General features: G+C 44.2%; 4 protein-coding genes across 21 annotated transcripts; 2 read left to right on the top strand and 2 right to left on the bottom strand.

The window, feature by feature from the left end:
- Positions 1 to 7,817: 7,817 nt before the first annotated feature.
- Positions 7,818 to 55,458, bottom strand: SAMD7 (sterile alpha motif domain containing 7). 6 transcript variants are annotated; one of them, XM_053305097.1, is made up of 12 exons: positions 55,391 to 55,458; positions 54,229 to 54,334; positions 49,598 to 49,679; positions 32,465 to 32,530; positions 25,143 to 25,303; positions 24,240 to 24,366; positions 22,807 to 22,943; positions 18,487 to 18,565; positions 16,371 to 17,053; positions 14,473 to 14,594; positions 12,153 to 12,263; positions 9,915 to 10,402 (listed from the first exon to the last, which is right to left on the bottom strand). In XM_053305097.1, exons 5-12 carry the CDS (start codon positions 25,243 to 25,245, stop codon positions 10,130 to 10,132), a joined length of 1,635 nt encoding a protein of 544 aa, XP_053161072.1. In that variant the 5' UTR covers positions 25,246 to 25,303; positions 32,465 to 32,530; positions 49,598 to 49,679; positions 54,229 to 54,334; positions 55,391 to 55,458; the 3' UTR covers positions 9,915 to 10,129. The 6 variants fall into 6 exon arrangements, with proteins under 6 accessions (XP_053161075.1, XP_053161076.1, XP_053161072.1 ...); XM_053305098.1 differs by lacking the exon at positions 32,465 to 32,530; XM_053305100.1 differs by lacking the exons at positions 49,598 to 49,679; positions 54,229 to 54,334; positions 55,391 to 55,458 and adding an exon at positions 7,818 to 8,162 and having other exon boundaries at positions 10,273 to 10,402; positions 32,465 to 32,708.
- A 1,950-nt stretch (positions 55,459 to 57,408) lies between these two features.
- On the top strand, positions 57,409 to 78,338 carry LRRC31 (leucine rich repeat containing 31). Its single transcript, XM_053309015.1, has 9 exons — positions 57,409 to 57,586; positions 57,807 to 57,956; positions 59,375 to 59,542; positions 61,451 to 61,618; positions 64,006 to 64,173; positions 69,698 to 69,865; positions 70,565 to 70,732; positions 74,494 to 74,661; positions 76,741 to 78,338. The coding sequence occupies exons 1-9, from the start codon at positions 57,409 to 57,411 to the stop codon at positions 77,070 to 77,072; spliced, it is 1,668 nt and encodes a 555-aa protein (XP_053164990.1). The 3' UTR covers positions 77,073 to 78,338.
- Positions 76,588 to 96,797, bottom strand: LRRIQ4 (leucine rich repeats and IQ motif containing 4). Of its 8 annotated transcripts, none has more exons than XM_053308006.1 (7): positions 92,150 to 92,683; positions 91,162 to 91,219; positions 87,151 to 88,315; positions 83,857 to 84,030; positions 82,595 to 82,733; positions 80,333 to 80,529; positions 76,589 to 77,986 (listed from the first exon to the last, which is right to left on the bottom strand). In XM_053308006.1, exons 3-7 carry the CDS (start codon positions 88,306 to 88,308, stop codon positions 77,804 to 77,806), a joined length of 1,851 nt encoding a protein of 616 aa, XP_053163981.1. In that variant the 5' UTR covers positions 88,309 to 88,315; positions 91,162 to 91,219; positions 92,150 to 92,683; the 3' UTR covers positions 76,589 to 77,803. The 8 variants fall into 8 exon arrangements, with proteins under 8 accessions (XP_053163978.1, XP_053163981.1, XP_053163984.1 ...); XM_053308009.1 differs by having other exon boundaries at positions 92,472 to 92,683; XM_053308011.1 differs by having other exon boundaries at positions 91,189 to 91,219; positions 92,472 to 92,565.
- Positions 92,505 to 115,988, top strand: LRRC34 (leucine rich repeat containing 34). Of its 6 annotated transcripts, none has more exons than XM_053308015.1 (11): positions 92,639 to 92,795; positions 99,932 to 100,053; positions 102,167 to 102,288; positions 102,491 to 102,555; positions 104,026 to 104,109; positions 106,026 to 106,154; positions 109,442 to 109,537; positions 110,420 to 110,574; positions 111,980 to 112,135; positions 114,275 to 114,401; positions 115,768 to 115,988. In XM_053308015.1, exons 2-11 carry the CDS (start codon positions 99,932 to 99,934, stop codon positions 115,969 to 115,971), a joined length of 1,260 nt encoding a protein of 419 aa, XP_053163990.1. In that variant the 5' UTR covers positions 92,639 to 92,795; the 3' UTR covers positions 115,972 to 115,988. The 6 variants fall into 6 exon arrangements, with proteins under 6 accessions (XP_053163991.1, XP_053163990.1, XP_053163988.1 ...); XM_053308013.1 differs by having other exon boundaries at positions 92,766 to 92,888; XM_053308017.1 differs by lacking the exon at positions 92,639 to 92,795 and adding an exon at positions 96,639 to 96,869 and having other exon boundaries at positions 114,280 to 114,401.
- The last annotated feature ends 920 nt before the right edge of the window (positions 115,989 to 116,908 follow it).

Raw genomic sequence — 116,908 nt, 5'->3', positions numbered from 1 at the left:
CTTTCCCTCAATGAATCCCTATGAGGATTCATTAAAAGTAGAAGGTAAAGTGTGCCATCGAGTCGGTGTCAACTCCTGACGACCATAGAGCCCTGTGGTTTTCTTTGGTAGAATATAGGAGAGGTTTACCATTGCCATCTCCCTTGCGGTATGATATGATGCGTTTCAGCATCTTCCTATATTGCTGCTGCCCGATAAAGGTGTTTCTCATAGTCTGGGAAACATACCAGCAGGGATTCCAACTGGCAGCCTCATTCTTGCTAGGCAAGTCATTTCCCCACTGTGCCATTAGGTGGCGGGTATGAGGATTCATTACACACCTTCATTTCTTCTATTCATTTTGACTGTCTTTGGACAGTGCCAACCGTCAACCACCATGTGCCAACTACACCCCCGCCCCTCCGACCTGCAAGGCAGTGGGGTACTACTCAGTTTATGTTCTAGGACTTTTTTTCAAGTGTTTAGACTCTTTGGTATCTAACCATCTTTCCTCATAATCATTACACACAAGTCTAAACACCTCAAAAATTCCTAAAATATAAACTTGAGTACCCAGTAGCTTGCAAGTTGGGGGGGTAGATGGTACATTGGATGCCACTAAGCAGTGGGGTCAAAAGGAACAAAAGAAATGAAGGTGTGTAATGAAGACACCAAAGAATCTAAAAACCAAAAATTCCTAAAAAATAAACTGAGTACTCCAGTGAGTGGGTGTGGGTGTAGTTGATACATGACAGTTGGCACTGTCCAATGATAGTCAAAATGAACAGAGGAAATGAAGGTGTATAATGAATCCTCAAAGGGATTCATTATGAGGAAAAGTTATTAGACAACAAATCTAAACACTACAATATTCCTAAAAAATAAACTGAGTGCCCCACTGCCTTGCAGGTGGGGGTGTAGTTGGTACATGGCAGTTGACAGTTGGCACTGTCCAATGACAGTCAAAATGAACAGAAAAAATGAAGGTGTGCAATGAATCCTCGGGGATTTATTATGAGGAAAAGTTGTTATACAACAAAGAATCCAAACACTTGAAAAATAGTGACTACACATTTTGCTCCATAACTCCACTTCTACAAGGGCTAGAGCTTGGCTTAAAAAAAAAATTAAAGCTGGGGATCCATGTTAGGGTTAGGATAGGGTGACTTCAAAACCCCATTATTTCCTGTCAGAAATATACAAAACCAGTAAAAACTAAAAAAATAAAAATAAAATAAAAATCAACCAAGTGCCCCACTGCCTTGAAATTTGGGTGGTAGGTGGCAACCATGGGACCTACTCACCACTCAAATTTGGTGCCCCAGGACCTTTAAATAAATAATTTATAAGTGGTCCAAATTAATCCGAATAGAATTAAATTTGGGGGGACAGATTCGGACACAAAACCAATCGGGTGATTCGATTCAGGCACAAATTGAATTGAAAAAAAATCTATTCATGCACATCGCAAGTGCATAGGCAGTTTAATGTGGGAATAAATGTTCCATCAGATGTGATTAATATTTTTATACTAGTTTTCAGCCAATTAAAAGTTCTCAAGTTGGTTTGAGTCAGCGTGGTGTAGTAGTTAAGATTGTTGAACTATGACTGGAGAGATCAGAGTTTAAATCCATTCAGCCATGAAACTCATCAAGTGACTCTGGGCCAGTTACCTGTCTAACAGCCTAACCTACTTCACAGGGTTATTGTGAGGATAAACAATCATGTAAACTGCTCTGGGCTCCTTGAAGGAAGAGAGGGATATAAATGTAAAAATAAATAAAATTTAAAAATTAGAATAAAGGTTTACATAACAAAAGGAATGAGAAGATGTTTCCCTGGTTTAAAGGGGAAACATGTCTGAAAAGAAGCACAAGGGGAACAACAGCTGTTGGGAGGGACACTATGACAGTTGCCATCCCCTGCTGGATAAGAGAACCATTATGTTTTCCCCAGTTTTTAGGGGTTAAGTTAAAGTGTGCTGTCAAGTCGATTTCGACTCATGACTACAGAGCCCTGTGGTTTTCTTTGGTAGAATACAGGAGAGGTTTACCATTGCCTCCTCCCGCATAGTATGAGATGATGCCTTTCAGCATCTTTCTTTATCGCTGCTTTCCAATATAGTACTAGCAGGGATTCGAACCGACAACCTTCTGCTTGTTAGTCAAGCATTTCCTTGCTGCACCACTTAAGCAGGGGTTACTGAGGTCCCAAGCCATGTTGTGCTTTAAAGTTAATCACCAGCACTTTGAATTATACTCTGAAAAGAACTGGAAACAGTACAGCTCCTTATGCACCAGAAAGACATATATCCAATTATTGGTTCCAGTTAGTAGCTTTACCAGATCAGTTTTGGACTAGCTGCAGTTTCCAAGCAATCTTCAAAGGCAGCCCCACATGCAGTGAATTGCAATAGTCTAAAATGGAAGTTACTGGATAATTTTAACAGGAATTTCTCTGTCCAGGTTGGGCTGCAGCTGATGAAAGAGACAGTTTGCCACTAAGGCCATTTGTTCTGCCAGTGACAAAGCTTCATCTTGGAACATCCCCAAACTGCAGACCTGATTCTTCAGAGAGAGTTAAACCTGTTTCAGGGCAGGTTGAACACCTCACTAAGCAGATGAGGCAGTGTTTCCATTGTGTCAGGACTGAGCTTGTTGGCTTTCATCCAGGCTAGTGGTGATTAAATACTGGGCAATGTCATGATTAAGCCCTGTTGAAATTAATGAGTACTTAAGTTAGTCATGACTAACTTGTCACATTGATTTCAATGGTGCTTGGACTTGACTAGTCTGGATGCTGCCCAATGTCTTTGGCATTTTAGAAATTCTGCATGTATGTAGTAGTGTAAAAGCTGTGTGTAGATTATTATACATGACAATAGTTTTTAACTTCATGTAATTGTGTGTGGGTTTTCAGAAAATAGCAAGTGTGCATGTGGCAAAGCCTCTATGTTATATAACAGTCTGTACACAGGTTTTATGTTTTCCACACAAAAGGCACTTGGGGAAATTAAAAAAAATACAATTTAAGTGTGTGCTCTGTGGTGTTCACTGTTGCATTTAAAGTGACTATGAGTGCCTTCTACAAGATATGCTGAATGTGACAGGGAGTAATGAATGCCTGTGACTCTCCAAGAAATAGATATGTGTAACTCTCAAATATGATGCTACTATATACAGCATGGTTTGCAAGCTTAAATTGTAACATGTAAAATGGATCTAAGCTCCACTCCCAAGCTGAAGACCTGGTTCTTCAGAGGAAGTGATACCCCATCCAAAACAGGCTGAATAGCCAATCTCAGATCAACTTTCCCACTGACCAACAACACTTTCATCTTGTAAGGATTAAGTCTCATCTTGTTAGTTCATATCTAGTCCATTATGGAATCCAGGCAGCAAATCAAGACTTCTGCCACCTACCTGGAATTTGATAGGGAAAAGAGATAGTTGGGTATCATTACATACTGATGACAATGCACTCCAAATCTCCAGATAATAAGGCTATGTACACGACTGGACAGGTGGGGGATGGCAGAGTGGAATGTACCTTCCCCCCCAGATGATTCCTCACATCCTCTTCTGCATGCCACCATGCGTCCACATGTTCTGCACTGCACAGAGCAGCGCAGATCTCTGGAAGCCAGGACTCATTGTCCCGGCCTCCAGGAATCCCACAATGCACCACACAACAAGTGCAAGTCATTGGGGGATTGCCCCAGGAGTCAGGCACTCTAGGTGCCCAACTCTCAGACTGTGCATCACAGCTCAGGCTGTGTGCAGCATGAGCATACACATGGCCCTGTGCTTGGGGTAAAGGGTGCACTGATGCCTTTAACCCAGGTAAAAGCCTGGGTACAAAAGCCGGATTTGATCCCGGCACTGCACACAAGCAGCCCTATCCAGATAAGGTTCCCTAACCTGGGTAGGAGTAAAGCCTTAATATCTTGGTGGTTTTGTGTAGGTGCTAAACAGCATCAGGATACGGTAAAACCCTGAGGCCAGTAGCCAAGGAATAAAAGAGTGCTCCCGCATCACCTTCTGGAATCTGTCCTCCAGGTGGGATCCAAACCAGCGCAAAACAGTACTCTTAGGTCCCAATTCTGCCAGCTGCCTCTATGGTATTGAAAACTACTGAGAAGTCAACAGAACTAAAAGGGGCACACACATACCCTATCCAGGTCTTGGCCTGGGTGAATCACAAGGGTGACCAAGGCACTATCAAGATCAGACTGGAAACTAGACCAAATGGGTCCAGACAATCTCCAAGAATATCCAGAGATGGAGTGGGGCTTCCAACATACACTCATGCACCTTGTCCAAAAAATAAACATTGGAAACCAGACAGTAGTTATCTAGGATGAAGAACTCCAACAAGTGCTTTTTCTAAAATGGTCTTACCATTGCTTCTTTTAAAACTGCTGGCATTTCTTCCTTTCACAAGATAGCATTTCATAACCTCTCCTACCTACTTGTCCATTTAATTTACGGCTGCCTTAATCAGCTGGTATGAGCAATGGCTATGTATGTAAATACACATGTGGACAAATGTGTTGGTACCCCTCCACGAAAAAAGAAAAACCCACAATTGTCTCTGAAATAACTTGAAACTGACAAAAGTAATTGGCACCCATCATTGTTTATTCCGCATTTAACAAAAATCAGACTTTGCTTTAGAGTTTTGAAGCAACAGAATATTTCAAATAATAACACAAATGAAAATGGCATGGACAAAAATGATGGGACCCTTAACCTAATATTTTGTTGCACAACCTTTAGAGGCAATCACTGCAAACAAGCAATTCCTGTTGCTCTCAGTGAGACCTCTGCACCTGTCAACAGGTAGCTTGGCCCACTCTTCTTGAGCAAACTGTTCCAGCTGTGTCAGGGTGCCTTGAAGGGTACCTTCTCCAGACTTCATGTTTCAGTTCTTTCCATAGATGTTCGATAGGATTCAAATCAGGGCTTATAGAAAGAAGGCCACTTCAGAATAGTCCAATGTTTTGTCCTTAGCCATTCTTGAGTGCTTTTAGCTGTGTGTTTTGGGTCATTATTCTGAGGATCCATGACCTGCGAATGAGACAGAGCTTTCTGACACTGGGCAGTACGTTTCACTCCAGAATGTCTTGACAGTCTTGGAATTTCATTGTACCCTGCACAGACTCAAGGTACCCCATGCCAGACACAGCAAAGCAGCCCCAAAACATAACCAAGCCTCCTCCATGTTTCACAGTAGGTATGGTGTTATTTTGTTTGAAAGCTTCATTTTTTCATCTGTGGACATATTGCTGACGTGACTTGCCAAAAAGCTCCAGTTTTGTCTCATCTGTCCAAAGGACATTCTCCAAGCATTGTGGCTTGTCAATATGCATTTTAGCAAATTCCATTCTGGCTTTTTTATGTTTTTCTTCCAGCAGTGGAGTTTTCCTGGGTCTTCTTCCATTGAGCTCACTGTCACTCAAAAAGCGATGGATGGTGTGATCAGACACTGATGGCCCTTGTATCTCTTTGGATGTTGTGCTTGGCTTTTTGTCTACCATTCTCACTATCCTTCTGCCCATTCTGAGGTCAATTTTCCTCTTGCAGCTGCATCCAGGGAGGTTGGCTACAGTTCCAAGGACCTTGAACTTCTTAATAATCTTTGCAACTGTTGTCACAAGAACATCCAACTGCTTGGAGATGGTCTTATAGCCTTTGCCTTTAACATGCTTGTCTATAATTTTCTTTCTGATCTCCTCAGACAACTCTCTCCTTTGCTTTCTCAGGTCCATGTTCATTGTGGGACACACGATGATACCAAACAGCTGAGTGACTACTTTCCTCAATTTAAATAGGCTGAATGACTACTTGCATGATTGGAGACATGTGTGATACTAATTAAAGAAAACAGCTAATTTGAAAAATCGCTCTAATCCAATTATCTATGATCTTTTCTCGGAGTACCAACAAATGTGTCCAGGCCACTTTATAATATATTTGTAGAATAAGCAATACTCTATTTCACACTGCTTTGCTTTCAAAGCAATGTCAAAGGCATGCAGGTATACATAGGACAATTCCTTTTCATTTAATTGCTTTTCAGGAGGGCATAAAACACTTTTTCAATGAGCTGTAAGGGTACCAACAAATTTGTCCACGTGCGTAGTTGGTGTCAAGTATCTTGTTCACATCCTCAGGCTAACCAAGCTGAAAAGTGTCCATAAAACAAGACAATTCAGAAGCATCAGGCACATCCACAAATTACAGTCATCTTAGAGTCAAAGGCTGAACAGATGCAAAAGATTTTATCTGCAACATGTTTTGCAAACTGATTACAGCAGGCCTCTGGGGGCTCCTCCCTGTGTTGCTAATAACATGAATGATTGATAGGGATGATAAGATATTTCATCTTTTTTAACCCTAGATTTGTAAGTTTAAACCTACAAACCAAGAGAATTTCTTAATCCCTCATAGAGCATCCCATTTAAGATATTCTGCCCAGACGTTTGCAATTCACTTGTTGAAATGTTCACATTTTCGAGATAATGTTGCTGGACATAAAAGATCACAAAGCAATAGAGTTACAGGTCTTAACTGAAGCAACAGTTTAGGGAAGTGGTTACAAGAACTTACTCAAGTAACGGCAACCCAACCAATTTGGGAAAAGGTTTATGAAGTAAACGACAACCCAACCAACTTGGGGAAAGATCTATTTAGTCTGGGCAGTGAAAGTTTTCAATTAAAAAGTACTTGCTCTTGGTGATGCCCCAGGGACTGAGATATTCCTTTTTCTTTACTAGGTGGAAGCTAACAACTATTCTATAATAGATGAAACATCAAAATGCACTATTGAATTAAAACAAACAAACAACCCTTTGGTTTGTAGGGATAATTATGACTGTGGCAACTCCAACTTTGATGTCCCATGATGTTTACACTATGGGGCATGAGACTTGATGTCCAGTATGAGATATTGTACTGGAGGTTTACAAAATCATAACAATGGAAACACAATTTGCCTACGCCCTCTATGAACCAAACCTGCTTGCATAGGCTGGGGACAACAGCAAAAGCTGGGGATTCATTTTACAGCGATGTTTAAGAAGAATTTGGTAGTGCCTCTGAGCATATCGTGAGGGCTGTTACCTCAGCAGGCAACAACTGCCATGAACTAACCGAGGACTTAGCAAAATTATGGGGGCTTGATAGGCAGCTTGGACTTTCCAATGTGGGTATCTAACTACATGCCCTTTCACAAAGCCATTTATTTGGGGGGGAATTGTGGCAAAGTGAACATCACTTGCAAATGTTTTGATCAGTCTGCAATTTACTACATCCTTAAACACATGAAAATTAGGATGAGCTAAGATATGGGAAACTGTTATATCAGTTAAGAGTATTTATGTCACGAAGCGTTTATGAAACTGGCTCACTGAACCAAAAGTCATTGGTTGGTGGAAAAGTCATTTTGTGATGACTTCACTGGCTAAAGAATAAGTTTTGTGAATTGTCCACAACTGTAATGTTTGGACGTGGAAAGTATTTTTTCCAAGTCAGGCTAAGTTGCTATGTGTTAGGTCAAGTCTCCATTATTCAGTGTCTTTTTTTTTCTTTCTAATTCAGATAAGCATTGTTCATACAACTGCTGTCATACACTGTAGGAGAGGGCTCATGGTAAGCCCCACCACCCAACCTATAGACATTCAATAGACCATGTGGCCCTTTGCATGTGTTCAAAATCTATGTATGCAGGCATTGTACAAGCAGTAGGGACCCTGAAAGAAGTACAGCCCTAAAAACATGTCCAGTTGGTATGTATGTAGAGACTATACGGACAGTCCTGTGAAAGAGAGAGCCCTGGAGACGGTATATTTGTAATAAAACATTTATTTATAAACTGTACAAGCTGAAAGGGCACAAATAAGAAAAAGCAAGCTAAAGGTATTTTAGTTCTGAAGAAAAATCCTTTTAGGCTTTCGGATCTACTGAGAAAGAGCCCAACCTCTTTCTTTCGTACCCTTGTAAATAGCGGCTACAAGCCAAATTTCAGGGCCTGTTCATATAGACAGGTGGACAACCAGCAAAGACGGATCTGAATGGCAGGATTCCATGCTTGAAATGAAGAGCAGAGTAATGAATAATGTTGTTCTACAAGTCCAAAGGCTTAAATGTGTAGTACCACTTGAGCTATACTGTAGCCATAATCTAAATAGAATATTAAAATTGTCACAGTTATTTAATATTTACAAGAAGTCATTTGATTGAGCGAGCAAATGCTGCATGAATTGGTATGTTAAAGTTGATAATGTGACATTGCTCCAGAAAGATGCAGTGGTGCAAATATTGTTTTTAGAAAGAAGGTGCTAAACTGTTATTCTAAACCGTTGAGATGTCCCACATTGGTAACCTCTTTGATGGCTGCTTTACATGAGTCATGTTTTTATGCAGCTACCACTCCAATCCAAAGTTTGGGGCATGCAATTTAAAAATTATGTAGATAAACTAGAATGAATTCAGAAGAGGGCAATGAAGATGGCCAGGAGTCTAAAAAATAAGCCCTATGAGGAAAAGCTGGCAGTTCTTGTGTGTCTCTTCAAATACCTGAAGGTCTATTGCATAAAAGAGTGCAAAGACTTGTATTCTGCTGCCCAGAGGATGAGATTAGAACTAATGGGCTTAATTAAAGATGGGTAGATTTCAGCTGAACATGTAGGAAGAACTTCTTATCATCAGAGCAGTATAACAATGGAACCAATTACCTAAGGGATGGTGGGTTCTCCTTCACTGGAAGTCTTCCCTGGACAGCCATCTTAGGGGTCTGTGAGCCAGCTTGGTTTGAGCTGGGCTCGATGTCAAACTGGCTCAGCTTGACAGGCTTGGGATTAAACTGGACTAGCCTCGGCTGATCCAAGTTTGAACTGGACCAGTACGGAGTTCTACTGGTAAAGGGGAATCTGGTGAGGATTCCCCTTTACCAGGAAAGGGTCCGGGGGGCTTCTTTAAGTCTATTGGGGGCGGGGGGAGTCAGTTAGTGCTTACAAGTACTATCATTGGCAATGATGGTGGCCAAATGGGGGATCAGGTGTCTCCCTTCCCCCGCCGGCCTCCCCCAGAGTAGCCAGGGCTGGCGGTGGCCCTGTTCAGCCCTTACAAGTACTATCAGCTGCATCCATGGGGTGGTGGCAGTGGCTCCCACCCACCCTGCTGGCCTTCCCCAGAGTAGCCCAGTTCAGACTTTCTCCAGCCCGGTTCAGGCCTTTGCGCATCCGTGGAGTCCGGGCTGGAGAAGGCCCGAACTGGGCTACTCTGGGGGAGGCCAGTTGGGGGGGGGAGCCACTGCCACCCCCCCTGTGGCTGCCACTGATAGTACTGGTAAGGACCAAACAGGGCCACTGCCAGGCCTGGTCACTCTGGGGAAGGCCAGCAAAGGGAGGAGCCACACCATCCCTCATGTGGCCACCATTGCTGCCGATGATGGTACATGTAAGTATTAACTGACTCCCCTCCCACTTCCTCAAGGCTTAGGGAAGCCCCCTGTCCCTTTACTGGTAAAGGGGAATCCTCTCCAGATTCCCCTTTACCAGTACAGCACCAAACCGGTTTGAACCGGTCCGGCGGTCACACCAGACCGGGTCCAGTTTGACTCAAACCAAAACCAAATCAGGCCGGGTTAGTTCAAATCCAGTTCAGATTCAAACCACACCAGCAAAACCAGTTTTGTGCACATCCCTAAGTCATCTGTTGAGGATGCTTGGCTCTGAATTTTGTACACTGAGCAGAAGTTGGACTAGATAACCTTACAAGGAACCCCCAACTACGATTCTAAAATTGTTTACTTGGAAATAAATCCTATTCAGTGAGTCTTACTTCATAGTAAATGTGTATACAGTTTCACCCTAGTTTCTGTTAATAAAAGTGAAGAGTTCTTTTTTAAAAACAGAAAAGCCATTTCTGTACTCCAGTTTCCCTGTATGTGTGTTTTATTGTATTTATATTTGCTAAGTGAATTGCACTTATAATTAATTGCACAGATGTATGTATTTCAGTTCTTTTAAAAAATAATTTAATAAACTGTGCCAAACACAGATTATTTCTTATTTCCAAATTTCACAATATTTTATATATTCACTGGTGCCCTTTGTTACACCATCAATTTTACTGTACAACTGGTTCTAGTTTTTCTGATAGTTGATCATTGGAAAATCAGTCTGAGCTCCAGCTAAGTCAGATGTATTTTCTCTGCTTTCTGCAACAATTTGTTCCATTGTTTTTGAAGTTTCGGGGTCCTGAGAGCAAGGACTGCCCAAAGTATCACCTGTACTGTTACAATGAAGAGGAGATCCAATATCTGGGGGAGGATCAGAAGCCTTGACTGTAGCAGATGGAGTGGGCACAGACAAAGGAAAATTCATCATGTAGAACATATTGCCCAAGCGCCGGGATACCTTTAGAATCAAGCAATTACAGTAATTACTTTTTCAAATAATGTCAGTTGGACTTGATGCCCAGCTTAACCTTACATATGAATGTTATAGCAAATTAACCAAAGGTCTGATGAGGCCAGGACATCTGAGCCTTATGGCTCTGGATGATCAAGCTATCCCGCAGGAAAACGTCAGAGCTCAAGTAGCAAAATCATCAGGGATGTCACTTAAAAACCCCTCCCCACTGTTAATTTTGCCAAGTTTTGACAGGCAAGAGGAAGAATCATGTTTATCCAATATTTTCCTTCTCTGTGAGCATTGGCATTGAGCATGCTCAGAGAAATCAATTGTGCAAAGTGGTGGATATAACATAAGGCTAGAAAAAGGAAATGATAGATAAGCAGAGAGAGCTGTAAAGAAGCATTGTTTAAAAGCAAGACGAGATAAGACATGACAGGAGAATTTAAGATAACGAACTGAATATTAATTACTTGTGCAATGATAAAAGGAGAGTGGATTTTTATTTATTTTATAGCTCTAAAAGAACGAGCCAGACAAATAGAGACTACAGGTAATGATGTTCTATTGATCTGAGGGGAAAGGAAAGGGAGAAGGGTCTTCAGTGTGGATCAACTTTAACTCTGTTTCTGTTGTGACCTCTCTAAGGCATTTTCTCTGGCATTTCAACTAGTTAGTCCTAGCTTTTACTCAGAATATGTCAGGCAGCTTCATACATCATATTTTTAAGACATGGAAATAATTATTTATTTGGAGCTTCAAGTTATGTTAGTCACTCCATGGCCTTCTAGTCTCCTCTGGCATTTCCAACTGAATGCTCAAATATTGAACCCAGAGCATGGAAACTATTCTTTGGCAACACCCTAAAAACATAATATAGGAAAGATTTGTACCTATGTCCATTTCTGAGATAGATGTATATACTGCTAAAATACTTTTTGATTCTCAACTTTGTCTCCACCTTATTTTAGGAGACCTTTATAAGGCTATGTCCAATTACACTTTTAGATATCAGAGTGACTAGCATTATGTGGCTATATTACCCAACAGTACTACTCAGGAGTTACTCTACAGCAGGGGTAGGCAACGTGGTTTTCCATATGAAATTTAATAGTCTACTCTACAGACAATTAAATTTCAATAAGACTTCAAGGTCGTTCACATGACCCTGAAACCTGGGGTGAGGGGGAAGGCAGGATCACATCTACCTTCCTCCCAGAAGAGCCTTACTTTGTCTTCGGCCACACCACCTGTGTGCTCACATGGGCTATGCTGCAGGGAGCAGTGTGGCCATCTGTAGGCCATGGAAATGAAGCCCGGCCTCCAGAAATCCCACAATGTGAGGAGCGTGGTGCACTGGGGGATTTCCCCACTGCCAGACGCTCTAGCTGCCTGGCACTGTGAATGTTCAGACTGCAGGCAGCCTGAGTGTTGATACGACTGGGGACTGGGGTAGAAGGGCATGTTCAATCCTAGACTGATCCCAGTGCTCCACATGATCAGCTCCAGCAAGGTAGGGCTGTGAAAACCTGGGTAGGGCTGTTCGTGTGCATATCCTCTTCATCTAGTAAATTTAGGATGTCAGCCAGTGGACTAGAAGTGCAATTGTGATAACACACTACATATTGTTAAGGTACAAACAAATAGAACAACCTGCAGATAGGGTTGAAATTATTAGGGGAAATGTGCATTTTTCATAACAAACCTTTTGTTCTTTCAATATTTTGAATTTCATTGTGACTATTCACTGTACCTGAGACCGAATCTTTAATGCAGGACCAAGTTTTAATCCCATTGTGTCCAAGAGATGTTCTTCTGTGAGCAGGGGTAAGGTTTCTCCATCAATGCCATGGTCTTTAAATATCTTATCAAACAACAACAAAAAATAGAGGCTAAGACTGTGAATACACTCTTCAACTTTTCCACATTGCTGCAACAAATCAAAAAGAAAGGAGCAAATGCAGGCTGTACGGAGTACCGACGAAGAGTAATGGTAGTTTCCCCCTTGTCCTTCAGAACTAGTTAAAATATCTGAGTCCCTTTGCTGAACTATATTTTGTAGGTGCACACATTTTTTAAATCCATAAACCATACTGGTTTCTCTGCTGGTATTTAAGTGGAAGAAAGTCCACATAAATACAGATGAACTTGCAGCCTCCACCATCTCCTGTTCTGTTCCTGAAACATTCTGTAATACAGGCAATAATTCACTTGCAGTAGCTACATTTGATGATCTGAATATTTCTCCAGATAAGATCACCATTTCTTGTTTTACAACAAAAAGGTGGCTATTGCGCCCTCAGTTAACACGTATTTTCAGTTACCACATGTTCTCAAATAACACATATTCAGTGTAATGAGCAGGATGAATATAATCTTGTCACTGAGGAAGCTCTTCAGTAAATATTTCATTACAGCATGGTTTCCAATTTGGATAGAGCCCTGAACTTTACAGTCACTTTGGAGAAAGCAACACCACCCTTTTAATGATTGTGTGTGAATGTGTGTGTAAGTAATCCAGACAGGCCAGTGCTGTGGAGAGATTTTTAAGATGGCCACTCTATCTATAATGCTATTCACACAGAGAAATTCATGGAACTGAGTAGTTTCCAGATGTGTTGCAACAGATATATGTAAACAAAGTGCTGTCAGGGCCTCTGTACTTGAGAATTTTCTCTTATCAGTTACAAATTTCGAATGAAGCTCTGATCATCAGCTGTCCTGTCATTCAAAACTTGCAAAGGAGCTAAGGAAGCCCCAAGTATGGTAAAGGTAAATACTGAAAAATAAGGTGTTGTATTCTATCAGCAATCTTTTAGGTTTTGTTAATTAGAAGTTTGTCCCAGTGGGCATCCTGTAGAGAGTGTGAGGGGTGGAGTCAGGAAGGAAAGGGAGGGAAAGCAGGAGGAGAAAAACAGAGTGATTTCTGAATAAAGCTTAGTTAAACAAACATAAGATTGCTTTGTGTTTCCAAGGGAAGCAGCTATTAAACATAAGGATAAGGTTTTACCAAGGCTTTAGAACAGATATGGGTCTATTGCTCTTAGCAGTATAGTGGCTAGTCCTTGTGAGGCCTCAGAATATATATTCAACACAAATACATAACTCCTCTTTGTTATACTTGTATAATGTTGCTTTGATATGGGGCTTCTAGCAGGGCCAGCTAAGGACTGATGGCTCCCCTGGCAAAGCCTGGTTTTGGTGGTGCCCCAGTCACCTGTGCAGGAACCCAAGCACCACCTTCGCGTGGGCGGGCACCTCTCATCACCTGAGCAGGTGGGTGGGTGCCCACACGGGCAAAGGAGTTGGGTGCAACAGTGCACCCCACAGCTTGCCACCCCAGGCCATTGATGACCTCCTAGGCCATTTGTGCGCTTCCCTACTTGGTGCCCTAGGCAACCACCTGGTTTGCCTAGTGGATGGGCCAGCCCTGGCTCCTAGCAATCTCACATCCAAGAGACTGACCAGGCCCACACCTGCTTCAGCAATTATTACTTTATTTAATATATTTTGTTTCAACATTGATATTCTGCATTTCTATATAAATCGTTCTCTAGGCAGCTTGCAAATAAAAATTATGCCAATGACAAATTAAGGCAATCCCAACAATAAAACAAACGGTAAAACGGCATCATGAAAACCCCACATCAGCAGCCAGCAAACTGAAAAAGCAGTATCAGGTGCACCCTGATCATTCACTTCGTCCATTTAAATAAAAACAAACAGTGCAATCCTGTGCATGTTTACTCAGAAGTAAGTCCCAATGTGTTCATTGGGGCTTACTCCCAGGAAAATGTATAGGGTTGTAACTGTTAACTCTTCTTGGCACTACTGGAACATATGACACACATTTCTGCATTTTGTTTACTATTTTAATATACAAAAATTTAGCAGTGCATTCCAGCCAAAGTTAAGCATATTCAAGTCCCATTAATTTCACTGAGTTAAGCACATGCATAAATCTCTCTCCCATCGAAATCCATGGTGAACGATCTTTTACTGTATTCCACTTTTTCATATTGTGAGTCATCTATTTATGAAAGATTGCACAATTATTTAATGAATAGGGCTACCTGTGCATACTCTGAACACCCTGGAAGGCTGATGATAAAATTGTATACATCTTCAATGGTCCATTTGCGAATATCTTCAATGGAAGAAATGTCTTCTCCATTTAAAAGCAGGCTGGAAGCACCTATGAGAATTGTGGCAGGGAGAATCAATGCATTCAGCGATTGGCACAGAAACAAAAACATATTATCTAATGGCTGATTCCCTGCTTCATGTGGAGTGGCCAAAGGTCAAGCAGAAGGTCTCAGGTTCAATCCCCAGCATCTCCAATTAAAAGTATTGGATGATAGGAAAGACAGCTAAAGACCCTGGAGGGCTTACACCAGCCACAGACTTAATACTGAACTCAACAGACCAATGGTCTAAGACAGCTTCATATGTTAAATGCATGTATATAGGGTCTGCTATACACAGTCAAATACACTGCAGCAGTTGGGTGTAATTAAACCCCAATGACTGCTTCTCTTATTTTGGAACAGGCAGATGATGACAATGACTTTTGTGGTTAGCTAAAAGAACTTTACTTAAAAACTTTGCCATTTCCTACAAATTTCTACAGAAATAGTATGTTTTTTTTAGTGTTTTCTGTAGATTAATGCTTTCAAAATACTAATAAAATAATAATTTTTGCCATGGGGAAACTTTCTTTTTCATTTTTAGTTGCCAGTCTGTTACTTCATATAGAACATGTTGGATTAGTAAAATTGTTTGGCCACTGCATGGCCACTCTTGCTTATTGTGTATTTTAAGCTTTTTTTTTCCTCTCTCTCTCACACACAATAAGCTGGTTGTGGGTTTTTTTGGGGCGGGGGGGTGAACGCTACTCATTATCAAAGGCCATCATGGTTAATAATTCTACTAGGGTCATAATTTTAAAAAAAACACTACCCTGTTTATTCACTCAAAATCTACCAGTCGACCCTTCTGGGCTATAGACCACAAGCCATGTAGGGCTTTAAAGGCCAAGACCAGCACCTTGAATTTAGCCTGGAAGCAAACTAGTAACCCATGAAGTTGCCGCAGGATGGCTGTAACACTTGTGAAGCGACTTGTGCCTATGAGCATCCTTGCGCCAGCATTCTGGACCAGTTGAAGCTTCTGAACAGTCTTCAGGGGCAGCCCCACATAAAGTGCATTGTAGTAGTCCAATCTGGATGTTACCAACGCATGAGTGACTTAAGTCAGGTCTGACTTTTCAAGTAGGATATCTTCACAACATTCTTGGAAGGAGGTGATCTACAGCAGGGAAGGGGTCTTAACTCTTTCTCTGCCTGCTGTGTTTCCCCTGCCAGAGACCCATCTGCCCTGGACCTGCAAAGTTGGTTCTCCACCACAAATTGCCCTCTCTTGAGGATGGTTTGAAGACAAAAAGTGGCCACTCGGGTGATATTTCACACAGTTTTATTGTATGTTTTAATCCTCATGAGCCGCCCAGAGAACAATTTGTTACGAGACAGCTAACAAATAAAGATGTTGATGTTGATCACGATGATATTATTATTATTATTATTAGTTTTGATGTCACGTGTCATTTGGCTCTGACAGCACTCTATGACACCACCATGGCTCCTCAACTTCTACAATTCCATGCATATGGATTAGACACAGATTCTGTATCAGAAATATCTCAGGATTCCTCAGAATTAGCTTAAATTAATTTAAAAATAAAATACAACTATAATATATAGCAAGATACATTCTTTCTACTATATTCACCCAATTACATTCCAACATTGAAATTTCATCAATAAAGAACAGTTCCTATACATTGACCTTTAATTAAACCATATATATTGTGTACTGTCCAGAGCCATTTGGATGGGGTATATAAATGTAGTAAATAAATAAATGTGATAGATAGATAGATAGATAGATAGATAGTTGGCTTAATTTAACTTACCTGGGGGTAGCAGTGGGTTGCTAGGTACTGAGAAGCCATATGGCAGAGCAGAGAATGTGAATGCTGATGGATACACATACTTTTCATCAAAGGCTGTACAAGGGTTGTTGGGATCTTTCTCATTTCCATTGCTGCAGCCATTGGCGTCACTGGGCATTTCGTGGGTGCCAGAATTTTTTCTCAGATCAGGTTCATATTCCTTGTTGTTTTTGGCAGATGCAGCAGACGGCTCTGTGTGTACTTTGCTTGGTTCATGCTTGCTGAGCATCTCTGCCTCGGTTTCTTTTTTGTCTTCTTTCTCCTCGTAGACAGTCGTGGAAGCAGGGTCCATGCCCTTGTCCTCAGGATGGCTCTTAGTAGTGCTGCCATTACAATCGGCGGTTTTGTGATTCCCAGCCCTTCTCCCAGGGCGACGGCCGCGCTCTCTCTGTAGAGTGCCGATGGGTGGGTAGGGGCTGGTAGCCATTAGCATGGTGTTGCCATGAAGTTCATCAAGGCCAGTTCGATTGACATATAAGTCATTAGAAAGGTGGCCTTCAGGCACTCTGTGTCTCCCGCGGAAAGCAACTGGGCTGGCTGGGATGCGGTGGTAGAGGAAAGGGCCTTCCAGCCCCAGCAGCCCTTTGCGGTGAGCTTTTTCTATTTCTTTTTGTTGAAAAATGGCGCTCATTTCCATCTCCATCCTAGGCAAGTAATAGGGGAATAAACAAGGAGAAACAGCATAAACAACATATGAGAACTTTTTGAAAGTCTTTAAAGACACACCTGTTCACCCAGGCTTTTAATTAAATATTGTTTTAACAGTTTTATCATCGTTTTAAAATGTTTTAAAAATTTGAATTGTTGTATTGTTTTAACTTCTACTATGTCATTTATTTTGTTTTAACTACTGTTTTAAGTTTTTTGTTGTTGTTGATGTCATTTATTTTAACTAATGTTTTTAGCTTTTTGTTTGTTTGTTGTAAACCGCCCAGAGACGTGAGTTTGGGGTGGTATAGAAGTGTGTTAAATAACAACAACAACAACAAAATATAAAGATCTTCAAATCGAAACTGAAAGGTTGTGGCAGAAGAAGACCAAAATAATCCCAGTAGTAATTAACACCCTAGGTGTAATTCCAAAACACCTAGAAGAGCACCTCAATATCACAGGGGTCACAGAAATTACCATCAGTCAATTACAAAAGGCAGCTTTACTGGGAACAGCTTACATTTTGTGACGATATTTATAACAACAACAATAATATTGACAATAAAATTCAAGCATCCCAGGTCCTTGGGAAGGACTTGATGTATGGATAAAACAAACCAGTCAATAACATCTGTCTGACTCTGTGCATAAAGAATAATAATAAAAAGAGGTATGTGTGTGTAATTGATTATCATGAGAAATGCTGTATAAGGGCAAGATGTTTGGCTTCCACCTTCTTCAGCTGCTCTGAAAGCGGAAATATCCTGCCCTTATACATCACTTCTCTTTTGTTAATCAACAATAAATGTATATTTATTCATTTTGATTAACTGCATATTTCCAGATAAAACTCATATGGAGAGCTGTTTGAAGCTCAAAATCTATCAAAATCTACCCCTTTTTCTATATAGATGCATGTTCAGGGCATATATATGCCCCATTTTATCCTCACAACAACTCTGTGAGGTAGGTTAGGCTGAGAGAATGACAAGGCTAGGATCGCCCATTTAGCTTGTGATGGAGCAGGGGGTTGATCCTGGAGTCTTCCCCATCTAAATCCAGCACTCCAACTACTAATCTCACTAGTTCTTAGTTTGAGAATTTTCAGCTACTTATTTTTCCCCAAGCAGAGGTTACAACAAGGGTAACGTGTTACGTGAGCAGTTTTTTCTCTCCGCACCCTTCTCTTTTGACCTCTTTCTCAGAAACTAGTGCCTGTCTGTATTCATACATTTATGTATTGATTTCTTTATCTCAATCCAGTCTGGCTAAACATGCTCAAGGAAACTTGAAAATGTTCATGATTGCTTACATCATTATCTTCATCTCTCTAGTGAAGAAAACTATTAGAAAAGTTAAGGGGAGATCTGCATTTTGTCTCATTACATTTTTTTACTCTTAGGACACACATTGCATTCATTTTTACCTGGCAATATTTTGTTTCTGAACCAATTCCTGCCTTCTGGTCACAGCTTCCAGGGGCTCTGGCTGAAGAAAACTATATCCTTACAAACAAAAAAAATAGTAATGAGTTAGAGATTATTAGAAGTCACAGTTGAATTGTTCTCTCATGCAAATTGAATGAATGCAAACAGAACGAATGATCTAGCTATTAGAAAAGTGTGGTGGTGATGGTAGTGTTATTAATAATAATAATAATAGTGGTCTGACCTCATATATAAGCATAGTGGATAAAAGCATATCCACTCCATGATAATCATGGAGTGGACTGCATAATTACTGTGGCATTTTGAGCATGGGAACTGGGGCATGTGGTGGATCCCATTTTGCGGAATTCAGTAGGGATGTGCACAAACAGGTTCGTGCACTAGTTGGGCGCTATTGGGAGGGAGTGGGGAGCAGGATCTTTTTTTAAAAGGAGAGCAGGTCCTTACCTGCTCTCCGCTGCCGCATGCAGCTTCCTGCTGTGGCAGCGCTTCTCCCAAGAACCCACGTGTGGCACCACCACACATCACATCCACATATGCGTTGGCACCATTTGCGTGGACACCATGCTGACCATGCAAATGGTGCCTGAGCCTGCATAGATGCCATGTGCATGCTGGTGCCGCAGACGCCACGTGCATGCTGGCAGTTCTTTGGACAAGCACTGCCGCTGCAGGAAGCTGCATGTGGTGGCGGAGAGCAGGTAAGGACCTGCTCTGCTTTAAAAAAAGATCCTGCTCCCTGTTCTCCACGGTGCCAAACCGATTCGGACCTCGGTTCGTGCACATCCCTAGAATTCAGTTGCAGTCTCATTGCAACACGTCACGACAGCTTATTACATGCCTAGAGCTGTGCCAATACAAGCTGTCTCCGTGGTATTTGATATGCATGTAGGAGATGCCTCAGGTAACCATTCTCCTCAGTCCTGCCTGTACCATAGCACTTCTCTGGCTAGTGCTATGCCATACAAGAACTTTGCATAGCCCTTCTATGCCACATCTAACAATGGTGGCTTTGCTAGTGCAGCACTCACTTCTTTTACGCAGTGTCCCTAATGAGAGCTTAATTTCTGGGCTCTGTAATTGGGAAATCAGTAGCTCATTAAAGAGCTACCAACGCCTCTGCAATGTTTCTTACTGTGTCTGGAGGAATATCGCAAGGAACATTTCTCCCAGCAAGCTTGTTACTTGAAATGCCAAGCTGAAGAGCTGGATTAAATACGCATAACAATCTCAATTATATTTGCTTATAAGCAGGTCCATAGTGATTTCAGTAGAATTGATTCCAAGTTTTTGTGCTTGTTTTGCAGCCTTCAGAAAAAGAAACATATCTGCAGGTTCTTAATGCCAAAAAATAAAAAAAATCCCCAACCCATGTGGTTTTTGCAGTGGTAGGAAATTTTGCAAGTTACTACGTATAACATTCCTTAAAGGGCACAGTGGGCTTTTCAGACAGCACCATCAGACACCACCAAATACACTTTCTCAAAGTGTCCCTTTTCTTCAAGAAGGTTATTCTGAAAAATGTTGAAAAATGTTGAGGGCATGTAAACATTTGCTAAGAAGGACAGAAGGTTTATTATTCATAATGTGCCAAAGATAAAGAATTTGTAATGAAAAAGATACATGGTATTCTGGTATCCTTTGGTAGCTAGTGAAAAATTTCTAGCATGTGGCTGAAGTGACTCAGTGACCCAAATTACTGCTAAACAAGCCAGCTTCCTTTCCCAGCCCATTGTAAAGATTAGGATGTACACTATAGCATCCTCACCCATAGATGGCAGTATAGCCTTTTCTCATTCATATGCTCTGATTATTCCTCCTCTATTGAATGTGTTCTTAATTGGGGGGCATATTTGCTAATTGTATCCTTATGACAAATTGTATCCTCTTGACAAATTCCTGCCTGTTTCAGGGGAAAAACCCAGGTGTGGTGTGGAAGAGTTGTGATTGGCTATCTTGTCCTTTTCCTTTTTAAAACATATTTTAAATTTAAGGCAGCTGTGATGTGAGGTGAGTGAGGGCTCTATTTTTCATTAGAGCAGCATCAAATAGCAATGGATTGGGGGCAATTACATCCAAACCCTTTACAGCAGCATGCGGGGCAACCCTTTCATGTGGCAAAATCAGGCGCTTGCCTTGGGTGGCAGATTATTGGGTGGCCTGCTGGGCAGCAAGATGCCCCCTGCTGCTGCCATCAGAGCTGCTCTTTGGGACCGATGTGTGCCTCTCTTCATACTCATTGCAAAGCCTGCAAGAAGCACAAGGAGAGAAGAGGAAATTGCTGCCAACCTTCCCTGCCCTCAGAGGCTTAGGGTGAGGCAACATTTGGTGCCTTGCCTCAGGCATCACAACTTCTTGGGCCAGTCTGGCACCATGCTGTTTCCACAAGTGAAATCCCATCCTCCCAATGCTGCAATTAGCCCTGCAGCCGGGGGTTGGGATGGGGGTGGGAATACAAGTACCTATACAAATATGCCAGGAAATTAGAGCATAGTTCTCTGTTCACAAAAGGAAGCTGCATTTGGGGGAGCAGCTTCTGTTCGTGGAATGGTAACTTAAAGCCAATCCTTGGATATCTGCAAGACTTACATTGCTTGGTGAACGGATGTTTACACCAAGGCTGGTTCACCTGTGACCCCCGTGTACATGTGTACATGTGACAGGAACTGGGAGCAAGCACCAAGGTTGCACACCTTCCCATATTGCATGGACAGCTTGTGGTATGTTTGTTCGTTTATTATATTTGTACACCATCCCAAACTTCCATCTCTGAGCAGTTATAACAGCATAAAACAAATTAAAAGAAGAATGGAAAACCTTAAAACAATTTAAAAGCACAATGCTAGTTAAAAGCTTGGGTGAATAAATGTGTCTTTAAAGACTTTCTAAAAGTTTTCAGAGATGGGGAGGACATTCCAAGGTCTTGGGGCGGCAAGAGGGAAAGCCCATTCCTGAGTAGCCAACAGATGAACTGGGGGCATCCGCAGAGGGATCTCTCTAGATGATCTCAATGGGCAATGGGACTCACAGGGAAGGAGACGTTCTCTTAAATACCCTGGGCCTAAGCTGTTTAGGGCTTTATCGTTTATAACCAGCACCTTGTATTTTGCCCAGAAACATATTGGCAGCCAGTGTAGTTCTTTTAATACAGGAGTAATATGGTCTCTTCGACATGACCCAGAGACAAACTTGGCTGCCGCATTTTGCACCAAATGCAGCTTCCGGACTATGTACAAAGGCAGCTCCACATAGAGTTGTCGGTTCGGTTGTGGCCCCTTGGCTTTGGAACGCTCTCCCTGAAGAGCTTCGCCATGCTCAGTGTTTTTTTAAAAAATCTCAAAATGCACTTTTTAAAGGAGGCTTTTTAATGCTCCATTATTGTTTTGTTATATCTGGTAGGTTCTTTAGCTTTTTATAATTTTCAGTTTTAATTTGAACCTAATAATTGTGGTTTTTAATCTGAATTTTTTTAAAAAAAATAGTTAATTTTATTACTTTTATTGTATCTGTGTCTATCTTATTGTTGTGAGCCGCCCCAAACAGTAGTGCACTGGAGGAGCAGGGTATAAATATTCTAAATAAATAAAATAAAATAAAATAAAATAAAATAATGTATATGTGTATATGTGTCTGAATAAATAGGCCCCACTAAAAATCCCAGCTACCCATTTACACAGCAGTAGGGTTGCATGAGCATGGCTTACTAATGAAGACATTTGTGTTCTGGTTCTGTCTGGTTCATGTCAATAACTTCATGTGCAGTGGGGACAAGCATATGAGCCCAAAGCTTGCTTGCAGCCCCAAGGTGCAGCAGTATGGAGATAAACCAATGCTGCACATCATGTAAGGCAACATCTCCAAACTGTAAGATTAACAAATATATTACAACCACAAGAAAAGGTCAAGGTCGGTTCAAACAGTGATGATCATAATTCTGTTTTAAAAGCAGCACTCAAAAATGCCCACTGGAAAAGATGGGTTTGACTACCATCCAAAAGCTGAGCAGTGAGTCGGTGGTTTCCTTCCAGAGGATATTGTGTTGCCACAACAGAAATCCCACCCACCCCCAAAATCCTTTGTGCTCACCTACCATACTTCAGATAGCAGGGGATCCTCAGAAGGGCCTTGGAAAGACTCAATTATATAGACATGAGCTATTCTTAAGAACTGAGCTTTGTAACTGATATTTCATTCTGTTATATTCATTGCTTTTATTAGCGGAACCTGAGGAAGAACCTAGTAGTGACCATTCAGTTTTTGCACTGCTGCTGCCTGGAATACATGAAATGAGCTCTTACCTGGTCCTTGGTAAACACGATTCGATATTAGGTTTGGCATGCTCGCATGTTGTGGGACTGAAGGGCCAAGGTGGGAAGCTAGGTGCATCTGTCTTGGGTCAGCTGGTGCCAACATTTCAGTAGAAGGCAACAAATCTCTGGGTTGGTAGACAAAAATCTAGTGAGTCCATGCAGAGTGTGGGGATCATTGCATTTTAAAAGTCTAGCTTCTGTACACAAAAGGCTATATGTAGGACAATTTCCTGGACACCAATTAGCAAAGTAGATCAAACAGCCGGTGACTATTCAGTATCCACAGCCCTGGAGCACAGGTACATCTGCAGCTAGACAACCAGCCAGAGCACTGCCCCACTCATGCGTGGACTGGTTGAAGATAAGCAGAGCCATCAGCCCACTGAATGGAAGGTCATTAGTCAGCTGACCAGAAAAGCGCTATAGCTTATAGAAAGGAAAAGAGCAGAGCAGCAAGGGTCCGAGGGATCTCAGGCACTTCTAGAGCTGCCAATCAAAATATATGCTGTTTCATTTCTAAATATTATACAGTCAGAACAACAGCTCTTGTGAATGCTGAGCAATTCCTTTACCACCTGTGCCACTGCTATGCACAAGACTGATAGATAAATATGTTCCTTTAAATATACACGGAGCACACTTCCTAAATCGTTCTGCAACAACTATATGCAAATAACCATTCATTTAGATGATAGATAATAGCTTTCTATGTAGACAGAGTGCTCTGAGGTCTGGGTTAGGATCCAACAGAACATGGGAGAAAAGAGAGAAGAATGGAATGTTCCCTTGCCTCTTCCGGTACCTCCCTTTATCCCGTGAGGGTGCTGTTCATCTGCATGGCCACTCTACACATGCTCCAAATGTTGGTTTAAACAGGTATGTGTTTTGAAGCATGTGTAGAAGGCCATCTGGATGAACAGCCCCCTTATGTGGTAAAGGGACATGTTGGAAGGGCACTGAGATGTCTGTCCCAATAGGCATACTCTTGGTGCGTCCCCTTCCTAATTGTGTGTGTGTAGGGACGATACTGTCCAAACCAACCCCAAACCCTAAGCAAGCAACACCCCTGCCCTGCACAGCGTCTCTCTAGTGGGTGTTGCTGGTGTCTACCTTGTGTTTCTTTTTAGCTTGTGAGCCCTTTAGGGACAGGGAACCATCTTATTTATTATTCCTTTTCATGTGTAAACCACTTTGGGAACTTTTGTTGAAAAGTGATAAATAAATACTTGCAATAGTAGTAGTAGAAGCAGACACGAGTCATGGAAATATCTAAATATCTTCTTACTTTTTGTATTCTGAATTGCAACACTCTGTGGTAGATGACTCCTTATTTGGATGCTCCTTAATGGGAGAAGGATATGTTCTTCCTAAATAGACAATAATACAGCCAGAGTCTCTTCTTTTTAGTCAAAAAGGAATACCTTTCCACAAACCGAGGTTCGAACTGTGAAGGAATTGCCTGGATTCTCTGCTGGCCTGCTCCCATTAATTGTGGGTTTACTGCCATCATCTGGTTTCTCATTATCATTTCTTGTCGCTGTCGCAGTTCTAATACAAAACACATAGCATCCTTGTGTAGATGTAGTTTTTATCAGTAAATAATCAAAATCTTAGCAGAAAGTGATTGAATACAGCACCTCTGGCTGTTTATCCCAGAGTTCTAAACTTCAATGATAAATTATTTCACATACATGCCTCTATGCCTGTCTCATGCAAAGGAAAATGAGATTTAAAGAATATCTACCGTATTATGTGCTGGTAAAATTATCTGCAAGCTTTTGAACTAGACAAAATGTTTTATGTTAAATATTTTTATCCTTTAAAGGATATATAATATACATTCTGTATGTTATGTATACATATAATTGATAAAGGTAAAAGTGTGCCATCGAGATGGTGTTGACTCCTGGCGACCACAGAGCCCTGTGGTTTTTCTTTGGTAGAATACAGGAGGGGTTTACCATTGCCATCTCCTGTGCAGTATGAGATGATGCCTTTCAGCATCTTCCTATATGGTTGCTGCCCAATATAGGTGTTTCAATATAGTCTGGGAAACATACCAGTGGAGATTCAAACCAGCAACCTCATGCTTGCTAGCCAAGTCATTTCCCGCTGCACCATTAGGTGGCTCCTATAGCTGATACTGCACTTATAATAAAATTTAGAAATAAAGTTAGTTTATTATGAAATGCACAGAACTTTTAATTGGATGGAAGCCATTACTCGCAAAATCACCCAACACCAGTCTGAGCTCCTTGGAGGAAGAGTGGTATACACACATAAATAAAACCCAAATGTCCCCTTTGGCCTTTGATCCTGCTTACCGCCTGCTGCCATGCCACTTGCTAGCTGGTATAAATGCTTATCTTCCAGCGTTCCTTGCTCCCCAAGGATAGACATCTTTCTTATGTGATCTCGAGGAGTCATGCTATGGAGGGATGTGTCTGAGTTTTTCTTCCAGAATTATCAATGAAATTAGTGTTTGCTGAGAGAAGAACAAAGAGAGAGCAGAACACCTGTGATCAGCCTGGGATGCATTCTCAGAATACTATCTGTTTTGGAATATGTCGGCTAGATTTGTTAACTAGAACTTGCTAGTGTATTTTGCTGGTGTTGAAAACTGTATTGACTTCTAGTCTATTTCTGGATGCAATTCAAAGTGCTCGTTTTTGATCTAGAAAGCACTAAATAGCCTGAAGCAAAGGTATACAAAAGATCAAATTCTCCCATAAGAGCCTGCCTGTTCCTTAGGGCCATCTTCTGAAGCCTTGTTCCAGCTACACCTGCCATTAGAGGTTAGGGAGGTAGCAACTGGGGAAAGGGTATTTTCTGTGTCTCGTTGATGGAATACTCTTCTCAGAAAAATTCACTTGTCACTGACTGTTTTATTTTTTAGGTGCCAATATGTACTTATTTTCCTAAGCATGCTTGTGATTACTCTTGTTTAATGGTTGTGTTATCTTTTAAGATTGATTTGACTACTGATGATTGCTGATAGTACTTGGGATTGTATTGATGTTATTGATTGTTAGTTGCCTTGTCAGCTAAATAGTGGCAAGATGGGATATAAAGGTTTTAAATACATAAATATGTGCGCCAATACATCAGAAGTACACAAAGAGGCCTTCTTGGTAGTAGCCCCCCAGCAGGGGCATAGCTAGGAGAGAGGGGGCCCGTGTTCACCCCTCTACCCGGTGGCCCCTTGGAGTGAGGGAGATGATGAAGAAAATAGGGAGGGATGGAGCTGGGGGGGCCCTTAGGGGCTGGAGGCCTGGGTTCTTTGAACCCATCTGCTCAAGTATAGCTACATCCCTGCCCCCCAGGTTATCAAACTCCTTTCCCTTGAAAATGGCTTACATATAGCTTCCAGAATCCATGAGCTTCCAAGCATCATAAAATTAAAATAAACATCATAGAGGACCAGACTAGTTTAAGTTCATGACTTCTGACTGGTTTACATTCATGTGCCTTCTGACTGTTTGGGGCCCCCGTACTTTAAATGGGCATTAGTACACCTGGTTATGTGCTGGAGTGTGGCCAGCTTGTATATATGGAACTGTGACAGTTAACATTAATACAGGGCTTGACAAATCCTGGGCACCAGGGAGCCATGGCACCTAGAAATTTAATTGTAACATCTACACTAAGGTATTCAGAGACAGAGTTATTAATACATCCCCCCCCCCGCCCCAGGCAGCCCTGTGCCTGTTCTAAGTAAGTTACTTGTAAAGGGATAAAGAGAAACCTTTTCCCTCCACCATGTCCATCACTACATCCAGTAATTTTGTCAAATATCCATTGTCTAACTTCTAAATTGTGGGGCTGGCTCCTAGAACCAAAGCAAATTTGTCAAGGCCTGCATTAATGAGACTCAATGGCATTTTAAGAACAGCCCTGCTGGATCAGACCCAAGGCCATCCAGTCCAGCATCCTGTTTCACACAGTGGCCCACCAGTTGCCTCCAGGAAGCCAACAGGCATGAGGTGAGGACATGCCCTCTCTCGATGTTGCTCCCCTACAACTAGTATTGAGAGGTATCGTGCCTCTGAGGCTGGAGGTGGCCTATAGCCACCAGACTAGTAGCCATTGATAGACCTGTCCTCCATGAATTTGTCTAAGCCCCTTTTAAAGCCAGCCAAACTGGCCATCACCACATCCCATTTTGATCTGTACATTTGCAAAAGCGGAATAAAACAGATGTGAAGCAAACTTGAACTGAGCTAGATTATTGTATCTCTCCAAGGCCTCGGGCAGAAATAATTTCCCCCAGTGTTGTTACCCGAGGCCCTTTTCATGGAGATGACAAATACCAAGACCTTCTGCACACAAGGTATGTGTTCTCCCCTAAGCTATGGCCCCTCCCCGAAAGGATTGTGAAATAGCTAAGAACCTGGGTATGTATAAAAGAATATGCACCAGCTGTCTAGGGCTACATTCATGTATGACTCTTTACTGATCCTATTCTGCAAATCCTGGCTGTACAGCACATTATAGGGATGAAGTCAAGTTAATCTCTACTTTTAGAGTTTTACCCTCAACAAACCCTTCTTGGCAGCAGGCAGAACCACTCACCCAGTGCTAATTCTGTCTCAGTTTATTAGGCAAGAGGTGGAAGGGCAGAGTCTATGGGCTAAAAGCATTTGCATGCACCTAATCATGTCATGAGAGCCAAAATGTACGTATACGATCATGACAAGAAGTTAGAGGGCTGAAGGAAAAACAGTCTTAACCTAATCATCCAGTGCCTGCCATTTCTTGTCCAGTTGTTGAAAGAGGCTATTTTTTCCTCTTCTACCAATACTTAGTTTTATTACTTTAAGGGCACCCAGAGATCATCTCTGAATCTTCACTTTGCTGAATCTCTAGAGAAGGTGCCATCATTTCGTGGTAATACGTGTGCTTTGCATTATGAAGTCACAGGTTCCATTGCTGGTATTGCTAGTTAACATCTCAGGTAGCAGTGTTGGGAACATCTCTTGCCCCCTGCTACTCAAAGTATACAGAACAAGGCTAGATACACCATTGGTCTGTTACAGTCTATGGGTGAAGACAGATATAACATGAAAGCAGAGCCCATAGTAGGTTCATGAGACCAACCTTGCCATGGAGAGGACTATACCATTTCCATTGATATGCTGGCCCAATTGACAGTTTTGGCCTTTCTCACATGCTCCAAGTGGGTTGTCCACTTTTTTATTTTTTTAAAGTTCCTCATGAACATTTATCTGTTCATTTGTTGCCATATTCTTTTGTATTTATTTAAGGAATTAAAATTAAGTGCACAATTGCTCTTGGAATTAAGGCAGAGAGATTTCTTGGAGACTGAGAAGCATATACATACTCATATGGGGAGACAGCCAGTTAGTAACTTACATCCCGACTACATGAAGCACTGATGCAACGAGAGAAGCACTGGCATAACACCAATGCTTCTGAAGAGTTCCAGTCTAATGCTGCACCAGTGCTACTGTTTGTGTGTAGGAATTTCAACAACCTCCCCTTCTCCCAGGTGCCCTCTGTGTCAGCTGAAAATATGTCCCTGAGGGCTGTGTGACCCTCAAGGACCAGTTTTCCGTCTAAGGCATGCACACGTGTGCACACTCACACATTTTTTAAAAAATATCCGTTCAGTTAATTTTAGATCCCGCTCAGGTTGAATCAGGAAGGCCCCATTCTGAATGCACATGTGCACACACTGCCTTGATACTGCCACCCAGAAGAAAACCCATTCTGCACACAGATGAAAAAAAATTAGAGAGAATACTGTCAGGGACATATTTACAGATGGCACAGAGTGCCAAAGGAAAAGGTATGTTTACATTGAACACATTTGGGGTCCTAACTAGACCTTTTGGTCTCAAAATGTTGTGTATGTCTTTACCCTGTGGCTACTTATCTCATCTGTTCTCTCCCTCCTCTGTTTTCCTATTTATTTATTATTATTTGTTTAAAATATTTATACTCCTTGCCTCCAGTGCATAACAGCTCAAGGCGGCTCACAACAATAAGATAGACACAGATACAATAAAAGTAATAAAATTAACTAATTTTTAAAGTCAAATTAAAAACCACAATTATTAGGTACAAATTAAAATTAAATTAATTAATTAAAATTAATTTCCCACATCAGTTGTACGCTTTTCTTTCTAATACGCTTAATCACTTAGTATTAAGAGTAGAATGCAGTATCACAATTATATTGCTCTTATCACATATCCAGTTCAGATTCACAGTCTGCCACACCACCATCATCACATGAGCTCAGCTTTGCAACTGAAATGACAGGCATACATAGCAAACTGAACACTGGTCTAGCTGCCAGTCTTCTCCCTTCCAACATGCTGGGTCAGAGCAAAGTCCTTCTAGTCCAGCATTCCATTTCAGTACATCTGGATTTTCACAAGCAGTACATGAAGGGGATGGCCACCCTCATTACTTTGTCCCAGCATGTGGTACAGAAGCATACAGCTTCTGTACATGGAACTTCTATTTTGTTAGAGTGCAGTGGTTCCCAACCAGGGTTCCGACAGATGTTGCTGAGATGTTGCATTCACACACCAGCCAAACTTACCTCGAAGTCCTTTCGAGATTTTCGGACCCACTACACATACAAACCGGACTTTGTGATGAGAATTCTAGCTCATCTTGACGTATGTCTGGGTTTTTAAAATGCTGGTTTTAAGCTACTTTTTCTGAAAACACTGGAGCAAATGGGAGAGGCACTGACATAGAATCATTAGCATGATAAGAGGCATGCTCTCTTCAGAAATGCAGATCTATCTCTATAAGAGCTTTCTCTCTCCCCGCCCCTTCCCATTGGCTAGAAGGAAAACATGGAGCATGCCATGTGGACTTGTTTCAAAAGAAAACCGAGAGTGGGGAGGGGGCTGCTTCCCTCAATGCCGCAAGTGTACATCAAAGAGGCTTCACTCAATGTTTACCCTGAAGCCTGAAGCCAAGTGCTAAATCTCCCTACTATGAATCTCTCTACTATGCCCTCTACCTTCTCCCCCTAAATTTCAAAGAGTTAGCATTTCTTCATAGAGAGGGTGCTTCAACTCCTTGATCATTCTAGTTTTCCTTTTCATATCTTTCCCAGCTCTATTATAAGCTTTTTGTGCTGAGGTGGCCAGAACCAAACCCAGTATTTGAAATGCGACTGCGCTTCTGGTTTGTGCCTTAGCAGTCGCCATTTTTAGAAGGGTACAGAAAATTCACTGAAATGGGAACAACTTCAGTCACAGCTAATCTTAAACCAAAAATCATAATGGCTGACGTGATGAGGAGAATTACTCAGAGCAGTTCCATTGAAATTAAAATTAGAATTAATTTCAGTGGGACTACTTCAAGGAATTCAGAACAAGCAGCTGCCAAGCAAGGAAGACAGCATCTGGCATACTGTGCAGTGCCCTACGGATTCAAGAAAGGGGCACACACACAGCTTCCGAGCCACTGAACAGCCACACTCAGTGCTTCCAAACACAAGGCTGTTCTGTGCCTCCTGTGTGATCACTGCTGTACGGCTACTGACATTATTCCCAATGGCAACAGTGGTGCAGTAGCGATTATGCATTCCTTAGGAAGCATGGAACAGTCCCGTGTTTACAATCAGTCTGTAGGATTTGGATTGTTCAATGGTTCTGAAGCTGCACGCATGCCCCATTCTCGGATCTGTGGGGCGCTGCTCAGTATGTCAATCAATAAGGTCATTCACACAATCGAAAACTGTGTTCTATGTGGGTTTGGGACCTGTGTACTCCTAATTTGCAGTAGTGTGGAAGCAAGATTAGAGGAAACCCTGGGTAGAAGTGATTGTGTGGAAGCAAGGTAGGAGGAAAATCTATCCATGTTTTCCTCTAACTTTGCTTCCACAGAACCGAAAATTGGGAGCAAACGCAGCTCCCAACCCCACGTAGAACACAGTTTTTGATTGTGTGAATGACCTCATATATTTTGTGATGAGTATCCCTAATGAACAACTTCCAGAGGGGCAGCTGAAGGAAGCACAATAAAGAACCTTGTACACTTTAAAGATGAATGCATTATTGTAGCTCAGAACAGCCCATGTCTTAATAAATGTCATAGTCTTTAAGGTGCCACAAGACTCTTTGTTGTTGATGAGCATTAACATTTCTTAAACAGTGAGCACCTTTTGCTGGAGTATTGATTAATCCATATTGGTACAGTAATATATACATATTTTAAATAACGGTATTTTAAAGAACTTTTTGTTTTCTTTAAAACACAGTGCAAATAATGATTTTTGATAAGAAGAGCTAGTAACATTGAACTTTTAATGCTTTCAAGGATTTTGCACCTTACAAAAAAGATTCGTCATGGCTTCACAAAATGTAAGAACTTTCAACAGTGACACTGCACACTGTGAAGCAAGCGTGGGGCGAGGTTGTTCTTCAGCCCTGTGTGTGTATCTCCAAATGCTTTTATAGCAATAGGAGGACCATTTTGCAGGTCCAGTTAGTAGGCACTTTGACTCTTGCCCTACTTGCTGATTCTTCCTTGCAAATTCTGAAAGCGATTTCCCCCCTAGTCGGTGAGAAATGAACCTGGGAAATGGCACATTGGGAAAGCATTTACTGGGGAGAACTGGTGGCTATAAGAACATAGGAACATAGGAAGCTGCCATACACTAAGTCAGACCATTGGTCTATCTAGCTCAGTATTGTCTTCACAGACTGGCATCCCCTGAGGGGAATATCTTACAGCACTCACACTTCTAGTCTCCCTTTCATATGCAACCAGGGTGGACCCTGCTTAGCTGAGGGGACAAGTCATGCTTGCTACCAAGAATTAAGCATCCTGCCTGCCAGTTCTCCTCTACAAATTAAATTGCCTTTTAAAGTATTTTAATTGTTTTTAAATGGTTTTGAATTGTTCTTAAATGGTTTTTATACTGTTTTGAGCACTGTGTTTTAAATGTTGTGTGTTTTTGTGTCTTTTAAAACTTATTGTACACCACTCAGAGCCTTCGGATGGGGCAGTTTATAAATGTAATAAACAAACAAAGAAACAAATAGGTAAAACAAATGCCTTGCACTATTCACATTACTTTGGCATTGTAGGGAACATGCATTTGCAAAGTAATGTGTAGTTTCTCACTACGTCCCATTGATTTCAGTGGGAAAGCTCTTAAGCACATGCCTGATTCTCCCAGTGAAACCAAGGGGACTTAAAATTATTTACTTCCACCTGGATTGTGCCTGATTTGACTGAAATATTTAAAAAGATCTCTTGAATGTTAGTACTTCTAAAACTTCTGATAGAAGTCTGTTCAGGTGAAAATTAATCTTATGAAGTATTACAGCTGCATTCAGGTCCATAACATAAAACCTGATCCACAAACCATTTAAGTGGAAATTTTTGAGTTCAAACCAGTTCTGTCCCACCAATATTAGTTGGATGAAATCTGTTTATATTCAAGGATTCCCACTTAAATGGTTGGTGGGATGGCTGCTCATCTCCTTTATACAATAACAAAAGCATCATCAAGACTAGAGAACTGCATCATGGCTAAAAACTGCAAATATAAACCCAAGTTTTTAAAATTTGGGCTCACTTTGGTGTTTCATTATGCCAATTATAAAAAATACACAATGAACATAAAATACATTTAAATGAATGTATTTACCTTAAATGACGTTAAAACAGTCCTGCTATTGAGGGATCCCCGTGTAAAGCAGTCTCTCTGTGAAACCTACATTAAAAGAAACTGCAGTTTTCTTACTTTGATCCATTGCATATACTTACACCAGCTGCCAAGCACAACCCTCGTTTTGAAAGAGGGCAAGCTTGCGCAAATATCCAAGGCTTTTTATTTCCTCTGTGTATCTTTGCTTCCAATAGGAATTGTCACGTTGGTTGGCAGCTTTTAAGACACATCACAAGTAGCATGTCAAAAAACTCTTAACTAACGCTGACTTTGCTTTAAATACAAACTCAACTTATCTTGATTAGCCTTCATCCCTGCTCTTAAGCCCTCCCCTCTCTGACATCACAGGCCCTTCTCCTACACCATCTCTTAGGCAGGCTGTAAAAACATAATTACAAGTAGCGCATCCCACTGATCTGCTAAACCTATTTCAACATTTAACCTGTTAAGCTGCTGTTAGCCTTTAAGGTACTTGATGCATTCACTTAATATGTTAAATTGTTCCTGAAATTATGCACTTGGCCACTACAAAAATGATCAGAATTGCTTTGGCTGTTATCTGCTCTGTGCATTTTTCTTCTCCATTGATGTTTAGAAATTGTGTGCATCTGTCACATGATGAGTCTGGTGCCCCAGAATTACTTATCTTGTTGGGTTGGAGAGATTAAAATCCTGTTAAGCACTCTGTGAGGCTAACAGAGGGATCAGATGGCTATACTACTCAAGCTGACAGTTTACTCTTTAATTCTCACTGCCAGTTAGGTAACACCTTTCCTGGACTGAAAGGAGATTCGAAGGGCTTCATTACTGATGTCCTACACAGAAGTAGGGATATGTGAAACTACCCATCAGAATTCTAGGGCGTAAACCACAAATGTTCTTGGTGGCTGAATGGATTCCAGATGAAATGGGGAAGTTAAAATCTATTGGGGCGGGCCACTTTGTACCACATCATGCTAGGCCTGCCTTGAGGTTTCTATGCCATGTGTCTGAGGGCTAGAAGCCTCCACAGCTACTCCAGCTGCCTGCACCCTGTGCATTGGGCCCTCTGAAATTATCCAGGATAGCAGGGTACAGGACCCCCTCCCCCATGTATTTGAGGAGTTCTCCTCTCATTTTACTGAATTCCCCCTTGCCAAACTTAAAAACCCATATCTACCCACCAAGAGTGTCATCTACCCACCGTGAATAGCTCCTCCTCGAGCTTTCCCTTTAACGCTATTCAGACATTCCAAAAACACACCACCACTGCTACACACAGTTACAGCAGTGCAAACAGATCGGAAATCCCATCCCTGAACTGTCAATGCTGCGAAGACAAGGCTGGGGCAATCCAGTCTCACAGTCACCCACCATCATGGATAGGGCTCTTCCCTATTCACACAAAAGCCACTCGAAGCATGAGTGGTGGGGAACCACGATGATCGACAGGTTGAGGGGACTTGCGGCCCATTTGTGCTACTGTACACGGTCACCATGGCAAATTTTGGATTCTCTGAATGGGGCTAGGGATGTGCATGGAACCAGCAGGGGGCGATTCGAAGGTGGGGGGAGGGTGCTCTTATGCCTCCCGCCGCCTTTAAGGGCAGAGGAGGATGCTCTTACACCTCCTGCTGCCTGCGCCACACTTTAAAAGGGTCTGGTGGGGCGGCAGTGTACCTCCCTGCTGCCCCATTGCCTCGTCGGACAGAAGTGACCGGAAGTACCCAACGTGCATGCCAGCCGAACTGCCGGTCGTTCAAACCTGTTCAGAAGCCCGTAAAAGCCCCCCCCCCCATTTAAAGTCCCTGGCAGCCCTGAACTGGGCCCAAACCGGTTCGAATTTGAACTGAACCAGGCCCCTCCTTCAGGGGGTCAAAATCAAACATGCCTAGTCTGGTTTGAATCCGGTTTGGACTTGAACTGAACCAGGCAAACCAGTTTTGTACACATCCCTAGAAGAGAGCGACCACTTCAAAAGGTGTCCAGTTAGCATGGTTTCCCAGTTAGCATGGGGAAAAGGTTTCCCAGTTAGCATGGGGAAAACAAAAACAAAACATGTAAAACAGGCTTGTAAACAGCCAGTTCTTGGAGGCAAGTTATAAGAATCCCCATGTGGAATCACCACCACAAAGAAGTTTTCCAGTGACCTCCCAAGTGAGGATCCTCCTAAAGAGATGTGGTTTCAAGACAGATTAAATAACGATGCCTTCGATCAGAGAGTTATAGAGCCACTAAGAGCAGTGGTAACTCATGATTTAATTCTAGGAGGTGCTTGGGATCTGATACAATGGGTAAGCCGTGCCAAGCCGCTTGGCAACAGTGACCACTTTTAAGTTCAAACATATATGTGGGTGGGGATGTCAAGTAGCTTGTCTGGAGACCTGCAATTAATCACATCTTAAAAGCCCAGGAGGAATTATGCCTGCTTTTTCTTTTTTATGCTGTCTAGCTTAATTCACTGCTACTCAAATTAAACCAGCATGGTGAAAATACAGCAGTACAACCACCACAATAGAAGAGCACAGGGTTTTTTTTAAACACACACACACACACACACACACACACACACACACACACACACACACACTGATGGATTGTGGCAGACCCCCTCCAGATATTTACCTATGCCTTTACCCTTTAAAAAGTGTCAGAAATTTTTCTTACTTTCTGGCTCTATCAGCTTGTCCTAAACAGGGGGGGCACAGACCAAGGCACAGCTGTCTCCGGTTCCCAGCAGCTGCAATTCTGTCTCTCCCCCATCCCCATTCATCAGGTAGAGCTCGGCAGGCTGATTTATTCTCTCTCTCTCTCTCTCTCTCTCTCTCTCTCTCACTCACTCACTCACTTTTATACACTGCCTCATGTAAAATCTCTGGGTGGCTTACAAATTAAAAGCACACACCATCATTAAAACATTCAACCATGTAAAACAATTTAAAATAACTATCAATAAAACTTTAAAAACATTTCTACCTGATGAATGGCCAGCCTACAGGCAGCGCTGCTCTTATTAATGCCAGGGTGGGATGGGAGAGAGAGGGGCGGAACCAAGGTTGCTGGGAGCCAGAGGCAGCTGCGCCTCAACTGGCGTCCCACTGGCTCATTAGAACAAGCAGCTTCTGGTTTTCCAGAAGTCCATAGGGAATCCAGCCATGGCTCCTCCTGCCACACTAGAGATAACAACAGCCCATTACTGAAAGGGCGGTCATTTCATGAGGCAAAGTGAGATGGTTACCTAAGGCAGAGATTATTGGAGTGCCAGTGGGGCAGCAAGATGCCTCCCACTGTTGCCACTGGAGCAGCTCCTCAGAATGATCTGACCCTTGCAAACTTTGCAAGGAGCGCCACTCCTCACTTTCCTTGCAAAACTTCTAAGAAGCATGAGGAGAGGAGAGGAGAGGAGAGGAGGCCACTGGCAACCTTCCCTTCTCCCTACTCCCTATGCCACTTTCAAAGCTTGCAAGGGTTGGTTTAGAAAGGGGGCTGGCCTCCACTAGGAGAAGGGGCAAGGCAGCATTTGGCATCTTGCCTCTGGTGTTGCAAAACCATGGGTCATCCCCGATGACATTCTCTTTCAATGTTGGCAATGAGCAGCCACTGGGGGTAGTGTATGGATTTTCAGGACTATAGTACTGGAGGAAGCTGGATGGCTTGCGTCTGCCACAGGTGCACAGGTATAGCAAATGATCTGCTTAGGTACGCATGTGTTACACCAGTGCTTCCTGCAGCAAACACCAATGCTTCCTGCAACAAAAACCGCCCAGAGACACAAGTTTTGGGCAGTATAGAAATATTTTAAAGAATAATAAAACAAACAACTAATGTGAGAATGATAGATACAATACATATCCTTAAACATTCAAGCAAAAGTGTGGGAGCTACTGACTTCCAGGTGCATGTACATGGGTATTTAAAAACAGGGTTGTACATGGACCAATTTTTGCGTTTCGGTTCAAATTCGGACCAAATTTGAACTGAACTGCCAGTCCGCGAACCAATTTGGTTGAACTGTCATCCAGCTGGTCTGTTTAATCGAACCAGCTCGAAGGGCTATGCTTTTAAAGGGGGATACAGTGAGGATTACAAGCAAAGGGGAATCCTGGCTTTAAAATGTTTCTAAAGTGTGTCCAGGGGCAGTGGCGAGAGGGCACTTTTATGTAAGGTGCTTACTGCCTGGTCCAGCTGCTGTTGCAGCAGCTGGTGCCATTCCTCAAAGCCCCGGTGCTCCCCCCAGCAGCCCGCTCACGCGGTGGTGGCGTGGTTCCAAAACTGGCTGGCCTCCACACATCCACAGAGGCCAGGTCAGTTTCAGCGGGCTGAAGCGGCAGGCTGCTGGAGGGGAATGCCGGGGTTTTATGGAGCTGTAGCAGCCGCCAACTCAGTAGCCAAACCAGACAGTAAGCCCCTTACAACTACTTTTAAAGGTGCCCTCTCACCGCCCCCCTGACCACCCTTCAGAAGACTTCTAAAGCCAGGATCCCCCCTTTGCTTGTAAAGGGGAATCCTCATTGGATTCCCTTTTACAAACATAGTCCCTCAAACTGTCAAACAGACTGCCACGGACTGGGCTCAGTTCCGTTCAATCGCAGACTGGCCCACCTCTCCTGGAGGGTGGCTGAGTTTGCGACTGAACTGTCGAACCGGCCCAGTTCATGGTGGACCAGTTTGCTGTCAAAATGCTCATACACACCCCTATTTAAATACATCTATAATTTGTACATTATATTTTGCTTCAGGAAACACTGGTATAATGTGGGTGTACCCAAGCAAATACAATCACCAGATAAAGTATGAAATCACTCTTATTGTATCTCGTGCATTTTTCTCAATTTCCCCTTGGAGGGGGGGAATGGCTTGTTTTGGTTTTTGGTTTTTTTCCTCTTAGCAAGTACACTTTTGTAATAAGCAGTTCTGTTAGCACTACTTTTTGTGGGTACAGTATTTCCATGGGCAACTGCTGGGTGAAGGGGTACCTCGGCCCACAGTTGTTCCTGAAGCAATGAAAAGCTTCCCATCTTACTGCTGCTTCCTGGTCTTTCCTCCACTCCACACATTCCTTTCCTCCAGCCCTCTGATATTCTAGTATGAATAACTTCCAGTTTCTCAGTTATGAAGTAAACAACAAAACTTTAACTCTTTACATAATGAGTCCACGTTATACTGAGAGAGAAATACTAGGTCTGCACTGCTTGCCAGTCCAACTCTAATTGAGGCGTTGCTGAGGCACTTGGCAATAATCTTTCAAGTCCAACCCTTGTAAAGAGACAGTATCCTCACAGCTCTCTCTTCCAAGAAAAACAAAAGAACAGAACATTGAACATAGTCATGACTTTCTGTAAGTCTTTGGTTCGTTTTTCTCAGCCTTGTGGATCTACAAAGTGTAGGCTGCCTTTCAGCTATGGCTTGTCTTTGTTGACATTGATTCATATCATATTATGATGCTGATTGTTACTGGTTGATGTGTCTGCTACGATGTCTGGTTCCTCCTCCTGTGTGGGAATCAGCTGCAATTCTCTCCTATTTATCCTATAGGTTTTTCCATCATCAGTCACCACCTCATAAGACCAAGGGGCTACTTCTTGAGCAACCACTGCCTGCTGTGCCATGTTTTGTCATTATATAGATGTACACTGTCTCCTGAGTGCAACGATGGAAGATCACATGAGCCTTTATCATAATAGTATTTCTTGAGTGTTCCATGCATTGACAACATCTTTGGGTTTATCATCCACATCCAGGAAGGCAGGCAATCTTGTTTTCTTCCAAAAACAGTTCAACAGGAGATAATCCCATTTTCTATCATTCAATAGAGCCAGACGAAAGTCTGTGTTTGACTCCTCTGCTTTCTTAAGCAGCTTTTTAATTATCGACACCATTCTCCACGAGCCCATTACATTGCCTTCCTGATTCAACCTGATCTAAATTGGGATCTAAATTGAACAGAGTGGACATCCAAAAACCTGTGAGCGCACATGTGCACGCCTTAGAGGGAACAGTGTCTGGGACTGGAAGTAATATGCTTGAAATCACACAGCTTTGCAAATGCTGTAAAGTCACAACACGCAAACTGAGGTGCATTATCTCACATGACAACAGCAGATATGCCATGCCTTGCAAAGATAGATTTTAGACAGAAATATCATAGTTGGCAGTCATGTTGGACAGCAGAGCAATTTCAGGAAAATGAAACTAATAATCCAGAACCAACAGATAGTTTTGTCTTGCAGATCAGTGCCTACCTGGGACCATGGTTCACTGACCATTGGGATCACCATCATGGGCTGCTTTTGTTGATAGTCTCCGTATTTTTGACATGTTACACAATTTTGTATAAACTTTTCTATGTTCAACTTCTAGCATATTGTTTGCATTCTTCCATGCTCATGTGTGCTTCATGTACTCATTTCAGGATTTCTGTCTTTAGAGTGCCAGGAACTACAAAATAAATCTAGTACTTTTGAACAGAATTCCTTCTAGCACATATAGGTTCTCCACAAAGTGGCTATAAGGATTTGGTAGATGCATTTTTGACCTGCCAAAATTAATAGCTCGGATGACCTGTTGTAAATATTGTCCTGAGATATGGCCTGTACAATTGTTAACCATATCTGGTCTGAGGTTGGGAATGTGTTCTTAAGAAGATTAACATATACAACAGCAGATCCATTGTCTGCTTCAGTCTCACTCCCATTGTAAGCTCTGGACAAAGTGTCTGCGATCACTAAGTGTTTGCCAGGACTATACTCCAATTGCAGATCATATAACTGTAATTCAAAGAACAGTCTCCGCAATCTGGGAGGTGTATTTGCTAACCCCCTCTGCGCTATTGGTACCAATGGTTTGTGGTCAGTTTCCACCATAATTGCTCTTCCATATATAAACACATGAAATTTCTTGCAAGTGAAATTTGCGCATACGGTTGCTCTGTTTTGGTTAAGGCTCTGGATGCATAAGCAACAGGTTAGGAACACAGGAATCTGCTGTATACTGAGCCAGACCATTGGTCCATCTAGCTCAGTATTGGCTACACAGTCTGGCAAAGGCTTCTCCATGGTTGCAGGCAGGAGTCCCTCTCAGCCCTATCTCGGAGATGCTGCTAGTGAGGGAACTTGAAACCTTTGGCATGCAAGCAGGTAGATGATCTTCCCAGAGTGGCCCCATCCCCCGAGGGGAATATCTTACAGTGCTCATACATGTAGTCTCCCATTCAAAAGCAAACTGGAGTGGACCTTGCTTAGAAAAGGGGATAATACAGATTATAATACAGGGGATAATACAGTCAGACACAGGGGGCATGGTCTGGCTCCCAAATGGAGCCTCGCAGCTCCATTTGGGAGTTAGAGACAGGTCGGCGCTGCATGCACAGCACGGCCAGGAATGGCTCTTCTCTGCCTTTAAGGCAGGGAAGAGCTGCTCCTGGCCATGCCACGAACGCAGTGCCGGCCATTTCACTCCCGGATAGGGGCCGCATGGCCCCTGCTCGGGACCTAAACCAGCACTCCCATGTCTGACATCAGACGCAGAGGGTGTGTCAGGGCCGCGAGGCACGGCCCCTGATTGGTGGCGGCCCGGGTTCTTTGAACCTGTTTGCCCAATGGTGGCTCCGCCCCTAGTTTGCTCTACAGAAACTCCAGCTTGCAATCAACCAGCCAATCTTGCCACCATGTGATATTCTAGTGTGAATAACTTCCAGTTTCTCAGTTATGAAATAAACAACTCGTTAACTATACACATACTTTAAAAGTCCACATTATACTTGGAGAGAAATACTAGGTCTGCACTGCTTGCCTCTTCAGCTCTAAATGAGAGGTTGCTGAGTCACTTGGCAATCATCTTTCAAGTCAAACCCTCTTAAAGAGACAGTGTCCATTCTTCACCTCTTTTGAAGGGTGGGCTCCATCTAGGCTGATGCAAAGTTTCACCTCAGTGCTGGCAAAGTGCCACCCGATTCATTTCCAGTTCTGGTGGGGGCAGGCCAGGCAGAACAGTGCTGCAGGTTTTCCATGGCGGTGGCAGCAGGAGCATTTCATACACATGCAGAATAATCTATATGGCCCAAGACCATTTACTTGTACCACTAGCTTTGAAAAATTCAAAGCCTCCCTCAGGGGATAAGTGGATGTTGAAGGCATGGGATATTAGCAAATTACATATGGTATAGAGAAGGGAGAAGGCAAAACAATGAGTTTGTACACAAATAGTCATGATTTATCCAATACTGGAACAATAAATTGCAGGATAGTGTTCAGCCATCTATGCTATTGGGTTCACTTTAAGAATAATTTAATTTCAGGACAACAGGATGGAAAGAGGAGGATCAGGGAGACTGAGCTTATTATGAGAGGAATGCAAGAGTTAATAATTAAGGACTGAAAAACCATGAAGTAATTTTGAATATTGGTTAACATTAGTTGTACAAGAGAACCCAGTTATTCATGGGGGTTCTGTTCCATGGAGGGAGGGGCTTGGATCGTGAATCCATGAATGATGAGGCATTAAGGTTATGGGAATCGTCGGTTCCTGCATCTCTCAAAACCACCCCCAAACTGTCCCCAAATGGCAAAATGGGCCAAATAAAGTGCCATACTTTTGTTTACTGCCCTTCATTTGTCCATGGATACCCCCCACAAGTAAAAAAGTGCCCCCAAAGCACCATTTCCCCTTCAAAATGAGCCATAACATGGCTCCAGTGCACAAAATGGCAGCCATTTCCGGCTGCCTCCGATATGCGGATATGCAGATTTAACCCCTTTTTTTGCCTTTTTAAGATAGTGTATCTTGGTTGTTTATTTTCTTGGGTGTTTATTTTCTAGTTGGGTGTTTATTTTCTGACGAGTGCTAGACCCATGATTAACAAGGTCCTCCTGTATACCTATTAATATATTTATTTATTGAAGTTTTACTATTTACTATTAAATATATTCAATATATTTTAATAAAAGTTTTAACAATGAAAAAAGAGCCAAGGTAAGCCAAGAAAATTCTAAATAAACTAAATAAATAAGTAAATAAAATCAATCCATGTCTTCTGAATCATGATAACTTTGGCTTCTTCAAGCAAAATCATGTATCAACAGGAAAGAATGATGGTGTCCTCCAAGGGATGTTGCTCCTTGTATGGTGCAAAGCTGCTTTAGAATGAAGTCTTAGCAGGACACAATAATTGACATCCAGACTAATGAAGTGTCAGTCCTACAGAAGAAGTACTAACACGCTGAAGAATTCCAGACTAACGCTGCACTGGCGCTTGCACACCGGGGGGAGGGTTTTTCGATTACCTCCCCTTCCACTGAAGTGCTCTGTGCTGTCCAAAATATGTTCCAGAGGACTGCGTGACCCTCAGGGACAGGCACAGAGGGAGGCCAGCGCCGGCCTAGGTTCTGCTGCTGCCACAGCCCTTCTAACCCCACCTCCTGCGCCTGACATCAGATGCAGGGAATGTTTAGCCACACCCCCATCTGCTGTCAGACATGGAGACCTGGTTTAGCTCCCAAATGGGGCCATGCAGCCCCATTTGGGAGCTACATCAGCCAGTGCTGCATTTGCAGTGCAGCCAGGAGTCGCTGCAAATGCAGTGCTGGCTGATTTAGCTCAAAACCGGGGCCACGGGGCGTGTCTGGGGCACGAGAGGCAGCCTCTGAGGGGCGGTGGTCCGGGTTCTTTGAACCCATTTGCTCAATGGTGGCTCCGCCCCATCTCAGGGACATATTTCATGTGGCTCAGAGTGCTTCCGGGGAAAGGGGAGGTCATTGACAGGTCATTGAAGGGTGCGTACCCTTGCACAAGTGGCAGAGCTGAGTTTTTCAAACTCTTCCAAAGCACTTGCACTTCTCCCATAGCGTCAGCACTTTGTTAGTCTGGATGTCAGCCAGTGTCTCTAAACAATAATGAATGCTTCACTTCTTTTATTACATCAGTGTTGCTGTTAGCAAACAGGCTAATTTGGAGTACAATGTTACCATGTTTTGGAGGGGACTGCAAAGAGAGCAGTCTCAAAAAGTGTAAGTGCTCTTCCTGAAATCCTTTTCGATTACCTGAAAACTGTCGCTCCATCTCACCTTAATCTTCTTTTCACCAGGCTAAACACTGCCAAATTATTTAGCCCTATCCTCACATTATATGTCAACTGGACCACTGACCTGTCTTCTGGATTCTTTCCAAGAGTAGATGTATGTCATGTCTTGAAATGTAAAACCGAAAAAATAATGAGGTGACTTCTTCAGAGCAACCCCTGACATCTGTTCAGCACCATCACTAAACCTACTTCAAATCGCTAAACCTGCTTAAGGTGTCTTAAAGACCTTTGTCACAATTCAAAGAGTCTTACACATCCACCTTCAGCCTTCTGTTTCATTGAAAGAAAAGGAGGATCAGATTCTCCATTCTCCATTACTGTCCAGTCACTACCCCATTAAGAAAAACATGGCATTCTTCCTGCATGTGCCAGTCATTTGTTTAGGAAAATATCTCTTGAGGAGAGGATATCAAAAACATGTATATTTTATACAGGCAATGCTAGGAAAATATAGGGCCAGCTCTGTCAAGGGGGCCTCAGGAGATTGTGGCACCTGAGGCCAGGCACAGAATGCTGCCCCATGGCCCAGGTGGGGGCCAGGTCCCTTTCAAAACCTTGATAGTGCATGGGGAGGAGGAAAGGTTGCAAGCAGCCTCCACTTCTCGCTTTATGCTTCTTGTAAGCTTTGCAAGGAGTGCGAGAAATGGTGCTCCTTGCAAAGTTTGCACGGGTCAAAGTGGTCTCAAAGAGCTGCTTTGATGGAATCTTGCCACCCTGCTGGCGCCCCAATAATCTCCCACTGGAGGTAGCTGCCTCACTTCGCCTCCAGTGGTGCACCCAGGTCATTTGGGAACCTGGACCTGATGGCCTTCGGAGATCTCCCCCGCACCTGCCGTGATGCGGCAGGGGGAGGAGAAAGTCCTCTCCCTTTTGGACAGTTTTTTGTTTTGTTTTGTTTTGTTTTGTTGCTGAGCAGCCTTCCTCCACAGGGAGGAAGCAAAGAGGCGAGAGGGGCCGTCACTTGGGAGGAGGGGGCGGAGCTGGACAGAGTTCTCTGCCTACCATCCCGGACACAGATGGAGGGTAACAGGGAGAACTCTCCCCTCCTCGCCGCCCCACCCTCCCTGCAACCGTCCCTGCTGCACCCCATCCCACCCACCCCCTGGGTAAACATCTCCTCCTTAAAAGGGAACACTCCTCTCCTCGCCCCCCACGCTCCCCACAGCTAGTGCTGCCGCCACAGCAATGGTCTTTGGGGGGGGGGGTTTAAAGCTGTGCAGGCGGGCATGGGGACAGCAGTGGGGCAGTGCACTGAGCAGCTGCAGGAGCCCCCAACCTTTGAAGGTCCCCCCTGGACCTAGGAAGCCATGGGCCAGATCCTCAAGATCCTGGGGTAAGAGTGCCTCTGCTTGCCTCATGAAAGGGCCACACCCAGGCCTGGTATATTTTCACACTTGAAAACACATACAAACACTTTGGACTGGAACTCATTTTTTAAGTGCCCTCCAGCACAGGTGGAGGCTGAAGGGGGGAAAATAGTGCCCCTCTGTAGGAGAGATGGTCTTGTGGTAGCAAACATGAATTGTCTACTTTGCTAAGCAAGTTATGCCCTGGTTTGTGTTTGAATGGGAGACTACATGTGAGCACTGTAAGATATTCCCCTTAGGGGATGGGCCACTCTGGGAAGAGCAACTACATGCTTGCCTGGAGAATGTTCCAGGTTCCCTCCCTAGAATCTCTAAGATAGGACTGGGAGAGACTCTTGCCTGTAACCTTGGAGAAGCTGCTGCCAGTCTGTGTAGACAATACTGAGCTAGATGCTCCAATGGTCTGACTCAGTATAAGGTAGCTTCCTATGTTTCTAACCTGCTGCTTGTAGAATAAGGGGTTAACTTCAACCTCGAGCTAATTTAGAGTCAATCCACAAGTTAAATAAGAGATCCATAGAATTGTAGATGGATTTAAACAAAATCTTAAAACTACACCCCTGATACTCTTAATTAATAGATAGTGAGCCCTTTCTTATGATTGGTGAGAAAGGGCTTCAGAGTGCAAGGAGAGGAAGCCTTAAAAAATATACCTCCCCCGCAGACGATCCCTGGTCTGGGTCTAGGCATGGAGATTGTGGGCCCAGACTTGCAGCTGCCCCCTCTAGCAGCTCCAGGGGCGTATCTAGGGGTAGGGTAGGCAGGGCATGTGCCCCGAGCGCCACTTGAAGGGGGGCGCCATTTTGTAATTTTTTTTTAAAAATGGCTGCCAAAAACAAAATGGCCACCGTGCATGCTCAAATGGCCTCTGTGAGGCTCTAGGTCATTCCAGGCTTTGCAGAGGCCATCTGAGCATGCGTGGTGGCCATTTTGTTTTCAGTGGCCTTTTTTTAAAAAAAAGATTATTTTTAAAAACGGCCACTGCACATGCTCAAATGGTCCCTGCAAGGCCCTAGAGGCCAGCGGGGTGAGGTGGAATCTTTGCAAACCCCCCCAGCCTTTAGGAAGCCCCCCAAAGGGGCTACAGGTAAAAATAATAATAATAAAAATATAATATAAGACACTGTACACATATTCAGATTGGCACTATGTACAGAGAATCAGGGCTTGTGAATACTGAGCTGACGCTTAAGAGCTAGGATTGTATTCATTTGCTCTAACTTTGCTTCTTGTGATAAGTGAGTTAAATGTGATGTCTTGCTAATATGGCTATTAATGGTGAGTTTGTCTTTGACTCAGTGTGAAATCCTTAATATTAGGGCCCACTGGGAGTTTCTTGCTCTCTTTCTCTCATTTTAACTGTCTTTCTGAAAGACTAGAATATATTCCAAGCAGTGACACAGTTTATTCTGCATATCCTTTAATTATTTACAGAGTATCTGGGAAAAGTCAAATTCTCCATTGATTTTTAAAACTTATGTAATGGTGATGCTACAATGCATAGTAGAGAATTAGACAGGCACTTCTATTTAGTTTTCCAAGTACATCTCCACATAGTATTTGGGTATTTTATGAGCCCCCACATACTGAAATTTGTAGTTTCCCAGCATTTTTTGGTCTGGCTAAGTCCACTGCTAAATAGTTTTTGAAATATTAAAAGATTAACAAGCTTGACTTGTATTTTTCAGCTGATATTATGGTAAAGTTATCTGAAAGATGGGTGTCAGATGCTTGGACAGGGGGCGCGATTTCAGTGTTTGCCCTAGGCGCTATTTTCCCTAGATACGCCTCTGAGCAGCTCAGAGGGTCAGGAGCCAAGATGTGTCGCCCCGGCCTCAGGAAATCCAATAATGCACCGCGTGAGTGCTTTTTGCATTATGGGGATTTCTTCAGCACTGGCCGAGAGGCTGCAGCTGTGTTAGAGCCATGCAGCACCAATACACGATCATTTAGCCTTATTATTAAGCCTCATTATTTAGCTTCATTTAGCCTCATTAAGCGCTTGCACCCTTAACCCTGACTAAACGGTGGGCCTCTTTGGTAGGTTTGTTGCCACGATGCCTCCAGGAATTGCGTCGCTCCCAGCGGTTCTTACAATCCACCAAGACCAGTCCTGGCTTCCTTAGCCCGGTTTTGGCTGATCGTAAGAACAGCCTCAGCGACTACCTTCATCATATGCTATTTGTGAACTACCCAGGAGGGCTTAGCTGGCTATTGCTGAAGACAGCATGCTGCACTATATGTACTTTGGGACAGGTTCAGCAAGGCAATTCTTCACTTGTTATCTGAAATGTGAGCTGATTTACAATTTAATAAACAAAAGCTACCACTCATTAGAAGGAACATCCCTGATATTTTCTTTCCCATCTTTTTTGAGCACTGGACTACAGAATATATAAGGCAGTGTGCTGCATCAGAGTCAAAATGGCTTGAAAAATTCAAATCCCATCAGTATCCTAAAAGATCTGGATTTAAAGACATATTGACATTGCTTTTAATCAATCATAGCCAGCATCAGGGACTTATGAGGAAAGGAAAACCATAGAATGATGCTTCATCCCATAATAAACAACATTGCATAGCTTTGGCTACAAGCTAGAAAAACCCTATTAAAATTTCTTTTCTTATTAAATTTGGCATTCAGAGGAGTTAACCAGCATGTTTGTATGCAGCCTGGATAGTGGTAAACTCACTCCCACTGATTAATTCTCAATTGAAGCTTTTATTGATTAGACTACTAATTAAAACAATTAACTGCCAATTAAATCATGTTTTAAAACAACATTACCTCAATTAGCAATGATGTGTGTATTAAACTCTGACTAAGTTTAAACACCACTTCTTTGTCTTAATTAAACTGTAAACTGCAATACCAATTAAATAAAAAATATTTGAAATTAAAGTTGCCTAGTCCTTTTCTCTAAGGAACATCCAACATTTCAGAATATTTCCATATTGACATTATAAGCTCTAGTAGTTCTCTGCTAGTTTTGTTTTCCTTCCTTTTTGACATTCATATATTGATTAAAAATTAACTATTCATGAAACAAAAATAAAATAAGGCTGTCATTAATATTGTCTGTTATGTCAACTTCTGAATAGCCATAGAAGTGGACTGTGTTGAACATATCCTTAATTAAGAAAAATATATATCCATATATCAGATGGAAATCGCATAGATCTTTTGAGATGATTTTGAGTTAGTTTCTAGCAATTAATATAGCTTGAATGAGTCTATGTTTGCAACAGTGAGCTATTGTGAGATTGTAGCTGAGCATGGACAAGAAGACCCCGATTCAAATCTCATTTAGGGTGTTTGTCTCCATAGATGGCCCCGGGCAAGCTAATATCTCTCATCCTAAGCAATATGGACATGCTAATAATGCTCATCCTTGTTGTAAGGATTATAGAAATAATGTATGAGAAGTCCTTCAAACATTTAAAAAGAAATATTAAGCATTATTATTGCATAGGGGGAATCTGCTTTTGTCCAGTGAAACATGTCACCTTTTCTGTGAAATCTGTCTAGACACCAATTTATTCCTTTCTTTGGTCTGGTTTGCCACCTGGGAATATTAAACATCCAGAAAAAGTTAGTCATGACTAAGTCCCACTGAAATTAATGGGTCTTAAGTTAGTAATGACCAATTTGTCTCGTTGATTTCAGTGGTGCTTAGCCATTTTGCCTACTGTAGTCATTGTGCACACATCCTTCCCTACAGATATGTCAACTTATGATGCGAGGCATACATACGTATAACCATCAATATAAGGCCTTTATTTCCTCAGCCCTTCCACCTCTCCTTTGAGACAGGAGGTTTGCAAGAATCATACACATATGAGTGCAGTTATACATGAATACACTCCATGCCACACCTTATGCAATGTTTCAGATGTTTGGGTACACATACAGTATTTCCTGGAAGCAAACATTTGTGCAAGCCCCAATGAAAAAATAAGAGCATTAACATAACCTAAACCCCTGACCCTTTCCCCCCATTTTTACTTTTTGTGCAGAGAAAGAACCATGCTTAGAAAAACATTTTTTTAAAACATTCTTCTTAAGAATGAGACAAATTCTTTAAACATTCCTCTTAAGACAGATTGAACTATGAAATATAGATGTTGTATTTGAGAACTATTTTGACTCAGTTTCACTAGGGGATCCTGCACATCATTGTACCTCCACTCGTTCCTTATGGCCTTATAGAAGTGCTGATGATTGCATATTTCTTGAGTCAGCCAGTCGACATAGGCAACCTAGGCAATCACCTCAAGCACCAGATTTTAAGGGGCACCAGCACCACCATGCTAAAGTGAACAACCCTAACCCTCCTCCTACTGGCCTGAGCCCAGTAAAGCCCTTAAAGATCTTATGCTCTCGCTGGTGTGAATGCATGGTTGCTGCTCTTGCAGTCGCACTGACTGAGGTCTCATACTGACAAGAAAAAGAGTCCCAATGGATTCCTTGGGGCTTCCATTGCTACCACAAGTTTGCACCGAGTCCACTGTTTTTCTAACTTTGATATTTATTGTTATTTATACAGCAACTCAATTTACATGATGCCTTAAAGTGTTACATAAGCAAAACAGGCACCTGCCTATACAAGTGTACCATCATTAACTTTATTCATTGAGGGAGTGGGGCACAGAAGCTCATTGTGTACTGTGGGGCACATCTGGGGCTCTGGATTGGGGGGTGCCATGCCCATGAAAGTGCCGGAAATCTGACTGTTTCACATAATTGCATGGAAAGGTTTGGTAAACATTGTAACCTGTTTTTACTCCCATTGCAATGTCCTAACTGAAAATATTAAGTCATATTCAAGTATGAAGAGTAGACCCATTTGTGCATCCCAGAGAAAAATGGGTTTTTATTATGTACCACAGATCTCAGCCATGGTGAACATTTACTGCTTAACATTGGTTTATAACCAGTTTCTGGTTTACCGTTTCTGGTGTAAAACCTGATCTGGTGATTCCTTGTGGGTGGTTGCATTTTGGTGTGTATTATAGAACTTGCTGTTCACAAAACCTTCCTTGTTATTTGCATTGGAGGAGAGAGTTCTGTGTGCAAATAGATACATAGCTGGAGCTGGACTTGCCACTGAAGAACATGGGGAAGGACATTCACAGAAGAACTCCATGTGTGCATCAGAGAGCGCATGAGCTCTTTGCCTTTTAGTTGTTGGCTGTTATAGTGAAACATTGCATTAATGCAAAATACATACCCAAATTGAATCACTGCATTCTCAGTTAGCACCACCTGGGTTGTGTTAGACTCACGACTAAACTGAAGAGGAAATCCTCAAAATAATACTTCATGATTAAGCACATGCAATATAGGATTTCAGTGTTTGCAAATCCTTTTTTTCAAATCAACTTGTGGCATTAATCCTCTAATGGCATTATTCTTTTAGAATATATGCCGGATTAAAAAGTCATGATGAGGCAACGCACAAAAATCTACACTAATCTTTCAATGGAGGATGCTGCGTAGGATGCAGCTAATGAAGTTGTCCCCAGAAAGGGTCAGACCCTCTTCTGTCCACCTACTCCCTTCCCCTTCTGCCCAGTTAGGGTGACAAAGTAGTATGGATATATTTGTAGATCATGTGTACACAAGGGACTCTCAAACAGTGCTGCAGTAGTCAAAACCCGCCTCCCTTCACAGCAGCCCTTAGTTACCTAACCATTTCAGTTGTAAAGTCCCTCTGCGCTCTACAGGTATACGGCTATTTCCCAATCATCCAACTGGAAGCCAGGTTTTCTGAAAATCAAAACAAACAAAACAAAGGAGGATTTTCATATTTTTAAAGCTCAATTCTTGAATAAAAGATGCTATTTGAAGGCTAATTTCCTGGGTGTCCTGGAAAAACAAAGCCACTAACATTTCCTTTCAGACTATATTATGCATACTAAAGTTCATGCCCTAATAAATCAGACATACCCATTCTTAAGTGGCTCAGCGGGGAAATGCTTGACTAACAAGCAGAAGGTTGCCGGTTCAAATCCCCGCTGGTATGTTTCCCGGACACCTATATAGGGCAGCAGCAATACAGGAAGGTGCTGAAAGGCATCATCTCATACTGTGCAGGAGGAGACAATAGCAAACCCCTCCTGTATTCTACCAAAGACAACCACAGGGCTCTGTGGGTGCCAGGAGTTGAAATCAACTTGATTCCACTTTACCTTTACCCATTCTGTTACTTACCTGGGAACAGAGGAAGCTGCCTTATACTGAGTCAATCCATTGGTCCCTCTAGTTTAGTATTGTCTGCATCAACTGGCAGCAGCTCTCCAAGGTTTCAAGCAAGAACATTTCCCAGCCCTATCTTGAAGATGCCAGGGACTGAACCTGGGACCTTCTGCATGCAAGGAGATGCCCTACTCCGAGCTATGGCCCCATCCCCCCAAATGTATCTTAGTGGTTCCACTGGGGCTTGAATCCAGGACCTTCTGTTCAGAATTCTCTCTGGTAAGAGATACCCTTCTATTACAGCAGAGTGCACAGAGGCAAAACACAGTGGAGTCTGACCAGGCATGCGTGTCTGCTAAGAGCCAGAAGAAACTTGGAGCCAGTTCATAGTTTCAAGTCAATATGAGAAGTCTTTATTGGAGAACTCCATTCTAGATAGAAAAGTGGAGAGATATAATCTCTCATCTAGCTAGCTAGCTGGATGCATCTCTGCACACATGATGCAGAGAGAGAGGCGAGCATATGTGTGAGAGGGAAGGAAGGAAGGAAGTGAGAGAGAAGCAGGCAGGAAGGAAGACCCTGAGATAAGCAATCTACTTATCAAAGGGATAGTGTCAGAGCAGTAGAGAGAAGGGATGGCCAATGTCTTGACCCCTCTAGCCCTCTGACTCACTAGTCTGTCCCCCTCTGTCATTGAGGCATGAGGTGGCTTAGAGTCCTTCACTTCCAACACCTTCTGCGTAGAAAGCAGAGGTGATAACCACTATCCTATGGAATGGTTACTTTTTTAGGTCCTCCTGTGTAGTGCAAGCATAGGCAAGTGCTGTTATAGCTAAACTTGTACAGTAGGCTTCCGTGTTTCAGTGTTAGATACAAATTTAGCCCTACACCCCAGGAGCCTGGAGACATAGTAAGAAAATAGGCACACTTTTATTCATTAGCTCTGGTAGGAGGGTTTACAACCCTTTCATGGGTTCTGCTAATGGGCAAGAGGCCGAGGGTTTGGCAGGCCAAATACAGCTAGCCACCCACCATCGTAGCTGTGTTTATCAAGTCTGTTGCTATACCATAGCTATGTACATCACCAGAGACAGGTTTTTGTCCATTGTATTCACACCCTTTGTATATTTGCAGAATGGCATATTTACACAGCATCACCTTTCTTTTGGCCAGTGTGCCATGCAATCACTCTTACATCAGTCCATCACATCACGGTTGCTCTGCTCTGAAATCTCTCCAATAATTTGATGAGGGCTTCTGTCTGTCACTTGGCTTTACGCCACTCAATATCATGGATTGCAGTGGATTATTGTATAATCAATAGAGTCAGTTCCCCTCCCCACCCCCAATCTATGCCCAGTAATTCTTACATTTTACTCCCCTTCAGACAGTAGTGCAGTTCCGTTGCAGAACCGCTACTTTACAAGCTGATGTAATTCCGTATGAGGCTCAGATATAAACTTGTCCCACTTTCGCCATGAGCTCACTGGTAGCTTTGGACCAATCACTAAGTTTTCAGCCTGTATCTATGAACAGGAATAATAGTGATCTTCTTTATAAGATTACTATGAATGCAAAGGTGTGAAGCTCCATTAGGGTTAGTGCAGGGAGAGCGGGATTAGCCTGCTCTCCCCACACACAGGCAGGGAGCCGTCCCTGGGCGGCCGGATCGGCCACCCACGTGATTGCCGGCTCTGTCATGGAGCCGGGAGGGGCGGAGGGCATCAGGGGCGAGTCGGCCCCCGGAAGTTCCAGAATGCCCCACACGAGCACACGGGGCATTCTGGAGAGACCTCCGGGGCCGGGAAGTTTGTTTTAGCCTTCCGGCAGGGGGATCTCCTCATTTGTTGCCACGGCATGAAGCCACGCTGTGGCAGCACACAGCCAAACGGGGTTAGTGTGGTGCTCGCTTCTCCAACCTTGTTTAGGGGGAGGGGGTACTTTTGGTAGTTTTCTGCCGTGGCAGCAGACAACCAGGAGAAATCGGGCTAGGCTCCCTTAGCCCGATTTCTCCTGGTCGTGAGAACAGCTTCACTTTGAAGTATAGATTTTTAGAAGGAGCCAAATTGATAGTAATTTGTATTTAAGACATACAAGGACAGATATTGCAGTCCTCTCAAGCAAATCTGACTTCATTATGAGCTATACATGACCAATGTTGCTTAATGCAGCCCTACTGAACAAACTCTCCAGAGAGTTGTAATGCTGACAATCGTGTTAAAAAATATTTTCAGAAAAGAGCAAACACACTGTGATATCACTCAGCAAAACCATTCCCACAGAAGTATGCTAGCTATTTTATCTCACAGTTTTTCTCAGGCTCCTACAGTTTACTCTTAAACCTTAATCAGGATGAGGAAAAGGGCTGAGAACATAATAAACCTTTTCTTCAGGTAGGCTGGTAACCTGAGCTATAAATCAATTGAGCCCTCCCAAGAAAAACTAGCCGCAAGCAATCTGTCACAGGCATGAGGCTCGGTATCAAAGTCTACACCATTACTTCCTCTTTTGCATTAGAATTGTGAAGTGATCTTTAAAAAGGAGAGCTGACGAGACTATTCCAATGAATTGTTTAAGGACGTAGTTGAATTATACCTATGGTAAGTCCTAGATGAATCGAAAAGACCCGTCAGAGGAAAAGGTAAAGTTGTACCTTTCACTGGACCAATATCTCTTTGTGTGCATGTATTATTCTTTGCCTAGTTCTTCAGAAGAGCACAAGTTCTGAACCACTGCACCAAATCAAGCTTTTTTGCCCCAGGAAAGCTGGCTTAACATTTGTGGCATCGGACACTCTCTGAGAAGAAGAAATACAGAAGACTGAAGCCCTTGAAATTGAGCAAACCTAGAGAATGCCCAGGATCAATGCCAATTGGTTTCAGATGCTATGAAAACACTTTGAAATGACTGCTGTTCACAAAATGGATGGTGAAGGTAGGTTACTTAATTTGCCAAACACCTCTGGCAATGCTTAATGTATTTGTATTGTGTATGTATTTTGTATTTAACTGTTGGGTTGCCCCAAGTACTCAGGAAGCAGCATTAAACAGATGATAAAAACAGATGATAAATAATAATAATGAAAAAAAAACAAAATCACATAGTCAGGATTAAGTACAGAACATGACATAATGTCACTGTTTTATATAGGTTTTTAAACTTTTAAATAGAGATATATTATTTTTATATTTAATATTTGTACTTTTGCATTTTGAGTGTGCATTGCTTTAAATCTATTGTAAACTGCTTTGGGATTATTTTAATGAAAAGTGGTATAGAAATTGAACAATAAATAATCAATATAACAGCACAGAATTAAATTTCTCAGATTCCTAACCTCGGCCACTCTGGGCTGCTTCATACAGGCTGCATTCCTATATGCACCTTATTTCCATGTTGGAAACTCCATGTATATCATCATATGTGACAAGTATGTGTGCATTTATATTATGGGTTGTACATACTTCAGGAACCCGGGCTTTCTATCACAGGTATGCATGGCAAACTATGCACATATATCCTTTTCAGATATGATGGAGTATATACAAGTCTTGTTGAAAATTCATCTTCTGTGATGCAGCCCTAAAAGCCAAACAAAAGTGCCATAGTAGTGTTTTCAAGGAATGCCTGTGCTTGGATTGTGTGAACTTCCAGGAGAATGTGGCCATGGGTCAGGAATTGCCAGATGGGGCAGCTGCTGTCTCTTGGGGCTGGGGCTGGGGGCACTCTAGGTAAGACAAGAAATGATGGGCAGAGCCACGGATAAGAGGCGGAGCTAATTGTGCCTGGCACTAGAGGTGGAGTTAATTGTGAGCAGAGCTAGAACTAGGCAGGTCCATTAGAACATATTTTTGGTTTCTCCCCATCTTCCTCCTGAACAAAGAAATGAAGAACTGGAGTACAATGCCTACTATAACTAAACAAAATTGTGTATTATCATGGTTCTGACAGGGTGCATGCTGTCACACATGGTTCTGTGCTGGGATGTGTGGCCTTTACTGCCCCTGATAGCCACCCCAATCCCCCAGTGACTCCTCTACTCATTATCTGTAAAGAAAAGTAAGGCCAGTTTAACAATTCAGTACAATGACTTCTGTAACTAAACTGAATAGTCTCTTACCACAGTTCCGAAAGCTTGCATACTGCTACATGTGGTTCTGTGTGGGGAGGAAATGTGCAGCCTTCGCCATCCCTAATAGCCACCCAGTAACTCCTCTTTTCATTGTCTGTAAAGAAAAATAAGAATAGTTTAGGAGACATATCAGCTGTCAGAATCCATGTACTTTTGTGTACAAACAGAAGTTCATGGCTGAGGAATGATGCCATGGCAACCATGTGGGGTGCTGATGTCATGGGATCTGTCAGAAGGTCCTTGTGTCACCGGAAATGGTCAAAGGAGGGGCTGACATCACATGAAATGGTCAGAGAGGGGGCTTACATGACCGGAAAGGGTCAGAACCAGGGGTATGCCCTTGCCCCAAAAGTTCTGCCCCTCCCCCACCTTCCACCCCACCCTAGAATATGTCCAGGCATGTCCTGAAGGTGGGCATGTGACCCCTCTACAAACACACTGTGCCACCCCGGACCAATAGGAACAGGTTTCAGAGGGCGGAAAGGTCCGACTACGCAGGTGTGATAATGGGTCAGTGACCATTTTGTGGTCGAACAAGCCCCACCACCCTGGGCCTACGAACAAGTTCCCACCACTTGCCAGCATGGCTAACAAACAAAGTCAAGGAAGCTTTGAAGGGGAAGAAGACTTCCTTCAGAAATTGGAAGGCCTGCCCAAATGAAGAGAACAGGAAGGAACACAAAGAGGCGAGTCTCATGATCAGTGAGACTCGCCTGAAAGGGATTTGCGGGGAGAGCGGGCTTAGCCCTCTCTCCCCGCAGACAATCATTCCTGCAGCTCTGGGCAGCTGGATCAGCTGCCCACACAACTGCCGGCTCTGTCACGGAGCCGGCGGGGGCTGCGGGGATCGGGGGCCTCACGGCTTCCGGAAGTTCCAGGATGCCCCGCGTGATTGTGCGGGGCATCCTGGAGAGACACCCAGGGATGGGAGGCTTGTTTCAGCCCCCTGGTGGGGGTCTCCTTGTGTGTTGCTGCGGCGCGGCAATACACGATCTAATAGACGGGGTTAGTGGAGCGCTTGCTAACTAACCCTAACCCTTAGCCCGCTTTTGGTGGATTGTGAGAATCTCCTCATACTCTGGCAAAATAAATGCAAGGTGAAGGTGAATAGACCATGGCTCTCTGAGCCATCTTGTTTTTGCAGACTCACTGTTGGTGTGATCATGTCCCCCGCCAAGTGATCACTGGAGTCAGCTGTACCACTGTCAGCTGTAAAACCTAGCCCAAGAAAGCGTACTATTAGCACAAGTTCTGATAATGAGAAGTTTCCACCCGAGCCCACTAATTTCCTTTCTTCTCACAATTATGCACATGCACACTTTTCCTTTTTTTTAAAGCAAGCCTTTTCTCTCTATGTCTCACAATACCAACATTTCTGGGATATATCCTTAGGTTGCAATCCTATGCACACAACAGTTACCTGGGAGTCAGCCCCTATGAGTTCATTAAGGCTCTACTTGGAAACGGTATAGAATGGTTGCAATCAGGGCTGCAACTATTCAGAGCATTAAAATACACTACCAACCCCACACAGTCGAAATACAAAGAAAGTTTTTTTGTATTTTTTTTTTAAGAGTTTTATTACAAGTTTAGAAACAAGGGGGTAGAAGAGAAGACTAAGTATTGAAAAGGATTCTGGAGCTCTTCTCGCAATCACAGAGAAGAGCTCCTCGGTGGTCTGTGGGGAGAGGGAGTTTGCCCAAACCTCCCCGCAAACGATCACTCACCCTTCCCTGGGCAGGCAGATCACCCACCTACCCTGTTTTCCCGAAAGTAAGACCTACCCCGGAAGTAGATGAGCAGCAGCTTCCCCAGCAGCTCCAGCTCCAGGGGTCGGGTTCAGGGAAGTGCCGCTGTGCAGTGCCCCACCTCCGGTGTCCCAATAGTGCACCGCACAAGTGTGCGGTGCATTACTGAGATCCCCCATGATCTCCCATGAGTGTGCCCGCCATGGCTTCAAGCAGCTGTGGCAGACACACTTTTTTTTTTAAAAGGGGTAAGGGAGCACTCGCTCCCTTAACTTCGTTTAACTAGGAGGCTACTTTGGCAGGTTTGCTGCTGTGTAGCCACTGGGATCGAGGAGAGCTGGTCTTGTGGTAGCAAGCGTGACTTGCCCCCTTAGCTAAGAAGGGTCTGCCGTGGTTGCATCTGAATGGGAGACTTGATGTGTGAGCACTGCAAGATATTCCCCTCAGGGGATGGAGCCGCTCTGGGAAGAGCAGAAGGTTCCAAGTTCCCTCCATGGCTTCTCCAAGATAGGGCTGAGAGAGATTCCTGCCTGCAACCTTGGAGAAGCCGCTGCCAGTCTGTGAAGACAATACTGAGCTAGATAGACCAATGGTCTGACTTGTTATACGCAGAGGCGTAACGGGGGAAACGGCACCCAGGGCAAGCTCTGCCCCTGAAATTGTGCCCTCCCCCACCCCCACCCGCCCCGCCACATACCTGCGCCCCCCTGTCTGGAGTGAGCGCGGTGGTTGCGGGCGGCGGCAGATCGCGTGGCGGTGGCGGGAGTGAGCATGGCGGTGGCAGGCGGCGGCAGATCGCGTGGCGGTGGCAGGCGGCGGCAGGAGTGAGCGCAGCGGTGGCGGCGGATCGCCGAGTGCAGCAGAGCGACGCCGAGGCCTGCCGTCTGGCCCGGTGTCACTTCCCAACTGCAAGGCGCGCCTGCGCAGTTCATTCTGTGTAACTGCCTGTGCAGTTGGGAAGTGACGCCGGGCCAGACGGCAGGCCTCGGCGTCGCTCTGCTGCACTGGCGATCCGCCGCCGCCCGCCACCGCTGCGCTCATTCCCGCCGCCGCCCGCCACCGACGCGCGATCTGGGGAGGTCGGGGGGCATGCCACTTTTTGGTGCCCCCCCCACGTGACCCACCAGAGTGGCGCCCAGGGCACGTGCCCTGCCTGCCCCCCCCCATCATTACGCCCCTGGTTATAAGGCAGCTTCCTATGTTCCTAAGAGCCCAATCCCAGTGGTTCACACAAACATGCAAAACTGGACTGGACTCTCTCAGCGAGCCGCCCAATCTCTTGTGAATAGCCTCAAAAAAGTTGTAAATCACCTTCTAGTCCTGGAGGCCTAATTTACAGGAGGACTTACAAGGTTACCGTCTGCCTAGGCCGGCCAGCCAGGGATGGGCTGGCTACAGTTCAGCAGAGGAAGAAGGAACAATGTGGAAGGGAGCAAGAGAGTGGGGAGGGGGGACAACTTCACCACACCGGATTGGAGCAGAAGGGGCCAAAGTTAGCCTTAAAACCAAGTGGAGATCAGATGACATCCTTCAGATGCCCAGAGCTAGGAGCATCGTTGCTGAGAAGGAATTAACCCCACTGGAGCCTCAAGTGATGGGTGAGAACCTGGGGTCTCTGGGTCCCCAAACAAAAGAGGCTGAAAGAAAAGTCCAGATTTGTTGGCTCTCGCAAACTAGAGCGAAATGCCTGAGTCTGAGCAGGGTTTTTGCAAGCAAGGACAGTGGGTAAGCAAACAGGAGGCATGAGGAGGGAGTGCAGATGCACCGGTGCTGTGGAACTACTAGCCACTTTACTAGCTTCCCATTGTTGTTCTGCAGATAATCTGCCACTTTCTATTTCTAAAGCAGGCTCGGCATTGTGTCATTGGAGAGTCACACAGTTCTTGAAGAAATGGGGCAAACAGCCCAATAACAAAGTTTTGGACTTAAATAATTGTGCATTGAATGCAACAGACATAACGGCACTCAGTAAGTCTCCATTTTGTTATACCAGTCGTTCACACAACATACATTTTCCTAGCAGTATAACAGGACTTTAATTTGTTTTTGTTACCTGTAGAATTCAGAAGCCTGATTCACAGATTATGTTCAATTCTCATACAAGTGTGTAGCACCTGGGACATACAGGTGTACAGTCTGCACACAGGTACAGTTTATTCACACATTATGTGGAACATGGGTACAGCAGCACACTTCCTATCTGCATTTGAGGGGGCTGACCCAAGTGCACTTTTAAGATTAATACAGGTCATTCACACAACAACATGTACCAGTATACAGACATTGGCACACTTGTACAACATAATGTGTGAATAGTGCTAGAGAATCTGCTTAATAAAGAAACACTGAGGCTTGCAGAGGTTTTGAAACCAACCCAGGCATTGTGGTCAGACCTTTTTGTCTCTTTCTTCCACTCTTTCGCTTGTAATCTGTTGCTTGTTGTGTCTGCTGCAACTGCCTTCTCTTTGCTCGTCAAAACACTTCCCTCTCCCCCTCAAGTCCTTTCTCAAGTGTTCCTCCTATTATTATTATTTTACCCATTATTTATACAACAGTGTGTGGGATACACCTATATCGGGCAGCCACAATATAGGAAGATGCTGGAAGGCATCATCTCATACTGCGCAGGAGATGGCAATGGTAAACCCCTTCTGTATTCTACCAAAGACAACCACAGGATTCTGTGGCCACCAGGCATCTACACTGACTCAACAGCACAACTTTACTCTTACTTTTACAGCATGAACTACAAGACAGTCTCTTTCTCCAAAATGTGTACACCCAACACTTGACAGAGGAGCAAGATAGGGGAGGGAGAGAAGAGCCAAGGGAAACAAAGGGTGAATGCAAGCAAATGCAGCTACATGTATAGACTTCATGAACAAAAAAGAGTCTTGTGGCACCTTGAAGAACACACAGCCAATCCAACCGTGGGGCCTGGTGAGGCAGCCATTTCAGATGGTGGATTGGCGAAAATGGTGGAGGGTGCCCTTTGTTCACCACCCACTGCCACTGCTGCTCCTCTGCCTCCAGATGGAGAGACCACACTACTTGTTCCCTGTCCCTGCATTTTCAAAAGTCAGGGAGAAGGGGATCAGTTTAGCTGCAGCCTGGAGGCAGAGGGCAGTGGTGGTGACTGCCATGGCTGCCGCCACCAGGTAGAAAGAAGTGTGGTGGGTTGGTGTTCAGCTATGGGTAGTGTGGAGACTGGGGCTGGTGAATAATTGTTCTGCTCTGCTGTACCTCCTTCATTCCGTGGATTGATGTCCAGATTAACAACACTGCACTAGCACAAAATAATAATAATGTGTCTCAAGAAATGTTAATGCATATGCCTACATTTGCCAGGTCACATTGCTTTATCTGTTGTTTGCTTTTTCCTCTAGTTGCCATGATACCTTTGCTGCCAGACCTGGAAGAGATTGATCTTTCCTGGAATGATTTCATAGGAGGAGCTCTTGAGCCTCTTGCCCTTCAGTTCAAACATCTGCAAGAGCTAAAAGTTCTCCGATTGAGCAACTGCAGACTAACAGCCAAGGATGTTGCTTCTTTAGGTATCATTCAGCAGCTGCATAAAACAACTTCAGCTCCAAAAGGTTCTTGCACTGGGTAGTTTCATCAGAGATGCCAGTGAATTCTGTCGTACCCGGATTTTTAACCTGAATTTGGAGAGTCTGTCTCTACTGATCCATTTTGGAGCAGACCCCAGATTGTCTGGGATCCATGTCAGGTGAAAAATAGAGCTGAATGTGGTCAGCGAAAAGGTCTTACCGCTGGTACACTTCAAATATATTTCTGTTAACAGTGGGCCAAAGAGGAGGACCTCTGTAGCTGACCTTACAGTCTGAGCAGGTTAATATGGGCAAGGCAATCCTAAACATTAATGTAATGTTCATCTATTTTCTGCCAAAATTGATGTGTGTTTATGTATGTGTATATGTTTAAAGACACAAATGCTACATTGGTAGTTACAAAACTGGAGCCTGAAAATAGCTAAAGAATTATCTACCCATAATGGCTCTAACCAAAACATATATGAAGTGGAAAGGCACAACTTTTGATAGCTGCTAAACTATATTTGTTTTAGGGAGGGACATGCTCCTCCTGGAATAGAGACCTGAGGCGAATTGCATTGCAAAATTAAGACAGCATCTTAGCTACAAATAGACAGCTGAGCTTTGAAGGTTCCTGAAAGAATGTTCTCTGAGAAATATGTCTGCTAGACAGATATACCCCACTTTTATTTTTGGTATCAACCCTTTGGACACGTAACATGGCGAAAATTTAAATTTAGACAATTCATTCTGTCTCAGGAACCATGCCACCGAAGGGCCTGTGCAACCCTTGGGAACATATTTTTGGGTAACACTACACAGGACACTTCCTGAGGCAGAGTAAACTGTGTCAAAATTTGCTCCCCCCCTAGTGTGTGCCTAAGGTTGAACAGTCAGAGTGGTAGTGACGAAGCCTGCCCTTCCTGCCCTGCTACCGGAAAGCTGCGCTGGATGTCAGCCACTGTCATGCTTACTTAGGGACCAGGACTGGAATTCAAATCTCCATTCAGACATAAAGCTTACTGGTTGGCTTTGTGCCAGTCACTATCTTTCACTCTAGCCCAGGGATTCTCAACGTTGGGTCCCCAGATGTTATTGGACTTCAGCTCCCATAATCCCTAGCCCCATTGGCCTTTGTTTGAAGATTATGGGAGCTGAAGTCCACTAACATCCGGGGACCCAACGTTGAGAATCCTTGCTCTAGCCTATCTCACAGGGTTGTTGTGAGGATAAAATGGTGGGGGTGGGACTTGTACACAGCCCTCTGCTCCTAGGAGGAAGATCAGAATATAAATCTAGCAAGCACATAAATGCAACCAAGGTGGCTAAAAGTGTGGTAAGAAGGTAGATTTTCCTTGTCCTTTCAGTGCATGTTTGGTAGTGTAGTGGGATTCTAATCTGCATTAATCCCCCTGCTAACTGGGCAAAGAGATCCTTTTTAAATGTGGTGATTCTCTTTATTGAGCAAGGGAAGAAAAACAGGTCCTATCCACCCCCAGCACAGGACCTCCAGTGACTGTTGCTGGTGTCCATCTTGTGTTTCTTTTTAGATTGTGAGCCCTGCGGGGACAGGGAGCCATCTTATTTATTTATTTATTTATTATTTCTCTCTGTAAACTGTTTTGAAAACTTTTGTTGAAAAGCAGTATATAAATTGTTGTTGTTAATGCTTGACAGTAGGAGAACAGTGGTGCTGTCACAGTGTCACTCCATAGTAAACAGAGGAAGCATATTGTGATCTTCAGTGTATGTGATGAATAGACGTGCTGGAACAATTATGTTCTTGCATACTCTTAAACAAATGTTTAGATGGCAGACAGTGGTCTCATTACTAACGAGTGTTTAAATTCATATGGATTTAAATCAATTTGTAAAATAGTAGCACTTATTCTAGATGCTTTGTTACAGGAGAAGCTCTTGAAGTCCTTCCACACCTTGAAGCACTGGATTTATCATGGAATAACGACATTGGTGGGAGCTTTTCCCTTCTAACCCCCAAAATCGCCAAAGGCTGTAAACTTAAAACACTAAAGGTGACAGATTGCTGTTTAAAGCCTGAAGATGGTCAGTCACTAGGTAAGAGGTCATGACATACGGATGCAATTTCTTTTGAATGTTCAGTTGCTTGCATGAGAGAAACATGGCTAGGGTTGCTAAATTGGCAAAGAGGCACCTTTTAACATGGTGGTTCTCTTTATTTATCAGGGGGAAGGTAACTGGCCATATCCACTCTCAGCACAGTACATCCAGTGACTGTTGCTTGTGTCTATCTTATATTTCTTTTAGATTGTGAGCCCTTTGGGGACAGGGATCCATCTTATTTATTTATTATTTCTCTGTGTGAACAAGAGAAGAACAAGAACCATTTTTGGAAGGGCAGTATAGAAATCAAATAAATAATAATAAATAATAAATAATGTCCCCTGGAATCTAGGGTATCCCCTGGATTTTGGCTTCTCCACCCGGCTGCTAAATTCCACCCAGATTTACATGGATTTCAAATACCCTGCCCAGATTTTATTCTGGATCCAATCACATGGGAGGGCCAAGGAGGGGAAAGTACAAATATGTCAAATAAATAAAAATGCAAATTAGTTTCAGCATGATTTGCATAATATGCAAGTTGGGCCACCCGGATTTGGGAAGCTTGAATATGGCAACCTTAAACATGGCTACACCTTAAGTGGTGCAGCGGGGAAATACTTGACTAACAAGCAGAAGGTTACCGGTTCGAATCCCTACTGGTATGTTTCCCAGGCACCTATATAGGGCAGCAGCGATAAAGGAAGGTGCTGCAAATACTGTGCAGGAGATGGCAATGGTAAACCCCTCCTGTATTCTACCAAAGAAAACCACAGGGCTCTGTGGGCGCCAGGAGTTGAAATCAACTTGACGGCACACTTTACTTTAAACATGGCTAAGCTGAAGAGCCCCAAGACCACGTGGCTGGAGTAATCTTGGACCCTTTGAAATAGCCTTAACAAGAACTTTCAGAAACTGGATAACAGAAGCATATCTGCAATTTGTCTTTTATACATAATAGGAGAAAGGGAATTTGTTTTCTAGGTTGATTCAGAGCTATATTATTTATTTTTTAGATTTTGAATTCCAAGTGCCTTGGATTTCCTAATAATAAACCTATTTTAGGAAATGTGGGTTAAACCCTCTGCACCTACCTACCTTCTTAGTCATTCTTTTGTGCTATATGCTACTAGCAAAGAGTTATTTTTGGTTTATATAAGGAACTGAGGTGCCCACAAAGGAAGGCCTAGGGACATGGCAAGTCATAATTACATTTTTTGTTATACATATTTTTTAAAAAAAAAATTACCTGAATGAGAGGCATGGTCAGAACGTTAGTAAAAAAAAATGCTGCTTGGCCCCAGATTTTCCACGCCCCTCCATTCCCTTCTTGCCAACAGCACACAGGCCCTCCTGTCCTTAAGCAATAAGTGTTCCCCATTTAACCTGATAGACCATTCACTTCTTAGTTTCTAAGCTGCTGGACCAAGGCTGCTCAACTTCGGCCCTTCTGCAGATGTTGGCCTACAACTCCCATAATCCCTGGCTATTGGCCACTGTGGCTGGGAATTATGGGTGTTGTAGTCCAAAAACAGCTGGTGGGAGGGAAGCTAAATTGAGCAAGCCTGTGCTGGACTGTCAGCTTTCTAATGGCTGAGATCTTTACCTTGAGCAGTTAGTATGGGTGGCTTCACACTATTGCCAGGTCAGTAAGCCAGGAACCAGAGACTCCCAAAGAGGGTGTGCTCCTGGCAGGAGCATCATCTGAACCCGCCCAAGTGGGCACTGGCTTGCTGACTTCTGCCCGACTTTTGCCCAAGATCCTCCACCCACTTGATGCTGAGATCTGAAGCTGAGCAGAGAATCTCAGGTGAAATTTGGGCAGAAGTTGGCAATTGGCATGGGAACCAGAGTGGATCATTCATCATGCACACTGGGAGTGCACACTCATAGGAACATACGTAGGAAGCTGCCTTATACCAAGTCCTTATACCACTGTTCCATCTAGCTCAGTATTGTCTACACAGACTGGCAGTGGCTTCACCAAGTTTGCAGGCAGGAGTCTCTCTCAGCCCTATCTTGGAGATGCCAGGGCAAGAACTTGGAACCTACTGAAATGCAAGCAGGCAGATGCTCATCCAGAGCTGCCCCAGAATATCTTACAGTGCTCACACATGTGTCCCATTCAAATGCAAACTAGGGTGGACCCTGCTTAGCAAAGAGGACAGTTCATGCTTGCTACCACAAGGCCAGCTCTCCTCCCTTAACTCCCAGTTATTGCTACTTTACTGAGGTGTTCCTTCCTGCCTGCCTTGCCAGCAGTTATGTGAAGCCATCCTATGTATGGGAGCTCAGATATTATCATGAGAAACCCATAACTAGGGAACAAGTAGTTTTTAGCCTTGATATGTTGTGACCAACCTATTGTCTCTACTTTTCAGCTCAACTTCTAAACAGGACCTACAGCCTTGAAGTACTGGACCTGTCTATTAATAAAAATGTAGGATATTGTCTGAAGAGTATTGCTCAAGAATTAAAATATGTCTCTGGCCTGAAAGTACTCAATTTGCACATGTGTGGATTAAAGAAAGATGGATTCCAGTGTTTAAGTAAGTGCAGGCTTTGATTTGGGAGCTGAGGACTTTAGATTGAAATATTTAACACAAATGTAAGCTGTTTACTTAGGAACAAATATTGCACAGCTTTGGCATTCAGTGGAAGTTCAGAAATCAAAGTTAACGTATTTTGCACATTTTCAAAGTTCACTTTCAAATTTTGTCTTGCGGGATACTTTTAAAACACCTGCATCCAGGAACATAGGAAGCTGCCATATACCGAGTCAGACCATTGGTCCATCTTGCTCAGTATTGTCTACACAGACTGGCAGTGGCTTCTCTGAGGTTGCAGGCAGGAATCTCTCTCAGCCCTATCTTGGAGATGCTGCCAGGGAGGGAACTTAGAACCTTCTTCTGAAATCATGTTAAATATTAAGGCAATAATATTAAGTATCAGCTTGCTGAAGTCAGTGGCTTACATATCCACCAATGCAATGTGAGTGGTTGGAGCATCACGCATGCTGCTACATGCATCTAAGCTCTGTTGATGGTGTTGTGCTAGGGATGCGCAAACTGGTTTGGAGGGTTCAGGGGTTCAGTTCAGGGGTTCGGGTTAGAACCGAACCCCGCCCCCCATCTGATCGAACCCAACCCCCCACCCCACCCCAGTTCGTGATTTTTTAAAATTAATTTTTTAAAAAAATTACCTATTGCCTCTTCGGGGGGCTTCCTAAAGGCCATGGGGGGGGGATCTGCAAAGGTTCCCCTTCCCCCCGCTGGCCTCTTAAATCACTGCCGCAGCCCGTTTTAATAATCCTTTGGTTCGGGCCTCCGTATACTGGCATGGCAGCCATTTTGGAGGCCGCCACACATGCTCAGATGGCCTCTGTGAGGCCTGGCATGGCCTAGGTCCACACAGGGACCATTTGCACACATGCATTGGCCATTTTTTTGGCCTTTTGGAAGCCCCTCAAAGGGGCAACAGGTAAATAAAAATTATATAATTAGTGAACCACCCCCCCCCCAACTGAACCGAACCAGGGGGTCATTGAGGGGTGGTAGACCAAACTGCCCAGGTCAGGTTCGGGTGCAGTTCGCATCTGAACCAAACCGGGCCAGCCAGTTCCATGCACACCCCTATGTTGCACCCAGGGAAGTGCAAAGTTGTTGCAGTGCAAAGATATATTATTACGATGCAAAGTTATATTGTTGCAGTGCAAAGTTGCACAAATGCTGTTGCTCCACAGGATACCCATTGTTTCCAATGAGCGGTCTGTTGCACAACTATACAATTTTATGGCAGAGCAGAGCTACCTTGGGGCACAACACTGTTGACAGTGTTTATATGCGTGCAGCAGCATGGACGGTGCTCCAGCCTCTCGCCTTGCATTGCCGCTTTGTGAGCCGCTACTACGTTTTTAATTTTTTTTTAAAAACCCTCTAGATCTGATAGCATCCATAGCAGATAATTTTAAAATAAAATTGAATTAGGGAAATATAAATTAAAATGTATTGCAAGAAAGTTCAAGGTAAGAAAATTTGCTTGAGAATATTTTAACAAATAAGTATGGGTGTCCATGGAGGGAGTGGGGGCAGGCCCCCCCCCAGTTTTGGATGCAAGAGAACTCCTTACCTCACAGCCCCAATCACCACTTGCTTGTGTTAAAGTTCCTCTGTCCTTCTGGCTGCAACTCTGAAACCGACCTGACCTTAAGCTCTTCTCTCTCTGTAAATTTGCAGCTTGCCTAAGGCAGATTGTTTTGCAAATATCTCCCTATTTACCCCCTATTGTTTGCTTTGGCTGAGTATTGTTTGGTAGCTAAAGATTTTATGTTTATTTCCTCTCTGTGTGAGAAAGCACTCTCTCTGAAATTTACCTTCAGAGAGCTTTGTGTTCAAATTGCTGGAGGGCATGCAGGGGGGTTAGCTGGTTTCCTGGTTACCTGGTTGTGGTGGGACACAAAGCTTCACAGAGAACAATGCAGAGAAAGAAAGCAACCAGGCTTGCTTAAAGTAAAGTGTGCCCTCAAGTCAATTTCGACTCCTGGCGCCCACAGAACCCTGTGGTTTTCTTTTGGTAGAATATTATTATTTATTTATTTACACAGTCAGACAGGTGTTATTGACTGGTTTGTTTTATCCAGACATTAAGTCCTTCCCAAGGACCTGGGATGGCTGAATTTTATTGTCAATGTTGTTGCTGTTATTATTATAAATATCGTCGCAGAATATAGGCTGTTCCCAGTAAAGTTGCTTTTTGTAATTGGCTGATGGTGATTTCTGTGGCTCCTATGATGTTGAGGTGCTCTTCAAGGTCTTTTGGAATTGCACCCAGGGTGCCAGTTACCACTGGGATTATTTTGGTCTTTTTCTGCCACAGCCTTTCAATTTCAATTTGTAGATCTTTGTATTTGGTGATTTTTTCTATTTCTTTTTCTTCTATTCTGCTATCCCCTGGTATTGTTATGTCGATTATTTTAACTTGTTTCTCTCTCTTCTCGACTACAGTTATATCTGGTGTATTGTGTGGCAGATGTTTGTCTGTCTGTAGTCGGAAGTCCCATAATATTTTTGCATCTTCATTTTCTTCAACTTTTTCAATTTTATGGTCCCACCAATGTTTGGCTACAGGTAGCTTGTATTTTTTGCAGATGTTCCAGTGTATCATCCCTGCTACCTTGTCATGCCTTTGTAGTCAGTCTGTGCAATCTTTTGACAACAGCTGATTAGGTGGTCCACAGTTTCATCTGCTTCTTTACAAAGGCGGCACTTGCTGTTTGTTGTTGACTTTTCTACTTTTGCTCTTATTGCATTTGTTCTTAGTGCCTGTTCTTGTGCAGCCAGTATTAAACCCTCTGTTTCTTTCTTCAAGTTGCCATTCTTAAGCCATTGCCAGGTCTTGGTGATGTCTGATTTTCCACTTATATTGTGCAAATGTTGACCATGCAGGGGCTTATTTCTCCATTTTTCTGCTCTGTTCTTGACTTGTTCTTTCTTGTAGGCCTGCTTTGTTTCATTGGTGTTGAATAGTTTCGCATTATTGACCATTTGAAGTGCACCTTCTTCACTGTCCCTTATATATTCTTCAAGGCCTCTTTTCTCCTCCTCTACTGTTTGATGTACTTGCAGCATTCCTCTTCCACCTGAGCTGCGAGGGAGGTATAGCCTATCTTCATCACTGTGGGGGTGCAGAGCATGATTGATGGTCATGATCTTCCTGGTCTTACAGTCTAGCGTCTCTAGCTCTGCCTGGGTCCAGTCTATTATTCCTGCAGTGTATCTGATAACAGGTATAGCCCAGGTGTTTATGGCTTGTATGGTATTCCCGCCATTGAGTTGGGACTTTAGGATTTTTCTAACTCTCCTGATGTATTCACTTCCAATTTTTCTTTTAACTTCAGTGTGTGCAATGTTATCAGCCTGGAGAATGCCCAAGTATTTGTAATGTTCTTTCTCTTCCAGGTTCTTGATCTTGCTTCCATTGGGCAGTTCTATTCCTTCTGTTTTTCTTATTTTCCCTCTGTTCATTATTAATGCAGCACACTTGTCTAGTCCAAACTCCATTGCTATATCGCTACTGAATATACAGACGGTGTTTAGCAGTGATTCAATTTCTGACGGGGTCTTTCCATACAACTTCAGATCGTCCATGTACAGCAGATGGTTGATTTTACTTGATGTTTTAGATGTTTGGTATCCGAGGCCTGTTTTGTTTAGTATTTGTGAAACTGGAGTCATGGCGATTACAAACAACAGAGGGGATAGTGAGTCCCCTTGGAAAATACCTCTTCTAATGCTAACCTGTCCAAGTGTCTTGCCATTGATTGTTAACTGTGTACTCCACATGCTCATTGCTTTTTAAATAAATATCTGAATGTTTTTGCTGACAACAGTTGTTTCTAAATATTTTAATATCCATGTGTGAGGCAATGAATCGAAGGCTTTCTTGTAGTCAATCCATGCAACACTTAGATTTGTTTTTCTTCTTTTGCAATATTCTAAAATCATTTTGTCAATCAGCAGCTCGTCTTTTGTGCCTCTGGTGTTCGGGAAATTTCCTTTCTGTTCAACTGGAAGCTGTTTGTTAGTTCATAAGTGTTGCATGACTTCATCTGCTATTATTCCAGTTAATAATTTGAAGATGGTTGGCAGGCAGGTTATAGGTCTATAATTACTTGGAACTGCACCTTTTGCTGGGTCTTTCATTATGAGATGAGTTTTCCCAGTTGTTAGTCATTGTTCAATATCACCCCCTTGCAACATGTGATTGAACTGTTTTGATAGTTGTTTATGAAGGCTTGTTAGGTGTTAAAGCCAAAAGCCATGCTGTTCATCGTTGCCTGGCGTAGTCCAATTTTTCATTTTCTTTGCTCTTTCACTTATTAATTCTGGTGTTATTATTAGATCTTGCATTTGTTGGTTACATTTTTCGTCCTCTTTACCTGATTACATTTTTCGACCTCTTTTCGACCTCTGTTTCTTTTCGACCTCTCAGGGCGCTTTTCACATAGAAATAATAAATAAATAAGATGGATCTCTGTCCCCAAAGGGCTCACAATCTAAAAGAACGCAAGATAGACACCAGCAACCGTCACTGGAGGTACTATGCTGGGGGTGAATAGGGCCAGTTACTCTCCCCCTGCTAAATAAAGAGAATCACCACGTTAAAGGGTGCCTCTTTGCCAAGTTAGCAGGGGTCACTAAATAAACTGATTTAGTGTTAAATTTTGGTCATGCTGTATTGATGATGGTCTATGCGTAATACATTTGTTGGGCTGTATCTCATGTTAGTCGCCTTAAGTGGTGCAGCAGGGAAATGCTTGACCAACAAGCAGAAGGTTGCTGGTTTGAATCCCTGCTGGTACTATATCAGGCAGCAGCGATATAGGAGGATGCTGAAAGGCATTATCTCATACTGCACAGGAGGAGGCAATGGTAAACGCCTCCTGTATTCTACCAGAGAAAACCACAGGGTTCTGTGGGTGCCAGGAGTCGAAATCAACTTGACGGCACACTTTACCTTTACCTCATGTTAATCTTCTTTAGAGTAGACACATTGAAATAATAGTATGTAGAGTACAATCCTATGCATGTTCACTGAGAAGTAAGTCTTATTGAATTCAGTGGGGCTTAATCCTAAATTATTACTAGTAGGTTGTATATAAGATTGCAGCCTTTGTCATGACTAACTTTCAGTTATTTCAATGGATCTACTCTATGCAGGGTTAACATTGGTTACATCCTGTTGTATCTTGATTTCTATCGACATACTATGTGTATATTTTGCCCTAACCCAAAAAAGCTGATTCCCATGCAGATGCCCATGCAAATATGTTTCAGCTCAACTGATAAATCAGATCTTTGAAAGTAAAAGTTTTAAAGTATAATTTGAATATGTTTGAAATTTGAAAAATCAAATATGAATTCTGAAATTTTGTCAAATTTTAAATTTGATTATTTCGCATTAGTTCTGCAACAGGAGCCACAGAAATAGGAATGACAGAAGGGAACAAAAGGGGCTAATAGCAAATGGCCTTGATTATTGGCAATTTGATTCTTTTTGCCATTTCAATTGCAGGTGCTGCTTTAGAACACTTACTGGAACTAAGAACATTAGACGTGTCATGCAATAAAGGAATTGGAGGAGGTTTCCAGAACTCAGCAGCTCAGTTGTCCGGTCTAAGTCACCTTGAAGTCCTGGATCTTCATCAGTGTTGTATTACAGAAGAGGACATGACAGTCTTAAGTAAGATATGAACTAAGAAATTGTCTAAGAAATTTGAAGTTGTATATGTTTTAAAATTGTTTTTAAAAAATTTGGTTTGTTTTAATGTTGTAAACTGCCTAGAGACTTCGGTAGGGGGTGTTATACAAATATGCTAAATAAATAATAAATAACATCTTAATGAATTGTAGCATAATTTCAGTACAAGGGGCAATATATTATCTAGACCAACCCTTTACACAAGGGTGGTCCAAGACATTTTGCTGCCTGAAGCGGCCAATATAACCCCCGCCATTTGCAGGCAGGTGTACCCTCTTCTAAGATGGTGGTTGCTGCAACATGTACATATAATCTAAAAGCAGTGGAAGTATATTTTTACTTCAGAAGTCAATTGATTCAGATGCAATTGCAGATTCCGATGCAAAAAAATGATTCATTGCAATTTGTAGATTCAGATGTAAATTGACTCAGATTTAATCAATTACTTGTCAATTAAAACTGACATAATCGATTGTGATTTATTTAATCAGGTGACATCTCTAGTTTTTGCAAAACTTAATGTTGCTTCCATTTTTCTGTTTTCAAATAATTTAGAAATTGAGTCTAGGAAGAGAGTGACAGAGGAGAATGGAAGAAAGGGATATCCACTTTCTGTGCTTTTGATTTGTTTAGCCAATTTTTATTACAATTCCTCTGTATAATTTTTTGATATTTTCTTAGCCCAGATAATTCCTCTTTTGTCAAACCTTAAAGAGCTGAATTTGTCATCAAATAAAAGTGTTGGGATGTCTTCTGAACACCTTCTCAGCCGGCTCCGATTTTTACCTAACTTGAAATCTGTGCTCCTCAGCAATTGCTCTTTACAGAATGAGTCATTTGCATCTTTAGGTGAGACTGTTTCTTAAGATTATTCTGGCTTTGGTTATTCACACCCAATGTATAAATTGTCGCATATATGTCAAATGGGAAGGAATAACTATTGGAGTCAGATTCCCAAGACTGTTGATTGCAGGCTGAAAGTGCATTATATACTCTCATTAGGCATAATATAATCTACCCTATCAATGCTTCATCTTAGAATATATGGAATGAGTGCCAAGACAACCTCGGAAAGGAGCGCCCAGTCCTGTTTGGATAGGTCGCAGTCTTGCTCCTGCAGGCACCGGAGCACTATATATGGGGACAGCCGTGGGGTTTCTGCATTAGAAAACAGATTGGATTGAATAACTCCTCAGTAATGGAATAGCATGCCTCCATGAAAGAGCTTTTGCTAGAGAGAACACACTTTGCATGCAATAATATTAATTTTAACTCTTCTAGTTCTGTTGGACAGTTTGTCTTATTCTTTACTACTGTCCCATCATCTCTCTTCTGTTCTCCGAACGATGAGAGTAACACTTGGCACTGCAGCTGCAAGGGGAATCCATGGTTTAGTGGCATAGGGAGGCCAGCGGCAGGCTTGGTTTAGCCCACCGCTAGTGCACCCAGCCATGCCTCCTGCATCTGACATCAGACGCAGGGGGCATGGTTTCACTCACAAATGGGGCCACGTGCCCCATTTGCGAGGAAATTCCAGCCAGCGCCATGTTCGCAGCATGGCCGGGAGCAGCTTTCCCTGCTTTAAAAGGCTGTGCGCCTCCGTTTTTGAGAAGCCTGACCAGGAATGCATCTCCCAGGAATGCATCTCCCGGGAATGCATCTCCTGGGAAATGCTGCTCCTGGGAATTTTCTCACAAATGGGATGTGTGTCCCCATTTGCAAGCAAAACCACACCACCTGCATCTGACGTCAGATGCAGGGGGCATGGCTGGGGCACAAGGCACGACCCCCGAGGGTGGCGGCCCAGGTTCTTTGAACCCATTCACACAATGGTGGCTCCGTCCCTGCCATGGTTTCCCACTAGAAGCATGAGTCTGGGAAAACTGTAGGCTGTATGCAAGTCAAGAGTGAAAGCTTCCACTTTTGGTTTGAAGTAGACCACAGTTCTCGATTACATGTGAATCTGGGGAACTCTGATTTGGTTTACTCAAATCATATTTAGGTAACAAACCAGGATCTGAATCCACTGTCTGATCGCCGTGTTCATAGCTTAACATGGAACTGTAGTTGACTTCAAACAGAAAGTGGAAGCTTTCATTCTTCTCCTCTTGCACATGAAAGAAAAGGACAAGAGTGAGGGGAGGAGTATGCAAGCCTGCATATTTCCCAGGCTCATTCCTGTTGCAAGAAGTCATGTTTTCCTATGATGTATGAATCTACCTATTTGTTGTGCTCTAATCTCTTAGCCCTTTCACTAGATTCTAATGAAATTGGCAACTTCTTTTGCTTTATTTAACTGTTCTTAAACGCTGTTTTATCCTTTTAAAACAAAGTGAGCTCTTATTTAAGACATAATGAGAGCCAGCATGGTATAGTGGTTAGAGTGCTGGACTAGGACCGGGGAGACCCAAATTCAAATCCTCATCCAGCCATGAAACTAGCTGGGTGACTCTGGGTCAGTCACTTCTCTCTCAGCCTAACCTACTTCACAGGGTTGTTGTGAGGAGAAACTTAAGTATGTAGTACACCGCTCTGGGCTCCTTGGAGGAAGAGCGGGATATAAAATGTTAATAATAATAATAATAATAATAATAATAATAATAATAATAATAATAGTGTAGTTTAATGATTCCTAAATTAGTAAAAACATTCTTCATTGTCAGGAGCTATTTTAACTTGGTTCTAAATACACAATATGATCTTCCCATTATACAAGCTATACAAACTAGAAGATTTTTGCCACATCAAAGCAATTTTATTTTTAGATTTGTAGTGGTATGGAGAGAATCTACTAGACTTCTGCATGGAGACAACTGCCTCAAATGCAATATAAAATGATATTCACGCTGTGGCTGTTTTCTTATGCACTTTCTCTTTTAAAAACTGACTTGGAAACAAAATGTGCTACTGTTATCTATTGATGTTATTATTAGATTTCTACCGTTGTAAACAATAGTTGGGACTGCTGTGGACGTTGCAGGGTCACCTTGAGAAGGAAGAGTTAATGATCCAGCCAAAGTTTGCCATTTTGGGGTTCCATCTTTCAGTGGAAGAGAGCTGAGCATGTGCTTAAGGCTGAAATGCCATACATGGGAGTCAGTCTCATAGAACACAATGGCGGCCATCCAGCAAAGCTGTGCTCGTACAAGAAGATCACATAGCTAAGTCATGGGGATTTTCAGAATGGTGCTTTTGCATCCAAAGGTTCACTGGCAAACATACGCGGCATGCCACAGGTTGCACACCACGTTGTGCTAGTGCAAGCATGTCTGTGTTAGTGCACCACTAGTGTGGAATGCAAGCTTCAGACTTAGCCCAAACTAGCTAGTACAACAGCCTGCCTTGCACCAATGCAACACAGTTGCACAAGCACGTCGTTAGTCGGTCTGCATGCCCACCAGTAGGGCAGCTCCAGGTAAACATGCTGATTTGGGCTGCACATCTCTCAAGGGACGCAAAGGAAAACCGATTGATATAGGACACAACTCATTCACCAGGGAGTTCCCTTTCACAAGCAGTAGTGTTCCTACTCGGTTCTCGTCATTAATTTCAGTCAAACATTTCCAGGCTAACTTACTTGTTCTCGTGGGAATAAATGCCAGCCATTAACTTAAACAGGAGAAAGTAAAGGAGTGATTTAGGGAGACCAGAGGGGTGGGAAAGAAGTCTCTCCTCTGTCCTGAATGAGGCCAGCCACTGGAGATCAAACCTACTCCTTCTATTTACATAATTACAGGTTTTGTTTCTTGGTAACATGAAAGTGTGATGAAATGCTGGAAGTGGGGGGTGGGGCAAAATTGGGAACTGCTAACTGGGCAAGAAGCACCTTCTAAAAGTGGTGGCTCTCTTATATTTAGCAGCAAGAGGCCAATTGCCACAATTTAGCCCAGCATGGCATCTCTCCAGTGGCTGTTGCAGGTGTCTTTTGTGTGGGGGTGGCAGTGTTCCCTCTAGCAGGGATTCCCAGATGTTGTTGACTACAACTCCCAGAATCCCCAGCTGCAATAGCCTTTGCTTGGGGGTTATGTGAGTTGTAGTCCACAACATCTGAAAATCTTTGTTAGAGGGAACATTGGTGGGTGGGTATTATTATTATTATTATTTATATCCCGCTCTTCCTCCAAGGAGCCCAGAGCAGTGTACTATATACTTAAGTTTGTCTTTCACAACAACCCTGTGAAGTAAGTTAGTCTGAGAGAAAAGTGACTAGCCCAGAGTCACCCAGCAAGTCTCATGGTTGAATGGGGATTTGAACTCAGGTCTCCCCAGTCCTAGTCCAGCACTCTAACCACTACACCACGCTCACTCTCTCTGGTATCTGGTATGTATGTGTGAGTATTTATTTATTTAGATTGTGAGCCCTTCTGGGATAGGGAACAATTTTCTCATATCTTTTGCTATGTTAACCACTTTGAGAATGTTTTTGATGTCAAGTGGTGTGATATATAGTCAATAATTGTATATACTGCATAGATAGATAGATAGATAGATAGATAGATAGATAGATAGATAGATAGATAGATAATGGAGTTGTATGCACAGGGTTGTATGTCTCTGGAGCAGGCCTAGTTATTTCAGTCATCACAAGATGCTGTTGTTAATCTTTTCAGCCGAAGCTGCCCTTCACCTTCCTGAACTGGAGATATTAGACCTTTCTTGGAATAAATGCGTTGGCGGGAACCTAAAGCTGATTTTGAAAGCGCTAAACCTTGGAGCTGAGATCCAAGTGTTAAGACTGAGCAGCTGCAGCTTGATAGATGAGGATCTGGCATGCTTTGGTTGGTATAAAACTGTGCTTCCTTTCTTTTAGACCACAGTAGATTGTTGACTTGGACACAATAGAATTTGACACAAATGCATCTGGCAAGTCGTATATTTTCAGATAGGATATTTCACCCTGCAAAGACCTATTTGGTTTAGTTGGAACCAAAAGGAAGAGGATATTTGAAATGCAAGGGAGGAAATGTGAAAATAACCCTATTTGAACAATGCTTATGCAAAGCCATGTTAACAATGTCAAGCAATGTTTGCCATCAACACATATTAGAAAAAGTCAGTACTGACTTTGATACTGGATTCATTGGTATAGACTAGGGATGTGCATGAAGCAGTTCGGAGGTCCGGCAGTTTGGCCAAACTGGCGGTGCGGGGGTGGGGTTACCTTTAAGGTTCGGGGAGGGTGCTCACCCCCACCGAAAGATTCCAGTGCAAGACAGACTCCCTCAGACAACTACATATTGGATGAACTGGATTTTTTCAAATTAACTAGTGATGCCTGCACTAAGCAAAAGGAAAGGGTGAAAGAGGAGCTTTTATTCTGAGTCCTTCCAGCTGTCCTTTCTCTTCTTAAGAATTGCTCAAGCAGCCCAGGCACCTGTGGTCAAGCCTGGCTTTTATCAGCTTCAGTTTGTTCACCAACTATAGCCCTATTCACATGTTATGTCCAGTACTCTAGAATATGGCCATTGCTAAGTGGTAGAGCATGTGCTTTGCATGCAGAAGGCCCCAGGTTCGATCCCTGGCATCTCCAGGTAGGTCTAGGAAAGACTCCTGCCTGAAACCTTGGCAAGCCGCTGTCAGTCAGTATATATCCGCCTGCAGTACTGAGCTAGATGGACCAATGGACTGACTCAGTATAACTTAGCTTCTCATGTTCCTATGTAGCACTCATATCATGAGTGTCCAGAGGTACAGATCTGTATGCAGGTACAGTTATTCACCCGTTACGCTGAACGTGGGTACAGCAGTACACTTCTTTTCCTTAGCATGCATTTGAGGGGCCTGTAACCAGGTTCACTTTTTAAATGAACACAGGCACAGACGCACACAAACACATGTATGAGTGTACAGACAACTATACACTCGTACCACATAGTAGGGCAGTTCACATGACCAGAAACTGGGTGGGAGACAAGTCCTACCCTGTTTCGGTAGCTGCACACGCTCCCGTTTTGTGATCGTGCATCAGATAAAAACAAGGCAGGAAGCTTGATCATCTGTCCAGCCTCAGCTGGGCAGGATGATTTCCCCCACCTATCGCATTCAGAAGCTGGGGGTGGAATCTACGTAGAGCTTGTCCTACCCAGCTGAGGCCTGACAGACGACCAAGCTCCCCACCTCCAACCTTGTTTCTTTATCTAACACACAATCACAAAATGGGAGCACACCAGCTCCTGAAACTAGCTAGGACTCCTCTCCTGGGTAGGACTTATCTCCTGCCCTGCTCTCTGAGGCTAGTCACACACATGTGCAAAACCAGGCTGAGGGAGCCCAGCCCGTTTTTCCATACACATGTGAACCTGATCCCCGCAACAACATGGCGGCAAACCCACCTGCAATGCCACCCTCTAAAATGGGGCTGAGGGAGTGAGCATTCCCTTAAGCCCATTTTTTAAAATCATGTGGCAGCCGTGGCTGCTTGCCACACTGCGGGGAGTCCAGGGAGGGGCTGCACCACACACTTCCCAGGGCCCGGACAGCACATCCCCGCCCCTGAAACCCCCTGCTGCCTGGCCAAGTGGGTAATCGTCTGGGCGCACGGGGAGTACGCCCAGCAGCACACACTGGATCGTCTGCGGGGAAGGTGTGTCTCACCCGCCTTCTCCACAGCCTGCTCCAGAGTCCTTCTCATTGGTTGTGAGAAAAGGCGCTCTGAATAGGGATTCTCCTGAGAAAAGAGTATCTGGCCACCATCTTTCCATCTCATTTATCTTTGTGATTTGTCTCCTCACAAAGTACAACCTTTTTTTTTTTTTAACTTCATACAAAACTCATTTGCAGCTTAAATGCACATGCTTTGAAACTCGCACACTTTAAAACCCAACATTACCAATCGAGTTGATGGTTGTTTCTTTCAGCCCTGGTTATCCAAGCTGGGCATCTGACTAAACTACAGAAGCTGGACCTTAGCTATAACCACCACATCTCGGACCACGGATGGGCAACGTTCTACCAAGGCCTCGTGGCCCTCGAGCAGCTTTCCGAACTGGATGTCAGTCTTCGGCCATCATTGTGCTGCGATTGTGGGGAATGGTTTAGCCAACTGTTGGCTCTCTTGCCAAAGCTACTCATGCTCACAGAGCTGGGCCTGCAAGGCTGGGTTCTCTCCAAAGACCAACAGAAAAAACTGGAAAGTATCTGCCAAAACAATGTACTAAATATTCATGTTGACTTTGGGCATGGGGCCTGAATTTCTGGACTAGCACAATGGTCACCAGCTGGTGGCTCAAGAGCTCGTGTGTGTGTGTGTGTCCCCATCAGTCTGTCACTTTGGTGCATGCCTTCTGTGTTCACCATCGCTGCTGCTGCTGCTCCTGCCACTCACTCTGTGCTCTCCATTCCCAGACAAGCCCGTTGCGCATGCGCTCCCCCATGCCCAGCCAAGCTGGCAAGCAGTGGCAGCAAACTGGCATGGCAGCAGCAGCAGAATCATCTGACCTGTAGGGTAGCAAGAGTGGCCAGCCGGCCAACCAGAAGAGAGGGGAGGGGGCAGATGAGTGAGGCAGTCCGTGTTCCAAGGACATCTTGGAACACTAGTAGTTCCGCCCCTGGCTGGCTTCTACCAGAAAGGCCGGGTGAGACCCCTGTCTGAAATCCTGAAGAGCTGCTGCCAGTCAGTGCAGACAATACTGAGCTAAATGGACCAGTGGTTGGACTCATGAAATAGCTCCATATGTTCACAGATAGGGGACACTGAAGCTCTTCTCTCTGGCTCCTGGGATTTCATTGCAAGAATGTAAGAATTGCCTGGCTGGACCACTACTCCGTCAACTAATTCTAAACATCAGAAAAGTATTTCTTGATTTGTGAACATTTTTGCACATTCTTTCTCCCCACGTTTTGTGTGTGTCTTTATTCTCCTGGCTTTTTCTTCACATCCTTTCTTAAAATGCTCCTTCATACTATAAACCAATAACATAGTTATTTCTTTTTGCCCTTCCCTTTGTCTTTGCCCTTCCCTTTGTCTTTTTTCCCTTTCCCTTTGTCTTTTTCCTTGCCCTTCTTCTCTTTCTTCTCTTTCTTGACTTTCCTTAGCATTTTTAAGATTTCAGCATAGGCTCCGATCCCCTTCCGCACCATTATGCCACGCCACCAAGCCTGGACCTGAAAAAGCCAAAAGGATGTTAAAATTGTCAAAAAAGCAGGTTTTCAAATTTCAAATGTTTGGGGCAGTGATGGATTCTACATTCTGTTGTCTTCCTAATTGGGGACAGGGTGGTGTAGGGTCAGTGATATAAAGAGGGGTGGGGGGAATTAACCCTCTGGCAGGTATACTCGCCTAAGGAGTCCTACTCTTCCTCTTTTCACATCCATTTAACATCACTCCTTTCTATCAGTGGCTCTGGCCCTTTCTTTACAGAATCCGACATTTTATTATGTAACTAGTTTTTTTTAGGCCCGTAAATTAACGAGCGCTAGGAGAGTTGTGCGCTCCACCTGTGGCCTCCGCGGCCAGGCCGGGCTGGGCCCGCCGCCGCCTCTTCCCCCTCCCCCCGCGACCCAGACTCTGGCCAGGCCGTCTGCGGCCGGGCCGGGCCCTTCGCCATCGGCCTCCGTGTTGCCGCCGGCCTCTGCTCCGCCCCCGTCCATCCCCCAGTTTCCCTGCTCCACCCCCGGTCTCCCCAACATGGCCGCCTGCTCCCTCCATGCCATGGCCGCTCTCCCCGGCCGGGTAAGGGCCCCCCGCCACCGCCGGCCTTGCCTTTCTGGGTGGGCTGCCGCTGCCTGTGGCCTCCATGGCCGGGCCTCTCCCCCCCCCGCAACCCAGTCTCTGGCCGGGCCGTCTCTGGCCGGGCCGCGGCCGGCTTCCGCGGCTGGGCCGGGCAAGAGCCCCAAATTCTCCCTCCCGCCCGGCTCCGGCAGCACCGCCAGGCCTCGGCGGCGGCTCTGCCACCACCTTGGCTGGCTTCCTTCACTGCCTCGTCCCCCCGCCCGGCTTCGGCGGCGCAGCCAGGCCTCGGCCGCGCCGCGTCCTCTGGCCGAGGTGGCAGCATTGCCACCGCCTCGGCCAGTTTCCCCCGCCGCCGCATACCCGGCTTCTTCGGGGCGGCCGCTTCTGGCTGCCCAAGATGGCCGCCGGGTGCTGGCGGTCGTGTCTCCCTTGCTCTGTTCTGGGCATGCGCTTTGCGCATGCCCAGAACAGCCCAGGGAGGCACCAAGGCTTTTATTAGAGAGGATAAAGGTACCCTTAAGCACATATAAAGTGTCTTTCTTGTTGGAAGTGAAGGTCTATACGCTGTCTCTTGTCTCAAAGACAGTGGCGGACAGACTAGTGAGTCAGAAGGCTAGAGGGTCAAGACATTGGTCATCCCTTCTCTGCTGCTCTGACACTATCCCTTTGGAATGTAGATTGCTACTCTTAGGGACTAACTTCCTTCCTTCCTGCTTTGTACTTCCTCTCTCCCTTCTTTTCCTGTTCCTTCTACCTTGCAACATGCAAGCTCCTTTCCCTGCACCATGTGTGCAGAGATGCAGAATCCATCTGCATCCAGCTAGATAGATAGATTAGAGATTCTAACTCCTCACTTTCCTATCCAGAATGGAGTTCTCTAATAAATACCATTTATATTGATTTGAAACTATGAACTGGCCGCAAGTTACTTTACTCTCAGCATACATGTATGCCTAACTAAATTCCACTGTGTTGTGCCTCTGTGCACTCTGCTATAATGATAAGGGAATTCTCCTACCAGAGAGAATTCCCAACATTTCTTTCACTAGGGAGCTACTGCAGCATGTTCCTGCACACTTAGAAGTAAAAAGCAGACCTTTTTTTCAAGGAAGATCCCACGGCTTCCATGCAGGCCTGAAACCCAGCAACCTCTCCTAAAATCTGACACTGCTCCTTTCTCCCCATTCCCTGCAAAATCAATGGCTGGCATCCAAGCCAATGCTGCGTTAGTGCAAAGATGCTGCACATGTTGTGCTAGCTAGCTCCACTGTCGGGAGCTTGCATTCCAGGGCAGTGTTGCACTGGGGCAACAGGGTGTGCTTGGGCAAAGTGGTGCCCTCACCGCTGTGAAACCTCAAGGCAAAGGTAAAGTCGTGCCGTCAAGTTGGTGTCGACTCCTGGCGACCACAGAACCATGTGGTTTTCTTTGAATACAGGCGGGGTTGACCATTGCCTCCTCCCACGCAGTATGAGATGATGCCTTTCAGCATCTTCCTATATCGCTGCTGCCCGATACAGGTGTTCCCCATAGTCTGGGAAACATACCAGCGGGGATTCGAACCAACAACCTCTGGCTTGCTAGTCAAGCCATTTCCCCGCTGTGCCTAGCAATAAAGTACCTATCAAAGCATTATCTGACATGGAGCATCTGCGAGGTTCTCCCACTATTTGAAATCCAGTGGGGTGCCCACAACTGAATGTGATACACTCATTAAATGTCCCATATAGTCTGCAACATGCTTTTAATATTCCCCGCCCACCCCCCCGATCATTTGTACCTTTATGGTCCAGGCCTTCCGTTGCCTTTGATACTGTAAGTAATCCCATATGGCCGGTAGCCCTTGACGGAACACTTCCACTGGAGGGGACATCAAAGGGTTTCCATCCAGCGAAAGAAGCTGCAGTTTCTCTAGACTGTCCAAGTGCTCTGGGACTTGAAATAGCTGATTGTTATGAAGTAGTAGTTTTTGCAGACCTAAACACACAGAAGTACAGAACTGAAATGCTCCATAACTCACATCAGTTTAATATTTATTTGCCAAGTTATACTTTTTTTAAAAAAAAAACCTGTCAAACTACCAGATTAAAACCGTAGCCTTCAAGCACAGGTTCAGTCAAGCTCCAGACTCCTTCAATGAGAGTCCCCCCACCCCAGATATAATAGCAGCCACTTAGGCCCCCAATCTGGACTGGGGCTGTAGAGAGCAAAGGGTTAAAGTCCATCTCCCACATGCTGAGCCTCCCAGATCAGGGACCTTCTACAGTTGCCATTCATATATGAAAATTGAGCACAATTTGAGACCCCAACCATGCAACAGAAATATCGAGTTTCAGGCTGCCTAGAACAGTTGTTCCCATAAGAATATATTGTGAACCAAGCAAAACACTGCAGTTGAACATTATGAACAGAAACCGCTTCCTGCTAATGGCACAGCCACATGGAATGGGAAACATCAACGTATTTGGGCTGCAGGCGTCCAGAGTTGTGTTCCCTGTCACAGGGATTCCCTGATGCTGCTGACTACAACTCCCAGCAATCCCAGCTGCAATGGCCTTTGGCTAGGGATTGTGGGGTTTGTGGCCAACAACATATAGGGATCCCTTTTACAGGGACCACTGGTCCAGGGCCCGCTAGGGTGCTCTCTCACCTCCGCAACCCAAAACCCAGCCAGTGAACAAAGCACTCACCAGCTACAAGAGGGAGATGGGCCGTAGTCCGGGCTCACTGCTGACCATACTCTCTGCATCCATGTCAGAAGCACATCAACACAAGGGATGTGGCCGGTGCTGGGCCTGGAAGCACCCCCTAGTGTGTCCTAGCCAGCAAAGGAAGGGCTTTATTAATAAACTGGGTGCTTTTTTCTCTCCCTCACTCAGTGTGGGAGAGGAAAGAACATCCCACTGGTGAACAAAGTCGTGCTGGCTGGAATTACTGACCGATCAGTAAGTGCTTCCAATCCAGGCCCAACGCCTGCCACACCCCCTGCGTTGACGTGCTTCTGATCTTGACGCAGGAAATATGACCAGTGGGAGAGGCCACCGAGAGCCTACTCAGACCCCCGTTTCCTCCCATTGGTTGACAAGAAGGCAGCAGTGAGAGAGATTGTTGGCCCACTCTGGCAGCATCCTACCCCTCAGGCAAAACGCCTCTGGCCTATGTCACCTCAGAAGGCTGGCCTCTACAGTCCTGCAAGGTTAGGCATGAAGCAGGAGTTGAGCTACTGTTGGAAGAAAGGGGGAACACATCCCTTTCTAGTCAACTAGTTCCCTTCTGCTCCAGCCCCATAGATAAGGAGAGAAGTTAGGGGGAAGAGAGAAGGCATGAGTTGCTGGGGTTCTCTGTGTCTGATCGCGATGGTAATGGTGAAGGAGGTACTGCCCATTACAAATTGGACAGGAAGTGCAGCTCAGGCATTTAAATGAGGTGGTAGAAGTTCACTGGTAGTGCAAGCAGAAGGTTCCAGGTTTACTCCTTGGCATCTCCATGTAAGGCAGGGAAAGACCCTTGTGAACCCCTTGGAGAACTGCTGCCAGTTCGTGCAGACAATACTTAGCCAGACAGGCAAATAGCCTGACTCAGCAGGACAGCTTCCAATGTTCCAATTTAAAGTCAGGAAATGTTGGCCTAGAATTATGACATTGGGGATCTTGTGTATGCAAACATGTGCTCTACCACTGAGCTCTGGTTGCTCCCCTAAAGATAAACTTGCTAGTATGTGACCAATAGCGGGAGATTTTAGGAGGCAAGGTGAGGCTGAGGAAGATTCCCAGAAGTGAAAGAGTAGGGAATCAGTGTTCTGTGCTAATGATGTCTTGCCCTTCTCCATGAAATGGCCTAATTATTCAATTAGTCCACATCATGGTTTAAAAAATGGCAGAATTTATACAGGTCACAGAATTCAGCTTTGCAGAGAACCAAAACGGGAAGCTGAGGACTGTTACAGCAAGCTGAGAAGAGGTTTCCTTGGCGAAAAGGTCAATGGGGAAGAATTCTGCCTATCTGCAAGCCCTCCATTTATTTTGTTTGTTTGTTTGTTTACCTTGTATTTGGCATATGGAGTCAGGCAGCTCGATAAGAAAATTGTTGTGACAGTCAAGTATTTCCAGGTTATTCAGAAGGCCTATGGTTGCTGGAAGAGACTCCAAATAGTTGTTCTCGAGGTACAGCTCTTTCAAGTTCTGGAAGAAAAACAGGTGTGTGTGTGTGTGTGTGTGTGTACACACACATTTGTCATTGGCAAATATGTACATCATAATAAAGAAATGGGCTACCACATATTCTTCATCTCCATGATAGCCCCTTTTGAGATGCACCAGGATTCTCTCTTGCCTTTTGAAGAGAGAGAGAGAGAGAGAGAGAGAGAGAGAGAGAGAGAGAGAGAGAGAGAGAGAGAGAGAGAGGCAGGCTATTCACACACACAGAGGAAATTGGGCTAAGGGAGCCCAACCTGGTTTCCTCCATGCAGCTCCCGGCAGTTAGCCCGCTTAATTGTGCCCCCCGCCGCATGAGGTTAGCAGAGCGAGCGTTCCACCAACCCTTTAGTTGATCGTGAGTTGCCACAGCACAGCTCCCTGGTGACTCACGAGTAGATGCCAGACCGGGAGGCCACAGCAAGCCTCCCAACCTCGGGGGTCTCTCCCCAGAATGCCCCGTGCACTCACACGGGGCATCCTGGAACTTCTATGGGCTGGGCAGCCCCCAATCCCCTCCACCCCTACCAGCTCCGTGACAGAGCCAGTAGTTATGTGGGCAGCCGATCTGGCTGCCTAGGGAGGGCTAGCCGCTTGTGTGCAGGGAGAGTGGGCTTGACCCACTCTCCCTGCCATACCCTATTAGGCGCTACACACCAATCGTGTGCAGAGCCTCAGAGATAGGTAAACGCTATTTTCCGTCATTTCCGATAATCAGAGGATCTTGGGCTACTTGTGTACAAAACCTCAGCTATGAGAGTGACTTCATATTTCAAGGTAAAGTCCAGATCTCCCATTTTGAAGTGAAGAAGTACACATTTTTCCAATTTTAATTTATTTCCACATAATTATAATTCCTTGGACAGAATGTGTACCTAATTTCATGGCCCTATGTGAATCAGAATGTATCCTAACAATTTGATACCCCTATCAGTCAGTATGTGTGGCTCAAGCATCCTATTCATTGCAATATAAAAAACAGAATTATGCTAGATAATAAGTACTCCTCTCTCTCTCTCATATGCACGCGCACACACACATACTTCTTTGGGTCACCGGCGGTGGTGGAGGGGGATTATTGCAGATGTTCATTCGATACTCATTTTCTTACCTGTAACTTACTGATGTCTTCTGGTACATTTGCAAGTTGGTACCCTTTATCTTGCCCCAAGTACAATTTCTCTAGTGATGTAATAAGAAATATTTCCTCAGGAAAATTAAAGAACTTGTTGCCAGTCAGACTGAGGCATTTTAGCTGAGAAAGTCTGGACACTTCTGGGGGTATCTTGACAGTTTCCCAAAATAGTAATAAAATTAAAACAAACAAACAACCATATTAGTCAATTTGCAACAAGTAACAGAAGCATGTACTAACAGTTATCTGCCCACAGCAGCACCTCCCTTTCACACATCCCAAACCACTTTTGGGACTATCTTCTAGGTATTCCAGAGGGATGTTTTTTGAGTAATGGAAAAATGCAGCCCCTCCCATCCAGGCAGAGTTGCAAATGCCATAAGAAATTCCCTTAGAAGTTCTGGCCAGCCACTTCCTCTTCTCCCTACCAACCATCAGTCTGATGTGTGGCCAACATGCCCAGCTGTGGTGGCACCAGAAAAATATATGGGGGCCTATAAAAGGAGAAAGTGCATTTCTGAGGTGGTGGAGGGTGAGCTTTGTCCCACATGCAGGGGCGTAACTATAACAGGGCAAGGGGAGACAGTTGCCTGGGGGCCCACTGCCTTGGAGCCCCCCCCAGAGGCAAGTCACATGACTGACTCCCCCAGCCACGAACCCGTCCGGGCTTCCTTCAGTTGTATTCATCCTCCAAAACTGATGTGAGTGTTACAACCTGGAGCTACCAGAACAGCATGTCATTCTCTAGTACCACTAAATGACTTGCATTGTCCACAATTTGCAAAAGCTTTTTAAAAATAATTTAGAATGATGTTCTATTGTGGCACATAGGGGTAGGGGTGTGTGTGTGTGTGTGTGCGTGTGCGTGTGTGTGTGTGAATTTTACTATGCTTTTTGTTACCACTATTTAGCCTCATTTAAGGTTTCTTTACTTTATGAGCTGAGCTTCAGTGTGTGTGTGTGGGGGGGGGGCATTTTACAATCTTGTCTCTGGGCCCACTCCACCCTTGCTACGCCCCTGCCCACATGTTAGATTTCTAAAAGAGAAATAATGGTATATTTCTCATTAACACCTCACATCCTAAATGCATTTTCTCCTAAGTGAGTCCTATTTGTTTTCATGGAGTTAACTTTCAAGTAAGCATGCTTAGGATTGCAGTTGTATCTTAATTTCCAGTTTATAATTCAGCAATGGGTCTAGGAATAAAGTAGGTGACAGGTGGGGTAAGCTACATGTCTGGGGGGGGGGGGGGCGCTTTCCCTACTTACCCCCTCTGGTGCCCAGTTGTTACTGATCAGGAGAGACTTGTGCCATCCCCTCCCAAAGGAGGTATCATACGGTTCCCTCCTCTCCAGTGCCTTCCCCCAAGTACACAGGGGGGCTATCCTGGGCTAAAGGAGCCCAGCCCAGTTTCCCACCATTGTGAGAACCACTGGGCTTGCCGGCAAGCCGGTGGTTCTCTGGTGGCTAGCCCACCAAGAAGCCCTCCCCTTAACCCAGGTTAGTGGAGTGAGCGCTCCGCTAACCTGGGTTTTCTGGTTGTGTGCTGTGCACAGCCAGTCCTCACTAGGAGACCCCGCTGGAAGGCTGAAACAACCCTCCCAGTCACAGGGGTCTCCCCAGGAGGCCCCGCGCACTCGCACCCCAACCGGCTCAGTGACGGAGCCGGTAATCATGTGGACGGCTCAGCGATCATCTGTGGGGAGGGGTAAGTTAACCCACTCTCTCCGCAGACCTGCCGGAAGCTCTTCTCACCAATCGTGATAAGAGCTTCAGGCTCTTGCCTCAATGGGCTGCCTTCCTGCTGAGACCGGGAGAAGAGTGGATTTCTGGATACCTCAAGATGAGGTATGGAAGGGCCTCCTTGGAGCAGTAACAACTGCATACATTGCTGAGCACTAAGCTCGGCTGTAGGATGCCTGACTGAGGGCCAGAAATGGCTTGGGTTGGTAGGGGTTCAACCAGGTGAATAGTTAGGGGAGAGTGGGCTTGTGTTTGCCCCTCTCTCTGGAAGCCCTTCGCATGCACCAGCCCACACCCCTTGCATGTGATGTCACACACAGAGAGCATGGCCAGCACCTGCAAGGGCCCACATAGTCCTATAGAGAGCTTCATTGTTGGCTGGGTGTTTTCTTTGTTTGCTCCCTTGAAGGAGAGAATGAAGAAAACACCCAGCCATCAACAAAGCTGACTGGGAATGTGGCTGGCCAGAGCTGAAGGGAGGGGCAAGCCAGGCAGCTTTCAGGAGCTGGACAGCTCAAAGTTCTTTAAACCCACCCACACACACACCCAATTATAGCTCCACTCCTGTGCTAACAGTCTGCAAAGAAACATAAGACAGACACCAGCAACAGCCACTGGAGGGATGCTGTGCTGGGATAGGATAGGCCCAGTTGCCCTCCCCCTGATAAATAGAAGAGTATCACCACTTTTAAAAGGTGCCTCTTTGCTCAGTTAACAGGTGACATAGAAAAGCATTTGTGTATATTCACCCCTTGCTGCATCTTAGGCCCTGTTGGACATACTGTACTGGATGGACCTTTGGCCTGACCCACGCAAGACAGCTCAGAACCATTTTACACAATGAGGGTAGTAGGCCAGTGACTCTAAATGTGGGTCTGCTCCAGTCAAGTGTGAACAGGAGGTTAAAGTTGGGGAAAGTGCATGTAGGTGGGGAATGCTAAATTTCCCCCGTCCATCATTTCTTCCCTTGTACTGCATTCCCCCCCAAGGCATTGGTCCCCAGCTCTTCTTCCAGCTCCCCAGGCACTTTCAGAGGCAGCAAAGGCTGGTTTTGAAAGATGGCTGGTCCTCACTAGGGGCGTGGGGCAAGGCAGCATTTTGCCCCTCACCTTGGGTGGTGCAGTACTTTGACTAGGGCCCCTGCCCCTCTCAGCCAGTCCCCAATACTGGAAGTGTGGAAGGCTGGAGAAAGGCAGCTGGTGCAGGGGTGACCTGGGAGGGCAGTGGTGGACAGAGAGGGCTCTTTTTGTGCTTTAAACTACACTGCCAGTCTCACTTTACTCATGACAGCAGCAGACCTATACTTATAATAGTCTGCTGCTTAAAATGTTGTTTTAAATTGTGTCTATTGCCTAGAGGTACACATATCAGGTAGTATATGAATATTATAAATGAATGAATGAATGAATGAATGAATGATCATGGCTCTGTTGCAATCATACTCTTGTTTCCCCCCCTTGTTTAGGTAGATTTTAATTTAATTTAATTTAATTTAAATTCATCCTGGTTACACTACTGATCCATACCTCAAATATCTGATTGTCATCCATTGACAATATCTCCAGATTTTCCATCGCACAAATCTCTCTTGGCAACTCCTCCAGGAGATTTTCACTTAGGTCTAATATCTTTATATTGGTCAGCTTGGCAAAAGAAGGATGTACCAACTGCAGTGTACAGTTTTTCATGTAAACCACAATAAGCGACTTCCAGCGACGAATCTGGCGTGGAAATTTTGCCAGGGCATTCCCAGACAATGCAAATTCCTTCATTTCTATCAGTTCCTTTAAACTTCGAGGGAGTTTATATAGAAGATTGCTGGACAAATCAAGTATAGTTAGTTTTACACACATACTCAGTGTATCAGGCACTGACGTCAGCTTGTTAAAGCCAACAAAGAACTGGGTTAGATTTGCCAGGGAGCAAATCTCATCAGGTATGAGACTCAGACTATTTTTCTCCAGGTCTATTATCTCCAGATTACTAAGTTGGCAAAGTTCTGGGGGAAAGTTTTCAAACTTGTTCTTCTGTAAATAAATCTCTTTAAGTTTGGTCAAATTGACTATTTCTTTGGGAAGGCAACTTAGATTGTTTGTAGAGAGTCCAAGTAGCTCCAAATGATGAAGATGTTTGCAGATTTCCACTGGAAATTCATCTAGGTTTACATCATATAACCTGAGCCGATGAAGCGCCCTCAATTTACTGATGATATCCAGTGAACTGGGTAAGAGTGGATTACTGCTTAAATCCAAGCTCTCGAGGGACTTCAGTTCTCCAAATTCATCACAGATGTCTTGAATATTGTTCTTATTTAGATAAAGAACTTTCACACGTTTAAGTCGATAGATACTTCCTGGGATGCTCTCAATCATATTTCTCTCCAGATGCAATTCCTCCAGGTCTTCCAATTCAAAAACTTGCCATGGAATAGTAGCTTGTTTCTTGTTGGCTAAATCAAGAAAAAATATTCGGTCTGTGATCTGCACTGGCACAAGAACTTCCTCTGTTTTTTCTTTCTCAGCTACCTCCTCACTTTCATCTATTACCTTTTCAACTTCGGCTACTAGCTCTTCCTGTGACAGCGGCCCATTGCCATTTCCAAGAGGGGTGGCCTCTGCTTCAGAGCAGTAGACATTTGTTTTGCTGGCATGAGACCTCCGAGGGATATCAAGTTGATCGACCATTGTTTGCCTTGTTTTTGAGTACAAAAAAGGAAGAAGAAATAATTTAGGGAATTGAGCAGCTATTCCTTAAAAGAAACAAAATTAGCGTAATGATTATGAACCTGTCCATTAAGTCTGTGCTTTTGACTTCTCTGAATGCAAATGAAGTGCATGGTTGTGTTGGTGCCGTGTGGAGATGGCCACTTGCAACATGGCTGTCTCGACACAGTACTGTGCACTTCTGATGTGAGAGGGCTCCATTATGAGAAGCAGAGTCCTGTACCATCCTGGCAGTGACTAGAACATCCTGGCAGTGACTAGAACACTACCATCCTGGCAGTGACTAGAACATGGGGTGCAGCAGGAGGTGTATTTATTTATTTATTTTACATTTTATATCCCGCTCTTCCTCTTGGGAGCCCAGAGCGGTGCACTACATTCTTAAGTTTCTCCTCACAACAACCCTGTGAAGTAGGTTAGGCTGAGAGAGAAGTGACTGGCCCAGAGTCACCCAGCAAGTCTCATGGCTGAATAGGAATTTGAACTCAGGTCTTCCTGGTCCTAGTCCAGCACTCTAACCACTACACCACGCAGGGAGGAGAGCTGGTCTTGTGGTAGCAAGCATGACTTGTCCCCATAGCTAAGCAGGGTCTGCCCTGGTTGCATATGAATGGGAGACTTGATGTGTGAGCACTGCAAGATATTCCCCTCTTGGGATGAAGCCGCTCTGGGAAGAGCAGAAGGTTTCAAGTTCCCTCCCTGGCTTCTCCAAGATAGGGCTGAGAGAGATTCCTGCCTGCAACTTTGGAGAAGCTGCTGCCAGTCTGTGAAGACAATACTGAGCTAGATAGACCAATGGTCTGACTCAGTATATGGCAGCTTCCTATGTTCCTATGGAGCAATGCAGGGTTAGGGCTAGTTTCTCTGAGCACCTTTCCCCCAGGGAACTTCCAGTCTTATTGACTATGCCCTGTGAGTTGACAGGAGAGAACCTGCTTTCAGAACCTTTGATTGAGCACTCTGTGGCTGCAAAGTGTACTGTATATGCTCTGTGCTTCTTCGGGGTGGTTTCTGCTTGTGGCGAAGGCCCAGCAAGTCAGAGAAATGTTGAAAAGTCGGTGAGAGTTGGGGAAGATTAAGATAGCACAGTTTAGGAAAATAATGTATGTTGGCAACATGAGCTAGGTGGAGGGGAGTTTCTGAGGGTGTGAGGCAAGAGAGCTCCAATGGTGGTTCAGTAGCATGTTGAGGGAGGAGCCAACGGACTGGGAGATTGCCATGCTGTGTGAGTTGGGGCCAGGGAAACAGCTCTCAAATGGAGAGGCACTGCTGTGGGTGGGAGCAGATGGCAGGCAGTGCACAAGGGGATTCAACACTTTGTAATTTTTCTCCTGTAATGTTAATATTGGTTTCAGTTTGTGCTTAAATCCATTATCAGAAGAAACCAGATGAATGAACTGCTACAGAGAATGTCAAAAATATATGATACACAGGTAATAAACAATGCAAATATACAACTTTCAAATAATCCCAACAAAATACCTGATGGAATACAATTCAAAATATACAGAGGAAAGAGAAATATAAAATTGTATATTTGCATTGTTTATTACCTGTGTATCATATATTTTTGACATTCTCTGTAGCAGTTCATTCATCTGGTTTCTTCTGATAATGGATTTAAGCACAACAGAGGCTTTTCTCACATGCAGCCTAACCCAGGCTAGGGAAGCTCAGCCTTGGTTAGGCTGCAAGTGAGAACCGCTGGGATTGGGCCCAATCCTGGGGGGGCAGTGCAGCCTAGCCCGGCTTTTTAGCCTGGCCGTTAGCCTAGGTTAAAGGGGTGGGTGCTCCCTTAATCCGGGCTACTTGCTAGTGTGCAAGCATGGGCTGTTTCCAGCTCAGATGCACACAGTGTCATGAGGTGCACCGTGGGATTCCCAGAGTCCAAGACGCGTTGTCCCGGCTTCCGGAGCTGTGTATTGCACCATGCACCACTGCTCATATGGAAACACAGTCCACACTCCCCAAACAAGACGTTGCTCGTCTGGGGGCGGGGGAAGGTGAATAAAAGAAGCCTTCCTGCCCCGCTGAACCGGGTCATGTGAATGAACTCACAGTATTTTAGATTGTGAGCCTTTTGAGACAAAAAATTATCTTATTCTTTCTCTATGTAAATTGCTTTGAATACCTTTTTGTTGAAAAGCTTAATAAATAATAATAATAATAATAATAATAATAATAATAATAATAATAATAATTGCTGAAAGGAAGACCAAGATTTACAGGTAGTGGATCAGCTGACTCATTTCAAGAGACCTTCATCAAGAACAATTTGGATGCAAAGCTTTAGCAATCCACTGACAGGTGTTTGGGGTGGACTTTTGCACTGATCTCTGTATTATTGCTGTTCTAATGTTGATTATTTTATTGTACTTTTAATGTGGTATAATGCTTTGGCCCTTAAGTTTTAAAGACACTTTTCTCTAAACAAATAAATACATTTAACAAATGAATAAATACATTCACATGACATACAATAATGCAATTTCCTGTGACCCACTCACAGCTCCAGGGATTGAACAGGCAGAAACAAAAACATTCCTGCTAAATTTAACCCACTTGGCATAAGGTCAATGGGAAGACCCCCTCTTATCCTCCCCTCCCTCAAAGGGAAAGGAATTAAGACAAGATTCTAACTTGACACAATCCCTCAACCTGAAGCCCCTCTAAACTGCGAGGTAGTCTGCTAAATGGATTCTCCACACTCTTTATCACCCTTCCTTTCCATATTGCCAGTGATAATAACTATATTTCAAGAGCAAGCCACTTTGGTGCACATGCGCACGTACACACACACACACACACACACACCTTCAAGCCATTTCCTTCTGCACTGACCTCCATGCAGTGCTGCATTTCCCCCAGCATCCTTCAAGAGAAACAGAGTCCTGTTTTATCTAGTCTTGATGGCTAGAGGCTAACTCCAGGTTCAGAGACAGGACGCTTCTGCAAAACAGTTGCAGGGGAGCAATAGCAGGAGGGGGACAAGCCTTCATCTCCTGCTTGGAGGCTTCCCAGTGGCATCTGGTGGGCCACTGTGGGAAACAGGATGCTGAACTAGAAGATAGTAGGCTGTGCAGGTTGGGAAAGGGGGATTTCCAACTTCTCAAGTGGGAGTAGTTCTGAGCATGACTACAAGCCCCAGAAGCCCATGTGTCCTCCCAAAAGCTGCCTGGGCTTCCCAGACTGCCCTGTGTCATTCCTGCCTGCCCTTACAAGCTCCCAAGAATCTCTGGCCACCCCACTGCCCCCATGCCAGTGCTGAGCAGGCAGTTGAAGGGCCTTTATTCAACAGTGCTCTACCTGGGGCACATGCCCTGCGATCTGATGCCTCCTGGTGGTGAGGGAGGGCATTTCTGACACTGGAAAATCCCCCCTTTCCAACCTGCACAGCCCTAGAAGATAGGCCTTCGGTCTGATCCAGAAAGGCTCTCCTCGTGTCCTTATGATATCTGGGACAAAGCACTGGGAGGCGTAGTCTTTCCCAGCACTTTCTCCAGATGACATGAGAGGGCTCCATTTCTCTTAAGGAGCCCCACTGAGCAGGGAGAACAGCAACCTCTGCATGATGCCGGGCAGCTGTGAGGAGCATTAAACACTCAAAACGAGATAGCCTTAACTCTGCTCTTCAGCCAGCAGATCTTTCGACTATCTGATAATGTAATGGAGAGCAACTAAGGTGGTAAAACCTGACCCCCATACCTTTTTGGTGCCCCCACTAAACATTTAGGCTGGCTACGGGCCGGCTTGAGACTTGGCAGAATATTTACCAAGTCGTTACTCTTTGTGGTGTACTTACAAAGGCCCACAGGCTCTCTGCACAGCATCACTTCCACCATGCGCCTAAATACATTTACTAAGAATTAAGCCTGACTGGTTTCCAGGGACGTTACTGACGGTTCTTCAGACTGAGGCCCATGCCAATCATTCTGGTCCTTAATTTCAAGGTGGTTTTTCCGGTTGGCCTTTCCTATGGAACAGGGGCACAGCTACAACTGACCAAGTGGGGGAGGGGAGACAAATGTCCCTGGGCCCTTGCGTGTGGGGGGGGGCCTGTTGACTGGGTTGCTCTCCCCCATTGTGCCTTTCTGAAGAAGCGGGGAGCAGGGGCCCATCTTTACTTTTTTGTCCCAGGGTGCACTCCAACCCCTGATACAGAAATAGATCAGGATGCAAATTTGGTGTAAAGACATAAAAGGTGGAGGAAATTTGCTTAGTGAGGATGGTTGTCAGAGAAAGTCGGTGGCACTACGAGCATGTTATTCTTTGACCACTGGCAGTTTCTGACCCAACTGCCAAATTCCATGGTACTCCCTGTTTGGAGTCCTTTTCAAATAGGGAATGAAGATGATTCGCTCATGTACCTCTGATGTCATAAAACCACCTGGGACGGACGGACGACACTGCCTGATTTCCAGGAAACAGGCACCAACTGCAGGAGAGAAGTAAGTGGTTGATGAGCTCACGTCTACCTCAGATATCGTAATAATCCCACCATGGACAGCTTTAACTCCCCAGGGATAAGCTCAACTTCTAAGGTATCAGCAGATAAAGGAGGGGAAGGGAGTAGGCTAGGGAAAAACTAAGAGAAAAGGAAGGGTCTAGATGAATCGCTGGGAGAACTCAAATATCAGTCAGCTTCTCAGTTCGATTATTTATTTATTTTTATTTTTTACATTTTATATCCTGCTCTTCCTCCAAGGAGCCCAGAGCGGTGTACCACATACTTAGGTTTCTCCTCACAACAACCCTGTGAAATAGGTTAGGCTGAGACTGAGATAGAAGTGACTGGCCCAGAGTCACCCAGCAAGTCTCATGGCTGAATGGGGATTTGAACTCGGGTCTCCCCGGTCCTAGTCCAGCACTCTAGCCACTACAGAGATGTAAGTTTTGGGTGGTATAAAAATATGTTAAATAAATAAACAAATAAATAAATAAATAAATCACACTGGCTTATACAGAAAGTAGAAACCAATTCTACCCGGTGTGGCTTGATCGTAACTGTTGTGGTATGATGGGTAGTGTTGGGCCAGGAAGACTTTTTCTAGATCGTGATGCTCAGAGGGTGAGCTTGAGTAAAGTTACTTTCTCGACCTCATCTGCTTCACTGGGAGATGATAAAATGACTTCATATACACTGCCCCAAACTCCTTTGAGGATGGATCAAATACAAACGGCACCAACTTATTTATTTATTTATTTATTCATTCATTCATTCATTCATTTATTAACTAACTACATTTTAATACCGCCTTTCTGCCTTGACAAAGGCACCCAAAGCCGTTTACAAGATTAAAAGAGACAAATAACAGATTAATAAAACGTTGTCTCGGGCTGTTGGTCTTTTGGGGAGCTGAAGACAAGAGCTCCCTAGCCTGGGAGGGAAAAACCTCCTTTTACAGAGGAGCCCATAATAAAAATGCACTGTGGGCCGTTTCACACAACCAAGTTGACATCTTGAGAACAGACTCTGGGTAGATCTGCACAGAGTTCAGTCTCCACACCTCTAGCTTATGGGGATATTGCTGAAGGCAGCTTTAAAGGTGGGACAGTAAACGCAGGCTGCAGTGAGAGCTGGGCTGAGTAGAGAATTGGGCATTATTACCTCACTGTCTACTCAGCTCTGCCTCAGTCCACACTCATCCCATGTTTTCAGTACACCAATAGTGCTGTGGCCAGTAATTTGCATGCGACCTCAGGATCCAAGACATTTTCTAAAAAAAAGGTTGTCTGGGACGTTATTTCATAACAGGCAAATACATTCATAGGGTAGGATCCAAGCTAAGTTAGTCATGACGAAGTCCCATTGAAATCAATGGATCTAGTTAGCCATGAGTAGCTCGTCTGATTTATTTCAATGTGCTTCATCATAACTCTTAGTCTGGATCCTGCCCATAATATATCAAAAAGTTCCCCTTTAACTGAATTCTGTGGGGGCATGATTTTTTGGTACCACATAGCCAGTGTGGTGTAGTGGTTTGTTGGACCAGGACTGGGGAGAACGGAGTTCAAATCCCCACTCAGCCATGAAACTCACTGGGTGACTCTGGGCCAGTCATGTCTCTCTCAGCTAACGTACCTCAAAAGGTTGTTGTGAGGATAAACATAACCATGTACACCGTTCTGGGCTCCTTGGAGGAAGTGCGGGATATAAATGTAAAAATAAAATAAAATTTGAGGTTAGTTAAGAATAGTTGTGAACCGAGAGAGAGAGTTTGATGGCCGGAGTAGGTTCAGAGAAACCGACTTTGGCCATTAAACACACACTCTCTCCAAACTGTACACAGCTGACTTTGCACACCATCCCCCAATCAAATATACCTACAGTCACAAAATGGGTAATGACAACGACAACAGTGAAATGCACCAAGGGCCAAACGAGTTTTTGGAGTTGTTTTTATGGCAACACAGCAGCTGTGCGGGGACCTGGTCTGTACTGGGACCACAGTCAAGTAGAGAACGTGTAACTCTTTAATGCCACGCAATTTCCCCGTAGACATTCAACCCCCTTGAAGGTGCCGTTGCAGCAAGTGGCACCTCTGGGGGCCCACAGCAGCTTTTTCGCAGGGAGACAACTTGCAGAAACAAAGTGTTTCATTAAAGAGTTAAACACCTCCAACCACAGGACCTCATGTGGTTGTTAAAAGAGAAAAACAATCCCCAGACTAAATGACATGTTTAACATATGTCTTGCATGGCCTCAAGACTGCAGATTTACAAAGTGTGTTCTGGGGAATAGGTTTTTCTCAGAAGCCTATCTAGAGTTCCTCAATGCGAAGATTGCTAATTTGTGGGCAAGCAACGAGCCAACGTGGTATAGTGGTTAGAGTGCTGGACTAGGACTAGGGAGACCCGAGTTCAAACCTCCATTCAGCCATGATACTAGCTGGGTGACCAGGGGCGTAGCAAGGTTGGAGTGGGCCCAGGGACAAGATTGTAAAATGCACCCCCCCTCACTGAAGCTCAGCTCATGAAGTAAAGACATCTTAAATGAGGCTGAATAGTGGTAACAAAAAGCATAGTAAAATTTATACACACACACATCATCATCCTAAATCATCCTGGTATACATCATCCTAAATTTTTTTTAAAGGTTTTGTAAATTGTAGATAATGCAAGTCATTTAATGGTAGTAGAGAAAGACATGCTGTTCTGGTAGCTCCAGGTCATAACACTCACATCAGTTTCAGAGGATGAATACAACTGAAGGAAGCCCGGGCGGGTTCATGGCTGGGGGAGTCAGTCATGTGACTTGCCTCTGGGGGGGGGCCTCCAAGGCAGTGGGCCCCCAGACAACTGTCTCCCCTTGCCCTGTTATAATTACGCCCCTGTGGGTGACTCTGGGCCAGTCACTTCTCTCTCAGCCTAACCTACTTCACAGGGTTGTTGTGAAAGAGAAACTCAAGTATGTAGTTCACCGCTCTGGGCTTCTTGGAGGAAGAGCGGGATATAAAATATAACAACAACAACTTGAAATACAGCTTGTCTGGCCACCACTTGTGCTGTTCCCCCAGCAGTGCGTACTGTAGGGGGGAAAACAAGCTGTAAGCATTATTGGATGTGGGGGGGAGAGAGTGGGGCCCACTGTCTGAACTGAGTGTGCACCCTAGAACAGGGTTTCTTAACCTTGGACCCCCAGATGTTGTTGGACTACAACTCCCATCACCCCCAGATACGGCCTTTGTGGCTGAGGATGATGGGAGCTGTAGTCCAAAACCATCTGGGGGCCCAAGGTTAAGAAACCCTGCCCTAGAACATTTCTCAGAGTCCTCTGAAATATGCAGGGCTCCTTGGCAAAAGGAAGAAGGTCCCCTGATATTAAAAAAAAAATCTGAAAAACACAGTACTGAATACACACACAGACAATTTAGCACTTCTTCTAGCCCCTGCTCTTTTTAAAAATATGAGTCGGCAATTTCTCAGCCTGGGAGCACAGGCGTCTCATGTCAGACATGGGGGGCAGAGCTGTGGTAACTCCCTGGTGGTGAGGGCAAGGCGCCCTCATGCACATGCTTAGGCTCACTCTTCTTTAATATGACTTCAATGACATGTGCCTTTGAAGCGTTGGCGCTGAAAGCAAGTTCAGTTTGTCCCGGTGGTGCGCTATCACTTAGATTGAGAACAGTCTCCTACTCAGCACCAAAATCAATGCATGGATGATAGGCGTTCAGTATGAACCCCAGACTTGGTATAACTCACCGCCTTGAGATACACATATCAGGCGGTATATAAATATGATAGATTGATAGATAGATTCCAGCGCTGCTACTGCTGTGGGACCCCAAAGGCAGCGCCGCTTGTCAGTCCCTCTTGCTTTGTGGGCAAAATTGGATGGTGTGCCCTCCTTACCCGGGCTCCGCTGGGGCGCAGGCGCAATCGGAATCCCCCTGGGCTCCGATCGACAAAGAATGAAGCGCGTGCAGCGTCCTCATAGCAACCGGGGCCCGGGTGCGGTTTGTTGCCCTGTTACGTGCTCTCCTCCTCCGCCCGCCCAAGCAAGCAGCGCCGAGCAACAGCAGGTAAGCGGCGGCACGCTCAGGCCCTCGGGAAAGGAAAGTTGCCGTTTTTGTCCCGGGGCTCCAGGTTGTCCCTAATGCATGGAAGGATGGCTGGGTGGACAGAGAACTCTCTCGCTCCGCCACTGTGTTCCCTGAAACCAGCATAGCGGGAGTGGGCTGCTCCGATTCCTTGCCGAGGGGATGCGGGGAAGGGGCGAGGGCACTCCTGATTCCGGAGAAGGGGATGGGAGCCTCAACACAAAACAAAGCTGATTATCTGCCTGAGCCTTTTCTTAACATAAGCCGGCAACACAGGTTGTTACGTAGAACTCTAGCAGGCGATTTTCTCCAGGTTTTATTAATGGCTTCACTTCCATAGCCTTTACAGAGTTCTGGTAAGATTTAACTAGGGCGTGTTTTTGTTTTTCCTGATGAGACGTTTGTAAACGGGAAAACACATCCTACCTTCTGATGGAAAATAAAAGTTAGGCAAACAAAAAGGAATTATCTCGTCGTACAACATTAGATTAACTAGTTGAACTCATTACCACCCAGTTTTCCAATGATCTGATCCATGAATATGTGTGTGAGAGAGAATTAGAGTGTAGTTTTAGTGAGAGTTGCTAGGAATTCAGCCTTCGTGCACAGGGATGGTGTGTGTCTGATTATTTTGGGGATTGTCATCATCCCCTTTTCCTCAACGATTTTGTGGCTTCTTGCCCGATATTGGAATGTAAGTGTAGGTGGACAACTGATCTGAGTCTCCACTGCACATCTTATCATCCGTTGTTGAATTTGAATGAATGGCACATTTGAAAAAAAGAATTCTGCTACACTGTTTATTTTCAAGAGGTCTTTATTCTCTTACTGCTTCATCTCTATGTGTTTTTCGTTACAAATAAGTCCTGCTGAGTTTAAAAGGGTTCCCTCTTGAATAAACATGCATGCCCTCAACTCCTGACTGTAGGCTCCCAATGGCATCTGGTGGGCCACTGTGCGAAACAGGATGCTGGACTAGATGGGCCTTGGGCCTGATCCAGCAGGGCTGTTCTTATGTTCTTATGATTGTAGCCTTACTCCCCAAATTGCAATTAAGAACATAGGAAGCTGCCATATACTGAGTCAGACCATTGGTCCATCTGGCTCAGTATTGTCTTCACAGACTGGCAGTGGCTTCTCCAAGGTTGCAGGTAGGAATCTCTCTCAGCTCTATCTTGGAGATGCTGCCAGGGAGGGAACTTGGAACCTTCTGCTCTTCCCAGAGTGGCTCCATCCCCTGAGGGGAATATTTTATAGTGCTCACACGTCAAGTCTCCCTTTCATATGCAGCCAGGGCAGACCCTGCTTAGCTAAGGGGACAAGTCATGCTTGCTACCAGAAGATCAGCTCTCCTCCATATCTGAACTATGACAGTCTTGCCTTTTCTGTGCTTCTCCAACCCCTTCCTTCCCCACCCACCCCCACTTCCAAAGAATTCCTGTACTGATTGCTCACCTCTGCCCCCTGGGAAGGATCTGTGTCACTGCTGTGTCCCTTACAGCACCTAGCACACATTCACTTAGTACATAGTAAGGCTGGCTCCTGTGAATCGCCGGGATTGGGCTTTTACCTGGGAAAAAGGGTGCAAGCACGCACTTTTACCCAGGTCTGGGGGGGTTGTGTGGTTGGAGGCAGCGCAAGCAGGCACAGCCGGGCGCCTAGAGTGCCTGGCTAGCTTCAGGGGAAATCCCTCAATGCACCAAACCAGGAGCAGTGTTCCCTCTAACAGGGATTCCCAGATGTTGTTGACTACAAGTCCCAGCATTCACAGCTGCAGTGGTCTTTGGCTGGGGATTATGGGAGTTGTAGTTGACAACATCTGGGGATCCCTGTTAGAGGGAACTCTGGCCAGGAGATATTAAGGGTTATCTGGAGGCTGGGCTTCTTTTTCCAAGCCTCCAGAGACCTGCACTGCTCGGACCGTGTGGGTGCGTGAGCTGTGTGCCACACAATGCATCAGTGATCGTCTGGGGGGAAGGTAGGTTTGACCCTGCCTCCACCCACCCACCCACCCCGCCCAGGAAACGGTTGTGTGAACAACCTCAATATAAACTTGTCTGAACACAGGTCCACATCAGAGAGGGGTTCTGCTCTGTGTTTCGCTACCACTGGAGATGTTCCGAGGTACAAGGGACAGGGTCTTTTCTGTTGTGGCACAAAGAGCTGTCTGGCTCCTCCTTTGCCTTTTCAGTGAAAAAACATACTTATGCCAATGAGCTTTTGGATTTCCTTTAGTGGATTAGGTATTGTTCCTCATAATGATGTGCTGAGCTCGTTTTCCAATTTGTTTGGTTGTTTAAAGCCCTTATCTGTCTTTTACTGATGTTATGTATACTTATTAATGTTGATATTTCCTGTTAGCTGCTTTGATTACTTTTCGATATAGAAAAGCAAAATACAATGATTGAAATTAAATAATTAGACATATGCTGCCCCAGTCTTAAGGGCTTGGTGTGGGTAACTGTATGCAAATTGTTCTGTATGTCACTCTGAAGTGCAGATTTCACATGCAGAATCTTGTATATGGGATAAGTGGATTTGTATGAGTTTCCCCCTGAAAGCGGAGGGAGGAAAAATGTTAATTGGTCCTCACAATAGAATTATTCCCAATATGGCTAGAGGGTGGAAAGGCTCTTTTAAAAGGAAGCAAGTTGAGATATGGCTTTGTTTGGAATCCTTTTATGTATGAGGGGAAGGGGGAAAACATGCATCCACTCATCCATCATGTGCAAGAGGATCCCACAGATAAAGGTACAGGCCAGTCCAAAGTAACTGCAAAAATCAGCCAGGCTTGGTGAGCATCTGCATGAAGTTGGTTCTGTTCACACAGTCACATGAAGCTAGGTTTAATGTGGGTTACCAAGATTAGTGATAATGCCAAGGTGGGAATCTCAGGCCATAAACCATCTTGGCATGGGTTCACACAATCAGTCCAATGTTGGTAACCTACTTTAAACCAAGATTCAAACAACTGTGTGAACAAGCTGGTAATGTATGATTATCTTCATGTGGTGCATATCAAATTGCCTTCCCCCCCCCACCAGATGAGCATGCCGAAGTACGTAACCCTTGACAAGCAATATTCTCAAGCCTGCCAAGAACTGAAACATCCTGAGAACCCATTCATCGCCCACATTCTCCGAGAAATGAAGCTAGACGACGAAGCGTAAGACAGCATTCAACCAATACATTCTTGCAAATTTGGGCTTTGATACTCTGCTTAAAAATAAAGCAATATAAATAAATAAAAAGTCTGAAAAAGAAAATCTGGATTCTGTATCCATCATACCTATTTTCTCATTCTGCACTGTCTGCTAAATAGTGGGAGGGACAGGGAGATTTGCAGATCTTTGTCATGGCCCACTGCACATTCACACTAATGCAAGTTCTGACCACTAAAAATCCTGTTCTGAGATTTCACCAGGTATTGACCACACATTTCTGAGTTTGTTTTCAAAGTCATAAGAGCTAGCAACATTTTTTAAAAATAAGAATTCAAAGCAGAAATGCTGAATTTTGTACCCAGTACTGCAGTCTATTCTTGATGTGGCAGTTTCCCAGAATTGCAGAATATACACTATCCTCTCATAAAAAGCTGGGCCAGTATAAGGAGTTGGCATCCTTGTTGGGCCAGCTGCTGAGGACCCACTGTGGATTCCTTGAGGCCATCCCTGGGCCCTTTGCTTTTGTGTAATGGTGGCAGTTCGTTGAATTGTACGCTGTATGCATCCTTGCAAGGGCTCTCCTTTTTAACAAATACACACATAGATCCAGATGAATAGGACCAGTGAAGGTCATGAAGTCCGCCTATCTGCCTTTCATGCTTATCTTAGGGATATTTTAAGGTGGAAACATATCCAGGTTATTCTGGGATGTTCCTGCCTCCCAGTTTGTACTGTGCAAAATCAAAGACTTAAGAGTTGGAAGGAACCATTGAAGTCATTCACACAATCAAACTGTGTTCTACCTGGGTTTGGGAGCTGTGTGTGCTCCCAATTTTTGGTTGTGTGGAAGCCAGGTAGAAGGAAAAGCTACCCAGAGTTACTTCCTACCCTGCTTCCACACAATCACTTCTACCCAGGTTTTCCTCTTTCCTTCCTTCCACACAACCCAAAATTGGGAGCGCACGCAGCTTCCAAACCTGGGTAGAACACAGTTTTTGACCGTGTGAATGACCTCTTAGAGGTCTTCTGTCCAACCCCCTGCTCAGTGCAGGAATTACCCAGCCAGGAAAAAAAGAAAGAAAGCTGGTTTCTGAACGTGTTCTGGGACTGAGCAGCAGGAGACAGAGAGCTGATGAAGGGCAATGGCTGAGAGTGTGAGCTAGGAAGTCCTGGTTCCAATTTCACCACAGGGTGACTGTAGAAAAGTCACCGTTCTCTCAGTTCAGCTCCTTCACCCATAGGAACATAGGAAGCTGCCTTATACCAAGTCAGATCATTGGGGTATCTAGTAGGGATGTGCACGGAACCGGTTCAAACGACCAGCAGTTCCACTGGTTTGAACTTGCAGGGCGTTGACTTTAAAGGTAGGGGAGAGTGCATTTACCCCTCCCTCTGCTTTCCCCCACTGGTGCTCCATTGCAAACCAGTCCGGTGGGGCGTGCGCTCAGTACTTCTGCTTACTGAGGAGCCGACATGGTGGCAAGGAGATATGCTGCCGCCCCACTGTACTGGTTTGCAATGGAGCGCTGGTGGTGCAAAAGTAGAGGGAGGGGGTAAGTGCATTCTCCCCCACCCGTAAAGTCTACCCCTCCCACCTTCGAACTCTCCCTGCCCAGTTCCAAGCACATCCCTAGTATCTAGCTCAGTAATGTCTACACTAACTGGCTATGGGTCTCCTAAGTCTCAGACAGGAATCTTTCCCAGCCCTACCTGGAGATTCCAGGGATTGAACCTGGGACCTTCTGCATACAAAGCAGATGCTCTGCTACTCATCTGTGACCTCTTCCCAACTACTCTAGAGAGATATAATGGTTCCGACCTACCTTACAGGGTTGTTGATGTAAAGATTATTACGATAATATCTGTAAACTAACTTGAACTCTTTGAATATGATGTATAAATGCTGAATATTATTGCAGCATCCACTGCATGACTAGTTTTAAGAAAGAGGGGAAATGCTGCATAATGTTTATGTTGAAGAAAGTAAGATGTGATAATTGTTAAAAGGTTTCCATGGAGAGGAACATAATGAATCTAATGTTCTGAAGCCGCATTTTAGTGGGGCTGATACAGATGAAACAACAAAAAAACACCCTTCCATTTACATTATAACAGGTTGGGGGAAAGGATCACTATAAAGATAGCTGGAAATAACCGCCTGGTACCCGTGCAGAAGGTGACAGATGAAGATTTTCCAATCATTGCTGCAGTCTTTGCAAACAATATATTTCTTTCAGGTACTTCTTATCATTTTAAATTTTGAAATACCACTTTTCAGTGCTCATTCACATCACAAATACGTCTTTTCCATTTCCTCTTCAGCATAAGTAAAAGAAGAGAGGCTCAAAAGTGACTGGAGTCTCAATTTTGAAAATGCCCTAAGGGATTAAGTCAGGTAGAATGGTATCTGCCAATGTCTGAATTCCTTGTCGCTTTCAGGACTGGACCTGAGGTATAACCTGTTAACCGATGCTGGTGCCATACACATTGCAGCATTCCTACAGGTACTTCTCGTGAACAATGATGATAATTCTTACTTTACCCTTGTGATACCTTTTGGAATATGGGCACCCTAATTAACAGGAACACGGTCTGTAGGACCTAGGAAGCTGCCTTATACTGAGTCAGACACTTGGTCCATCTCACTCTCAGTATTGTCTCTAGTACAGGGATTCTTAACGTTGGGTCTCCAGATGTTATTGGACTTCAACTCCCATAATCCTCAGCCCCAGTGGCCTTTGGTTAGGAATTATGGGAGTTGAAGTCCAATAACATCTGGGGACCCAACATTGAGAATCCCTGTAGATGTCTCCATCCGTAGCCAGTAAGGCTCTTCACACAAGCAGTGTGGAGAGCCAAAGAGGGTTCTGCAGGGAGAACAGGCTTGACCCACTCTCCCCGCATACGAGCACACAGCTTGCCTTGGGTGGCGGGATTGGCCACCCACACAATTACTGGCTCCGTCACGGAGCCGGTAGAGGCAGTGGGGATTAGGGGCCTCCTGGTGAGTGCACTGGGGAGCCCACTGATGCTGGGAGACTTCTTGTAGTCTCCTGGTTGTGGCGACACACAATCAAACAAAACAGGGTTAGCGGAGCACGCACTCCACTAGCTTCGCTTAAAAGGCAGAGGGGATTAAGAGGGCTTGCTGCCTGTAGCCGTGCAGCTCCTGGCAGTTCACATGCATAGAGGAAACTGGGCTGGGCTCCCTCAGACCAGTTTCCACCACACGTGAGAATAGCCTCATGGTCTACACTGACTGGCAGTAGCTCTTCAAGGAGTTCTTCCTAGCCTTACCTGGAGATGCTGGGGAATGAACATGAGAGCTTCTGCATGCGATGCCACCAAGTTATGGCCTCATCCCGCCCTCAAAGTGGAGGACACCTGCAGGAGAACCATGTTCAGATCTCCTAACCTTCTTTTTAGCTGAAATGCAGCAGGTACCTAAGGACCACCTTCTCCCATGGGAATCTGACTGTCTTGTGAGAACATCTCAAGATGCCCTTTTGTGTTTGTCTCCTCCTTTTGTAAGTGTGCTGGGTGGTCATGAAAGTGAGGCTTTCCCAGTGGCTGTCCCTGGCCTTTGGAACTCCCTGCCACAGGAAATTTCACGTCTCCTCTTTGAAGAATGGCAAAGACCCACTTTTTCCAGTTAGCTTTAGGTGAATTTGGTTGAAGTCTGCTTTTGTTTTCTCTCTTTTTGTCTAGTCTTCTTTTATTGTGTGCTGTTATGTTGATATAGTTTTAAAATTGTTAATGCTGCAAGCTGTTTTGAGTTTCTTTTGGAAGAAATCCAGGGTGTTCATTTTTAAATACATAATAAAATAAACCAGTTGCAATCCTGTTGATCAAAATTGGGGAGAGGAGTGGGATACGTGGTCTCCAGATGACAAGTCTGTGGGGTGCATAGGATGGAAGTAAAGGTCCTGTGGAATCCATATATTAACAACAACCTCAGTGTCCTTGTGTTTTAGGACAACCGTACCCTGCATTATCTCAACCTGATGTTTAATGACATTGGTACTATTGGAGCAGAATTCATAGCTAAAGCGCTGCAAGTAAGTACTGTGGGGGGAAGCGCTAGCTACATTATTTGAAACAAAATACATTAGAACCCAGAAATCAATCCTAGTTATTTGCTGGCTTGGGTTTAAAGAAGGGTTTTCTTTTTCACTCTGTTTTGCTGCAGTGCAGTCTGTGTTCACATGGCCAAAGATAAATTGATCCAGCCAGTATGTATTTTGAAATAGATGGAATGAAAAATAATTAATTTTGGCTAGAGTGTACCCTATGTTAGGTGTTTCTTTATGTGTTCTGTATAAGATAATTTCTAAAGTACTTATGAAAAGCTGAATGAACCAAGTCTGTTCTCTAGGCCAGGGAAAAAAAGATGAAATATGTGCATGCGTGTGCACATGTGCATGCATTTGTGGAGAATGGGAGAAAAATATGCTGCCAGTTTGCCAAATAAGGCAGAGCGAAGACAAGGAATCGTAGTTCATCTTGTCTTTGGGGACTAGCAAAGAAGCAATGTGTTGACAGTAGGCTGTATCTTACACGGCTATAGAAAATCCATAGAAAAGAGGAGTAATTTTGAGTCAGTCCGCCTCTGCCCTCGGGGCAGCCTTTCCAGGAGGCGGGATGCGGCAGTCTTCTCCAGCACAGACATGCAGAGGGGCGCAGTGGGTGGCAAGCATTAACCTGCCACCATCCCACAGGCCTCCCTGCTGCCAGGGGTCACTGCCCTTCCTCAGCCCACTGGGATATGTCCCCCTCTTTCCCTTTTCCTCCCTCCCCTGAGGTGACCTAGGAATGCTCCTGTTGCCACTGCCTGGCTTGACATAGTCTGAGAGTGCTCATGTGCTGCCACCAGCTCAGCAGCATGGCCTGAGAACACGGAGCATCTGCCCACAGATAGGAGGTGACACATTGTTTTTCAACTCGGGCAGCAAAATGTCTTGGACCGCCTCCGTCTGCCCTTCTGCCTCCATCAGTAATGTGGGATCCAGGGAGCGTGGCTTCTGCGTACTCCAAACTGAAGACCCTACACAAAATACTTAAGATATATATTTATAGGAAACTTGGCTGTGAAATTGATACGAGGATATCGCTTGCCTTAAGAATGTCGCACATTACAGCACAGCCAGTGGTTCTGGCTCATTGATCCCGTCGGTCTGTTCCTATTTTTATGCCTTTGCTGCTATGCTTTACTACTCCTTTATGGGTATTTTTACTGCTGTTTTTATTGGTTCCATCTGTTTGTTTGTTTTTTAAGTATGATATTTTAATGTATATTGCATTTTTCCATCCTTGTTTTGAGCTGCCTTGGTAAGTGAGATGAAAAAATATTTTAAATAAACAAATAAGCATGTTTACTAGAGAGTAAGTCCCACTTAAATCAGTATTTTAGGTATGGGATGTCCTACTTCAGGACGAGGCTAAGATACTTTACAACGTTATGCATGTGGTAGAATGTAAAGTTTGTGCAGCTGTAAAATAATGTAATGTGTGCTGTCAAGTCGGTGTTGACTCCTGGTGACCACAGAGCACTGTGGTTGTCTTTGGTAGAATACAGGAGGGGTTTACCATTGCCTCCTCCTGTGCAGTATGAGACGATGCCTTTCAGCATCTTCCTATGTCACTGCTGCTGATATAGGTGTTTCCCATAGTCTGGGAAACATACCAGGAGGCATTTGAACTGGCAACCTCTGGCTTGCTAGCATAAAAATTGTGTAAATGGAATTGTGCAGTAGTGAAGCCATTATAGATCACGCGATCACCGTCACGAGACGCTTCTCAAAAGGTCGTTTGGTGGCTTTCTAAGCTGTGGATTGTGCTTCCTATGAATATCCAAGGCCTTACATCACCAATGGCCTTTAAAAAAACAACCCTAAAATATTTGCCAATCCATAGCAAATTATCCATATTTCATGGATTAGTGTGCTGAAAAATATAATTGATGTTTTATGTCTAGAGGAACGATGCTCTGATTCATTTAAGAATGACTGGCAACAAGATTGACAACAAGGGAGGAATGTACTTTGCAGCAATGATGCAGATTAACTCAACATTGCGGAAGTTAGATGTTGGCGACTGTGATCTGGTGAGTAAAATTAACCCACAGTTATATAATCTGAAGCTGTAAAAGGGGTGAATTGGGAAGCATAACTTATTCCACGGAGTACATTGAATGTTCTACTTTAAATCAACACACTAGATTTGAGGGAGACTTACTAGTTACATATGGGGGCTTTGCACAGTTTTGCTTTCCTGTGGTCAGTAAGACACTAAGGGTACTTCCAGATGGGCTGTTTAGTTGGGGGTGGTCACACTTTGCTCATTCACCCTTTAGAGTTCACACCACACCATTGCCGATCTGTTATTCACTTGTATTCACTTGATTATGCACTGTGTGAAAAAGTACTTCCTTGTGTCGGTCCTAAATTTCCCAACCTTCAGTTTCATGGGGTGACCCCAGTTCTAGTATTATGAGAGAGGGAGAAAAATGTCTCTCTGTCCACCCTCTCCACTCCATGCATAATTTTATACACCTTGATCATGTCTCCCCTTAGTCCCCTCTTTTCCAAGGTAAAGGGCCACATATGCTGTAGCCTAGCCTGATAAGGAAGGTGCTCCAGGCCCCAGATCAGCTTGGTTACCCACTTCTGCATCTTTTCCAGTTCTACAGTATCCTTCTTATGATACAGTGACCAAAGCTCTATGCAGTACTCCAGATGTGGCCACACCATAGATTTGTATAAGGGCATTATAATATTAGCAATTTTTTTTCAATCCCCTTCCTAATTATTCCTAGCATGGAATTAGCCTTTTTCACAGCCACCGTGCACTGAGACGGCACTTTTGATGAGCTGTCCACCACGACACCAAGATCTCTCTCCTGGTCAGTCACCGACAGCTCAGGTCCCATCAGTATATGTGAAGTTGGTGGGTTTTGCCCCAATGTGCATCACTTGCTTACATTGAACTGCATTTGCCATTTTGTCGCCAACTCCCCCAGTTTGGAGAGATCTTTTTGGAGTTCCTCACAATCTGTTGTGGATTTCAGTACCCTAAATAGTTTAGTGTCATTTGCAAATTTGTATTAAATTAAACTATTGTATTGTTTTAACTTTTATATATGTGTTATATGTTGCATTGTTTTAATTTTTATATATGTTTTGGAGAGGAGAGCTGGTCTTGTGGTAGCAAGCATGACTTGTCCCCATAGCTAAGTAGGGTCTGCCCTGGTTGCATATGAATGGGAGACTTGATGTGTGAGCACTGCAAGATATTGCTCTCAGGGGATGAAGCCACTCTGGCAAGAGCAGAAGGTTTCAAGTTCCCTCCCTGGCTTCTCCAAGATAGGGCTGAGAGAGATTCCTGCCTGCATCCTTGGAGAAGCCGCTGCCAGTCTGTGAAGACAATACTGAGCTAGATAGACCAATGGTCTGACTCGGTATATGGCAGTTTCCTTTGTTCCTATGTTCCTAATTGTTTCCTATGTTCCTAATTGTTAGCCGCCCAGAGACATATGTTTGGGCAGGATATAAATTTATTAAATAAATAAAATAAATTTGGCCACTTCGCTGGTCACCCCAACTTCTAGATCATTGATGAACGAGTTAAAGAGAACTGGTCCCAGTACTGATCCTTGGGCAACCCCACTTCCTACTACCTCCATTGTGAAAACTGTCCATTTATTCTTACACTCTTTTTCCTGTCCTTCAACCAGTTACTGATCCACACATGAACCTGTCCCCTTATTCCATGACTGCTAAGTTTATTCAAGAGCCTTTGGTGGGATACTTTATCAAAGCTTTTTGGAAGTTGAAGTATACAATGTCAACTGGATCACCTTTATCCACATGCCTGTTGCCACTCTCAAAGAACTCCAAAAGGTTAATGAGGCAAGACTTTTCCTTGCAGAAGCCATGCTGGTTCTCCTTCAACAAGGCCTTTCTCCTATATGGTTAACAATTTTGTCCTTAGTATGCTTTCTATCAATTTACCCGGCACCAAAGTTAAGCTGACTGGCCTGTAATTTCCCAGATCCCCCCTGGATCCCTTTTTAAAAATTGGAGTCACAGTGGCTACTTTCAAGTCCTCTGATACAGAGCCTGATTGTAGGGACAAGTTATATATTTTTGCTAGGAGATTGATAATTTCACGTTTGAGTTCCTTCAGAACTCTTGGGTGGATGTCATTTGGCCCTAGTGATTTGTTAATTTTTAGTTTTTCATGACAGTTTAGAACATCTTCCCTTGTCACCTCAAATTGGCCCAGTTCCTCAGCCACTAAACCTGAAAAGCTCAATTCCGGAGAGGGTATATGGTCAGTATACCTTACCGTGAAGACAGATACAAAGAACTCATTCAGCTTCTCTGCAATCTCCTAATCCTCCTTAATAATCCCTTTTACACCCTCGTCATCTAAGGGTCCAACCGCTTCCCTGACAGGTTTTCTACTTCTGATATATTTAAAGAAGTCTTTGCATCCCTTATTGTGTCCTTGCATTTCTTTTGCCATAGTTATGTTCCTTCTTGTTCTCTTCATTTGGGCAGGACTCCCATTTTCTGAAGGAAGTCTCCTTCCCTTTTATAGCTTCCCTGACTCTACATGTTAGCCACGCTGGCATGCTCCTGAAATTGGTGGTACCTTTCCTCCTTCTTGGCATACATTCCAACTGTGCTTCTAGTAGTACATCTGTGCTTCTCATAGTAGTCTACTATGAGAAGACTATAATCTACTGTGGGGTGTGTGTGGGTGGTGGGAAGATAGCAGGACACACAGAGAGAGAAGATATGCAGGATTGCACAAGTAAAGATGTTTGGATTTAAACTAACCAGGTGCATCATTTGCTTCAGGTCTTTAGCCTGTACAATTTCCACTGATTCTGCATAAAGGCATCCCAATATTAGGAACATAGGAAGCTGCCTCATACTGAGTCAGACCATTGGTATTGTCTACACAGGCTGGCAGCGGCTTCTCCAAGGTTGCAGGCAGGAGTCTCTCTCAGCCCTATCGGGAGATGCCAGGGAGGGAACTTGGGACCTTCTGCATGCAAACATGCAGATGCTCTTCCCAGAGCGGCCCCATCCCCTAAGGGATCCCCTAATCTTACAGTGCTCACATGTGGTTTCCCATTCAACTGCAAACCAGGGCAGACCATATGGCTAGAGAGTGCAGTGTTCTGATTTGGTTCTGGTTCAGGCCAATAAGCATTTGGTAACTGGATCATGTGGGAAAGTGTCAATATTATTTGCATTATATTATGGTGACGACTGGCAGTTTTGATTTGTAGCTTAACTTGTTTCTTGACAGTGGGTTTACTTGGTGAGATCCATGAATACCTGAGTTTCTCTGGATTGTACCCTTTGTCTTTATTTCCAGGGTACACAGAGTCTAATAGCACTAGCAACAGTTTTGAATCACAACGAAGCAGTCAGAGCCATAAACCTAAACCGGCCAATTCTCTACAGTGAAGAGGTAAGCACCATGCATAGTCTTACTTGAAAGGTGACACAGAAACTAGAAATGCTGCAATAAAAGGAAATATTTAATAAGAATAATAGAAGATCGTAGTGGGTAACTTACTAATGTCTGTCCTGCTCTTTGTCTTTTTATTCACCCTTCCCAAATGGTTTGGAATTTGGGCACCTCAGGAATCGCTTCTGTCCCCATGAGCCTGCTCAGCATTTTAAGGCCTGCCATTTGTCACACCACTGTGGGAGAGATAGGGCCTTTTCAGAGGCCAAGATTATGGAACACCTTCCCTCTAGAGACCACTTGAGCTTCCTTTCTTGGCTTTTCTCAGGTGCCTTTTAAATTTTTTCTGTACTTCAAGCCTGGAGACCTAAAACTAACCTTTGAGAACTTCAACAACTTCTTCTTCTTCTTCTTCTTCTTCTTCTTCTTCTTCTTCTTCTTCTTCTTCTTCTTCTTCTTCTTCTTCTTCTTCTTCTTCTTCTTGCATTCTTTCTCTCATTCATCTCAATGATAGTTGTTACTTGCCCAACTGCAGTACAAATGGCCATTTTAACCAAACAGACTTCCACATTTAATTACCATAAACCTGGATCAGCGTGATGATGTGAAACTCCAGAGACCAGCATAATGGCATTTAAAAGCAATAAAGACCAGGCAATGACATCTTCATCCTGAAGACAGCACATTATACACACTGCAGAATTTGCTGGATAAAGCATACTGGTTTGGTGCTGTAAAGCAAATGCACATCTGGATATGAACCCACATCTGCATTGCTCATCTGCCCTCCATTGAGTTGATTGACTATGATGTGAATGTGCATCCCACACAGTCTCTAGAACATGGTATGTTCATGTTGTAATTTAATTCATTGATCTTTAGGAAGAGACTACAGTCCACCTGGCCCTCATGTTGAAAAGTAACTGCACTCTCATTGAACTGCACATGTGTAAACATGAAATGAAGAATTTTGGTGTTGAACGATTGTGTGAGGCGTTATATGAAAACAAAACCCTGAGATATCTGGATCTTAGCTGGTGAGCGAAGCTTAAATTATACAGATTGCCATTTTGTTTTTGGAACAATAGTCAGTAATTAAAAAGAAATGTCGTTTAGTCTTGCTCCTTGAATTCAGCCATTAAGGTCTATTTTTAAAAACAGAGTGTTATCTGTGAGCAGCTGTGCCTGAGGATGAAGCTACAAGGACTGACATGGTCCACAGCCCTCTGGCAACAGAAGGAGGGCTACAGGGGGCGGGGGCTGGGGGTCCACAAGGAACCTTCAACGTCCTTGTGCTGAAGGCTCCTTTGCGCAATGGAGCAGGGAGTGATTTTTTAAATCTTTCCCCTGCCTCTAAAAGCCCTTTCTACTGGTATAAATCTGTTCCTGAGGGTTGCCCAGCCCTGAAGAACAGATTTATACCAGTGGACAGACTTCAGGAAGGAAGGCAGAGACACAAAAATCGCTCCCCCTCCGCTGCGTACCCGGTCTGCTGTCCAAAGGGGCCTGCCACCACCATAGTTCCCCTACTGTCGCCGGAGGGCTGAGGATCATGTCAGCCTTTGTATCTTGTTCTTCAGGCATAGTTGCTCACAGATAACATTCTGTAAATCAGCATCAGCAGTTCTGGGCTTTTGCATAGGCCTGCTGCTGCTGCTGCTGCTGCTGCTGGTGGTGAAATCCTGAGGATAAGTATCCCACTGGAGGTGTAAGGACCCTCAGTATTTCTTTCTTCTTGGGTAGGGAGTTGTCTGGGAGTGTAGATATGGCTACCCCTCAAGGAATATTGATACCCTAGACTCCTCATCTGTGCTGCAGGGGCCACAATAGGGTCTTTCTCTTCCTCTTTGGAGGTCTCGTCGTGTCTCATCTGGGCATAGGTGGGTCCTTATGTTATGGTGAGGGAAGATTTGATGTAGCAAATCTGGCTCACACTCTTCGCTTTCAAAAAAAGGTGTGGCCTACTAAAGAATATGACTTATCTTAGTCTGTGTATCAGTAGTTGCTCTCATATGATATTAAAAAGGGCTCTTGCTATTTCAGGAGAAGGCATTCAATGGTCCACATACTCTGAATCGCCCTATGGCCGATTTCTGCACCGCTTGTGCTGCTGCAGGTGTGTAGAACAAAATCAACAGAATTGTGCAAGAGTGCTGTTGCTCAGATCCCCCCAAATAGTGCAAATGTAGCTGCACAACACAACACTCATTATTTCCAACAGAGTACAACAGCGTTGGTGTGATTTTATTTTTTTTAATTGCACAATTACATTGATTTTGGTTTACATGCCCACAGCTGTGTGGGCGGTTCAGAAACCACCCATGAAACACTGTGCTTTATATGGGTCAGTAATGTGTCACTTGTAAAATTATGAAGCACATTTCATCGTAATGCCTCCCTTTTATTGTTGAAAAAGATATTGATATGTTCCTCTCTTTTCAGTAACAAAATTACTCGAGATGGTGTCAGATTTTTGGGACTGCTGTTAAAACGGAACAGTACCCTGGAAATCCTGGATCTTAATTTTAACAGGATAGAAGATGATGGAGCTTTCTACTTGAGTGAGGCACTTGCTTCGCACAACCGGACCCTTCAAGCGTTAGTACAGAGAAACTTAACTTCTAGGATACATTACTATAATAGCAGAATGTTTGATACGCTAGTACAGGCTGTAAGAATCAAACTAGCTCATACTTCAGATCAAAATGGAGAAGATAAGCATTGCAGTGAGACAGAGGCCTTGCCCAAAAAACGTCCTTATAGCAAGGGTGAGAACGCTGGGGTGTCTGTGTGCAGTTCAAGAATTACACTTTGGTATCCTCTGAGATGTTACAAAGGATCCTGGGATGCACCTCTTAGATCACCTGTCACTTCAGTTACACGCTTTAAAAGACTGATCACATCACATGACCATCTGATACTAAGAACATAAGTACAGTTGTCCCTTGCCAGCCACGAGGGTTCCCTTCCTGGAAAACGGTGCAGTTGGCGAATTTGTGGTAGACAACCAATAGGAAAGCATTGGGAAATGGGGTTAGGGGAATCACAGTCGCAGAAGGGCCGCAAAACAAGGTAAAAAACAGCAAGAATTGCCCCCTGACCCCCAGAAATTTATTGTGGTTGGAGATGCTGGGAGTTGTAGTTAAGCAACATCTGGAAGAAACATGGTTGGGAACCACTGATGTAGAACCTCGCTGTTTTCCTGAGGCTTGGGCCTGTGGTGAACCTTTTCATGTTACCAATCTGTGGGTACTCATTCAAGCTGTGCGGCCTCCAGGCCTGCTATGGGAGGTTGTATTCTCTCCCTCCATCAGCAGCGCCCCCACCCCATGTAAACAGTGGGGCTAAATGACCATGAAATGCAGAAGGTGTCATCTCTATACCTATGTGTGTATATAGATATGTCTGCCAACTAAGGCTAACCTCATGCATCTGTGATGAAGTGGGCTCTTTGTTAAAGAAAAGTTTATGACACAAGAAATCCATGACATAAGATATATGTGACTCTTGTCCACAAAAGCTTATGTCACAATGCATCTGGTCTGAAGGCACCAAAAGATTTCTTCTCACTTTTGCTGCAATAAGCTGCTGTTTCCCTAGTAAAGCAAAAGAGAGGTCTGTCCATGGAAGAAGGCTTCTGATGTGGCTGTGTATCCACAAATTTATGATCATGGGGGCCCACTGTGCTGTTTGGATGGGACTTTGTAGGTAGATGGGAATGCTTAACACAGTCCAGGACAACTGCTTGGTGTGTGCAACTGGAGCTGGCCGTGACTTCAGAGGTCTACCCTGGCCATACATTTGTCATCTTAGACATGTGTGTGCATGTCTAAGATACTGAGAGTGAGAGCTGTCGCATAGGGGCCAATGGAGAAAGCAGGGGTGTCAAACAGTGACCCTCCACATGTTGTTGACCTCCAACCCCTGTTGACCCATCAACCCTGGCTACTGGCCACTGTTACTGGGGATGATGGAGTTGTAGGCCAACAACAACTAGAGGGTCGCAGTTTGACAGCCCTGCTCTACATGGTAGCTGTGCTGGATAGAGTAACTTGCCATCTAGATCCACCCCATCCTGTGAAAGGCTTGCTAGTTGCTGCTGCCGCCGCCGCCGCCACCACCTACTGCCACCATCCACTGCCACCACACACACCCAGAAAATGGCACAAACAATCAGGGCTGTACAACTTCAGCCCTCCTGCAGATATTGGACTACGACTCCCATCATTCCTGACTGTTGGCCATTGGAACCTAGGCTGATAGGAGTTGTAGTCCAACAGCAGCTGGAGGGATGGTTTGTGCCGTCCCACTCTAAACGTAGCAAGCTGATCTACATGTCACGGCTGCTACAGAGTCTTTCAAGCTCTAAGTCAAGGCAGTCACGACATATTTGTTCACCCAGGCTTTTAATTAGATACTGTTTTAATAGTTTGATGATTTTAAATAGTTTTCACATTGTTTTAAGTTTTAAATTGTTATGTTTTGACCTTTTTACTTGTTTTTATTGTTTTGATGTAAACTGCCCAGAGACTTGCATTTTGGATGGTATACAACTATGTTAGATAAATAAATAAATGTACTGATTGCAACATTCATATAGCTGGTGGGAAGGGCTTTGTAGACTGTAGCCCTGTTGAGAAGAATATAGTGGGAGGGGCAGCTCTTAGATGAACCTTTTCACAAGGCCACCTCTCCTAGCTTGATCTTATTTTCTGCTTTAACCCTTCTATTTATTAGGTTAGCAGTGACAAAAAACAATATAACTGGGAAAGGGTTGGTAGCCCTTTCAGAGTCCATGAAAACAAACCCGGTTCTCTCCTATATCTATATCTGGGGAAACAAGATCGATGAGGAAACCTGCGTGGTACGTCTCACTCTTAAAATTAATTAAACCTGAAGCTTGTCAAAGATGACAGTGGCATGTCTGTGCCCGCCCATCCACCCCACCCACAAACGTATTCTGCAGAGATGGGGCCAGTCCTGCTAGTGGGCTGCCTCCACTCCAGGCAGGGTCAGTTCTAGTTCTGCATAGGTCCTGGAGGCAGATCAGACCAGGGTCATGTGAAGGCACAACACTTTACAGTTAAGAGTCAGCACTTTGAATTGAAGCTGGAAACAAATAGGCAACCAGTGTAGGTGAAAGCAGTATGGATATGCCCCATTTCCCTTCTACTTACCCCTTTCTCCTCCTCCCTAACTTCTGCTATCTATTCCACTAATAATTTATTTATTATTTATTGTTTCTCTGTGTAAACCGCCCTAAGCCATTTTTGGAAGGGCGGTATAGAAATCAAATTAATAATAATAACTGCTGCTACTCAATCCCGGCCAGCATATGTCAGAGGGCTGGGCCTGGAGCAACAGGCCTGGCCCTGCCTCTCTGGCTGCACCCACTCAGCAATCTCCAGGCTTAGCAGGAAACTTTCCAACTTTTTGTTGAAAAGCAGGCTATAAATATTCTTCGTGGGAGTAGTAAAAAGGTACGGAGGGACCACTTCTCCATCTCTGCTGCCACTGAGGCCTGCAGTACTAGCAGACTGACAGGCTTACAGTTTGCTGATCCACCTATGGCCCAATGGACTGTAGCCCATTCAAATCGCAGGTAAGTTCTGCTGCTTCTCCATTCCCATGTTTTAGCATCACAATGCTGTGCATTTTGCCAGCTAGTGACAGCCACTGATGTGGAGCAGTGGAAGGGAACTGTGTCAGGATGCAAGCAAGTAGCACTAGATGTTATAGGAGGTTATGCAGCTACCCTTTTTTGGATTGGAAAAATAGCAAAGAGGGATCTCTCTTCAAAGCCGTCATCCTGATCTTTACTCTCTCATTTGCTCTGTAAAAAATATGCAAGCGATCCCATCACAGATTTCCTGTCTTATTCATAAGAACATAGGAAGCTGCCATATACTGAGTCAGACCATTGGTCCATCTAGCTCAGTATTGTATACACAGACTGGCAGTGGCTTCTCCAAGGTTGCAGGCAAGACTCTCTCTGAGCCCTATCTTGGAGATGCAGTCAGGGAAGGAACTTGGAACCTTCTGCTCTTCCCAGAGCGGCTCCATCCCCTAAGGGGAATATCTTACAGTGCTCACACATCAAGTCTCCCTATCATATGCAACCAGGGCAAACCCTACTTAGCTAAGTGGACAAGTCATGCTTGCTACCACAAGACCAGCTCTCCTCAATTACTGGTACACCCTTAGTCAACCAAATACCCTGTGTGTTTCAGGCATTTACAGAGTTAATTCAAAGCGGCCGCTTGAAGCCAACTGGCACCGATGTCGAGCCATATGAAGTGGATGGGCACATGTACCTCGCTGAAGTATCCCATGGCCTTAAGAGGCATTACTATTGGACCCCAAGTTATGGAGAGCCTGATAACAAAGTTGAAAATGCCTCTCTAGCAATAGCACCTGTTACAGAAAACTTGTGAATAATGGTCTACTAGGATTCTTGATTTCTGGCTTAAGTAAAAACAATGAGTTACTTGAATAACTGATTTTGAAAAGTTGGGGCCATAGTCACTACACAAACCCACACTGGGAAGTTGTTTTGTCCCTATAACTGGACCCCAATTCAGCTACAGTTAATAACTAAGGCTACAATCCAAAACATACTTACTAGGGAGTAAGCCCCATTGAACACAATGGGACTGGTACTTCTGTAAGCAAACATGCACTCTACTGAGAGCTGTGGGGGTTGTAACTAGCGTGTTCTGTTATTCTTACAATAGGCTTAGCTATTATCGGCTTTAGCTAAATTGTGGCCTTGGTGGATCATTAAGATTTACTGTGAATGTGATGATAAAAACTGATCTTAAAAAAAAAAAATAGAATAAACGTTTAATGCCAAAAAATATCAGAGCTACTTTGAAAGGCTGCAGTCAAGCTTGCCTTCTTGGGAATAAGGTCCATTGAAACCAGTATGACTTATTCCTACATAGATGTCTTATTACACATGGGTGTAAGTTAATGATTTTGCTCAAACTCACCATTGGTTTAAACACACTCATTTAAGTTACTAATGAACTGTTGCAAATATCTGTACATGCCTCTCTGAAATCAAACATGTAGTGTAGAGGTCTGCTGTTGAACTTGGATATGGGAAGCTTAGAGTTTTCAAATCTCCAATTCAGCCTTGAGCAAGTCTGTCTGTCTGTCTGTCTCTCTACCTAACTTGCCTCAAAGGGTTGTTGTAGAACCAAACTTTTGTACTGAGATCTGTGGAGAAGGCATGACACAAGTGCAACTAGCAGCCATCAAGAAATGTTGGTGCACCTCCTGCTCATTTCAGTGGCATATGTGCAGGAGAGTTCCCTGTGAGTTTTACTGTACACCTTGGAATACATTTTGTTTTTCTGATGTTGGGGG

Source organism: Hemicordylus capensis, chromosome 3, assembly GCF_027244095.1.
Source record: "Hemicordylus capensis ecotype Gifberg chromosome 3, rHemCap1.1.pri, whole genome shotgun sequence".
NCBI lineage: Eukaryota > Metazoa > Chordata > Lepidosauria > Squamata > Cordylidae > Hemicordylus > Hemicordylus capensis.
Note: the sequence above shows the minus strand (reverse complement) of the source record. Positions and strands in the feature narration are given on the sequence as shown.

Coding starts and splice junctions, on each gene's coding strand:
- LRRC34 (XM_053308012.1), top strand. CDS start 96,759: ATGAAGCGCGTGCAGCGTCCTCATAGCAACCGGGGCCCGGGTGCGGTT. Junction 104,110..106,025: donor TCATAGCTAAAGCGCTGCAA/GTAAGTACTGTG, acceptor TTTTATGTCTAG/AGGAACGATGCTCTGATTCA. Junction 110,575..111,979: donor AGATATCTGGATCTTAGCTG/GTGAGCGAAGCT, acceptor CTCTCTTTTCAG/TAACAAAATTACTCGAGATG.
- LRRIQ4 (XM_053308003.1), bottom strand. CDS start 96,782: ATGAGGACGCTGCACGCGCTTCATTCTTTGTCGATCGGAGCCCAGGGG. Junction 88,316..96,699: donor TGCGCCCCAGCGGAGCCCGG/GTAAGGAGGGCA, acceptor CTCAAAAACAAG/GCAAACAATGGTCGATCAAC. Junction 80,530..82,594: donor CTCCATATGCCAAATACAAG/GTAAACAAACAA, acceptor CTGTGTGTTTAG/GTCTGCAAAAACTACTACTT.
- LRRC31 (XM_053309015.1), top strand. CDS start 57,409: ATGTGGAAGGGAGCAAGAGAGTGGGGAGGGGGGACAACTTCACCACAC. Junction 64,174..69,697: donor AGATGGATTCCAGTGTTTAA/GTAAGTGCAGGC, acceptor TTTCAATTGCAG/GTGCTGCTTTAGAACACTTA. Junction 69,866..70,564: donor AGAGGACATGACAGTCTTAA/GTAAGATATGAA, acceptor ATATTTTCTTAG/CCCAGATAATTCCTCTTTTG.
- SAMD7 (XM_053305097.1), bottom strand. CDS start 25,245: ATGACTCCTCGAGATCACATAAGAAAGATGTCTATCCTTGGGGAGCAA. Junction 17,054..18,486: donor CAGAAACAAAATATTGCCAG/GTAAAAATGAAT, acceptor TTACTTGCCTAG/GATGGAGATGGAAATGAGCG. Junction 10,403..12,152: donor CATTAAAGATTCGGTCTCAG/GTACAGTGAATA, acceptor TTGATTCTAAAG/GTATCCCGGCGCTTGGGCAA.